Source organism: Thalassophryne amazonica, chromosome 8, assembly GCF_902500255.1.
Source record: "Thalassophryne amazonica chromosome 8, fThaAma1.1, whole genome shotgun sequence".
Taxonomy (NCBI): domain Eukaryota; kingdom Metazoa; phylum Chordata; class Actinopteri; order Batrachoidiformes; family Batrachoididae; genus Thalassophryne; species Thalassophryne amazonica.
The window spans coordinates 8,182,931-8,327,109 of record NC_047110.1 but is presented as its reverse complement, the minus strand read 5'-3'; the positions used below and the strand labels follow the sequence as shown (position 1 = coordinate 8,327,109).

The 144,179-nt window shown below is 43.2% G+C and overlaps 3 protein-coding genes across 5 annotated transcripts in view; 2 read left to right on the top strand and 1 right to left on the bottom strand.

Annotated features, from left to right (window-relative positions):
• Positions 1 to 18,661, top strand: part of plcg2 (phospholipase C, gamma 2) — a 223,001-nt gene extending 204,340 nt beyond the window's left edge. For all 3 annotated transcript variants that reach the window (XM_034175720.1, XM_034175722.1, XM_034175721.1), the window contains 6 exons: positions 4,682 to 4,821; positions 12,328 to 12,436; positions 13,269 to 13,436; positions 18,044 to 18,132; positions 18,226 to 18,392; positions 18,465 to 18,661. In XM_034175720.1, the coding sequence (XP_034031611.1) occupies positions 4,682 to 4,821; positions 12,328 to 12,436; positions 13,269 to 13,436; positions 18,044 to 18,132; positions 18,226 to 18,392; positions 18,465 to 18,498 (707 nt within the window). In that variant the 3' untranslated portion in view covers positions 18,499 to 18,661. The remainder of the gene's footprint in view (positions 1 to 4,681; positions 4,822 to 12,327; positions 12,437 to 13,268; positions 13,437 to 18,043; positions 18,133 to 18,225; positions 18,393 to 18,464) is intronic.
• A 20,547-nt stretch (positions 18,662 to 39,208) lies between these two features.
• Positions 39,209 to 123,722, top strand: LOC117515240 (synaptic vesicle glycoprotein 2B-like). Its single transcript, XM_034175719.1, has 15 exons — positions 39,209 to 39,220; positions 53,263 to 53,513; positions 57,078 to 57,304; positions 67,808 to 67,988; positions 73,610 to 73,761; positions 78,972 to 79,105; positions 82,279 to 82,368; positions 85,394 to 85,507; positions 94,375 to 94,463; positions 95,770 to 95,845; positions 108,090 to 108,178; positions 111,523 to 111,656; positions 116,265 to 116,465; positions 116,567 to 116,726; positions 123,485 to 123,722. The coding sequence occupies exons 2-15, from the start codon at positions 53,278 to 53,280 to the stop codon at positions 123,666 to 123,668; spliced, it is 2,067 nt and encodes a 688-aa protein (XP_034031610.1). The 5' UTR covers positions 39,209 to 39,220; positions 53,263 to 53,277; the 3' UTR covers positions 123,669 to 123,722.
• Positions 39,217 to 40,614, bottom strand: LOC117515395 (glycine-rich cell wall structural protein 1.8-like). The gene has a single exon (XM_034175935.1). It carries the CDS (start codon positions 40,612 to 40,614, stop codon positions 39,217 to 39,219), a length of 1,398 nt encoding a protein of 465 aa, XP_034031826.1.
• Positions 123,723 to 144,179: the final 20,457 nt, after the last annotated feature.

The window sequence follows — 144,179 nt, the reverse complement described above, 5'->3', positions numbered from 1 at the left end:
GGGCGCTGTTCACATTCACTGTATATAATGAATGTGTGCCACATACATGTTGTTACATATCAACATTTCCTTTGCCCTCCCTGGCCAGGCTCCAGTGGAGGTGGACATACGTGGCACAACATGCACAGGCTTTGCTGTGACCAATCGATCTCAGAGCTCAATCAACCTTGATCAGATTTTTTCAGATGCTGTTTTGATGCTGTCAGAATAGACTGCAATCAGACGATGTAAAAACTGCATATAGACCGCCGTCAGATGTGCATTTCATCTTGAGGGCGCTAAGAGTGTTTTGAACATGTGCAACACACCCAGGACAGCCGAGTGAATGGGACCAAATATGTAGATGCTCACAGACTACCGTCTGTTGGTCTTCGGACTGCAAGTCAGTATTTCCTGACTGTGGTCGGATGCGTCATTCTGACGCAATTTGGCCTCACTCGGCGTATGTGTGATGGGGCTAGAAAGCTTGGTGTGAGCACATATAGGTACCACGTTAAGGACATTCAAAGAATAGTTGCAGGTGATTTTTGAAAACATTTGGCTTCAGCTCAGATGTCATCCAGGCCAGATGTATTCAGAAAAGGTCAATAATGATATCTGGTCTGGATGTATGGAGTTGGATATAGCAAAGCTAGAGTGCACACTCCCTATACCGCTAATGCTGCCATGCTGACATGGGAGCACGGCCGCCATTACCAAAGAGGGCAAAAAGGATGCGAAGTACCCGGATGTGCAATACAGCGTGCGTGTTGCATGAATCCGGAAGTACCGAGGGTAAGGGTGTAACGGTACATGTATTTGTAGTGAATCGTTTCGGTACGGGACATTCGGTTCGGTACAGGGCTGTGCATGGGTGAGTTTGTGTTGCATTTACATTCATGTTGCCAACTTAAGCGACTTTCTTAACCCTCTTGATGACTTATTTTCTCAAAAGCTACTAGAGACAAATCTAGCTACTTTTCCTGGCATTATTGGAGACTTTTCTGATGTTTGGAGACTGAAAGTGAAAGTGTCTGTTGTCACCGAGCGGCAGCGGGTCGTCCCCCTCCTCTGCAACACTGCCTGCAGCAGCCTGTAAAGGGCTGAGTGGAGGGATATCTACAATCCTCCTCACTCGGACTTGCTCAGCATACTGACCTTGTTTGTTGCACTGTGATTAAATAGTCCCCAGACTTTGAGAAGCCCTGGCCTTGAGAAGTTATTTAATTTTAATAAGTGATGGCCAATTTTAATGGCAAAATAAATAAACAAACCAAGAACCAAGTTTATTTCTGGTTCTAAATATTTTTAAGGTGGTTTTATTCACTTTTTTTCCTCTCCCACAATGTTTTTGTTTTCAAAACTTTATTTAAAAAGATATATTAACAAACATTAAATGAACCGTTAATCGAAAGAGATAGAAAATAAAATAAATTGTACAAAAGTAAAGGGATTCTTTAACATTAATTGTCTTAAAAATTCCTTATAGAGTGTGACAGTTTTGGACAAGTTATTTTTTCTGGCAAAAAATATAAAGGTTGAATAAAATTGAACAGGGCTTCATGGTGTTGTGCTACTATGTACTTGTGGAAAGGTTTTGTCAAAAGCTGTTTACTAGGAATTTATTTTTTATAATATTTCATACATTTGTTGTTTATTTGAGAACATTTTATTTAACTTATTACAAGGCAGTACTTTGCAAATATTTTATTTTCCTGTTTGTGTAATGTTACAATAAATTGTTGGTTTAAACAACAAGCAAATTTAGTTTTTGCATTTTGCTACCATATTGTACCGAAAATGAACCGAATCGTGATCTCAAAACCGAGGTACGTACCGAACCGTGATTTTTGTGTATCGTTACACCCCTAACTGAGGGCAATCACTACACTGGGCTTACATGGACCGTAAATTTTATAGCTACCTGTTTTTGGTTTGCGTTTTAGTTAAAATAATATTGTTAATTAAATTAGAATAAAAACAGCTCAATTTCTTACCTCCTGGCTGAAATAGCGGGACTTTGGGATCGTAACATGCGGGCATGACACTGACTTGGAAACACACTCGTGACCAGTGATGCCGGTAACGCGTTACTTAGTAATGCGTTACTCTAATCTGACCACATTTTTTAGTAACGAGTAATCTAACGCGTTAATTTTTCCAAATCAGTAATCAGATTAAAGTTACTTCTCCAAGTCACTGTAATAGTCACTTACTATTATTTTTGCATTGTGGGTCGATAGCAGCATTAAACTTGGTCCATGGGCAGGAGGTTGGGGTTCGACTGAATTGCCCACTTTAAGCGAGCTGTGAGCTTTTCATCCGTGTTTTTTTGTAGCAACTACAACTCGTCCTCACCTCTTAAAGCGCGGTGACAACAGCACACCTGCACTGAGCTTTACAGAGACATTTTTATGCTTTTTTTTTCTCCTTTATTTAGAATTCTGAGCTGAGCCGCTCTGTATCTGCTCGTTACAAACAGCTGATCCTCAGCGACGCATCCACAGCTAACACTATTTTCCACTGAAATGCACCTAAACTCTCTTTCTGAGGACCACATGATGTGAAAACACAATAAAACTTTCTTACCTGTAAATCTGGTCATGTTTTCTGAATAAATAAATGTTATCCATTATTTGTGCTCAAACGCCAAAGCAGGGGCAAATCCAGATGGAATGGGGGCATGGGGCAAGGATGTGCCCCCCTACAACACCCCTAGATTAAAGGTCCAGTTTTGAAGCCGTTTTTTTACTACAACTACTTATACTACTTATAATACTAATAATTTCGACAAGTAAAATGTTTAGAGAGAATTTAAATGTTAGAAAAATGTTAGAAAGAATTTAATAGTTACATTTATAAACAATGTAGGTTAGAAATTGCAAGTTTTACAGTGCTGTCAACAGTTAAATATAGGTCAGGAAAGAGGTCTTTATTTTACTTTTTATAAAACAAGTATTTATTTTCATTGAAGTCAAGAAAGGGTGACTATAAAGTGAGTTTTGGCCAAACAGGTATCATTGTCATGTTGAGGTGGCAGAGGGTTGTTGTCGGCAGCTGGGGAAAGTAACTAAAAAAAGTAACTAGTAATCTAACTTAGTTACTTTTCCAATTGAGTAATCAGTAAAGTAACTAAGTTACTTTTTCAAGGAGTAACCAGTAATCAGTAATTCGATTACTTTTTCAAAGTAACTGTGGCAACACTGCTCGCGACTCAATCATCGCTAAACACAGCACAGTGCATCTGCAATGTAAATAAATCTACGGATAAATCCTCATTATGTTATTGTCCCAAGATCCTAATGACATGAAATGTATGTATTTATTTTTGTGGTAACTGTGATAGTCCATGCCACAGTGAGCACCTGATCCCGTCAGATCTCAGAGGTCAAACTGGGAGATGCTTGGGAAGATCAGGAGCTTTGTGTGTTTCTCCATCCAGAATTGGAGTTGTATCAGGAAGGCCATCCGGGGTAAAACTTGTGCCAAATCCCAATGTGGGTCTGTACTGGATTTGCTGTGGTGACCCTGAGCAGGTGAAGGCAGCCAAAGGACAAATAACAACTGTGTGTTTCATAGTATTCTGACTTTATACTTTGCTGTTTTGTGTCTTTAATGCCATTAAAACATGACCTCTGGTGCAGGAAAATGATGCCAGCATGGAGTTCCCTGGATGGCCCCTTGAGGTTGGCTCCACAAGTGAGCCATTCCCCATGTTCATGTTAAAAGTCCAACTGAGCAAGTGCTTGTCACAGGTCTGTGCTCGAGTGCAGCAGTTGTGCACAAGAACCTAAAATGCACCCTTGGGACCTTGCTGTTCCACTCATGGAGTGTAGCGTAAGCACTCGTACCACGTCCATACTAGCTCGTGGAACTACCACCCACCTTCAGTGTGAAACAGAGCACTACAACGTTCAGCAGAGCACTGTTCACATTATGTTCATTCTTATTAACGTGTGCCGTATTTCCTTGATTAAACGCCTACCTTAAATACATGCCAGTCTTGTATAAAGGCCGGTTCACGTATGTTAGCTGCCAGACGTCATTACCTGGCTGATTGTCCATGTGAGCAGTCGCGGGTCCAAATGGCAGCCTCCTGCTCAAGTGTGTGCTGACGGACAATATACCGCTAATTTGCCTCCCAAGAGAGCAGCTCCTTCTACCAGTGATGTCACAGAAAGGAAGTACAGTTCCTACACCGTTGAGACAAAGCTGCAAGTTGCTGGGTTTGCGGGAAAAAAAACCCCCAGCAAGGTAGGTACAGTTTACAGTTAATTATTGTCATTAAATGAAGCAGAGGAAGCATAACGTTAGTAGATGTTTCTTCAGCTTTGAAAAAAAATTCCCATAAAATATTACAGGTGAGCCCTGTTAACTTGTGCATGCGCAAGTCACGATTCAGCTTTACTCGTGGTTACGTTCCGAACCCAGAAAATTTAGATTACTGTGTAAACGTCCGTTTTGATTTCACCATTTTTGGGAGGGATTGCCAGTACCTACTGTATTACCTTAATTAAGGTAATACAGTATTAGAAATGGTGGTGGTTTTTCCACTGTATTTGTGTGTATTTAATGCTTTATTGTTACAGTTGTAGCGGCCTACATTACTTCTAGGTGCAATGTTTAATTTAGCATGAAACCCGTGCAATAAGTTACAGAATTCCTGTTTTCAGTTCCCTGGAATATTTTTATATTCTTCCAGATAAGTACACCCAGCTGAACAGCGCCCTCTTCAGTCTGAATGCATGTACAGGTTATATTCTACAACCGGAGATAATGCGCTCTGACAGCTATGACCCTCTCCAGGATAATAAGAAGGTTCAGTACAACATTGTGGTTCAGGTACGTTTCCATACAAGCTCATACACTCATTGTAAATACCAACTTTGGACAAGTATTTATTTGTTTTGCACGGGTTATGCACACAATATTAATAATTGCCAATGGCAAGTGTTAATTTTAAAGAAATGTATTTATTAATAAGTTAATGTAGTCAATTTGTTAAAGTATGGGGCATCACCGCTGGGATCAGGAACCAATAACCAACCTTTGTAAAAGCAGTGGACGCTGATGTCATTGAAGGCAAACTGCACCAGGAGTGGCGTGTGGCGTGCTTGGCACCACTCTCCATGGAAGACGTCAGGGATTTATTCTTATTTGTCTTTATGGTAGTTAGGCTTCTGTTGTTAGGATTATGCGCTGCCTTGATCTACCGTAAAATTGGCAAGACAGCTGCCACCAAAACCACAACCCCACTTCTGTCCGTCATAATTATTGAGGTTGGTAAAGCTGTACAGTCTCAGACTGCGTTGACTCTTGAACTGAAAAGCAAGTTGGAATTCATCTCAGAGCAGCTGTCTACCCTGGAAAGGCATTTATGTTGGAGACCAGTGAATATTCATTTACACAATTGGATCTGGACAGTTAAGAGAAGCTGCATTTGGCTCTGTGCTTCTCTGCCTAACCCAAACACAGCAGCCTTATCAGCTGCCGAAGGTCAAACTGCCCCACTTGTTTTTCCTCTAGAAGATTTCAGTGGCCCTGGTGACACGGCTCCCCTTCTCAGCAGCCTCCACTACACTACTCCCCCCAAAGCTTGGCTGCGCTGTATTTCTGCTGCGGCCTACACTCACTTTGCCTCAATTTGGACAGACTGGTTCAAATTTAGCGCACATAAACAGTCAAATGTATATGTGCGGTTGTTGTAATTCTGATGTGTGCCATTATTATGTTCAACTACACTCAACAAAAATATAAATGCAACACTTTTGGTTTTGCTCCCATTTTGTATGAGATGAACTCAAAGATCTGAAACTTTTTCCACATACACAATATCACCATTTCCCTCAAATATTGTTCACAAACCAGTCTAAATCTGTGATAGTGAGCACTTCTCCTTTGCTGAGATAATCCATCCCACCTCACAGGTGTGCCATATCAAGATGCTGATTAGACACCATGATTAGTGCACAGGTGTGCCTTAGACTGCCCACAATAAAAGGCCACTCTGAAAGGTGCAGTTATATCACACAGCATAATGCCACACATGTCGCAAGATTTGAGGGAGCGTGCAATTGGCATGCTGACAGCAGGAATGTCAACCAGAGCTGTTGCTCGTGTATTGAATGTTCATTTCTCTACCATAAGCCATCTCCAAAGGTGTTTCAGAGAATTTGGCAGTACATCCAACCAGCCTCACAACCGCAGACCACGTGTAACCACACCAGCCCAGGACCTCCACATCCAGCATGTTCACCTCCAAGATCGTCTGGGACCAGCCACTCGGACAGCTGTTGAAACAATCGGTTTGCATAACCAAAGAATTTCTGCACAAACTGTCAGAAACCGTCTCAGGGAAGCTCATCTGCATGCTCGTCGTCCTCATCGGGGTCTCAACCTGACTCCAGTTCGTCGTCATAACCGACTTGAGTGGGCAAATGCTCACATTCGCTGGCATTTGGCACGTTGGAGAGGTGTTCTCTTCACGGATGAATCCCTGTTCACACTGTCCAGGGCAGATGGCAGACAGCGTGTGTGGCGTCGTGTGGGTGAGCGGTTTTCTGATGTCAATGTTGTGGATCAAGTGGCCCATGGTGGCGGTGGGGTTATGGTATGGGCAAAGAACACAGGTGCATTTTATTGATGGCATTTTGAATGCACAGAGATACCGTGACGAGATCCTGAGGCCCATTGTTGTGCCATACATCCAAGAACATCACCTCATGTTGCAGCAGGATAATGCACGGCCCCATGTTGCAAGGATCTGTACACAATTCTTGGAAGCTGAAAATGTCCCAGTTCTTGCATGGCCAGCATACTCACCGGACATGTCACCCATTGAGCATGTTTGAGATGCTCTGGACCGGTGTATACGACAGCGTGTACCAGTTCCTGCCAATATCCAGCAACTTCGCACAGCCATTGAAGAGGAGTGGACCAACATTCCACAGGCCACAATTGACAACCTGATCAACTCTATGCGAAGGAGATGTGTTGCACTGCATGAGGCAAATGGTGGTCACACCAGATACTGACTGGTATCCCCCCCAATAAAACAAAACTGCACCTTTCAGAGTGGCCTTTTATCGTGGACAGTCTAAGGCACACCTGTGCACTAATCATGGTGTCTAATCAGCATCTTGATATGGCACACCTGTGGGGTGGGATGGATTATCTCAGCAAAGGAGAAGTGCTCACTATCACAGATTTAGACTGGTTTGTGAACAATATTTGAGGGAAATGGTGATATTGTGTATTGAATTCATGTTGTATTCATACAATTTTTTTACAATGCTGCATCATTTTCATACAATTTTGAAATAAATGGTTAAGTTCCTGCCCCTCCAATCACTCACGACTAATTTTTCAATGAAGTGCAACCTGTGACAGTAAAAGTTGCAGATGCCCAGCCAGGACCATAAGTTGTCCTGTGGACTGTGCCTCTGTCCACTGGTCCACTTGTAGGCCGAGTAAAGGTGTTGCATTATCAAAATAAATAAATAAATAAAATAAAATAAAAAACACAGTTCAGAACAGATACAGATTTTAAGTCACAGATTGGATTTTTGGATCAACAAAAATAAATAAAGAATAAAAGACAAATACTACTTTTCTTTGCATTCTGAAAAAGGCCCCAGTGAGTGATGAAAAGAAGGAACTTTTTCCTGTTATCCTGAATTAAAACAAGGTGTCTGATATTTTACATAATATTTTTAAATTATAACGCAATGCTTAAAGGGCACGGTGGATTAGTGCTCAGCACTGGTTCCTTACAGCAAGAAGGTCGTCGGATCGCTTCCCGCCCTTTCTGTGTGGAGTTTGCATGTTCTTCCTGTGTCTGTGTGGGTTTCCTCCAGGTGCCCCAGTTTCCGCTCACAGTCAAAAAACATGCTTATTTAGGGTGTGCTCCTGTCTCTGTCCCTGACCAAGGAAGGGTCTCTACATCTGGAGTTGGTCGCCGGGCACCGGACTGTGGCTGCTCACTGCTTCTAGTGGTTGGATTGTGTCTAAGTGGAATTAGGATGGTTAAATGCAGAGGACATATTTCATTGTATCTACATTAATAGCCAAGTGGCCACTGTGTGCCTGCGGGGAGAGCTGACGTTTGCCGTTTGGTATGCTTCTGTATTTTGGATCAAGGATGAATACTGCGTAAACAGAAAGTTGATAGGACAAATATTTTTGGAGAAATTAGAAATTTTAGCTAACCATTAAAGTGGATATGACACTTAAAGACAACATAGTCTTATTACATGTAACAAAGGTTATATATTTTGGTCAACCTAAGCATTTTGGGAAAATGGACGCGGTTCTCCCATTATATATATAACATTTGAACATCCCGCCACTGAGGTACCGTCTCCATGTTCTCGCACCACTCACAGGAACACATAAAATGTCAACCCCAAATAATATGTTCACAATAATCTTGAAATGGTCAAGGAACTTGTAAAAATATCAGTGTAATACGTAGTAAACACGGCAGCGGCATGTTCACTGATGTTTTTGATGATCTTTCTCGAAACTTTCGCCTTTTATTTCCTATTCTTTTGTGATATTAACGTAACTAAACACAGATGAATGCAATGCCAGGCACTCGAAAACGGCAAAAACCCGAAGGTAATGACGGTGGTCCGCAAGTAATAGCTACACTGTCGCGGCTCCAGAACAATAACAAAGGCAGTAAACAGACGCTAGAATCAAAAATGCTATACAGTGGTCCCTCGCGGTTCACCTTTCGTGGCTTCGCAATTTCTCGGATTTTTTTAGTGCAATTTTGCATGCTTTTTTTTTTTTTTTTTAACAGCACATTGTATTCTGCGTCCTTATCAGGCGGGCCGGTCACGGCACCGGTTGGCATCACCGTGATTGCTCTCACTGCCTCCGATGCGCTTACTGAGTCTGTGGGCTTGGTAAACGCAGCAGCGGGCCACTCACACCGCCCCTCCTGTCTGCTGGCGTATAAAGTATGTAGTGAGGGGTTTTACAGCCTTAAAACATCTATAATAATTGCAAAAAATAGCGCTGACTACTTCACGGACTTCACTTATCGCGGGTTATTTTTAGAACGTAACTCCCGCGATAAACGAGGGACCACTGTAATTACAGTGTTATAAACAGCAGCAACAAAAATCAAAGCCTACCTTACCATTCCGTATTCTGCAGCCTTTCAAAATCCATCGGAATTGGCACGTCTCTTGCCTCTGCTTCGGCTCCGCCATAAACACCGTCGGCATTATTTCCGCTGCCAGAATGCTCCTGTTTGAATGTTCGTCCGAAAGATACGGCTCCAATCCGTAGGGTCTAATCACTGCTGCAACGTCCTCAGGATCCGAGTCAGAAATAATCCACACTTGAAGAGGAGTCAGAAAAGTTCTTGATCTCGTCACAGTCCATGCTGAGGTCTATCTGTTCCTGTTGTCAATCAAACAGACAAAGACAGGACTCTACATGTTGTGATGTCACAGCATTACGTGACCGCTGATGGAACGCTGCCAGCGTGCTTTCCAAGAAACACGCTTTTGAGAAACTGTACAAACTTTATTTCTCAGTGATAATAATTAAAACCACTTTCAACTTACTATACTATATGTATATTTTGATATTTATATCAGTTTTACCTAATTTTTTAGGTGTCATATCCACTTTAAATAATTGACGTTGTGCTGCAATGCACCATGTGTGTTTAGGATTTTAAATGTTGTTATTGTGGATCATGTTAGTTTAATAGTATTGTTAGTGTTATGATTTATTGTGTTTTGTACTTCACTTGGTTTAGTCACTTTAGTTTCATGTTGCCGATACCAGGAGTGAAACGTGTATTGCATTTAATGTCTTCTGCCACTGTCTCTGTGTCTAAAAATAGAAGCACTGCACACACCACTGCAGCACTGCAGGGGTGGTAAATCATCTTTATACTAAAAGTGTGAGTGCGTGCATGCGTGATTTTTAGTAAGTTCAATGTAAGTACATAATATAATTGTAAATATGTTAAAAATACATGGATGACACAAGAAAGTGAATACTCTTATTTCCATTGTGGTCCATTTAAAAATCAAATGACAAAATAGAAATAATGAAATATAATAATAATAAAAATAATGTGTATAACAATAACCTAAACAATTTATAAATACATTAAGTAAATTAACATTAAAAATTTACATAACTAAGACGCTTCTAAAAACTGTTGGGGTCTAAGGATCGAAAAACACTGGGCTCACACACCATTCCAATTCATTCTAGAAACTTTGCACACTGTGGAGGTGGTTGTATTTGTTTTGAAGGCTGGCGACTGTGACCGACTTTTTATGGTCATTGTTTGTTACATCCTCTAAATAAATATTATGCCAATCTCCAATTTTTTCATTGTATATCCCAGTTTACATCAAACACATAAGGCTTCAACCAAATACCCACCCAATACAAGTACATATTACTGCACTTTGCATAGAAAATAATACTGCGCGCGGGGCATTTTGTGATGAATGTCTCTAGTTAACCTCTTAAAATACCTCTTATATAGGTCAAGGTTAGCCATCTTTGAACTTGTCCAAGGTATGTGTCCCAAGAATGTTTCCTGTAAATATGAAGAGTTAGTTTGCGTATTAAATTGCAATATGAACAGTAAAGTAAGTCCCTTGTTTTCACTCAGGGTCGCCACAGCAGATCCAAATACGATATCAGTGAATAAAATATAGCTTGTCAAAATTGTGAAAAGTACAAAAAAAAAAAAAAGAAACTAAACGAGCAAAGCTGATCTAAGTTTATAACTTTAAATTATTTCTTCAGGAAGAGGAGGGTGTTTACACTGTCCAGTGTCAGGGGAGCAGTAATAATTGCCCTGATAACCCTTTTTTGTTCCTGTCCTATGCACTAACACTGTGTTGACTTCATCCACTAAATAGGGGTGTCTGAAAATTGACGTGTGTCTGTGTGAGAGAGAGAGAGAGAGAGAGATACTGTTGCTGTGTTGTATTTGCATTTGAGTGTTGATTAATCTTGCAAACTAGCAGCGGTGGGCACAGCTAACCAAAAAGTTACCTTCAATAACCGCTTATCTACTAACTGAAAAGATCATTTTTATAATGCATAACAGATAAACTGAAAAAAATTAATAAATACCAGAAGCTACAGCTAACTGCTTGCTTGTAGTATTGACTCCGGTACACTATCAGCTACTGACAAGCCAGTTTTGAGTTTAAGCACCGCCGACACTACTGAGTAGAATTAAAGGTGATCACAAACCTAACACAAACAATGAGTCAGAGCTTCTGTCTTTGTGCACCCTGCTCACTACTATAAGGAAAAGTCATTTACATTCAACATACACTGCCCCAGACATGTGGCAAAAGGCATGAAAAGCAAAGCAGTTTTGGCTTATGGTTTGATTTAAAAATCGAATTAATTCTGGCCGGTTTATTGATATTAATGTTAACTCTGTCATTTTTACAAAGTGAAAATATCACAAATATCTTTTAGTTTTAAATTAATCCACTAATTCTTAAAGTTTGAGTATTAAAACTCACAGATGTCAAAAGGCATTATGGCATTATGGGAAAATGAGTCTCCTCATCACTGGTTGGCTGTTTATTTGTAAAAAAAAAAATAACACACAAGTTAATGTAATGTGTGTTGGTTTTTACAATTAAATGTGTATTTGTAAATATGTCATTTGTTTTTCATTTGTAAAAAAATGCATTTGCACAGCTGAAAATTCTGTTTAAGGGAGATTCAGAGCACCAAATGGCGGCCATGTGACAGTTGGATGTTATTTACACTCCCTTCCAGTAGATGGCGGTGTTCCATGCATTTTGGGTCAAAATCCCAAAATGCATAGAACACCGGGTTAGCGGAACTGTCCTCATCACTGCAAGGTAGTACAAATAAATGCAAAATGTAACTATGTATGCAGCATGGAGGCTTAGTGGTTAGCACTGTCGCCTCATATCAAGAAGACCGTGTAATCGCTTCCTACCTTGTCCTTTGAATGTGGAGTTTCCATGTTCTCCCTGTGTTTGCGTGGTTTCTTCCTGGGTGCTCCAGCTTCCTCCCACTTACAAACACATGCAGGTTTGGTGGATTGGACACTTTAAATTGATTGTAGATGTGCATATGTTTGCTTCTATATATGGCCTGTGATAGACTGGCATCCTGTCCAGGGTGCACCCTGCCTCGTGCCCTATTACTGCTAGGATAAGGTCCAGCCCCAGTGGAGTAAGCAGTATAGAGGATGAATGAAATGTAATTCTGTCATATAAATGATGGTTATTTGAGTCTGTCTCCTCCACAGGTTGTTAGTATAAAGAGACCCTTGTCACAGTTTTCTCTCTTCTGTTTCCTATGCAGGTGATTGCTGCCAGACATCTTCCAAGGACAGGCCGCAGCATTTCCAGTCCATTTGTAGAGGTCGAGCTTTGCGGACAAACAGAGGAGAAATTCAAGACTGTTGTCTATCGTAAGAAAAAGATGAAACTCAGTCAACACTGACCCAGTCATGTGCAAACAAATATTTTTTATCAATTGTGTCTCCAGTCCTAATAATAAAGTCACGCAGTTTTAATTAACTTCAAATTAAATTCAGCGTGTCTGCATGTAATTCTAGCTAGCTAACTAGCCAGCTAGCCAAAATGTCATAACTGACATTCTCTCACTATGTAAGTGCTCCTTTGACGAGAACAAATAAAACATAAATGAATCTGTCAAGTTCGACACTTTTGGCCGTCTGAAGTGTATCTTTATGTGGTTAATTCAGGAAGTCATTGAAAACCTGGAACTTATGTTGTGGTTGAGCAGAGAATGGATTAGGACCAAAATGCAGGGAGCTGTGGTGAAAACAAGGTAACAGTTTATTACCAGAAGATGAACTAATACTGCAGATGACTTGGAGGAGGCACCAGAGCATGGAGGCACAGGCTGGACCTGAATGAGTTGCAGGTTGCAGATGCAGGAGGTGGGGGTGGGGGTGAATCCAACTCATCAGGGGCACAATCGGGACTGCTCCAAATGCTGGTGTGTTGCCATTTCAGATGCCAGTTCAAATGCCATTCGAGGTAGCGGTCACTCAGCAGTATGACTGACTCCACCGCCGTTCGGATGTTTTCCAGCATGAGCGACACATGAATGTGCCGACTGCTGTGCGAGGCGTTCGAATGTCAATTCGTACAGCATCTGTGCTATACAGTGTGACGGGGTATACATTTAGGCTTTATGGACAGCAGGTTTTCTGTGTTGAACCTTTGTGAATATGTGAACAGTGCTGCTGACCTACCTGCTGGTTGTTTTCCCAGGTGATAACGGTCTGAACCCAGTGTGGAAAGCTCCAGCAGAGGCCATCGTGCTAACTGTCTACAAGCCAGAACTCACCTTCCTCCGCTTTGTAGTCAACGAAGAGGACATGTTTTCAGACCCCAACTTCCTAGCTCAGGCCACTTTTCCGGTAAAAGGCATCCGCTCAGGTGAGTACCCCTGTACACTACCACACGCAGTGAAAACATCTCCACACAGAGAACACTTATTGTGCATTGTGGTGTAACTGCTAATTACCGTATTTGTGTGAGGAGTCATTCTTTGCAGTGGACTCTGTCCCGCTTTTGCCACTAGTCAGATTTCTTATATGAATGTTAAAAAACTAAACACTTCTGCAAGTAATGCCTGAATCTCAGAAGCCAAAGCCAGGGCTGGAGGCCTCAGACTTACTTGATGTGGCTCTGGCCATGGAAGCGGGATCAGGGTCAGACCTCAATGAAATCAACAAAGATCAACTCATCTGTGATGGCGGCTGTAGATAAACAGCATAAGAAAGTAGACAATTTGGTGAGTGACTTCAGGACAGAAATCCTGAATGTGCGCAGTTTACAAAGGTAATTGAAGAAGTGCAGAAAGAAAACATCATATTCTCAACTCGCATTGCTGTTCTTGAGGGAAAGCTAATGGCTATGCTAACCAGGCTATAGCACTTTATAACACTGTCTATACGAGTCACCTGGTTGGCAGAAAAGACTGAAGATCTGGAGTCCCGGCAGCGGCGAGATAACTGCATACTCAGAGTGGAAGAGCAACTTGGAAATATATGACCGGAGAGAGCCGTGGCTGAAATGTTGAAGGAAACGTCCTTGACGATACACAATGCTAGATTGGGCCCACAGGAGCCCACAGCTGAGGCCAAAGTATGGGGATGGCTGAGGCCAATAATTGTCAAGTTCCACTACTAGCGGATGTTTGTTGGAAGGCCTTGGGTGCAGGTTTCATCATTCACCAGGGCAGTCGATTCTACATTCATCCAGATTACTTGGTCGCCGTCAGGAAAAAGAGGTGAGAGGATTTCTTCCTGTATCCAGCAATACTGAAGCTCATGGCCCGAGCTGGGGAACAGGTATCTTTCAAAGATCCAATCAAGGTGAAGCATCATTATATGGCGACCAATCCCCGAGATGGAGGGACAGGGACCATTTTAACTGTCCCTATTATCTATTAAAATACATAATATTAATATTGTAGGTATCATCTTATATGCTAACATATATTTTGACTGGTAAATGTCATCACACTGCAGTTGGATGCATTTTATGTTTGGACTATAGATGAGGATAGGTGACATTTTTCAGTCAGTTGGGGAGCATAAATGGGATTGAGGATCCATGATGAACAATTCTGTATACTTTGTGAAGAGTTTGTGTACAAATGTAAAAATGTAAATATTTTTCTTTTTCCCTGTCACAATAGTGTAAATGTTTAATGTTCAGTCTTAATTAAACATTATAACCCTGAGAGTACTTTTCCTTTGTTTTCTGATTAATTAATCCTCCTATCGTTATCATTATCACTAATTTTGTTTGATGTTACTCTTATCTTGTGGAGATGTCATCCAACTGTAAGTGCTGACATTCTCAAACTGATCAAATAAGTGCCAGCACACATGCATCGATAATAGTATTGAGACAAAAGCCCCATTTCATTCTGTTCAGCCTTTGCAGAGTTTATGTAAGAGTTAAGTAATTTGGTTAAATGGAACGAAACATTTAGTAATTTGAAATCATTGTAACCTGATGTAATACTGCTGCAAGAGACATTTGAATATGAATTCGCAAAAAAAATCTAAGCTGTCAGTGGACTGGACAAATATATCATTTATGTTTTAACTCTAAATCAGAGGAACGGTGATTTTAATTAAGGGGATTCCATTTGAACACTCTGAAGTAATGGCAGATATATTGTTGTAGTGTGTGAGCTATTTAATACAACATTAATATTGGTTAACATCAGTGGACCAAACTGGGACAATGCACAATTCTTAATTTTTTTCTCAACTCTCCCAGACTTTAATTCCTACAAACTAATTCTAGATGTTGACTTCAGTTGTGTCCTTACAGCCCAGCGAGACAGAATAGAACAGACAGGTGAAGTGTAAGGTCAAACAACACTCTCTCGGCAGCTGCCGTGTCTGTTAATTCCCTCCTTTGCCCTTTTGGCTTATCAGACCCCTGTTGGATAAAGAATCCAACTACAAAGCAATTCTCCTTCTCCCTCGTTCATCACAGCTATTCCAGGATTGACTATTTTATTGTCGGTAATCAGCTACTTCCCTTAATTTCCAGCTGCAGATATCACAGTATAGTGCTATCAGATCATTGTCCAGTGCAGATGGAGCTACTTTTTCCAGGTAATGCAGCGCCCAAACTCAGTTGGTGGCAGCCCCCACGCAGACTATTTTTATGTGAACATTTTAGAACATTTCTCAAGAGTCAAATTGTTATGTTCCAAAAAGAAGTCAAAAGATGAATTTCATGAGAAGTCCACGCAGGCGTCCAGTCCACAGGCAGGGGCAGAGGTGTCAAATCCGGCTTCAGAAAGTAAAAACCCTCCCATGTGTTGCTTCTACCTGTGCACCTAAAACAGGTGATCTCAATAATTAGTTCATCCACCTGCCTGAAGAACTGAATTAATTACAATCAGCTGGTTTATTGGGAAGATGGAACAAATATGTGGCTGGACTTTTACTTTCTGAAGCTGGATTTGACACCTCTGGGCAGGGATCATCCATCATGGCAGTCAGTGGGCCTGTTCTCGCGACAGAGTCTGTTCCACGTCCATTTCAGAAATTATGCAATCATCACATCCAGCACATGACGCCATCTGCACCTCAGACAGAGAGAAAAAAATGGTTTGATGTTGGAATATTTTCCCTTCACAGAGGCACAAGGCAGGGTTTCTGTCTGTCACCTTTTTTATTTGACATTGTGATTGAACCACTGACAATCTCTATTAGAGTGGATAGCAGGATTAAAAGTATATCCAGGTATCAAGCGTGGTGGACAGAAATGACTGACTGGACACAACTGCACAACTCAGCCAACCGTAGAGTAAAAGGGCTTAATGAAGAACTTAGCAGGGTACACGGTAAGACAGTCTAAGAGAAGCAAAAATCATCAGGCAAACAGGCTGGTGATCCAAAAACACAATGAGACTGTCAGGATGAGAAAACACAAGAACAGAGCTGGAGAGAAGGCACAAGGCACATCAATCTGGTGAGAGACAAGTGCAACTAGTGGAGCTTGTATACACCCAGGTGATGAGCTACAGGTTAAGAACAGGTGTGTGGAAAGCACCAGAACAAGGGTGTGGCCACACAGAGTGACACGCCCACCACCAAACACCAGGAGACAGACGAGAGAGAGGGACAGAAAAAGCCCAAGCAGGAAATAGACCAACAAGAGAATAAACACCCACAGAACACACACACATATCAGAGCATGCCCGACCTTCTCTGTTGGCTGAAAAAAAATTAGTAGTATATCAGGGTATAAAGTTAATCAGTCAAAATCTTTATTATTTCCTTTGAAAATTTGCCTTTTAAAATTGAGAACAAATTTGCTTCCCTGGGAATAGAAATAGCAGGTTCAGTTAAGGCTGTTCTTCAGTATAACTATAGGTCTATTTTAGACCATATCAAAATTTACTTGGACCGGTGGTCAAAACTTCCATCCACACTGGCAGGATGGATGAATGCAGTGAAGATGACTAATGCCCAGCTTTGTTTATTTGTTCCAGATGATTCCCATTTTGCTCAGCTGGATCACTTCATCATTTCATTCATATATGGAATAAAAAACCTGCATGTATAAAGAAAGCAAGCATGGAGAGAATGAAATCTAATGGTGGTTGGGGTTTACCTAGCTTTTTAATTTTACAGCTAATTTTTCAAACTGACATATTGGATCAACAGGTTCACAGATACGGAAGGTCCAGTTTGGGCTGATATGGAATTGAGAGCTATACTCCCAGTTTTCCCCATTTCAGTCCTAACTGCCCTGCTTCCACTAAATATTAAATCATCTGAACTAGGGGTGGCTATCGTAAACTGGTTCCTGTTAAGAATCGACAAGAAAGGATTCGATCAACTAACATCAATAGTTTTTTGCTTAATAATGCCCTTTTTGGTTTTTCAGTTGACATTACGCCGGAGCGTAAGGTCAACTGTATTGGGAAAATTATCATTTCTCTACGTTGATTGAAGCAGCAGGTCGCCCACAACGGGGCCTCCTGTTGTTCAGGATGGGCAAGCCCCTTGGGTCTGGTTTGACACGGTCCACTGAGATGTGTTTGGTTTTACCGCCTGTGTCGACCAGAGGGTTTTTTAACCATCTCCATTCTACCTTCATTATGAAACAATGTCTTATTCATTATATTAATTGTAGTGTTCTTACCTTTGATTACAATGGAGAAAATAAATCCCAAATTCCGTAGTGAAGGGCACGTGGCGCAGAATGCTGGAATCACATGTTCAGTGCTTCATTAGTGCTGAGTCGCTTCGATTTCTGACCAATCACGGCTCATGTAACTGGTTTGTACACTTCAGTTTCATTCAGGAAATGGGTGCTCATCGTATTGAGACGTCTCCATACCGAATTCTTTGGTTTTCACCCATTGTGTGAAAGAAAAAACAGAATATTCATTTTGACTGATGAGAAACCTTCATAAAACAGATGACTAGCACCCACACAGAAGGAGATGACATCAGACCTACAGGAAAAACACTGGACTGTGTGCGTGTGTGTTCCGACAGGTTACCGCTCTGTACCTTTGAAGAATGGCTTCAGTGAGAACTTGGATCTGGCCTCTCTGCTCATCTACATCAGCGTGCAGCAGGCTGGGGTGAGGACGCGCACGGGGAGCACGAGGGTTGATGAGCTTTCACATAACGGTGGGGATATTTGTGTGAATGTCAACGTGTGTTATGTGACTTAGAAAGTCAAGGAAGAGCTTTACTCATCCTCAAGCGAGCTACGGAAAAAGCAGGCAGAGCAAGTCGGCGAGCTCTTCCTGTATGATACGCACGCCAACATTCAGCAGTCCACTTTCCCTCGCCAACAAAACCACCTCAGGAGAGAGTTCAGCACAAGTGAGAAGAACAGGTGGGTCTGTGTCCACATGACCCTCAGCATGATCACATTCTTCCAGAATAATTCATTTTCTTTGTGCCACAGGACAAAAGAAAAGACAAACACCAGCAAATTCTGATCCTGAGAACTAACTCAGTGTGGAGTTCTAGCATCAGAAGAAGACTCTGAAGAGAAGACTTAATCAACTTGTGGTTCATCCATTTGTTGCACTGTTGTGAAGCTGTTATGTTGATTTAATGACACTGTTAAAAATATCCATTTCCATGCAAAAAAACCAAACAGCTAGTATCTTTCAATAGTTTTTTTTATTTATTATCTCTTTCAACATACTGTTTTAGTTGTCTGTCCGGATTCCTCGGTCTGTGAGGAATCCCATTTTTCTAAATCTAGCTTCCAACACTCAGGGCCTGATTTACTAAGATCCCAGACAAGTGCTAAATTGTGCAGACATTTCAAACCTTTACACATTTGCGTTGACAGTCGTGCAGGTGTTACTCTGACTAATTGTGTAGTTGGTAACATGACGTCAACAGCAGTACATGAGGACTGTGTGTGTTTTAATGGCTACTGGCAGATATGCACCTTGTGCTTCATTGCACACAAACTCTGCCACATAATTGAACATGTTCACATGTTAACAATTAAAAAAACACAGTTTCCTATTTTAGACATTTAATTGCTCCATCCACAGTATTCAACTCTTTGAGGTTCATGGACATGCCAGTGTTTCATCATGTCTATATTAATAGATCAGTGATGGAACATCACACAGACGTCATTTGACCACTTCCAGAAACCACATAGTCTCAGCTGTAAAATGCATCTCTCCTCTGGATGACCTTTGTCTCACAGCCAATCCTACAGGCCAGAGAATGTCACATGGGAGTGTCTCTTCTCTACCCTGTGAGAGGCGGGACTCTGGCTGCACCATCAGATCACTGAAAAACACCACTAAACATGCAAAAACTCTGGAAGAAAGGTCCTGAAAACATATTTAAAATTTTTGTTTAGTCTTCCAGACTAAGAAATGCATGGAATAATGTGGAATTTTTTACTTTGTCAAGGAAGCAGTGTGCTTTATTTTTTTTATTCAACAGCAGTAGACAAGTATTTATATTTTACATATACACTGTTTTGGAATGTTCCCGATCTCTGCTGTGTAGTTGCAAGTGGGCGGTGCTGCTGTACTGCACAACCCATATTTTATTTAAAAAAATTTATTGTACATCGTTTTAAAACATGTTCATATATTACATTGCATTTATGACCTAAAGTTTTAACACCAACACAGTTCATCCATATGAATAAAAATGTATATTCACTAAGGGCCCCTTCACACATAATACAAAGTTGGGAAAAAGAAGCAGAAACCGGCTGAAAATCCAAAAAATTGAAATGGGGAATCGTGAAACATTTCACCTGCTGTTTGGAGGGACACACGGTTGGACAGGCGTGCACGATACCGCGGCGACAGTTTCATGCACGCTCGTGTTTGCGCACACAAACAGTGCGACCATGTGTAAAGTCACACACACAGCAGCAGAGCAAAAAAAAACAAACCCAGAATTTATAATACTTAATTCCTGTTATAAAGAGTGGCCTTTGCCTAGATGTACAGCAGGAAGTAATGAAATGACGTGGAGTACTGTTCTCCCTTTTATGTTTTACTTGAATTACCTGATGCGCTTGTCTCATGAAGACATCAGCCAGGCTCTCGTGTCATGAAGAACCGACTCACGTGTCATGAACACATCAGCCGGCATGGTGTGTCCAGCGCGTAGTGATGCGCTGGTGACTGCGTTGCAAATAAATAAACTGTTAAGTCTCTATACTTAACAATCCATTAAACACAATATGCTAATGCCAAAGTTCAGTCATTCCTATCCTATGCTTGGTTACAATTAAGGGTTAAGGTAATGGGTGGGGTGCAGCTGGAGCCTATCTCAGGGGTTATTGGGTGACATCCTGTACAGGATGTCGGCCTATCGCAGCTAACGGCAAGGTGCAAATGTGCAACATACGCACAGATGTTATAAGCACCCGCTAATTTTTTGACTTTGATCAATCATGTTGTGTGAAAACTTCACCAATTCAATTAGTTTCATTTATATAGCACCAAATCACAACAAAGCTGCCTCAAGGCGCTTCACACAAGTAGGGTCTAACTTTACCAACCCCCAGAACAAGAACACAGGCGACAGTGGTAACAAAAAACTCCCTCTGATGATTTGCGGAAGAAACCTCAAGCAGACCAGACTCAAAGGGGTGACCCTCTGCTTGGGCCATGCTACCGACACAATTGACAATACAAAATTTTGGGAGTTCATGTTGGTGCACAGGACAGGAAGCCTGCAGAAGAAGACACCCACCTGCACCTCAAACAGACAGAAAAAAAAAACCAATCAGGTGGCAGAAAGACAACAAATATGATATAATTTGTCAGCATTACCAATTTGCATGTTACATCCTACAATTTTGCGCAGTCAAGTGAACAAACCACAAATTGCATTTTCATTGCTATGATGTTTGCACATGATTTAAGACATGTAGACCTTTAGTAAATCAGGCCCTGACTGTTCTGAAAAGATCCCTTTAGATGTTGGAGAGGATCATTGTGCAGTCCAAAAATGTAAGCTGGTCTGAATTCAGAGGCAGTTGATTGCTGGCTCACAGGTAGACCGTGTGTGCTATGTTGGAGCACGTTTAATAATAATAATAATAATAATTTAAAAAAAAACAGCACTAAGTCTTGTCAGGGAATCTAGAAAGTCATTAGGTTAAAGAAATTACAGATTACAAATAGAATTGCAAAAAACTGCTGTGAGACTGAACTACTGAGTGAACTTTACTAACAGACATCTTGCCAGGAAAATAATCCTTTGATATGTCTGGAATGACTTTGTACCAAATGAACGCTTACTTACTGAGGCTCAGATTAGCGCTTGCATTGTGAGGGAATGTTGGCGATGTTACTATGAGTGACATTGCAGCATGCCAATTCAAGCACGAGCCTTCATGCATGTGCCTTAATGTTGAGGGCCGAAACAAGTGGAAAAGATCCTGCAAAACGTTGCGCACGCTGTGCTGGACTGATGGCTGCTTTTCGGTTGTACAACAGTGCATCCTTCAAGACTTGGACTGACCTCATCACAAACAATAAATAAATACATTTCAAACTATTGACACTCTCCTAAAAGTTTGAAGCTGTGTTTCTTCTGACGGCTTACAACCATCATACAGCGCTGTGCTAAATAATCTCTCAAACTTTTGTCACATTTCATTGCTGAAATGAAATGTGTTCCAATTATGTCAGACCAGTGTCTGTGAATTGAAGTATTATTGCAGCACAATTGCTTATCATTTCATGCTTTTATTGTCGGCTTAGAAAACACGTTTGTTTTCTTTGATGTTCTACATTGTTTTGTTTATGTAATGTAATAATATAATTTGTTTAATTACACCAAAAATACATTTTTATTTAATATTGAATCACACAACTGCCACAGTTCCCCCTTAATTCCTAAATTGGTGTTTTTAATAGAGTTACTAAATTGTGCTTGGTGTTGTTATGGAGTTCCGTCTGGAGCAGGGAGGAGCGCACCTTTCCCAGGAGACAACCACCAAGCCGCTGTCACGGCTTCTGTGCACAGAACACCTGCCTGCAGCTGCGGGGCATCAATTTGCCAATTCCTCACACGGTGTTATGATAACCACTTTTTTTTTTTTTTTTTTTTTAAGTGCTTGTTGTTCCGCCCCCATATGTGTCATGAAACAATCCGCCCAAGGCAGCTGCCTGGCTCACCCGTACCAAAACCCACGTCTGAGAGGGACTGTCAATGACCGTTCCCCAAAAACATTTTATGTGAGTTATGGGTAAACCAGAGACAAAGCTTAGAATGAAGAAGCAAAAAAACAGTTTTATTGTGTGAACAAATTTGAATGGAAGGAGACATCAGAGTAAGGAGACGCTGACTTGACCAGAAAGAGGATTGGAGTTCTCGAACCAGATGGTGGATGACGGTAGAACCAGGACCAGGTGACTGCGTCAGAGCTGACAGGTAGCAGGAATGCTGAGGACACAAGGAAAAAATCATTAAAAAACAATAAATGGAGGAAAAACTGCATCACCAGAGAGAAGTCCCGCAGTCAGGTACGTCACAGGCTAAGGTGAGTTTTTGGCAGTTGTTGAGAGGAAGGACTGGGGTTTGAATACAGATGTGGTTGATTGCTGGCAGGTGTGCAGAATCAGCTCCTTGACATGATACCTGGAGGAAGGGAAGGGGAGCAGAGCAGACACCAAAGCAGCACAACAAAGTGTGTGTGCAGTTCCATTCAGCATGGAGTAACTGGGACTCGTCGGGTGCAGAAGACTCAAAGAAGTTTGAGTCTGTGCCAAACCCATTTTATACATTCTTTGCCAGAAATGGAAAACTCCATTTCAAAACACTTTGAAAACTGAAAACTCTAGAAAACAACACCTCTGGAGTCATTTACAAGACATTTTTCAGACGTTAGCATGCATGCTAACTGCTGCTAACTCAAAGCTAACTTCCTATGGAGTTAAATTTGTTTCATTAATACCTGCAAATGCACAGAGGGTGATCTATAAATATTCCTTGATTTGCACAACTTCCGCTCTTACAACCCCAATTCCATTGAAGTTGGGACATTGTGTAAAATGTAAATAAAAACAGAATACGAGGTCTGTCCAAAAAGTAACGGACCTTTTTATTTTTTTCGAAAACTATATGGATTTGAATCAAGTGTGATTGCATCAGCCAAGCTTGAACCTTCATGCGCATGCGTGAGTTTTTTCACGCCTGTCGGTTGCGTCATTCACCTGTGAGCACACTTTGAGTGAGCAGTGGTCCACCCCCCTCGTCGGATTTTTATTGTGAGGAAAATGTCTGAATGATTTGGAGCTTTGCTGCATCAAATTTTTCCAGAAACTGAGAGACAGCCAGGTGGACACCATTTGCTAAATTCAGATGGCTTTCAGGGACGATTTTATGGGGATCACACAGATTGAGGAGTGTTACAGCTGGTTTAAAGACCGCCCACAGCCGCTGAGAGCGCGCCGCGTTCCGAGCGGCGATCAACAGGCTCACACGACCAGATCATTTCCAAACTGAATGCTGTGTTGATCGTTGGACGTCGTCTGACTACCACAGAAATGGCAGAAGACGTGGACATCAAGACTTTTTCGGCACATTCCACTGTTACAGGAGTTTTTGTCATGGAAAGAGGAGCGGAGGAATGCACCACTGTGCCGCGAATGGTGCGGCACAAAAACCACAGGAATTTGCGCGTCGGGACGGAGCTGCATGGCGCAAAGCAACGCCGTGATGAAGCCTCACAGGACATGTTCTGGCATGTCCAGCTAATCCACAATTTCTTGGATAGTCACACGACTGAAAAGCCACTGAAAGCCATTTGAAAGCCATCCTGTGAGACCAACATGGAGGTGATTTTGTGCCGCGCCATTAGGTTGGACGGGATTTGGAAAGCCACACACCCGTCTACATACAGTATAAGGTCCCACAGTTGACAGTCAGAGCACAGACCAAGTATGAAGTCAAAGGAATTGTCTATTGACCTCAGAGACAGAATTGTCTCGAGGAACAAATCTGGGGAAAGTTACAGAAACATTTCTGCTGTTTTGAAGGTCCCAATGAGCACAGTGGCCTCCATTATCCGCAAGTGGAAGAAGTTTGGATCCACCAGGACTCTTCCTAGAGCTGGCCGCCCGTCTAAACTGAGCAATCGGGGGAGAAGGGCCTTAGGGATGTGACCAAGAACCTGATGGTCACTCTGTCAGAGCTCCAGCATTTCTCTGTGGAGAGAGGAGAACATTTCAGAAGGACAACCGTCATGCTGTGGGGATGTTTTTCCAACGGTAAGAACGGAGCGACTAATCAGGATTGAAGGAAAGATGTATGCAGCAATGTACAGAGACAGAGAGGGACATCGTCCAGCCATGGTCAACTTGGACAAGACCGGGAAAGACCCAGGACATGCTGGATGGATTATATTCCCCAACCAGGAAGTCATCATCCCACAACCTTGTTGCTATGTTATAGTGTTAACCACCAAACCACTGTGTCACCCCAGACAACAAATTTTTACTTTCAAATTTAACAAGCTGAATGGAAAAAGTGCTAAAATAGTTGGTGTGTAAGATGATATAATCTGCAGGGCCAAAAGCCTGAGAGGTGTCTGTGTGTACACACAGCTCATAAGTATTCAGTCCCTGTCTCGACTGCATCAAGCAGTGGCAGTCACACCCCACCCCCTTCTTTCTCTGCCTTTCTCTCATTCTCTCTCACTGTAACTCTCTTACTTTACCTGCCCCTCTTTTGCTCTATCGCTCTGCATCACTGCATCCACAAAGCAAAAGATGAAGAAAATCCTACACACCTCATGTAAAACAACAAAAGGCAAGTCAGTAACCTCATTATTTCTTCTTGTCATTGACGCATTTATCTTTAGATATGTGTACAATGACAAAAATGTTGACTTTTTCATCCTATGGTCACCAAAGACTCTGTCACAGTCTGCAGTCCTCAGTGAAACTCTTTAACAGAGAATAAGGGGTGAACCCACCTACAAGAACATGCCCTGCACCACACCTAACATAGTTTTTTCCACAATGCATGACATCATACGTATTTGTCTTGTAGGAGTGTGTCGTAATTTGGTGACATTGGGTCAGAAGTTAAAAAAGAACACAAGCTCATGGCAGAGGGCACTGCAGTGCCCAAAACAGCTGGCTTTAGTAAATCATGTGAGAGCTTTTGTTTCTTTAGTAACATTGGGAGCAATAACTTTGTTAATTCATTGCTGAACTCACACTATGGGGTCTGGACTGCTCCCAGCGTGCTATGCCCACAAGGGTGTTTGTTCTTTGGTGCGTGTGAGTGCTCCAGACTGTGGCTGTGGTCTGGAACCAACATACAGAGGTGTTCTGCAGCACAGTCCAGTTGGGATCAGTGTAAAATATTCTGCCTCCATGAAAATCTTATCATGCGTGCAGTGCAATTGATTGATAAATCCCTTATTGCATAATTTATTCAAGTGGGACAGGTTTATAGTCCCACTCCCTCCAGTGGGAGGTAGAGTGAAACCCTCAGTATTTTGCCGCATTCAAATGCACCATACTGCATGTGTCAGTGAAGTCTGAGCCTTTTGCCTTGATCCATATGAATGATCCATATGTAGCGGGATGAAAGTCCCAGGTCCAAATTGAAAAGACGTTCCCGCTAGCTTGGCTAACGGGGAGTTCCCCTTTGGCTGACCTGGTAGAGGAACGGTCTTTTGGTGCGAGCCGCGTGGGTTTGATCCCCACCGTCGTCCTGGCCACGAAGGTCCTGCTGCTTCAATCTGGCATCACAAACAGGATGTGGATCACAGAGTATGCTAACATGCACCTGTGACTTCGGGATGAAGTCAAAAATGGTGGGGAGATGTGTAGTGGGATGAAAGTCCTGGGTCCCAATTGAAAAGACGTTCCCGCTAGCTTGGCTAACGGGGAGTTCCCCTTTGGCTGACCTGGTAGAGGAACGGTCTTTTGGTGCGAGCCGCGTGGGTTTGATCCCCCACCGTCGTCCTGGCCACGAAGGTCCTGCTGCTTCAATCTGGCGTCACAAACAGGATGTGCATCACAGAGTATGCTAACATGCACCTGTGACTTCGGGATGAAGTCAAAAATGGTGGGGAGATGTGTAGTGGGATGAAAGTCCTGGGTCCCAATTGAAAAGACGTTCCCGCTAGCTTGGCTAACGGGGCATTCCCCTTTGGCTGACCTGGTAGAGGAACGGTCTTTTGGTGCGAGCTGCGTGGGTTCAATCCCCCACCGTCGTCCCGGCCACGAAGGTCCTGCTGCTTCACATAGAAATGAGCTCAGGTTATATAATTATGTATATATTCAATCTTGTGTGAGCACAAGTGTCTGTGTAAACAGAGTATTTTTCCTTTTATCTCAACCTTGGACATGTGGGACACACTTTAAAACACATTGTGTGTCTTTGGTTCACCTACTCTGTTGTGCACAAAACAGTCCATGTCTCTGTGCACAAACTGAAAAAAGACAAAATTGTCTGTTTTTGTGTGTATGACAAGGAGACTGTTTTGCGACTGTTCTTCACAGGAAGCACACTGAGCCTCATTTTGGCACCATGGAGCTGTTCACCTCTTTTGCCTTTACGTCCTCCTCCTCACAGTCAGTGTGACCGAGTGTTTTATGGCCCCGTCCCACATAACATGAAGTTGGGCGAAAGATGCAGGAACTGGCCAAAAACACACACACACACACAAAAACAATTGGGGAACCACAAAAAATTCCATCTGCTGTCAGGAGGGACAGGCGTGCACGGCACCATGGCAGCAGTCTTGTGCATGCTCGTGCACATGTACGAACACAATGCGAGCACATTGGAGGTGAGAGACCACATCGTGCCAACCCAGTCACTTTTTTTTTTCTTTTTGTACTCCCGTCACGAAATCATTCAAATTTTCATGAGGTTATTTTAAACTCACTATTACTAACCCAACCCCTACCGCCAACACTAATCTAACCCTACTCCTTCCCCTAACCCTAACCATAACCACCCCGACCCCCCTCCCCCGCTTCACTTTTAATGTCTTGCAGCCATCACAGAATGTTGAAGAATAAAGTCATGCTCCCATAACGAATTTTGCACTTTTCGTGACAATATCGCAAACCAAGAGATTTAATGTATATTTCGTGCAGCTGAATGCTGACATGCCGTGCGACTGGGTTGTACATTTACACATCTAATTCCTTCCGCTGCTGTGTGTGCACAATGGGTCGAGGGGGTGGTTATGGTTAGGGGAAGGAGTAGGGTTAGGTTAGGGTTAAGGTCGTGCAGGACATGCAAAATATGCCATGTTGGGCTGTCCACAGCTCCAACATGCAGGTCAGCTGTGTGCGCGGGCCTGTCCCATGCATCAACTCGTGGGCACGCAGCTGCACGCAGCTGAAATGATCAAAATGTCCTATTTTGGGTAACGGGAGGGAATGGCGCCCATCATGGACATGAGATGCCATCCAGATGTGCACACAGCACTGGACAGCAATCACACTGCACTCCGGCTACTGCTGAAGTATGGGACATTTAGAAAATGTCGGGCCATTCGCACAGCCGGCTCCAAAGTGGTCGCCTGCTCTCTACTATTGTGCTGGCAGTGCGAAGTGCCCTGCGAGTGGTGCTGGATGTTCTTGGGTGGCACCTGAACTCCAGCTGAGAGTGGGTCGAATGGCCACTCACACGGCATTTGATGACTTGCTTCCGCTGGTGTGAAGGCCGCCTCAGTGGCATCATTCAGCCACAGTTCGACATGGCCGATGATTTTGTGCAGCTGCTAGGCCAAGGCACAGTATGTCCGACCTGTGTACGACATGCCCACGCAAATGCTCCCAACACGATCAGATGGCAGTGCGACCTCGTCTTGCCCGCTGTTCAAATGGTTTTCTGGCGCAAGCATCATGTGAATGTACAGTGCATGTGCCGTGCCCTAATGTATGTAATGGATGTAGTGACTGCTGTACGAGGTGTTCGAGTGCGGCTCTGATTTCCAATGAGTGCCATTCAAATCCTCCTTCGTGTGCCATTCTGCCTCAATCATGTTATGTGTGAAGGGGCCCTTAAGGTAATCCTTTAATAGTGCCACAACGGGAAAATTTATGATGTTACAGCAGCACACGCACAGAACACCAGTGCAAATACGCAAAAATAATGTAAAAGAAAAATAATTAACAAAATACGGAGGTCATGTTCTGTGCAAAATAACAGTATATATGCAGTAGAATATGATACACTACAGTAGTGTTCAGAATAATAGTAGTGCTATGTGACTAAAAAGATTAATCCAGGTTTTGAGTATATTTCTTATTGTTACATGGGAAACAAGGTACCAGTAGATTCAGTAGATTCTCACAAAGACCAAGCATTCATGATATGCACACTCTTAAGGCTATGAAATTGGGCTATTAGTAAAAAAAAAAAAAAGTAGAAAAGGGGGTGTTCACAATAATAGTAGTGTGGCATTCAGTCAGTGAGTTTCAGTTTTGTGGAACAAACAGGTGTGAATCAGGTGTCCCCTATTTAAGGATGAAGCCAGCACCTGTTGAACATGCTTTTCTCTTTGAAAGCCTGAGGAAAATGGGACGTTCAAGACTTTGTTCAGAAGAACAGCGTAGTTTGATTAAAATGTCGTGTGCCTCAACACATCCGGTATTCACAGGACATTGTGGACGTTTTGCGTCAGGAAATGTGTCTGAATTACTGTTGTGTTGACGACTGTGGAAGGTGGGGTCACTTCACCCCTTTAAAGTACCTCCATACATGAAGCGTAGCTACATTAGTGTATTATTGTTGTGGTAAATAACACAGTCTCAAATAAATAAATAAATGTTGGTATGACCGGTTGTCTGCCTGTGTGGTTGCTATCCAGGACCCAAAGTTGTTCTGAAGTGAGGACAGCTCCAGCTCATCCTCCCAGATTTGATTTATTATGAACTCATATTTTTTTCAGTGTTGATCACAAATATTCTCACTTCACAGTTATTGACTCACAAATCTCTGACTCACATGTAGTTTTTTAAACCTTAGAATGACACTTTTTTCTGTGTTTTCATGTATTCTCACACTCATTTATGTTGATCCCGAACTGTGTTGCAAACTGTTTCATGGAAAATTATGAATATTTGGTCAAAGAGTTGTGACAAAAGGACGTCTCAGAGGTGAAGTCTAATTGGGCTCGTTTGAGGGCCGGCACTAAAGGGGTCAAATATGGCACATATGACGCAATCAATCAATCAATATGTTTATTGTCACTATAAAAACAAAGTTCATACGGTGAAATGCAGTTTAGCATCATCTCCTTTGTGGCAGCAAAGAAAGTAAACATATTAAAAATATAAATAAACAAGTACTTTTAAAAATATCTAATAAAACAAAAGTGCATTTGTGTATACAGCAGAGCTGAAAAGTTTAAATAAATAGGGAGGTTTCTGATGGTTTATGAGCTGGGAGGTTGGATGGTGGATGGCAATGATGATGGGGATGGTTGGGTGTCACAGGGATCGGGGATGGGGTGATGGCTTTCACTGTCTGAGAGTAAAAGCTGTTTTTCAGTCTGTTGGTGCGGCACTTCATAGACCGGTATCTTTTTCCTGAGGGGAGGTGACCGGAGTGAGTGGGGTCCCCTGCGATGGAAGAGGCCTTCTTCTGGAGGCGGCTGATGTACGTCTTCATTTAAGGGGGGTAGCGTCCCGATGATCTTCTCGGCTGCTCTCACCACCCGCTGAAGGTTGTTCCTGTCCTCTGCAGTGCAGCTGTTATGCCGCATTCACACCACACGCCACACGAGCGACGGCAGCGACAGGTTGCCATGTAATCCCTATAGAAGGACACGTTGTGGCACCACAACAGTTAGTCACGCAATGCGATACGATGGACAAGAATGAAGCAACGCGAATGAAGCAATTGGCACGCGTGTGGCACGATATCGCGTCGCATTGCCCTCCTCCCCAAAAATCGGAACTTTTTCGTCTTGTCATGCCGCGATAACCAATCGGACTGGATATGTAGTGACGTGAAGATGTCTGGAGTTTATACTTGATGTGGACATGTCCTGTCTCTGGCAGCCAGCCTGTGAGCAGGACTTATGTCCCCTTTGTCCTTTATTTCACAATTATGACAGAGAGTTTGAGGGGAGAGAAAACAACAGCAGCAGCAGACAGTTTTTTGTTTTTCATGTGCGCACGCGAACGAATCGTCCATGAAGATAATTTTATTTATTAACTACACAGATGTATAATAAAACAAATGGTGACTGGTTTATAACACAATTATGACAGAGTTTGAGGGGAGAGAGAGCGAGGAACCGCAGTGGCAGCCAGTTTTTTGAATGGGACAGAAGGTCCTCAAACTGGAGCTCCTGCAGCTCCAGTTATTTGCTGCAGCTCCTGCAGGAAATAATGAAACTCCCCGAACTGGGAACGTCTCATGAGGATGTTGTGAACCCAGGGACGGCGCCGCTGGCGACGTTTGTCAGCTTTCCACAACAAATAAAGCACAGCAGCTTGCTCTGTGTGATCAAGGTCCGCCATGTAGACTTGACGGCGAGCGGAATGGTAGTTCCTCCTATTTGATGACGCATTGGGGCGAATTTTTGCAGCGAAAGCAGAGCGACACACCGGGCAATGGTGGCAGGTCCATCGCCAGGTGAGGGAAGCGAATTTGCTGCATTGCATGGCGTGCGGTGTGAACGCAACATTAAACCACACTAGGCAGCAGTACGTCAGAAGGCTCTCCATAGTGGCTCGGTAGAAATTAATCAGCAGCCATTGGGGGAGGTGAGCCTGTTTCAGTTTCCTGAGGAAGTAGAGCCTCTGTTGGGCCTACCCCACCTGACCGGAGACGTTGACAACCCAGGTGAGGTCAGCTGAGATGTGCATGCCAAGAAATTTGAAGGTTTGCACTCTCTCTACTTCCTCACTGTTAATGCAGATGGCCTGTGCAGATGGCCTGGTGTTGTGTGCGTGTAGATCTCCTGAAGTCCAGAATCAGTTCACGGCACTTTCTCTGAGTTTTTGGGCAAATTACTTGCAAACAAAGTGAAAATACAAAGAAAAAGTGACGATGCCGTGGAAAGTGGACATGTGTTGCACTTTGTTTATGACCCGGAGCTCAAACGTCAAGGCGGAGAAGAACGTAGCTACTCTGGTTAGCTGTGTAGGCTAAGACTTACTGACATGACCTCTCACATTTGCCTTGTCTTCTCTTCTCCACTGAGAACCAAAAAAACTGCAGTTTTCTCGACTGCTTTGGTGATTGCAGCAGTACACCATTTTCCCGTTAGAATTGATGCAGTTTGTGGGAAGAGACTAATCCCCGGGTGGAGTGTGGGGGTGTTGGCACTAACCATTCGGAGGACGGGGGTTTCAGGGGAAACCATTTTAAACTGGCACATCTTCACCCGGCACAAGGTGATGGTGAGGATGCTTTAAAGTCTACCGAGCCAGGCCGGGCTGAATGGTTTGTGCTGAAACTCCCACACTCCACCCGGGGATGCTCTGCTGTGTTCATGCCAGCTGTCCCCAGATGTGATCAAATCCCGCGATATCACGTAGGGGTTCAAACAATACTGCACTGCCCTATTATTTCTCTTGTTCCCTAAATTTTACACAGTATTTTCAAGAAGCCAAATTAATGTGTGAGTACACCGAAAATACAAGCAGGAATATGGTTCTGTGGAGGCGGTGTTTCATAACAAAGAAGTGAAACACAGACCACGTCAGAGCCCAGCCAGTACTCGGTGAATGCTCCAGTCACAGCCACAAAAGCCCATAACTTCTTCATTGTTGTCTTGGTGGCTTCCCTCACTAGTCTTCTTCATCTACAGTCTTTGGATGTGAGAGGATGGGAACCCACGCAAACACAGGGAGAACATGCAAACTCCACACAGAATGGACCCAAGTGGGAAGTGACCCTACAACCTTCTTGCTGCAAGGCAACAGTGGTAACCACTAAGCCACCATGCTGGCTGTCTTGAAAATAGTCATAGTATTTACTTTGTCCAATAACATATGGCCTCTGAACATGTGGGGACTGTGGATAAGAATGGCCACAATTCTGAAATGGTGACTGTATTATTTTTGTTAAACCCCTTGAATTAAAACAGTCAACATGACAAGCAAGTCTCGATTGTTTCATTTTCATTGAAACTCACCAAAATTTAAGATCCGTTTACATTTTATAATTGAAATGAAAATAAAAAGTTTTACCTTTGCCAGTGTGGACTCTGCAAAATGAGTTTCAGTGAGATGGAGAGAAGTTTGGAGAAGGATACTGGCCCATACATTAACCTCCTTCTGATTAACTTAATGCTGGCTTCAGTCTGCTCAGTGATTAGAAAGGAAAAGTACTGCAGTTTTGGCAGTCAGCTCCTTTTCACTTCACAGTACTGTGCCAGAACAGCATTCACAATTTCAGAGATGCAAACCCATTTGATTCATGTCTTTTTAGTATTTTGCAGAGTCACTGTCTGAACAATTACAGTAATGACCTACCAGCCTCCATTCAACCTTTTCCCTGCTCCATATAGGGTACATCCAAAAAGTATTCACAGCACTTCACTTTTCCACATTTGTTATCTTCCTTGTTATGTCCTCCTTGTATTGAGGACCCAATGAACTTTCTGTTTAAGTCTGAGATTACTGCTGCCTGCAGGGAGGAACCATGCGTAATCACGCTGTCAGATGCCACCATCACTTCTAATGGGCACGCAGCAACACAGAAACCGGCTGCAGCCCTCCAACCTGCTATTCCAGAAATGCAGCCTCTGAGACCGATCCCCAAATACCTCCAGTTCCTGCTCCTCGGTGTTCCATGGTATGGGAACCGACAGAGCAGCCTCAGACATGAAGTGCATCACCACAGCCATGCTCTTCAGTTGCTGCACTCGGCTCCGAGTAGCTCTGCGCCCCTAAAGCCAGAAGCTTTAACGTTGATGGTGGTAAGTTCTCTGGAACTATTGGTTCCACTTCCAGCTCCTGAACCGACCGGCAAGCCATTAGGAAGTTCCATGCTGCTGCAGCAAATTGCAGTACACGAGCTCCGAGTATCAGCTACGGTACCTGTAGCAACAGCAGCAACGCCTACACTGCTCCTTCAAGCTGCTCAATCCTCTACAGTCCCACCGGCCAAAGCTTCAGTGGGCACCATGACAGCAAGCATGCCCATCGGTTCTGCCTTGGTGCGTGGAGCAGTGGAGGCGCCGGCCGAGCGCACTCCGCCAAGTTCCACAACGAAGCTCACGTCATCAGAACTGCCTTCTCAGCCCTACATGAAGCTGTCGTTCCCAACCATGCCCACGACGCCTGCTCCACCTTTAATGAAGCTCGTGTCTCCAGGATCTCCTGCCAGGCCCACATCTTCAGAGTTATTGCCTCCTGCCCTCCTGAAGACGTCCTCTAAGAACTGTAACTGCGGGACGGTCAGTGACTTTTCTTTGTTGTTTTTGGTTATGCTGCTCTGTTCTCATGCTTATGGAGCTGGCAGAGATGCTGCACCTAAACCGGAAATGGTTTTCATGTGAATCTGTGGTTTCTCTGTTATAATTGCCACACCAGAGCTTGACATGGTTTTCATGTCAGCGTCTTGTGGAATTAATGATTGCCATCTGTTTAACGTCAAGCTGCCAGCTCCTTTCATTTTTCGGGGCCCTGTCATTTTAAGTTAGTCATTTTGTGGGATTAAATTCCACTCATGTTGTTGCTGAGACCTTTCATAGGTTCCCCAATTGTGTTTCCTGTCCTGCTCAGGTTCTGAATTTTTCTAGAGAAGTCAGGTATTTTCTGTGTTTATTGACTGAAAAGATTTTCAAGAGTTGCTCATTTTTTGGTGAGATTCCTTTTCTGCAGCTATGTTCTTCATCTTACGTTTGGGCGCGGGACCTTTTAGGGTTGGGTTTGGGCACCTGTGGGCCTCATTTATTATGAATAACTTTTTAATGATATGAGATAGAAACTTACTTTTTTTGCTGAAAAGTTAACTCCGCTGACTTTGAATCCACCGTCGGCCATCTTTGTACTCCTCATAGAAGCTGTGTGATGATGTGCGGAATGTGAGTGTCCAATCGGAATTGGTTCACCGTCACATAGTTTTCAAAAATCCAATCGTAGGGCAGATTTACCTCATGTGAAAAGCCAAAGATTGTTTTCAGGAGTGATATGTTACTAGTTGGCCCATTTGAATAGCCCCGTGGGTGCTCTAGTGAGTACATCCAGTGCACTCTGCGCCATTAAGCACAGCGATCAGTGAAAGCAGGAGCAGATGGAGAGCCTCTGATGACAATCTCATGTGCTCAAACAAAGAGTGTGTAACTATCAGGATTGCACCACTAGTTTGCATGTGAATGTTACTGGATAACTCTGTTGCTTTCTCGGCATAAAGCACTTGTTTACCATATCAATGGAGTGAGGGGGAGGGCCGCTCCTCAGACTGTAAGGAGCCAAAGTTGGCCAAAGTGTGAATGATAGCTGCTTTAGGAGCAGCACAGAATAGTCCAAAACAGAGTAGAAGTAGAAGTTTGTGTTGTAACCTTTGTGTAATAGCAGACAGAAATTGCTTTGAGAGGAAGACAAAAAACAAAACAAAACAAACAAACAAACAAAAAACCGCATAGACCATTTTGTATATATTGTTCAAAATGTGCATTTGTGTTTATTATTTGAATCTTTTTGCTGTACAGTCTTTCACACAACACCTCAAATTACCTTTATAAAGTGTCAAAACAGTTGTTTATTATAGTTTGCCGTGTGTTTTGAATAAATGTGTGGAAAATTATTTTCTGCTTTATTTTTTTTCTTATTTTTGATTGTAAGCCTTTATTACACTTAGAAAACACAACAAAAGCATATATATTATGAAAGCACAAGTTGTCCTGAAAAAAAGAGACATAAAACTTGATTGTGGGATGCAGGGAGAGCTGTTAACAGCAATAATAAAACATTTATGTCAGGTGAGTGAACTGTCCAAAAAATGCTCTCAGACCCCAGAGGGTTAAGCGATTGGCTCTCTCTCGATGGGGTCCCGGTGTTTCCGCACTAAGCCTGTTCCTCAATGGTCCTCCGAGGTCAGTATCCCTAAGGGTCGGTCCCCTTATTTGGTCATGGTCTGTGATAAGCCTCATGGTCGCCCTCCTGACCTAGCCATAAGCCAGTCCACTAACATTCCTGCATCAGATTCCCTTCTGGGTCTGTCCTCCTGTTACTCCTTGGTATCCTGTTCACCGACTGTGGCTCTCTGTTCCTAAGTTCAGTCTCGGGGTCAGTCACCGTTGGGGTCTCCAATGGCCGTATAAGCCTTTTTTTGTGGTCATCGGGTCTCTGTGTGCCTCCCATCCTGTTTTGACCCCCACCACCCACCCAGTGTTGGTGTGTCATTTGTGTGGTTGTCGGGGGACGCCCACGTGAGGAGCGACTACTGTCACAATTTCGTCCAGATCTGGGCTTTGATTCGGGGTGTCCCTCTTTCTTTTTTCCCCTTCACGTGCCCCAGCATTGATTTACTAGTGCCCCGCCTTGATAGGACCAATAAGAAGACAGAACAATGCCTAAGAGTAGTTTTCGCATTGTCTGGTTTAGGGTTCTTATTTTTATAAAAGGGTTCAGGTTTAGTGAGACAGGGTTCCTGCTCAGAGCGCCTGACAGATCGACAGATTGTGTTTGATTGCTAGGGCAAACTAAGCATGAATCCAGAGACAAGGTCAATTTGAGAACTGGACTGAGTCCTGGTCATCCTTGTTCCATCAGTGATCACTAAGGGTGGTTGCCTAAAAGGTAATTGTGTGATATTACTGGTTGGGTGTTTCAGGTCTTATTGTGTACACTTGTACACTCCAATTCCAGTGAAGTTGGGGCGTTGTGTAAAATGTAAATAAAAACAGAATACAGTGATTTGCAAATCCTCTTCAACCTATATTCAATTGAATACACCACAAAGACAAGATATTTAATGTTCAAACTGATAAACTTTATTGTTTTTGTGCAAATATTTGCTTATTGTGAAATGGATGCCTGCAACGCGTTTCAAAAAAAGCTGGGACAGTGGTATGTTTACCACTGTGTTACCAGTGTTGTATAGTAATGAAGTAAAAATACTTCACTACTGTACTTAAGTACGTTTTGGGAGACTTTGTGTTGTGTGGGCCGCTGAAGAGGAGGTACTGCTGGCCCACCACCAGAGGGCGTCCTGCCTGAAGTGCGGACTTCAGGCACGTGAGGGCGCCGGAGCAACCGGGAGTGGCAGCTGTCACTCATCAACAACGCCAACTGTCACTCATCACCATCATCCACACCTCCATAAGAGGCGGGCAGCATCTTCACCTCACTGCCGAGAAATCGTCTACCGACAAGTAAACGTCTCAGCCTTTTTAGTGTCATACAGTGGTAACGTGTTTACTTCTGTGCTGACTGACATAATTCTGAGTTTGCAGACTCTGTTTAGTGTGACTTCAGGATCTGTACGAGCTCCGTGTGCATTGTGATTGAGAGGTGGAGGTCCTTTCCACCTTTATGTTGAACTGTTTGCTGGGTGTTCACGCACCCACCATCACCTGTCTGTTCTTCCTGCCAGCAGTACCCGATCTGACAGCCGGAGGTAGTGGCCAGCTGGGGACCCAGCGCTTGGTGGCTCCAGGATTGCTTCAGGTCCGGTGGAGTGGAAGGCGTGTGGGATCCGGCTCTTTTCTGCACGGGTGTCTTCTATCCTCGAGCCTGCTCGCACATCACCGTAACTTATTTGACTGTTGATCTCAATTGTGTTGTCTGTTGCTCTGTTGTGCACATTCACAACATTAAATTGTTATATTTGGCTTATTCCATTGTCCGTTCATTTGCGCCCCCTGTTGTGGGTCCGTGTTCCTACACTTTTCACAACACTTTGTACTTTACTTGAGTTTTTTAAATTCAGCTTACTTTCACTTTTACTTCACTACATTTCCGACCTTAATTGCATACATCTACTCTGATACATTTTCTATCGGCCATGCCGTTACTCGTTACAAAAAAAAACAACAAAAAACACCTAGACACACACAAAAAAACGTGTTTTCACCCAGAGACACAACTGATTATGTGACTGCAATGAAGTCAGGCCGATTTGTCATGAGGCATGTCCGGTAGGCTTTTTTGCACTTTTGCACTTGTGGGGTGTTTGTCAGGAAAATGATAATTTCTCGACATTGATTACACACCTGCAGCGGGTCTGTAATCAACTTTTCTACAGCACAGCTTTGCTTTGAACCTTGAACCAATTGAAGCAATGATTTGCAGGTCGAAGCAGTGCTTCGATCTACAATTCGTGGATTGATTGCGTTATTTCGCTTTAACCTAATTTTTCCCCGCTAAAACCCTGAAGAGCATATGTCTGTGAGTAATATTTAATATTTTTATGTTAAACCAACCTGTTATGGTCTTCTGAAACAGTTGATAGATGTATTTTATAACTTAAAAATGGGACCGATGCTAATGCGTTAGCATGTCTATGGCGTTTTCAATGTTAAAGTTAGCATTAAGCTGTTAGCATCAGCACGTTTGTGATGATTTGTTTTCTGTATAATTAATGGCTCAGCGTTCGTTGTCGTAAAAGAGTCAAATTGTATTTTTTTATTTATTTTTATTCATATATTATAGCAACAACAATAGTCTACATAATAGACAATAATAGTCAATAATAATAGACTAATAATGTTACAATACAATTTTAGAGAAAGAGACAAAAAGAACCTAATGAAACAAAACGCAACAGAAAAGATAAAACCATGTAACAATGAAAATAAATAAATACATATAGAAATAAATAACTGTTTCCTGTGAACACCTAGTGCAGGGGTGGCCAAGTTCGGTCCTCGAGAGCCAGATTCCTGACACTCTTAGTTGTCTCCCTGCTCCAACACACCTGAATCCAATGAAAGACTTGTTAGCAGACTTTTAATGAGTCTTTCATTGGATTCAGGTGTGTTGGAGCAGGGAGACAACTAAGAGTGTCAGGAATGTGGCTCTCGAGGACCGAACTTGGCCACCCCTGACCTAGTGAGTAGCCTACTGTCGTTTAGGTTTTGAAACCTTGTTTCTGAAGTGTTTTTGTGTGATGTGCACAATTTCCAGTATTTTGACTAATACTACCAGTCATTTACAAGCCTAGATAAACTTTAATTTTTAATTTTTAAACTTTTTATTAAAAAAATCAGTCCGTTTTTGATTAACATTTACTTGTACTTTTACTTTCAGTACTTGAGTACATTTAGTTGTACGTTACTTGTCATACTTAAGTACAATAAATACTAGATACTTTAAGACTTTTACTTGAGTAGCATTTCAATCAGTGACTTGAACTTCTACCAAAGTCAATTTTTAATAGGTATCTGTAATTTTACTTAAGTGTGATTTTAAGGTACTTTACACAACACTGTGTGTTAGATCACCTTTCCTTCTAACAACACTCAGTAAGTTTTTGGGAACTAAGAACACTAATTGTTGAAGCTTTGTAGGTGGAATTCTTTCCCATTCTTGCTTGATGTATGACTTCAGTTCTTCAACAGTCCGGGGTCTCCATTGTCGTATTTTGCTCTTCATAATGTGCCACACATTTTCAATGGACAACAGTCTGGACTGCAGGCAGGCCAGTCTAGTACCTGCACTCTGTTACTACGAAGCCATGCTGTTGTAACACGTGCAGAATGTGGTTTGGCATTGTCTTGCTGAAATAAGCAGGGACGTCCCTGGAAAAGACGTTGCTTGGATGGCAGCATGTGTTGCTCCAAAATCTGGATGTACCTTTCAGCATTGATGGTGCCATCACAGATGTGTAAGTTGTCCATGCCATGGGCACTAACACACCCCCATACTGGCTTTTGAACTTTGCGCTGGTAACAATCTGGGTGGTCTTTTTCCTCTTTTGTCCGGAGGACACGACGTCCATGATTTCCAAAAACAATTTGAAATGTGGACTCATCAGACCACAGCACACTTTTCCACTTTGCGTCTGTCCATTTCAAATGAGCTCAGGGCCAGAGAAGGTGGCGGCGTTTCTGGATGTTGTTGTGTATGGTTTTCACTTTGCATCGTAGAGTTTTAACTTTCACTTGTAGATGTAGTGACAAACCGTGTTATCTGATAATGGTTTTCTGAAGTGTTCCTGAGCGCACGTGGTAAGATCCTTTACACAGTAATCGTCGGTTTTTAATGCAGTGCCCCTTGAGGGATTGAAGGTCACGGGCATTCAATGTTGGTTTTCAGCCTTGCTGCTTACGTGTAGAAAGGCCCTCCGTCTCCACCTCCCCCTGTATCCTCCGCCCTCCGTCTCCACCTCCCCCTGTATCCTCCGCCCTCCGTCTCCACCTCCCCCGTATCCTCCGCCCTCCGTCTCCACCTCCCTCTGTATCCTCCGTCCTCCGTCTCCACCTCCCCCGTATCCTCCGCCCTCCGTCTCCACCTCCCTCTGTATCCTCCGCCCTCCGTCTCCATCTCCCCCGTATCCTCCGCCCTCCGTCTCCACCTCCCTCCGTCTCCATCTCCCCCGTCTCCACCTCCCTCCGTCTCCATCTCCCCTGTATCCTCCGCCCTCCGTCTCCATCTCCCCTGTATCCTCCGCCCTCCGTCTCCACCTCCCTCTGTATCCTCCGCCCTCCGTCTCCACCTCCCTCCGTCTCCATCTCCCCCGTCTCCACCTCCCTCCGTCTCCATCTCCCCTGTATCCTCCGCCCTCCGTCTCCATCTCCCCTGTATCCTCCGCCCTCCGTCTCCACCTCCCTCTGTATCCTCTGCCCTCCGTCTCCACCTCCCTCTGTATCCTCCGTCCTCCATCTCCACCTCCCCCGTATCCTCCGCCCTCCGTCTCCACCTCCCCCGTATACTCCGCCCTCCGTCTCCATCTCCCCTGTATCCTCCACCCTCCGTCTCCACCTCCCTCTGTATCCTCCGTCCTCCGTCTCCACCTCCCCCGTATCCTCCGCCCTCCGTCTCCACCTCCCCCTGTATCCTCCGTCCTCCGTCTCCACCTCCCCCGTATCCTCCGCCCTCCGTCTCCACCTCCCTCTGTATCCTCCGCCCTCCGTCTCCATCTCCCCCGTATCCTCCGCCCTCAGTCTCCATCTCCCCCGTATCCTCCGCCCTCCGTCTCCACCTCCCTCCGTCTCCATCTCCCCTGTATCCTCCGCCCTCCGTCTCCATCTCCCCTGTATCCTCCGCCCTCTGTCTCCACCTCCCTCTGTATCCTCCACCCTCCGTCTCCACCTCCCTCTGTATCCTCCGCCCTCCGTCTCCACCTCCCTCTGTATCCTCCGTCCTCCGTCTCCACCTCCCCCGTATCCTCCGCCCTCTGTCTCCACCTCCCCCGTATCCTCCGCCCTCCGTCTCCATCTCCCCCGTATCCTCTGCCCTCCGTCTCCACCTCCCTCTGTATCCTCCGCCCTCCGTCTCTACCTCCCCCGTATCCTCCGCCCTCCGTCTCCACCTCCCTCTGTATCCTCCGCCCTCCGTCTCCACCTCCCTCTGTATCCTCCGCCCTCCGTCTCCATCTCCCCCGTATCCTCCGCCCTCCGTCTCCACCTCCCCCTGTATCCTCCGCCCTCCGTCTCCACCTCCCCCTGTATCCTCTGCCCTCCCACCAACAGCCCATCTGCCTCTCACAATCCCCCACCCCATCCTGAGCCTCATTTTCACCACAGGTTGTCCCCATATGGCACGTTCCAAAATGCACTGCAGTACAGAGCACGACTATTCCATTGTGTGTGATGGGGGAGAGAAGAGCTGCAGAGAGAGAGTGAGAGAGAGAGTGACAGACAGAGAGAGGACAGCACCATCTCTTCTAATCCTTTCAGTATCCTGTGTCTGTGTTGGATGGACAAAGTGATGCTGTTTGCATTTGTTCTATTTTAACAGGAGGTTCCAGTTCCGTTGGAGTGAGTTTGTCTCTCACTAATCTGACTCGGATCACCGACAATTCATGTTAACTTCAGGTTGGCTGTTCTGGTAAGTGACATTATTTTTTAGTATTGTCAGTATACTCAAGCTCAGTATTTAGTGTTTTTGCCTTCAAAGTTTAATTTTGATCTTGGTTAGTCCATGTCACTGAATATTTGCAAAGGTTAAAAAAAGGATGTCAGTGGATCTGTGTGTACTGTGGGTCAGGAAAGACCACCAGGGTTTGGGACAAATTAAGTGTGGGAAAAAAATACAGCATTGAACTGGATGAAAAACATCTCTCTCTCACACACACACACGCACACACACACACACACACACACAGACACAGACTGACTCATTAAAAAAATATTTAATTCCAAATGTTTAATCAACCAATCACGTGGCACAAACTCCTGCATCAATCAAGCAGGAAAGTGACTGAGGGGACGTGTGCTTGTTGGTGTCACGAGTTGGTTTAGGTTCATCACAAACTGCGGATCTTCAGGGATTTCACTCACAACCTTCCCAAATAGTCTGAAAGAGAAGAAACATCCAGGCAGTTCTCTGGGTGAAAACACATTTCTTCCTAACAGAAGAGGTCTGAGAAGAATGGGTTGATCTGAACATGCAGATGTAGAAGAAGACAGTAGAAGAACACAGCAGGTGTCTCAGCTAAGACCAGCAAACTGCGGCTGCAGTGTCTGTAAAACGTTTGTGTGGCTGATGCGTCTGGGCTCCTGCTGCACCACTCAGATGGTACGGGCAGCGTCTGAAGGCATGGATCCAGCCTGTGATCTATCAACAATTCTGGCTGCTGGTGGTGCACTGGTGTGGCAGCTGCATGATGCATCTCAATGTTAGATCAAAACCTCAGAGGAATGTTTCCTGTTCTGAAGACAAAAAGGGGTCTGACCCCATAAATGCCAGGTGGACCTACTGAAATGGCCGGTGATTGTATGTGCACTTGGATATTGTGGACTTTGCAGCTTTGGAGGAGGTTTGTGTGCTTTGAGTGGCTCAGAGTTATGTTTTTGTTTCCTTCTGCTCTGTCACCTAAACCCAACAGGAGCGTCTCAGGTGATGTGCCAAATCCTGACTTTGAAAAATGTTGGACCATTTCTTTTCCCACTCCAATGGTGATGTGTTTGAAAATCTTTAAAGCTCCTGAGGGACCGAAGCTGAGACAAGTTTTTAAAAGTAGAATCACATCAGATGACAGCTTTCCTCTGGACCTTTGCTCCACTTAAAGGTCTTCAATTGTGCTTAGATGCTTCAGAATGATTATAACAAGGTGGTAAGTAAATGGGGACAGCAGTAAAAGAATAGCAGGCAGGAAGCACAAAAGCGCCTATTCAGCAGGATTCACTTATGTAATCTATGCACACGACTCCGATTACATCCTGGTTGATTTTCCTGGTGTTACAGTAGACATTTCTACAATGCACTTTATTTGGTTACTTTGGACTCATGACCACGTGGACATTTGGCTTTTGTCTCCAGGTCTGTGCAGCTGTTTAACCAGTGACCTCCCAGTATAAGCCAGCAGATCCCATTTTGTCTTTGGCTTCCAAAAACAAGAGAAGTCCATATGAATACAGGCTGTTGGTGAACCGATGGAGAGGAACTTTGTCAAACAGTCACTATATACTACATGTAACCTCTTTCTCGAGCGTCCGTCTATTCATCCAGGACTCTTACTAATCGAAGTACTGTGGATCTCTTTGGAATAAAGCCAAACTGCGTTTTGGACAATACACAAGCATCACTGCATTACTGGATAATGATGTAACAATTTATGTGCTGACCAAAAAGGTTCTTGTGGTTGACCCTGTAATGAGTGGAGGGCGTGTCTGGGCCGGCTTGTGAAGAGTCAGTGCTGTGGCAAAACAATCCAACAGATGGTGATACACTTTGCCAAAATGAAGAAATACCTTCAGAAATGTTTAAGACACCTTTGTTTATTGGGAGGATCTGTGTTAAGTGTTAAGAGAAAAAGAAAAAGAACGTCTGGTTGAGATTTGATGACTTGGCTGTTCCACAGTGCAGCTGGCGTCTGTCCTCATTTCACACAGCAGACTGCACTAAAGGTGTGTGTGTGTGTGTGTGTGTGTGTGTGTGTGTGTGTGTGTGTGTGTGTGTGTGTGTGTGTGTGTGTGTGTGTGTGTGTGTGTGTGTGTGTGTGTGTGTGTGTGTGTGTGTGTGTGTGTGTGTGTGTGTGTGTGTGTGTGTGTGTGTGTGTGTGTGTGAGTGAGTGAGAGAGATGCTTTCTGCTCCAGATAGGATCCTGATGCATTATTAATCTTGTCTGAATGATTGAGGGGGATGTTGGCTTCTGTTCAGTTTTCTGTCTTCCCATCAGAGTCTGAGTTGGGCTTTTTGTCTATTTTTAATGAAATCTCTTGTTTTTACACTATGTATTCCTAAATTCAACAATGACTATTGATTTTGTTTGAGAACATAAAGTGCAACCAATCATGAAACTCTAGAAACAACCCTGATACTGTATGTATCTGAGTGATGACTTTCAGAGAGCAGCCTGTTTCTTATCTGTGGTTTGTTGTGTGATGAGTCATTGGTGGTTGTATTTATGGTTCTTACACTCGTTTAAAATTTAAAGTTGTTACATAATAACAGCATTTTATAACATAGCTTTCCTGTGGCTGCTGCCAGTTTCAGACTGAACTGTCCCCCAATAAAACGGTCCACGTGCCTTCACTGCGCATGTGTCATTTTGGACCACAGCAGCACATCTGAGACAGAGTCTCTTCACCCAAAGCAATCAAATGGATTAATGTGACTATTAATCATCAGATGAGATAAGATAAGATAAACTTTATTGATCTCACAGAGGAGAAATTCACATGTTACGTCAGCTCTTAAAAAACACACAGGGTGGGTGCAAGTACAGGAAAATGTTCACCAAACAGCAAGTGTGCAAGATAAGCAACAATAATAATAATACTTGTAACAGTACAAGACATAAGAAATGAGGTAGAAATATAATATGTATGTACATATATACACACACGCACACACATATGTGCATATATATATATATATATATATATATATATATATATATATATATATATATATATATCCAAGACTCTCCAATTGGTTCAAAATGCTGCAGCCAGACTTTTGACACAAAGCAGAAAGTTCGACCACATTACACCCATTTTAGTGTCCTTTCACTGGCTTCCTGTCCTGGTGAGATCAGATTATAAGGTTCTTTTACTAACCTATAAAATTATTCATGGACTGGCACCTCCCTACCTAGCTGACCTAATTAAACCTTATGTACCGGCCCGGGCTTTACGTTCTCAGGGTGCAGGACTACTTTGTGTCCTTAGGGTGAATAAGAAGTCTGAAAGTTTCAGTACTTTCAGTACTTTTTTTTTTTTGCCTCCTTGCACTCAGCCGAGACGGACGCATTTTTCCTCTCTCCCTCCCTCCCTATCTTTCCTGCTTCTGTGGGCGTGTTGTCTGTGAGGCTGCCAGCTTTGCTCTTCTGGAAAACGGCAAAAATGGATCTGTTAAAGTGGTCTCTGAACGCAATTGACACTATTTTTTCTATAAGACACTCGGGGGCAGAGGACCCGACCTGTCCTGCCGGGATGCATGTGATGGGCTACATGATGGACAGTTGGAGGAAATGGCAGGTCATGTGCCTTTACACGCTGTCTGTGGAGGACATCGAAGATGTGTATATATTTGGCTCGGTGGTGACCGGCTTTTTGCTGTGTGGAGCGGGCATAGCGTTGGTTTACCGGAAAATTAACAAGGTGGAAGCAGCAAAGATTGGCCCATCCAGGCTGCCCCACATGATTGATTCGATTGGAAGGGCAGTGTCAGCTCAGTCGGCAGGTGTTAACCGCACATTGGAATCCATCTCTGGGAGGATGGCTGCACTGGAAAACCGCTTTGATCGTCAGTAATGACCACATCTCCTCTCCTATATTCGGATGTATTGAAAGCCACTCTGTTTCAGACTGGAATCTTTCAGGCATCTGCTAATCTGGATATTCATTCAGCTTCCCAAAACACAGCTGCACTTCAAGGCCGCTGTGATAAAAACCTCCTGAAGAAGAACAACACTTAAGCCTCACTCCCTGGTCTCCCCCCGCCCTTACCTTCTCCAGCTCTGATGTTGACTGTGGACAGTGGACTGTTCAGGGCTGGGCCCCTTTTCCCTCCAGGGTGGACAAACAAGGCCGTTGATGGCGCCTAAAGGCTGCCTCCGGAGTGTTCTGTCTGATAACTGGACTTTTCAAATCTCGGTCGTCGTCTCGTTGTCTCTCGTCTCTCATCTCTCGTCTGTGTGTGTGATCATTGTTTTTTTTTGTGCTGATGGGTTTTTTTCCTGCATTGCTGCTGTGTGGTTTAACGCAACAGCTATGAAGGTTTTTCTCTCCCTAGTTTTACCTTGTGTGTGCTTTTTATATGTGTTCATGTACTGGGCCGGCTTATGTGTGTTGTGTGTTATGTGTGTGTCGTCTGTTGTCATGAGGCCGGTCATGGTTTGCTCAGCCCTGCTGTTGACCTAGGCAGGGATGTACATCTGGAGCTGGTCCCCGGGCGCCTAAAGGCGACCTCTGCTCCTAACTGGCAATTAGGATGGGTTAAATGCGTTAGACACAATTCATTGTGCAGGGAACATGTTCCTATGTGCATATGACAATAAAATTCTTTTGAATCTTTTGATATACACACAAATATATACATGCACACATATACATACACACCCACGTACATACCTATATACGTATATATATATATATATATATATATATATATATATATATATATATATATATATAAACATGATTGGGATTGAAAAGGAGATAGGAGCATCTTCTTGCCAATATGTGAAATGGAGTTTAGGTGTGGTAAGGTGACATTAGTGCTGGGATTTGTAAACGAGTTGTTATTGCACATGATGTGTGGAAATATTAATATTGATATTAATGACAAGGTAAAACCTCTTAAATCATTCTAAAGTCAGTTGTAAGCAGAAACGAGGCTGTTTTAAGCAGAAACAGGGTGATACTTGGTGACGGTTTGAAATGACCGACTCGCAGTGAACGCATCAGCTAGCAGCTCATGTAGCTGTGGCGCTCTGATCGCTTCCTCCATCCTTATGATGAAATAATGCTGACTTTATGTGGAAATGATTGTTGTACAAAAGCTACAGACATCTGTCGCTGATAGATGACAACTGGAGGCAGTTTGAAGCAGAAACGATGTGAAACGAGTCTTCTTGTTGGGAACCTTAACAGGATCATACCTTGGTCAGGTCTGGGAGCGTACACTGTCCTGTGCATCTTTGCATCAAACAACACTATGGAACCATCTTGAGTCCTAGATGGAAACCACACAGCACATCCCCACTTCTTTGACGTAGGCATCTGTCTGCTGCCATCAGGTGAAAGCTGGGCATGCCGGGGTCCTCACAGCACTGAGGCATCTGGTTCCTGGATCATGCCCAAACAGACCTGCCACATGGCCAAAATGTTGCTGCTAAAGCTCCCCCACAATTCCGTGACATTACCATGGCCTTTATAATTAACTATATTAACCATTATTGATCATAAACATTTCCAAGCTGAAATCGCCTCTTATCCTTTTCCTTTTAAGAAATAAAAGTCTGCAAAAATATCAAATCAACCACGTTATGATGGATGTACCCTGCGTTGGCAGTGTTTTATATGTTTTACTACCTTATCCATTGTTTATCTCCTTCAAGTACAACTTTCTGGAATGGCCAGCTCAGTCCTCCTACCTGAAAATTATTGAAAATCTGTGGTGTGATTTTAAGCGGGCTGTCCATGCTCGGAAACCAACAAACCTGAGATGTTTTGTAAAGAAGAATGGTCCAAAATACCTTCAACCAGAATCCAGACTCACGTTGGAAGCTATAGGAAGCATTTAGAGGCTGTTATTTCTGCAAAAGGAGGACCTACTAAATATTGATGTATTTTTTTTCTGTTGGGGTGCCCAAATTTATGCACCTGCCTAATTTGTTTAAATAATTATTACACACTTTCTGAAAACTTCATTTCACTTCTCAAATATCACTGTGTTTGTCTGCTATATGTAAGGATTAAACAACAAGAAGCTGTGCATTATACGGTCTGAATGCACGACGCGGAGTCTGAAACACCATGATGCGAAGCGGAGTGGTGTTACTCCGCGAAGTAATGAACAAAAGCATAACCCTTATGGATGGAGCATCCTGCAACCTTGCCGTACTTGGAGAAGATGGCCTCTACGTCTGCCTTAGTTACAAGCAAGGTGTTGAGATTCCCGATGAAGACCCGCGAGTTGAGGGATCGTGGGTCATTCTTGTTGGTGATGTTGCTGGCCATCAGGCTGGAAGTGGTGGGTGAACGATCCATAGCGTCTGTGTGCAGGGCTGTCGTCTGTCTGATGTTTGACACGGGGGGCGGGGGTCAGTTTGGGCTGGTGTCTTCACCTTCACCCCTCACGATTTATACACGACCTTTAAAAGTAAAATCAGTCAAATTTCAACTTAGGTCGTCCTTTCGGAGCACAAACGACTCGCCCCTGAACAGACGCAAAGACTTTGCGTCCATACCTCCGTTCTTCTTTCTGTGCTCAGCACAATCCAGCCCTGTTACAGTCTTCAAATTCAAAGGGAACATTCTTGTGACACAGACCTTGGACAACTTCAAAGGTGGCTAACGTTGACCTATTTAAGAGTTTTTTTAAGAGGTTTAAAAAGTCACATTCTCTTTCATTCTATTCTGTTTTTTTTTTCTTTTTTTCGGGGCGAGGGTGACAGCCAATTACAGTAGAGAGGCACAGTGATGTCAGTGGCTGGTCTAGCTAGCTGCAAACTGTTTAGTTTGTGTGTAAATATAACCTCTTTGTCATTTATTATGTAAAAGCTAGCATAAAATAATATACAAATAATGAATGTTTATGAGTTCAATGGTACGAATTTTTAATTCGGTGAAAGTTGGAACGTACATTCCAGCTTTCACCGAATTAAATATTCGCTCCATTGAAAGAATGTAAAAGCATTCATTATTTGTTTTATATAACGGCTAAAATAGATCCTTGTCATTTGATATTTTTTTAATTTATAAAAAAAAAAAACAGGAAAGGGACTTACATTTTGGTGTTCCACTGCTGCTAAAGTCCAACACGAACTTTAAATAAGAGTCCAAAATTGCGACGATGTAATCTGGTGATGCTGTGCACTGATTTTGTGTACTTCAAAAAAAAAAAAAAAAGACTTTGTGTCGTTACTCAGTCCAGCAAAAAATCACGTCAGCTTTTCATTCTAACAGCTCTTGATGCCTTTGTGTGTTAAAAGAACTAGCACCATCAATTAGTTTGTTCAAATCGTCGTCCGTCAACAAAACAAACTTTGCATGTTTAGCTAAACACCATCCCCACAGCATGCAATGGTACAACAGTAGGATCTTAATAATTCATTTAAATAACAATAAAATGTGTGTGTGTGTGTGTGTGTGTGTGTGTGTATGTATATATATATATATATATATATATATATATATATATATATATATATATATATATATATATATATATACGAGGTCTCTTAGATAATAAACCGACCCTTTTATTTTTTTTTTTAACTATATGGATTTGAATGACATGCGATTACACCAATCATGCTTGAACCCTCGTGCGCATGCGTGAGTTTTTTCACGCGTGTTGGTGACGTCATTTCCCTGTGGGCAGGCCTTGAGTGAGATGTGGTCCTGCCCTCTCGGCTGAATTCCTTTGTTTCACACGCTGCTCGAGACGGCGCGCGTTGCTTTATCAAAAATTTTTCTGGACCTGTGAGGAATATCCGAGTGGACACTGTTCGAGAAATTAAGCTGGTTTTCTGTGAAAAGTTTAACGGCTGATGAGAGATTATGGGGTGTTTCTGTCGGTGTAAGGACTTCCCACGGAGCGGGACGTCCTGCAGCGCTTCCAGGCGCTGTCGTCGGCCTGTTTCGAGCTGAAACATCCTAATTTAAGGCTTAATTCACCCAGGACATCGTGAGAGAACAGAGAAGATTCAGAAGAGGCCGGCATGAGGAATTTATGCGGACATTCCACTGTTTAAGGACATTTTTTTAATGAAAGACGTACGCGCAAATTCGCCGAGTCGTTTCCGTGACGACTCGGCAAATCTGTGTGCGCCGCGACAGGAAAAACACCTCCGTGTTGAAAACCATTTCTAGAATTCAGGCGGCTTTTAATGGCTTTCAACAAGTGAGTAACTGAGAAATTGTTTAACAGCTTGGGCATGTTCCAACTTGCCCGTTAAGATTTCCAACGGAGGTGTTTTTCCTGCCGCGACCCCCCGCGGTCGGGTCCAGCCCGACATGCGACTCTGACCGCACGTTCTTTCATTACAAAATGACCGTTAACAATGGAATGTCCGAATAAACTCCTCATGCCGACTTCTTCTGAAAGTTCTCTGTTCTCTGACGACTTACTGCGTCAACAGAGCCTGAAATGTGGAAGTTTTCAACTTGAAACGGCGAGACGCTGCCGCCTCGAAGCGCAGATCGCCGTCAGGCGCCGTGGACCGTCCTTAAAGCGACACTACCAGACCAAAATCTCTCATCAGCCGTTAAAATTTTTACCGAAAACCAGCTGAATTTATTGAATGGTGTCCACTCAGTTGTGCCTTACAGTTTTAAAAAATTTTTTATCAAACAAAGCAACAGTCTCTGAGCCATTCCTAAACAATGAAAAAAATCGACGAGCGGGTGGACGACTCCTCACTCAAAGACTGCCCACAGGCGAATGACGTAACCGACAGGCGTGAAAAAACTCTCGCATGCCCACGAGGGTTCAAGCATGTCTGATGTAATCACACGTGATTCAAATCCATATGGTTTTTGAAAAAAATAATAAGGTCGGATACTTTTCTAATAGACCTCGTATATATATATATATATATATATATATATATATATATATATATATATATATATATATATATATATATATATATATACACACAGTGAGGAAAATAAGTATTTGAACACCCTGCGATTTTGCAAGTTCTCCCACTTAGAAATCATGGAGGGGTCTGAAATTTTCATCTTAGGTGCACGTCCACTGTGAGAGACATAATCTAAAAAAAAAAAAAAAAAAAGATCCGGAAATCACAATGTATGATTTTTTTTAAAAATTATTTATTTGTATGTTACTGCTGCAAATAAGTATTTGAACACTTGTGAAAATCAATGTTAATATTTGGTACAGTAGCCTTTGTTTGCAGTTACAGAGGTCAAATGTTTCCTGTAGTTTTTCACCAGGTTTGCACACACTGCAGCAGGGATTTTGGTCCACTCCTCCATACAGATCTCCAAATCTTTCAGGTTTGGAGTTTCAGCTCCCTCCAAAGATTTTCTATTGACTTCAGGTCTGGAGACTGGCCAGGCCACTCCAGGACCTTGAAATGCTTCTTACGGAGCCCCTCCTTAGTTGCCCTGGCTGTGTGTTTGGGGTCATTGTCATGCTGGAAGACCCACACATGACCCATCTTCAGTGCTCTTCCTGAGGGAAGGAGGTTGTTTGCCAAAATCTTGCAATACATGACCCCATCCATCCTCCCTTCAATATGGTGTAGTCGTCCTGTCCCCTTTGCAGAAAAGCACCCCAAAAATGATGTTTCCACCCCCATGCTTCACTGTTGGGAAGTTGTTCTTGGGGTTGTTCTCATCCTCCAAACACGGCGAGTGGAGTTGATACCAAAAAACTCTATTTTGGTCTCATATGACCACACGACCTTCTCCCATGTCTCCTCTGGATCATCCAGATGGTCATTGGTGAACTTCAAATGGACATGTCCTGGTGTGAGCAGGTGGACCTTGCTGCCCTGCAGGATTTTAAACCATGATGGGGTCTTGTGTTACTCGTGTAATCTTTGTGACTGTGGTCCCAGCTCTCTTCAGGTCATTGACCAGGTCCTCCTGTGTAGTTCTGAGCTTTCTCAGAATCATCCTTACCCCACGAGGCAAGATCTTTTGTGGAGATCCAGACAGAGTAAGATTTTCTTCCATTTTCTCATAATTACACCAGCAATTATTGCCTTCTCACCAAGCTGCTTGCCTGTTGTCCTGTCGCCCGTCCCAGTCTTGTGCAGGTCTACAGTTTTGTCCCTGGTGTCCTTAGACAGCTCTTTGGGCTTGGCCATGGTGGACAGATTGGAGTGTGATTGATTGAGTGTGTGGACAGGTGTCTTTTATACAGGTAACAAGTTCAAACAGGTGCAATTAATACAGGTAAAGAAAACCAACACCCGAATAAAGCTCTACAGGCCTGTGGATACCCCTAGTGGGATTTTTCCAAGTCCACCAAAAGAGTGACCTAAAATGGCACAGACAGGGTGGAGAAACAGGACATGAGAAATAATCTTTCAGAAAGCTAAAAATGATTTTTGGGAAACGTTGGTGCCACACAGTGGACTCTGCATTGCCATGGGAACAGGCTCATTGATGACGTGAGGACTGCTGGACTCCTGCCTGTGGCATAACCACCTGCGTGGACTTCTCATGAAGTACATATTCTTTTGTTATTATGTCTTCTTATTCTGATTTCCTGTTTTCTGTTTCTTCAGCTTTGTAATATTTTGTAAAAACCTTGTAACTATTAGAATTGCTTAAGCAATTCTAATAGAGTCTATTAGACCTCTGAGTCTAATAGACTCAGAGGTCACTCCTCTGAGTCTGGTCTGCTTAAAGTTTTTTCCTCAGTATCGTCAGAGGGAATTTTTCCTTACCACTGTTGCCTTTGTCCTTGCTCTAGGGGTTGGTTAGACCTTACTTTTGTGAAGTGCTTTGAGGCAGCTTTGTTGTGATTTGGTGCTGTATAAAATTAAATAAATTGAAACTGAATTGAAATAAATTGAAATTGAAAAATGCAACATGCCTGTTTCCTTCAAGCTCAGCAACAACTGAGACAGGGACGGGTCTACCCTAAAGATCCAAATCCACTGCAGAAGAAGAGCTATACCGTCTAGTGACGTGAGCAGTGCTCTGACCTCTACTTTAGAGAAACCAAACAGGCATTACACAAACAGATGGCCCAACATAGGAGATGCAATTCTTCTGTTGAGGACTCAGCTGTATTTCTTCACCGTATGGACCAAGGGCACACTGTTGAAGATGTCCAAGATGACATTTTGGCTCAGGAACAGTTTGAGAGAGGGGCAAAGGAGGCCATCCATGTCAGAACTGAAAGGCTTTACATGCTATGTAAAATTACATTGTTGTCCACCACATTCATACAATGATCCGGATGATCAGAGGATCCTGATTGCTCATCTTTGATCCTAATTTCGATCTTGAAAACTCATCTGTGTTTCTGATTGGTGACCTTTGATCCTGAATGTAATGGTTTTTGTTCCAGAACTTTGATCCTGATTGCTTTTGATCCTAGTCATTAATTTTGAACTTTTTTGTTTTTAATTTTTGACCTATATCTCTGATCTTTGATTCTGATCCTGACCTGTGATCTTCTTTGCTGCTACAAATCCTGAGAGTTATTGTCAGTTTGTGTGACCAGTGGCAGCAGGGAAGCACAACGTCACACTGCTGATGTGTTTGTTTGTGATTCCCAATCCAAAACATTGGAAGCACAAATGAAATTTGGAACAAAAAAACAAAATTGGTAACATGGGGGGGTGCAGCTTGAAGATCACTGAGTGCAGTCAAGAGTGACCTGGTTCAACTGCAGCATTAACAATTTTGGGCTGCATTTGTTCTTGTTTAATTTCCAACAACTCTTTTCTTTTGCAATCTGAAAAATTAGTCCTAAAGTGCTGCCATATCAGTCAGTGGGATCAACACTTCATTGAAACTGGTCTCATAGTGAAATATTTGCAGAAATTAAAAGAAAAACTGTCTGAGTCCATTTTTGAAGGTAATCAGGAGCTGTTATTTACAGCTGGTACATCTTTAGTCGGATATTCTTAGATGCTGTTTGTTATGGTCCTACTAAATTAAATTAATTTGTGTTTCTATATTTTCAGAGACAATAATTGAAGATTTGAAAGATTTGAAAAGGCCTGGAGTCACCAACACTGGTCTTTCAACTACAACTGCAAAATAAGAGATACACCTTTGTGCAGTATTGCTGAAGAACTCATTTACCAGTTGAAAAAGTACATGTAATGACAGAAGGCTCCATTGCAGATACTGGAGTTTCACAGTCCTGTGAACTCATGAATCTCAGTCTTTCTACTACACATATTGTCCTCCATGCTTCACTAAAACTGAAATGTTTTGATTAATTACAGTGGCCTGTTGCAGACATCACATGTTGATCCACAGTGCTCGTCAAACACAGACTTTCTACGTTTTGTAAAATTAACTAGTACCCTAGCAGTTGTGTTAAGGCACAATGGCTGACCCCTACCAAAACAACCTGTACCACCACGGTGCTGGTGATGCCTATGGGACCTATGGAGAAGGTGGAGGCCATGAAGGATATGGTTATCAAGCAGACTATCCACCTCATGAAGAGGATGCAGCTAGTGATGTGACTGAAGGCCACGATGAAGAAGATCAGATGTATGAAGGAGAATATCAAGGGATACCACACCCTGACGAGGTGAAGGCTGCACAGAGAGCAGCACGGTGAGTTCCTTCTTGTACAAATATGACGTAGCTTTGACCAAAGAGGATGGAAAACAGCATGAGTCCTTTTGATTTATTTTTTTCTCAAATTGAGACTCAGTGAGGTACACAGTTACAGTACCTCACTGCAAGAATGTCCTGGGATCGCTTCTCACCTGGTGCCTTCTATGTGGAGTTTAAATATTCTCCCCGTGTTCATGTGGGTTCCCTCCGGGCGCTCTGGCTTCCTCCCATTTCGAAAGACATGCAGGTTAGGTGAACTGGGCACTTTTAATTGACCGTAGGTGTGCCTGTGGGTGTGAATGAGTTTGTCTGTATGTGGCCGCGTGATGGACTGGCGTCCTGTCCAGGGTGTGCCCCACCTCTCACCCTATGACTGCTCTCCAGCCCCCGTGACTCTTGATTAGAGTAAGCAGGTGTAGAAAATGAATGAATTAATGAAATTGAGACTCAGACTTTCTTAAGCAAGTTTTTTTTCTTTACAAACTCTTAGAAATCCCAGACGAAAAGAGTGGTTGATGTTTAAATTAAATTAATAATAAAACATAGTTGGTTTAAACATCTTGATCTGACTCTTTCTGTCTCTGGGTCTTTAAGTACAACTCCTTCTTAATCATTTGGTGGATTTAAGTGAGAATTCACACTGTGGTAGTACACCATATGAAGATGTGGATGAGTGAAAATAGTATCAGTTCAACAACTTCAAGGGGAGAAAATTGGAATTCCATGTTTCACTGATGCATCACCATCTTCAACCCGTAACGGCAGCTCCTATACAGGGTGTTTTGGATTTTAATTAAATGTCTGAAGCTGTTAGCACAGTGTATGAAAATGTCCGTGGAAGGAAAGGGTTCCTGTCCGACACCTTCAAGGGCAGATAATTGGGCGTTTTATTTAACACATCAGCTTGTTTATTAAGGAACGTCATTAAAAAAAGATGAATTACCACAGATATAAAATAGACACAAGCAACTAGCGTGATAAAACATGGGGTATCATATTGAGCTGTTTTGTTCATTTCTCCCTCCATGTGGATCCTGCTTTTCATATCCAATCAGGTTGAGTCAGACAATTGGACCTGTTAGGCTCTTTGAAGACATTTTGCTCTTCATCCCAGAAAGCTTTATTGGCTCTATTTGGAATAGTGAGAAACTCAAATATTTATCTGATCTCACAGTGATGTAATGAAAGTCATAGAAAGTCACTGAGTGTCACTGAAAGTCGTTGGTCACCAGAGATTACTTGAGTTCAGGCATGAGTTATTGTTCTATTTCATTTGGGGAGCGGTCAGAACAATCTTTGAGTCTCATGTATCTCTTATCACCTGCTGTGTCTGTTTTTTTCTTTGTGGGGAAAAAGGCCAAGATCCTTCACCAAACTATCAGTTTTTGGGCCTCAGTGACGTCACAATCAAGAACCGATACCAGCTTCAACTCATCACCTCATTCTTCTCTCTAGGGATCAATGCTAATTTTTGGAACTGTGAACAGACTGGGGGTGCTGAGTGGCAGACCACTTTCAACTTTCAACTCACCCAGTGGAGACTCCTAGCACCTGGTCATGCCATTTAGATTTGCCGATGGACCCAAACCTTTCCGCGCACTCATTAATGATGCTGACATCAAGACATCGTCCATGTTCTTCTATATTTAGATATATGTATTTGTGCCTGTACTTATCTCAGTGTGATGTAGCTTGAAGAATATGAGAGTCTATGGACCCCTCCTGAATGGGACTCTAGTCAGTCACAGGTTACTTCACCAGCCAAAGCCAGCACCCAAAGTCAAGTTCTCTTGATAGTTCTCAAAAATTCCATATATGTCATAAAGTAAAAAAAAGTCTATTTAATGTGCCCAAAGCTTCCTTCTCAGGACGTATCATCCAACAACGCAGCATCAAGATGGATTGATCCAACATCTCTGAAGTTACTGAGTGGCCGACCCCTCCCCCACTGGCAGCTGCCATGATTCCTGCTATGAATGCTTTATTTGCTATGAATGCTTTATTTGGGACCGAGTACTGTCACTGCTCCTCTGACTTTGCTGACAATATATAAGGTCATATTGAACACATCAGTTCACTCAGCAGGGTTTTAGGGAAATTAAAGTTATTAAAAGCATTATTAAACGTGGCATGTGCAGGTCATATCAGCAGGCTTTGCCATGCCAGATCCATCTTGAGGTTACCTCATATGCGCTTGAATTATTTCGTATCCTGTTTTGCTGCCATTGGAATATGTAAAATGCGGTCAGATGGTGCTCAGATTGCACATGGGCCCCCATCGGATAGGTGTCCCATCTCGACGGTGCATTAATGCATTGATTGGCAGAGTAAAATGCATGTAGTAAATATAAGTTCTTCCTTGTTAGTTTCAGCTGGATTCATCTGAAAAAATGATTATCCAGAGATGATCTAAAACGGTCTAAACGGTGAAGAAACATCCCAGTCCGTACACAGCTGCACCATGAGAGCTCCTCTCTCACACCGAGTCTTGGCAATACCATCAGCCACAAAGAAATTAAATAAAAATAATGTTAAAATTAGTCCGTTTTGTGTTTGTGTTGAGCAGACTTCTTTCAGATCCAGTGGTGGATGGCACCAGTTTAAGGTGCGTTTACCGCTGCCTACTGGGCTGGTGACTGATCGCTGAGGTTTTACAAAACCTTAAGTCCTGGCAGCCATAGTCATAGTCACATGTTTAGATATGATGAAGTAATCCAGTGGCCTTTACATATTTAAATAATTCTTTTTGCACTATGTGTGATGGGTTTTGCAGCAGATTTCACAGGGACAAGGGACAGGAACACTGTAACGTCCAAAGTGAACCTGAACTACACTACTGACAATACTCCCTGCGTTGACTAGCCAATCATGTTTTGCGCTTAATGATGATGTCATCAGCAAGCGACAGCCAGTCTGCCATAAATAAACACACAACAGACGGACTAAAATGTTTGATTTTAGGATTTACGAATGTTTTTCGACTTTGCTCACTTTACCAGCAAAAAAAAAAAAAAATGTTATCAGACTGAAAGTTATCAGAAACAAATTTATTGGAAGATACTTGGTCCGATGTTGGTTTTAAAACTTATCTGAAAAGCTAATCTTGTACCCACTGATCTCATACAAACATTGTCCCCCTCTGTCACCTCTTTAACTCTATGTTGGAGTTAAAAAAAAAAAAGATCTTCATATGTATTGACAGTTCCCCTTGTTTCTGTCCTCTCAGCCATAACGGACAGTAAGATTTTTGCTCATAGCAGGACCTCAAATCACCCTCATCAAACTCAGGTCACTTCAGTTCAGGTGTGAGAGCATGCACAATGGACTGTGCATTACCACATTCACCACATTACGGGACAACAACCACACGCAGTCTCATTTCTAAGTACTCAGAACTCCCTTGCTTCAGTGGTGAACAGTAGAAATTTTTTTGAACATATTTTGCACGTTGTAAAACAGACTTAAATTTGTTTCCAGTGTCACAGGACTCATTAAAGGATTCTTGGTAGATGTTTTCTTTTGTCTGCTCACTATTGCTCTCTGTCCTTGTCCTTGTCCCAGGGCTAAGGCTCAGGCTGCTGGCACTGCTGTTTCTGCATTAGAGGAGTTATCTGAACAGTATGAAGACATCATGGAGGACTGTGGCCACGGGAGGTTCCAGTGGACGCTCTTCATGGTGCTGGGTTTGGCTCTGATGGCTGATGGAGTCGAATGTTTTGTGGTTGCATTTGTGTTGCCATCTGCAGAGAAGGATCTCTGTCTGTCCAATGCAGAAAAAGGAATGTTAGGTAAGAGATTTCATTATTTTGTATGTAGTGTGGCTCTTTGAAAATATTATTACGTTACAGAGTTGCAGTAATGCTGCTGGGGAGTATCACATTCAGCCTAAACTTGGAGCTTAGTTAGTGCAGGAGCAGAATGAAATCGGATCCCAAAAGCAGGCAGCCGGGAGACAGGAGGTGCAGGTGCAACAAACCACAGAGCGTTAATAATCCAATGTGAAACACACTTCAAGAAACAGTGACAGGGTGGATGACAAAGGGAGGATTCAGGAGCCCAACAACATGGACAGGAGGCAGGGACACAGTGAGGATAATCACACAGACAGTACTTACAAAACAGGAAATCATCCAACGAAACTGACAAACAACCATAACAAAATCAACAGACCAGACTGACAGCAGGTGCGAAGAATCAACTAGAACATAAACATGGAATCACATGAGAACACCAGAAGACAAAAACCATAAGACAGAACATGGAAAATTAAACTGAATCCAGAAACTTAAACCCAAAACATGAAGTACACCATACCAACTTCATTTATCAAGCACTTGAACACAACCAGTGCTGACACAAAGTGCTGTACACTAAAACATCCTTTTAAATAAATGAATAAGAAGAACAATTTAAAGACTAAGTCTCACTGGGGCTGAAAGCCAAGGAGAACAAATAGGTTTTGAAACAAACTTTAAAAATGGGCAGTGAAGGGGCCTCTCTCACAGACAATTTAGGAGAAGCAATAGAGAAGGCCATGTCCCCTCTGAGCTTCCTTCTGGATCTCGGTACTTCCAGGAGCAGTTAGTCAGCTGACCTGAGAGACTGACACGGTATGTAAGGATGAAGAAGCTCAAGGCAGGGCAACACTGTGAAGAGATTTAAAAACGAGCATAAGAATTTAAAAATGTACCCTAAAACATACAGGCAGCCAATGAAGTGAGGCCAAATACAGGAGTTATATGATCTCACTTTTGAGTTCCTGTCAGAAGTTGTGCAGCGGCATTCTGAACCAACTGCATAATGAGTTATTGACTCCCACATACGAGTAAAATGCATTACAATATTCCACCTGAGATGAAATAAAAGCATGGATCACTCTCTCAAAGTGCTGCCAAGACAAAAAAGATTTCACAAAAACCAGACTTAACCACAGCTTTAATTTGGCTGTCCAATTTAAAATCACTGTCCACTTTAAAACCAAGATCATTAGTAACATGTCCTAAATAAACATCCAAGGGTCCTCAAGGCAATGGACGAGGACTCAGAGGGACCACTGGGTCCAAACACCATCACATCTGTTTTCTTTACATTAAAATTTAACTTAACTTCAAGGCCAGCTAAATTTTAATGTCATCTAGGCATACCAGGAGCTATTTTATGGAACTGACATCATTCTGCCCTAAGGGGAGATTCATTTGGCAGTCATCAGCATAACAATGAAATAAGATCCCATGTCATCTAAGGATGGAATCCAGAGGCAGTAAATACAATGAAAAAAGCAGTGGCCCTAGAATTGAACCCCGTGGGACACCACATAACAAAGAAGTTGCATACGATTCAGAACCATGAATATGTACACAAAATGCTCTGTCTACCAAGTAAGACCTAAACCATTCAACTGCAGTGCCACTGATGCCCACTAAGTGATATAATTGAGATAATGGTCCAGTGTATTGAAGGCAGCAGTTAAATCAAGCAAAACCAAAACAATGTTGTTACCAGAATCACACGTAAGAAGGATGTCATTATCATTATTAAAGCAGATTCTGTGCTATGAAGGGTTTTAAAACCTGACTGAAAAAGTTCCATGACACCTTTCTCATCTAAAAACTGCTTCAGTTGACAAAAAAACAAACAAAACAAAAAACAATTTTCTCTAAAACTTTAGCCAGCACAGTGTGATCAAGGCCAGATTTCTTAAGCAGTGGCTGCACCACTGCATGTTTAAAGTTCACAGGAACCACACCAGAGGACAGACTGCAATTTTTGTGGCAAGAACAGACTGCCCTACACCAGCTAAAATGTCCTTTAAAACTTGTGGAGGAACAGGATCATGTGGTTCAATATGGCCACCCAAATCCTCTAAAAGTGAAAGAGTCACAGACTCAAACTGAGCCAAAATGGCTGAAACAGAGAGGTCAGAATCAGGAGCTGTGATGTTGGCAACCTTATCAATAAAAAATACAGAAAGTTATTGCACTGATCAGGAGAAGCATCCAAACAGATATTTTGTGGAATATTGAGTAGAAATAGTGTTAAATAACACAGGTGGTTTATGGCTGTTGGAGTAAATGTTGTTGTTGCCTTTTTGGCTGCTCCCGTTTTTGTTCGGGATCACCACAGCGGATACAGCCAGATCCGCATTGGTATTTGGCACAAGTTTTACGCCGGATGCCCTTCCTGACGCAACTCCAGTTTTACCTGGAGAAACACACAGATCCCGCACTGCTTAACTTCTGAGATCTGGCGGCATCAGACTTACACAGAGCTGTTGGAGGAAATAATATTTGCAAAATATTCCCTTTGATGTGTGTGACATTAACCAGCAGGTGACACTGTGCAGTTAAGTAAGAATCACTCTCCAACGCCAAAAAGATATTCCTGCGACAGATGCCTGAGCTCTTAGATTTCCCCATGCCGGGGAATGAGTCTGAGCCCAGTGAGGGACAGATGTACACATTCAAATGAAGATAATGTGGCAGGAATGTGAAAGACATTATGAAATATAAAGGCACAGAATACAGTCTGAGTAAGTGACATGTCAAAGTGAGTGGGAGGTGATGGTCTGGTGGTTAAGCCTCACTGGAAAAATCACTTAATCCCCGAGGTGCTCCCAGTGTGTAGTGAGCACCCTGACATCGGGGTGTGAGTGTGTTTGTGTGAATGGGTGAATGTAATGCATAATTGTAAAGTACTTTGATCATCTGATGCAGATGGAAAAGCATTATATAAATGCAGTCCATTTAATACTGATGACTTGATTGGCTGACTGCCTTGAAACTGAAGGGCAGCCATTTCAGTAGTCAGTCCAGACAGTCAGGTCAGGTCAGGTTATCGTTAGTCCACACAGTAATCAATCTCACGCCATTTCATGATGGCATCATGAAAAGTAAATTAATCTATTGGTTCATGATACATCATTGTACATCATCATGACACATTTTTGTGATGTGAGCACAAATTCATTTCATGACTTTCACAAAATGTGGGGTGATGCAGTGGGAGGGGGAGTGTCTCTGGGGGTTAGGGTTAGGGGAAAGGAGAGGGTTAGGGGAATGGGTAGGGTTTGAAACAGTAAAATAAAAAAAACATTTTGTGACTGGACCACAAAAAATTGTGAGACTAGGTTGGTCAGGCCATAATCAGTCGAGACAATGGTCAAGTTACAGTTAGTCCAGACCATAGTCAGGCTACACTTCAGACAGTTGTTAGACTATAGTACAGCCAGTGGTCAGGCTACAGTTAGTCCAAACAGTGATCAGAATATACTCAGTCCAAACAGTAGTCAGGTTATAGTTAGTCCAGACAATAGTCAGGTTACAGAAAGTCCAGACAGTGGTCAGGCTATGGTCAGTTCAGTCAGAGTTCAGGCTATGGTCAGGCCAGACACTGATCATGTTATATTCAGTCTAGACAGTGGTGAGATTACAGTCAGTCCAGACAGTGGTCAGGTTATATTTTTTAAAGTTTTGTTGATTAAATACAAGGATATTGAATGATGAGGAAATCTGTGGTCTCTTCGTGGTCTTTTTTAATTACTCAAACATTTGTGACATTACAAAAACACAGATCACATGATGTATCTCAAAAAGGCAAAGCCCTGACATAGCACCCACCTACGTTTTTAAGCCTGTGCTCGACCGACCCCAAGGTGGGCGGGCCTTGCCCTATTGCGTGGATCGGTACAGTTATGTGATTGGATGGAGAGTGTTGCATTTGACATTTGTATGTGGGTGACATGCTTGCGTTCTTTTTCTGAATGGTATGTGTTATATCAAATCTTTGATCTGCCTGTGTCTTGTGTCAGCATGATAAGCAAAGAACAGTATTTGTCATGATGCCTGTTGCCCCAGACAGAGATATTTGTTTTATCAGTTATGTATGCTGTGTCAAGTGGTCTGAGGACAAGCATCATGGGACATACTGTCCAACAACTTCCCCTGTTGACGTGACCTTAAGTCACGTCACCTAAGATAAAAAAAATTAACCTAACCTTTGAAAGCAAAAAAATTCCCGAGAGTACATGTGACCTATATGGACCCAAAAAGAGTACCTTGTCAGTGGTGCCTGGCCCACAGCAGGGCTTGATGTGACCATCTGAACCATCCTTTTGGCAAGCAATATCGTGTGTGGAGTATTTTTGCTGGGTTTTACTCTGCTTATTGCAAAGCACAGAATATGAAAATACTCAATCGCATTTGTCTTTACACAGTGAAAAAGAACAAAATGCAATCCTAAACTCCATTCTCAGCTGTCCCTGCAACCAGCATAAACATGTATTACCCTTAGCAACAAAGTGCGATCAGTAAATGTAGACCTGACCGTTGACCCTATCCTTGCTATACCAGGTGGAAGGTGTTGCTGTTGTCCGGTATCCTCGGTTGTCCAGAATGCAGCAACAAGAATGACGGCAAGGGGGATCAACAAACTCTCAATTAAACCACCCTATCATCCAATTCTCCCAAAGATTTTGGATACCTGCATGCTCTCTCATCTCATTGGACAGGGCCCTAAGTCCCTGTAAGCTTTTGGTTGAACTGCCATCCAGGGCAGTGTTATTGAGGATGAAAGTGCAACATATAGACCTGAACATGGCGCAAACACCAGCTCTTTCGGCTAACACGGCAAACAATGCTAACCGATTTTGGTATGCCATGAGTCATGTAGCGGCTAGTTGTTCATGGAAAGCATGAAACCCATCCCGGGTGAAATTTGTCAGCCATTGGACATTAAAGTGAATGTAATTGATCCTATCCACATTTTTGTTGATGGTACACCAAGGGCACAAAAATGAGGCAAATCCATCTACAATTTGGTCCACCAAGTTTGTACTCATTTGGCACTCCTCTTGGAATTCCAATCACATCTATATACCCTGGGCTACCGGCCTCTAAATCCCAGTCCAGGAAATGCTTAATTCTCCTTATCCCCTGCAAAGCTCCCCTGTCACGGATAAGTGTGTCTATATTAGTCGCTGGTCTGGAAAATGCGGACAGGAGAGATCAAGGACACAAGGGCACATTTACCTGCCCATGTTGAAGGCACAACCCTAAATAGGGTGGCTCGGCCGCAGTACACATCCAAGTGGGCTAAGGCGAGGTTGGATGCATTCCCTCAGCTTGAGACCACTACAGTTCTTTTACAGTCAGCATCCGCCAATTCCCCCAGACTCTGCCTATCCTTTTCCCTTACCCAATACCAACAAGTTACCTGATTGATAAATAAGACTGGTGGTGTGTCATCGCGGGGAGTCAGGGGGTAAACTCTGTCCCAGTCCCTACAAGATTTTTCTGGATTTTCACTCATTATTAATTCCCATATACAGCTAAATTGTAACCCATCCCCCATGTCCTCCCCAAATGCAGTTCTAGTGAATATCAGATTGGGTCTAGCCCTCGCACAAACAATACAGTCTGATCTTCCAACAAGCTTAGCCTCTGCCCTAATCAAGTTTAGCCACTTATTCTCCTGATTATAACCCATCTCGATAGTCATCATCTGCTCAGGAGTCAATTTCGTTGTGTCTGTACCCAGCAAAATGTTTGGGGTTAATGGCGACTAGAATTTGGGGTGTTTAGAGTCCGCAGGGCTGACTGTAATTCTAAATTGCACCAAGGGATCCTTTCCAAATTCCATAAAATTCTTACATGTGTCCCAGGTCAGATATCCCCAATCAGTACCTGTATTCAGGAAAGCTCTGTTCCATTCTGGACACCACTCAGCCCCCCGCCTTTCTGATGGTGTCCTGCAAATATATTTTTTCCCTTGTGGGTTACTCAGAAATAGGGCTTTCACGGTAAAAGTGATTGTCGTGGTTTGTGAGGTATTAAAGTGCAGGTGGAACATATCATCGATCAAACGGGCATGCCCATAATAATTATAATTAATTATGAGGCCATAATATCGGTGTTTCCCCCTGCCATCTGCCACCACATCTCCATCCCCCATAACAGGAGAACAATTACCATGCAATCAAATCCCACTACACGTAAGAGGGTGCCCAAGCGGCGACCCCCAAATGCCCTTATCGGGAACCATGTGGTACTCACCAGACCTCCACTGGTCCTTCCTCTTCTCCTTGCTTGATCAGGTGCTCCTTGATTTCTCTGATTGACATATTTGTGACTTATGCCACCAATTACTTACCCTTTCTGGAATGAGTTGAACCTTTAGAACCTTTAGATTGGACCACTTGAAATGGTCCCAGATACCTAGGCTCCCTCCATGTCCTGTCACGCTGTTTCCTCAGCACCCAGTCCTCAACGTCTACTGGCTCTGGTTGCACCCCAGACAGATCCTGAAACAATGTTTCCTGTACAGACAGTATTTAGTGATTTAACTAGTCAGAAATGACCTCCTGTTTGAGACGATGCATCCGAGGTAGGGCTGTGAACAAAATGGCATGTCATTTTCCTCCCTGTCAACACCTCGTGTGGATTTCTTGCTGGCAGATCCCCTCCTGGTAGTTTAATGTGATGAGCGAACTCAAAGACTAAAAAGACAGAAAGGAAACTGACTTCAAAATCAGATGTTGTATTAAAAAGAAGCCTTCCCTGAACAAAGAGTCACTACAACAGTGCTGGAGTCTTGCAGCAAAGGTCCCCCCGTTGCATACAAGAGCCCTGACACAGCGCCCCGTGTACTTTTTTAAGCCTGTGCTTGACCGAACCCCAGGTGGGCGGGTCTTGCCCCATTACATGGATCAGTACAGCTATATACAGCTACGAGTATATACGCTGTGTCATCAAGTGGTCTGAGGACAAGCATCATGGGACATACTATCCAACAGACCAAAGACCACCAGACAACCCCAAAATGACAAAAAGCAAAAAGACAAAAGGCCACAGTAAAAAAAAGGATAAACAGAAAGCAAAAAGACAAAGGAAAAAAGACCCACTCAACACATTGTTTTTATTTGCCCCCAAGAGGAAGAATGTTTATGGTCAAACATCCCCAGTTCTAGTGACCTTGGGTCCCATGGTCTCAGAGTCTTGTCTTAAGGTGACAGACAAAACAGGCTGACACCATTTCAGACAGAGAAAAAGTATGCTGTATTTAGTTATGCCAAAAGTCAAGAAGTGATCAACCAAACTAAATGATTAGACTGAAAAAATAATGTACTGTGACAGAATAGATGTAGTAGTAAATGTAGTACAGAACAAAATGAATCTAATAAGTGTAGTATAAATGAATGGAGATAGGAAACAAATAACCATAACAATAATCAGTCTAGAAAGTGGTCAGGTTATACTTAGTCCAGACAATAGCCAGGCTGTATTTCATGTAGTCAGTGTTCAGGTTATAGTCAGTCCACACAGTGGTCCAGTCCCAGCTAACATTATCATAATGTTATCCCATGGTTCTCACAAGGTCATGAATGTCACTGTCTTTGTAATGTTGTGAGAACATTTGAATTGATCGTTAAAATAATTTTGTCTGAAGAAAATCAAATGGGAAAAGGAACTTAATAATAATTAGGGCTTCTTTTTATTTTGTAAAATCCAGTAGATACTTTTCTAATAGGAAATAGATTGGCTGTTATTTAAGCATGTTATATTGAAAATATAAGATATCCAGGAACTAATGTCTGTAATTTGATCTGTGTGTCCGTCTGTTAGTCTGTCTGTCTAGCTAAACTGTCTGTCTGTCTTTTCTTTCTTCCTTGTTATCTAATTTGTTTGCTTACTTATGATAATTGAAAAGTTTCAAATTTATTGTAAATGTATTTTTATATACATTTCTTAGTAATGTCCCAAGAATGCTGTTGGAATGTTTCAGCTCTCTTGTCGGTATGTGGGTCTGTGAATTATTCTTCAAGATTACCTTGTCCTAGATCAAATCACTATAGACATTTGACTTTATATTTGATATTTTCATGTTCTCTTGTGACACACTGGAGCTTTTTTGGCTTTTAATAAAGGCCTCTAACAGCAACACCATGCGAGCAGCGGGAGAACTTTAGGCGTTGAAACCAGCATGCTACTGGTAAGCTTTGCATATGCACAAGAAATCAAACAGCAGCTGCAGGGATAAATGCTGTCGTAGCCTGTCGTGATCGCTGTCTTTCTACCTATATTATTGGAAGAAACAAAGCTAGGTATGTACTATGTATACGTGAGTTTATGTATCTATGTATATTTAATATGTAGACGTATGATTTAGCATCAATGTACAGATCATGTGAAAACATCCGCCCCGAGAATCAAGCTGCATGAAGCAATCAAGACTATTGTTATGATAGCAGCTAACGCTTTAGGAGTGTATCTCTTTAAGAGAGAGAAGTCTGTGATGATGTCAGAGTGTGTGTGTGTGTGTGTGTGTGTGTGTGTGTGTGTGTGTGTGTGTGTGTGTGTGTGTGTGTGTGTGTGTGTGTGTGTGTGTGTGTGTGTGTGTGTGTGTGTGTGTGTGTGTCTGCACGGCTGCGTGTCAGCGTGTGTGCGGGCTGAGCGGGAGAAGACGAGAGTGGAGCAGAGCAGGTTAGCAGAGAGAGAGAAATATCAGGAAGCAAGGAAGGAAGGAAGGAAGGAAGTGTGACTGTACTGGAAGAAGTGTTCGGTTATAAATGCTGTCAATAAATATAAGGTTTAGAAGGGCAAGGGATGTCCATCTGTCTGTTCAGTGGCTGCCGTGCAGAGTTAATTGGGTTTTTGAACCTGAAGCAAGTTCAGCCCTGGAGGACAGCCGAGTGGTTTCCCCTACACTCCCATAAAGCTTGGCCCCAACTTTCAGTGCAATGCTACAATAAGATTCAAGAACATCCACACAGGAACATCCATAACCTTGCAAGAACATACCTATCACGTTCTCCTAGGGTTATCCTAATGTTTCTTGTAATGTTCCTATAACATATTTAGTAATAGTCAGTCCACATAGAGGTCAGACTATGGTCAGGCCAGGCAGTGTTCAGTTGATAGTCATCTGGGTATAGCAATCAGCCATCTTGGTTGTTTACAAATTGTCTCAATGGGGTATCTGTTTATCATCTCATTAACCCCGTCCTATAACATACATCATTGTGAATGGCCATGCCAAGTTTTGCTTGATGGAAAAGTCTTTTAATGGGAGAGGGGAGACTTATTTGCCAGAGCAAATGAAATATGAGCTCTTAGATTTGCCTGGTTTGCAGACAGCCCCTGCAGACACTGCAGCATAAAACCTGGTTTCAGATTACCTCAGCAGAGCATGATAGCAGCACCATCATTAAATTGATTTTGGCTTCATTGTACTGCAGTTTGAGTTTATGGGGCATCATTCATCTTGATTTTTAGTCTGTTGTTAATCCACTTGAAAATGTGAATCAGTTTCACTGTCCACTCTTTTGTGAATGCAGGTCTTCATTTTTGACTTGTCCAGCATGACCACTGTGGTCCGAACATTCTTTTCTCTGGTTCGCACTAAATACACTACTTTTGTGCAGTTATTGAAGATCTTGTACATTTTCTGCCTGTATTTGTTTAATGCCAAGGAGAATATGGTTTGTAATTTGTTACAGCTTAAAGGGACCCCATTTAAATGCTTCAAGAAATTTCTACAGACGCACTAAAGAGGTTCCTGTGTTTCTTCTGATGTGGAGCTCAACATCAGTGCTCAGCACAGCCTGAAGGTCTTTTTGAAAAGGGGTTTTTATAACTATATGAATTACATGTGAACTTCCTTCTGGTGTTTACAGGCAACATTTTGTAGTTTTCAGGAAGACTGTGATTTGATGGTATGGTTAGAAATGATGAAGACACTATGGGCCTGATTTACTAAAGGCTGGTGTGTTAAAACATGTGCAAACACCATTGCACTTGCAAAAATAAATAAATAAAATTGTCATGTGGGTGGTTATTTCATGTGTGGATTTGTGTATTTTCATTGTATTCATGTTTGGGTTTATTCTTTTGCTCAGGTTTTGTCTGCTTTGTGTTTGTCTGACTGCATGCTCTTGTCTTGTGTTTTGGGTTTGGTCTGGGTGTGTCTTGTCCCTTTTGTTTCCTGGTGTTCTCCCACATTTGTGTCTCATTGTCTCTAATCACACCTTTTTATTTAAAAGTTTGGATTGCCCAAGCAATTTAGCACTGGTTGAATGAATGAATGAATGAATGAATGAATGGTTTATTCAGCACACACAAACAAAACCCAGGATATCAAGAAAGCAGTCCCTCAGCAAAAAACTTGAAATATGAATATACTTGAATATGTTCTTTGTTGCTGAATAGTTTCAAGCTTTCTTGGGACACAGAGAACACAACAATTTCAACAACAGTTTCAAAATCTTTCTGTCTCGCTCTCTTTATCTGTCTCTCCAGGTCTGATCGTTTTTCTCAGCATGATGTTGGGAGCCTTCATATGGGGAGGCCTGGCAGACAAAGTTGGCCGGAGACGCTGCCTCATTGTGGCCTTAACTATTAACTGTGTCTTTGTCTTCCTCTCATCGTTCGCCCAGAGCTACGGCTTCTTCCTCTTCTTCAGGCTCCTGTCTGGCATTGGGTAACATATTTTAGTCATGCCAAAGTTGAATTGCACTCATTAAAGTGCACATTAATTAGGTAGCAGGCCCAAAGCACCTTAATTAGCAAGATGTAATTTTGATTCAGTGGTTTTTACTCCATTCCAAATTCAACTTTTTCATGGAGCTTGAGGAAAATCAATTAATTATTAGTACTCATTATTTTGCAATGGTAATAATACCCTGTTAAAAAAGAATGCAAGATTGCAAGCATGGATATCTACAGTGGTTCTTTGTAACCCATGCTGAAGCAAAGTGTTGATATGGTCGACTGTGCTGCTTTCTGGAGCATTCACAAAATTTGTGGGATCACCAACATTTTGCTGAACATGATGGCAGCCTCAAAGATACAGCATGAGTCCAACTACCATCAAGGGACTTAAAACATGGTTGTCTACAGTAGACAGTTCTGGTCTACCTGGCAGGTTCAAGGTATGGCTGTACCACCATGGCATCTTCCCCTGAATCGTTTGGCCTTTGCTGGTATGAGATGATAATGTCTACTGTGGAAGTGCTGGAGAGGAAGATCAGCTGCTACCTCCGAAGATGGCTGGGCCTGCCTCGTAACCTCATCATCACAGCACTCTACAGCAGGAGCAATAAACTGCAACTTCCAATCAGCAGCTTGAAGGAGGAGTTCAGAGTCTGCCGATAACTGCTGGTAATCTCCATCCACATAAAATCCTTAGATGGTTGCCTTGCATCAGTGAAAAGCTGGATGTCTAGCAATTTCCTACTTTTAAACTCTAATAAGACTGAAAATGATGGTTCTTGGTCCAGTGAGACATCTGCATCAATTTGACCTTCTAATGCTTAGCCGAGGCTCGTGTATCATACATCACACTGACAAAGTGAGGAACCCTGGGGTCATTTTTGATCCTACATTGTCCTTTGACCTCCACATTAGAAATATTACGAGGACTGCTTTCTTCCACCTGCGAAATATAACGAAGATTCGTCCCATCCTGGCAAATGCTGAGACCCTGTTTCATGCGTTTGTCTCTTCTAGATTGCGCTACTGCAATGTTCTATTTCCTGGTTTACCACAGTCCAGCATTAGGGCTCTCCAATTGGTTCAAAATGCTGTTGCCAGGCTTCTGACAGGCAGCAAAAAGTATGACCACATTACACCCATATTGGCGTCTCTTCACTGACTTCCTGACCCTGTGAGATTAGATTTTAAGGTTCTGCTACTAGTCTATAAAATTGTTCACAGACTGGCACCTCCCTACTTAGCTGACCTAATTAAACCCTACGTACTGACACAGGCTGTGTGTTCTCAGGGTCCAGGACCCTAGGGTGAATAAAAAGCCTGTGGATCACAGAGCTTTCTCTTATCATGCCCCTGTTCTGTGGAATGATCTCCCTGCTTCAATAAAACAGTCCGATTCTGTAGAGACTTTCAAGTCCAGACTTATGATGCACTTATTTTCCCTTTCGTACAGCTAGCATACTGGCATAGTATGTTACTATGCTTTTAACCCTTTTAAATTCATTTTATTAGGAAACGGAGTGTGCCGCTTCCTCAACTTTATCTACTGTAAATTCTGGGTCTTTTAGTGAAGCTTAGGGCTAGTGGCCGGCAATTACCTTACTATTTCTTCTGTTTTTCTTATTGCTTAATCCTGACAAATTATACTGTATTTGTTGTCTTTCTGATGCCTGATTCTGTTTTTTTCCTCTCTGTTTGAGGTGCAGCTCCATCCAGAGGTGGAAGTGGCGTCTGTTTCTGCAACCCTCCTGTCCTGTGCACCGGCAAAATTTCCTGTACGAGTATCTTCGTTTTGTGAATTATTTTGTAAATTGTGTCAGTAGCTTGGCCCAAGCAGAGGGTCACCCCTCTAAGTCTGTTCTCCTTGAGGTTTCTTCCTCAATTCATGAGAGGGAGTTTTTCCTTACCACTGTCACCTGTGTGCTTGCTCTGGGGGTTGGTAAGGTTCGACCTTACTTGTGTGAAGTGTTCCCACTCTCGTCAGTGTGGGACTATATGTTAAATGACAGTGTTAATTTAACACTGTCAGTGTTAGTTTTACACTGATAATTTTACTGTGTGGAATTTCTATTACTGGAGAAGAACTCACAGACATGAAAAAGATAGATAGATAGATAGATAGATAGATAGATAGATAGATAGATAGATAGATAGATAGATAGATAGATAGATAGATAGATAGATAGATAGAGTTCTGAAAGCAACTTTGTAAAGTTACAGAAAAGGGAAAAAAAAAATGCCTTTTGGCAAATTCGCTCTTAATCTGAAAAACTACGCTTGGAAGTTATCTTATAAAAGTGAAAAACTTGGCAAGCCTTAAAAAGAGTTATCACGCTGGCAAATTGTTATTAAAAGTTACCAAAAGTCATGAAACAAAGAATGATCAAAGAGCCATGTGGTAGCTTTAGCTACATGAGGCTTGGGGACCTTTTTAGTCACAAAGAACATTAAGCTCTTGCAACAAGAGAGAAAAAAATTAGAAGAGGCAAACAAGGGTTTGTTCTGGGTCTTTTAAAGGGAGCTCCTACGTCATAAAAATGGGTGTCTAATTTCATTCAGAAAAAAAAAACTGTGCAGGGAGAATCAGTGGCATTTCAAATACTTAGACAATTAAATATATTGACATACATTTTGTTCTTAAGTTACCTTTAACTGAATATAAGATTATTAACGTTCCCCAACTACAACATAACAAACCACTGATTAAAAATAGAATATTTCTCCATCAAGTATTAATTATTCAAGAAACACATTTAACATACCAAGTTACAACAGGAGCATGTGTCAGGTTAAATTGAATATATTTTCTACTTTTTTACTAATAGCCCAATTTCATAGCCTTAAGAGTGTGCATATCATGAATGCTTGGTCTTGTTGGATTTGTGAGAATCTATTGAATCTACTGGTACCTTGTTTCCCATGTAACAATAAGAAATATACTCAAAACCTGGATTAATCTTTTTAGTCACATAGCACTACTATTATTCTGAACACTACTGTACAACAAAAGGATCATATAAGTGGGAGATTACATACTGGACATAGAAGAGAGGAGTAGAGAAGCTTGAATCTTCGACTGGACTGCGTTGCTTGACGTGTGGACATTTCGCTTCAAATCGCAGAAGCTTCCTCAGCTAAAATTCTTGCTCTGGTAGTCTGATTTCCGTCTTGACTCTTGTAGAGAAGAATAAAACAGAAGCCAACAAAAGCTGGAATTTTTAACCTAACCAGACCCCTCCTACCGAGAGGCCGACTGCTACAGGCTAGTGACTAAACAATAGCTCTAATTAGCACCTATTGTGCTCTAGTTAGCACCCTCCTAATGACAGGGCAGCTGTCCCTCCTAATGATGGGATGGAAGTCTCTCCTGATGGCTCCCTTGACGACTCTCCTGATGATGTGAATGACTCATTACCATGAACAAAAGACTGAAACTGCTTTGACCTGAGTACCCCATTGTAAACAGGGGACAAAGTGTGTCTGAGACCCCCTCCCCGGTTAAGGCTGGGTTTCAACTGTTTTACAAAGAATGCCTCCTTGACCCCTCTCTCAAACCATTTCTTCTCTCTGGCTAAGATTTTAACTTCCTTGTCCTCAAACGTGTGGTTAGTGTCTTTCAGGTGGAGATGAACTGCAGACTGAGGTCCACTGGCACCCTCTCTGCGGTGCTGGTATAGCCTTTTGTGTAAAGGTTGCTTAGTCTCACCTATGTAGTGTTCATTACAGTTTTCCTGACATCTGATAGAATACACTACATTGCTCTGTTTGTAACTAGGGATCCTGTCCTTAGGGTGAACTAATTTCTGTCTCAAGGTGTTAACCGGTTTAAAGTAAACTGGGATTTTGTGCTGTCTGAAGATCCTCTGTAGTTTTTCACCTACTCCTGCTAAATAAGGGAGAGACTCCTGTCTATCTGGTCTCTTTGTTTTCTGGGACTTCTGCACTTTGTCCAGGGACCATCGTGGGTACCCACATACTGTGAGGGCTTTCCGTACAAGTTGTTGTTCTTTAGCCCTTCCCTCTGCAGTTGTGGGCACCTGTAGGGCTCTGTGTTGAAGAGTCCTGATCACCCCGAGCTTGTGTTCAAGGGGGTGGTTTGAGCCAAAGAGCAGATATTGGTCAGTGTGAGTGAGTTTTCTGTAAACCCCTGTCTGGAGCTGCCTGTTCTCTCCAATCATAACATCACAGTCCAAGAAGGCTAAATGGTTGTTCCTGGCATCCTCACGTGTGAACTTGATATTGGAATCCACCGACTTGATGTGTTCTGTAAAGTTCTCGACCTCCTGTTGCTTGATTTTAACGCATGTATCATCGACATATCTGAACCAGTGACTGGGAGAGATGCCCGTGAAAGACTTCAAGGCTGTCTTCTCCACTCGCTCCATGTACAGATTGGCCACAATGGGGGATACCAGAGACCCCATCGCACAACCATGGATCTGCCTGTAGTAATTTCCCCTAAACAGGAAATACGTGGTGTTAAGACAGATCTCCAAGAGTTGGCAGATGTGGTCTGGTGTGAGTTTGGTTCTTTCAAGTAGAGACACATCCTCCAGCAGTCTCTGCCTCACAGCTGAGATGGCCTCAGCGGTGGGGATGCAGGTGAACTTCTGTTTTATTCTTCTCTACAAGAGTCAAGACAGAAGTCAGACTACCAGAGCAAGAATTTTAGCTGAGGAAGCTTCTGCGATTTGAAGCGAAACGTCGTAACGTCAAGCAACCCAGTCCAGTCGAAGATTCAAGCTTCTCTACTATGGAAACCACCTGGACAACTGAGAGCCTACACAGAAATAGAAGAGGACTGTAGGACTGTAGATCCTGCAGGGACATCATTCTGCAAGTCGGTGAATGTGCTATATGCACTTTATTATTATTGTTATTTATTATTTAGGCTCAAATGTGTCATTTAAGCTGCAAGTGGCCACTTCAGTGAGACACCAACTGCAAAAGTGTCGGTTGATCAGTTTTGGTCACTAATTTGCATCTTCAGTGGCTCTCCAACATTTGTGCCCAGTGAGACAGTACCCTAAGCACTGACCTAAGGTGAAGAGTGGGAGTCTTTTTTGCAAGCTGCCATCAGAGGATCCTTGGGTTCCACTGGAATGATTTTGAGTCAAAGAACAGGTTACTCAGGAGACTCAGATGAGGTGTACCAACTGCATTCTGAAGGAATGTCAGTTAAGGACATATTGGCCATGTGGGGAACTTCTCAATGTGTGACACAGCACACAGGTGTCTCGGATCACAGTGACTGGAAAGGATCAAGACGATCATGTTTCATCTGCCAGACCAGTTTTGTTGGTTGCTATCCAGGACCCAATTTGCTTCTGTTGTGTAGTGGATACAGTGACACACAGCAGCAAGTGGATAATCCCTGTCCTGATCTGACCTATGAAAGTATTATGGCAAAACGTAATTATATTCTGAGAAAAAAAGTCACCTGATATAAGTAATGTTCCAACTTTCTATAAGCTATAGTTTTACACACACACACACACACACACACACACACACACACACACACACACACACACACACACACACACACACACACACACACACATACACGCGTGTAACGAGTGATTTTCCACCTTCCACTCTTTGTTCCAGGATCGGAGGGTCTGTGCCGATTGTGTACTCATACTTCTCAGAGTTTCTTCAGATGGGAAAGAGAGGAGAGCACCTGTCCTGGCTGTGTATGTTCTGGATGATTGGTGGAATCTACGCCTCCTTCACAGCCTGGGGAATTATACCAAGATATGGTAAGAACAGTGATGGAAATAAAATCACCCTGTTGATAACATTTTATTTTGTTCAGTAACAGGTAATCTAAGTAATAGCTGTTTCCATCGTTACATTGTTGTTCTCTTGTTGCTGACAGTACATTGCGGTGCGGTACTATAATTAAGATCATTGAAGACGTTTTGATTTGCAGACTCTTAGCAGCTGGAGGTGCAAAGTTTTTTTTCTTTTGTTTGATGAGGGGTGGGACAACCGCATATGTGAAGGTGATTGGCTGAGGGCCCTGCCCCACTGGCGTTTAGGAGGATTTGCGTATGGATTGCCCACAAAATTGGCCCATATTCGCCAAACATCTGCAATATCTGTGTAACATGCCTGTATGAGTTGGCCGTCATCCGAACACGTCCGTGATCATCTGCAGAGGCACGCATGGCATGCAGCCAGGATTTTTGAGCTGCTCAAAATCTGGATGCGGATAATATCCGCCTTACATACTCCATACATACTCAATTCATACACAATACATACTCACTCTATGCGCTGTATATCTGCCGTTAACCGCTGATATCCGCAACTGATAGGGATTTGCGGCTTGGCAGCGGACTGGGACAGTGTGTAAAATGGATATATTGCGTGCCCATCATGTCCACATCACAAACTAAAATATGTTGTAGCAAATGCATACAGATTGGCCACGAATAAAGCATTTTTATTACATCTGCTTTGTAGCTGATTTGCGGACAATCTGTGAATGCACAAACACGTCAAGTAAACCCAAAGTACTATATGTGGCAGAAAGCGACATACCTGCCAGTCAGTGCCGGTCCGGCTGTGTAGATCCACAAAGATGTAGCTGCTGCAATCCAGGACTTTTATTTAACACCAACAAAAGGAAGAGTTATTGTTTAGCCACAACTCATGCTGAAGTCTGTTTTCTGTGACACTCTCAAAAAAAAAACAAAAAAAACACTGTCTCACACCCCAAGCGGCTTCCCCCCTCCCACTTCCCAAACTCATGAACAGTTAACCCTCGCATGACAACATAAACATTAACTCTGTGATCAACTTGTAACGTCCAGCAAATGCTCCAGAGGCTGTATTGTTGGTGTGAATAGTGATGCCGAAAGGACCGAGTGCACTTATTTTATGACCGCAATGCAGATGCTGTGCACGCGCAAACACGTGCACGATGCATTAATAATACACTGCCGTGATAATTGCAATGCGTTGGATCAGTTTCCTCACTACATGCGTTATATAACCGTGATTGTTCATCATATATTCGCTATATATTATTAATTTTATCAATATTATTAATTGTTATTAAATTAATATATTATTAATTAATTAATCAATTAATTAAATTATTATATCTGTAATTCATACTGGGACATTTGTCATTTTTGGCCATTTTTGTTGCGGACGACAATGAACACCCGTAATTTGTATACTCAATTCATGTGCAATTGATCCTCTCCCCAGTGGGACAGGGCCCTAAGGAAGAGTAAAATTCCAAGGTAAGCAAACCAGAGGGAGACGTGGGCAGGAGTTTGCACTCACATACAAACCCACAATGCACTCGCTCACACACAGATGACACACACGCAGCTTTAGTGTTTTTCAGCTGAAACTACAGATGTTCCTTTCCCCTCACTGAGACAAAAGGCAAGAATGTACACGTGAACCAGCATCATTTAATTTTAGATTCATTTGATGGCCATGCTGAACCACACCCCCTCCACAATGAGTGCAAAGCTTTTTTTTGGATGTATGGGAGGTCGTCAGTGAGACTTGACTTGAGTTTAGGGGGAGTGAATTCTTGCAGTGCTTAAAACTGACCTAACCCCAGTATAGGAAGCTTTTGGCATTCGTAGCAGTTGATATTCTGCCACCAAATTGAAACATTAAATATATATAAATAACTCACCTTATTCATTTCATCCTTCACTGCTGCACACAACGTTAAAAAACAATCCACACACTGCACTCAGACTGGGCTTCAAATCCAAAATGGACATTTTGAATAGATAAAGTGTAGAACCAACTTCAGCATTGTCAGAGGCACTTTGGAGGACTATGTGCATCCAACAGACAGGCGTCCACACTGTCCACAATGTCCAAGCAGGAGCTGGGAGCTCAATGTTCAAACATCAACTGAAGAAAGGTCTCACAACATGAGATGAACAGGATTGGAATGTTGTTCTGCATAATGAATGTGAGCAGCCACACCAGCACAGAGGAACTGGGATCAGGCATCATTTTAAACATTCCTACCAATGATGATAATGGAATTAACTTAATTGAACACACAAATACTTGCCAGGCTATTTTGCAGGAAACAACCTCTCGTGGTTCTCCCTCCCTCCTCACTCTCCCCACTGGCACCTTAACAGATGCCAGTGAGCTTGTCTAGACAACTGCTGCAGGAATCCAGGACATGCTTGAGTAGAAGAGTAATCGGAACACAAGCTGCTCTGCTGTAGAGTTACACACGACAAGCAGAAGTCAACCATATTAATGACTTCGGACAAACAGCCAAAGTGTACTCTCGGCTGCAAGATAACAAATACACCAGATCAAACCCACACAGAGATGTGACTGAACAATACCGGAAGGACATCTAGAAGAACCAGGCATTAAAATGGCTGATCTTGTTGCTGACTAACTTGAAAGCTGATCACATTAATGTCCTAGAACAAGAACTAATGCAGTCATCATCACTTTGACAGGCACTGCATCCAAGAATGACTCTCAAGCATAAAAAGCTGGACAGCACCAGGCTCATAATCTACTGGCTGAAAAACTGGCTGATAGCACTCCATGACTGATTGGCAGAACAAATACAGTGGGGCCACAAAGTATTTAGTCAGCCCCTGATTGTGCAAGTTCTCCTACTTAGAAAGATGAGAGAGGTCTGTAATGTTCATCATAGGTACACTTCAACTATGAGAGACAAAATGAGAATAAAAAATCCAGAAAATCACATTGTAGGATTTTTAAAGAATTTATCTGTAAATTATGGTGGAAAATAAGTATTTGGTCAATAACAAAAATTCAGCTCAATACTTTGTAACATAATCTTTGTTGGCAATGACAGAGGTCAAACATTTCCTGTAAGTCTTCACCAGGTTTGCACACACTGTAGCTGGTATTTTGGCCCATTCCTCCACGCAGATCTCCTCTAGAGCAGTGATGTTTTGGGGCTGTCGCTGGGCAACATGGACTTTCAACTCCCTTAACAAATTTTCTGTGGGGTTGAGGTCTGGAGACTGGCTTGGCCAATCCAGGACCTTGAAATGCTTTTTATGGAGCTACTCCTTCGTTGCCTGAGCGGTGTGTTTGGGATCACTGTCATGCTGGAAGACCCAGCCACGTTGCATCTTCAATGCTCTCACTGATGGAAGGAGGTTTTGGCTTAAAATCTCATGATACACGGCCCCATTTATTCTTCCCTTAACACAGATTAGTCGTCCTGTGCCCTTTGCAGAAAAACAACCCCAAAGCATGATGTTTCCACCTCCATGCTTCACAGTAGATATGGTGTTCTTGGGATACAACTCAGCATTCTTCTTCCTCCAAACACGAGTTGAGTTTTTACCAAAAAGTTCTATTATAGTTTCATCTGACCACCTGATATTCTCCCAATCCTCTTCTGGATCATCCATATGCTCTCTGGCACACTTCAGACAGGCCTGGACATGTACTGGCTTTTAAGCAGGGGGACACGCCTGGCACTGCAGGATTTGAGTCCCTCTCTGCGTAGTGTGTACCCTTTGTTACTTTGGTCCAGCTCTCTGCAGGTCATTCATCAGGTCCCTCCGTGTAGTTCTGGGATTTTTGCTCACTGTTCTCATGATCATTTTGACCCCATGGGATGAGATCTTGCGTGGAGCCCCAGATCAAGGGAAATCATCAATGGTCTTCCATTTTGTTACAATTGCTCCCACAGTTGATTTATTCAGACCAACCTGCTTGACTATTGTAGATTCACTCTTCCCAACCTGGTGTAGGTCTACAATTTTCTTTGGTCTTGGCCAATGGTTGAGTTTGAAGTCTGACTGTTTGAGGCTGTGGGCAGGTGTCTTTTATACAGATAACGAGTTCCAAGAGGTGCCATTAATACAGGTAACAGGTGGAGGACAGAAGAGCTTCTTAAAGAAGTTGTTACACGTCTGTAAGAGCCAGAAATCTTGCTTGTTTGTTGGTAACCAAATACTTATTTTCCACCATAATTTACAAATAAATTCTTTAAAAAATCCTACAATTTGATTTCCTGGATTTTTTTCTCATTTTATCTCTCAAAGTTGAAGTGTACCTATGATGAAAATTACAGACCTCTCTCATCCTTTCTAAGTCAGAGAACTTGCACAATCAGGGGCTGACGAAATACTTTTTGGCCCCACTGTAAGTCAACTGCAAATATGAGGGCCTTATCCTGCCTGGCTAACATAGGGCTTTACAGGATTGAATAATGAAGGATCCCAATAATGGGGTGATGTCCATAGACTTCTCCACGACATGTAAACACCTGTCAAGCACCGTTACAACAAAGTTGAGGAGGCACATGGCATGAAGGAAGTCCTAGAGGACATCAGAAACAACACCAAGTGATCAAAGCTGCAGCTTGTCAGCAACGGTGCATCATCCAGGACTTAGAGATGAGACAGGTCAACCAGAGCATGGCTTGGTTTGACTACAAGAACATCTGTGACTCCATGCCCCACACATGGCCTGTTTGGCAACAAGGTGTTGATAGGCTTCCTCTGGAACTTGATGTGGTGATGGAAACTGTACCAGAGGCTGATCATGCCATCAGTTGGATCATAAACCAAGGTGATGTACTGTCCTTGCTGCTGGTGCTCATAGGCCTGATCAACCTCAGCCAGATCAACATAATGACTACATGCAGACACGGGACCAGAAGTGGGATGAGCATCAGCCACCGACTTTGATATCAAGCAAGAATCTAAATTTTGTTTCAGTCCTGTTTTGCATGTTTGACAATTCTTTGCTGCACTTTGTGCATTTGATCTCTGTTATTGTTAGTATTGCTTTAATAGTAGGTACAGTTCTGAGTCTGGTCTGCTTGAGGTTTGTTTCTCAAAAAATGTGTAGGGTGTTTTTCCTTACCGCTATTGCCTATGTGCTAATTAGAGTGATAGACAGACAGACAGACAGGCAGATTACTGTTGTATAAGCACAATGTAAATGTGTACATGTTTGTGTACAGGTTGGGGTTTCAGTATGGGTACGGAGTTCCAGTTAAACAGCTGGCGGCTGTTTGTTCTGGTTGCAGCTCTTCCCACCATCACCTCTCTCATCGGACTCACATTCATGCCTGAGAGCCCTCGCTTTCTCCTTGAGGTGAGCTATGTGTGTACTTTGCTCACTAAAACAAATGGAGACGAGAACTTCTTATTTCATATCAGGATGCTGTGACCTGTCTATAGTGTGACACAATATTATTTTCTGAGCCCAAAATGTTCAAACTATAGTGTGTATACAGTGGTGGATATGTACTATAATTACTACTATCCTCAGTGAGGCCTGAACCAAGCTTGGCCTTCACATCAACCTGAAGAAGACACAGGTCCTGTATCAGCCTCCACCCAACATGGTCAATACAAAGCTTCCTACTGTGAAACTGCACAGACAGGTCCCACTTTCCATACCTGGACATCCATGTGTCATCAAATGATGACACTGATGATGAAACCCAACACCAACTCAAGTGTTCAGGAACTGCCTTCAGCCAGATTTGCAGACATGTTTTCAACAACAGAGACCTTTGACATGAAATGAAAATCCTCATCTAGAAAGTTGTTGCCATGCCAACCCTGCTGTACAGATCTGAGACTTGAACCACCTACTGCCGTCACCTGAAGACCCTCAAGTGATTCCACCAACACTGCCTGAGGAGCATCATCCACACCCGGTGGTAAGACTGTCAAAATCAGCATCCTGGCTGAAGCCAAGCTCCAGAGCATCGAGTGTGTCATCATCAAGAACCAACTTATAAAGGTGAGCCACTTTGTTGAGAAGGAAAAACAAACCTCTACTCCCAGCTGAGCAAAGGAAAACGTGTCAGAGCAGGGCAGAAGAAATGTCACAAGGATCTCTTAAAGCACAAACTCAGGAGCTGTTCCATCAACTAAAAGACCTGGGAAGAACAAGCGTGGATCCGAGCCAGCTGGAGAGTAATGATCCACACGGGACTGGAAGTCTTTGAAAGCATGCAGATGAACAACACAGAGGAGAAGAGGAGAAAGAAGGAAAGAACAATATCCTGACCGGCAGAAGCTTCCTGCAGCAACCACATGCAGCGACTGTCAAACACAGTGCACAACAAGATTGGCCTGTTCAGTCATCTCTGTGTCCACCATCCTGTCCAGGAATTGTTGCATATATATATATATATATATATATATATATATATATATAAACTGCAATACTTTATTGTGATTATTTCCAGCCTAAAAGCAGATCACGTCATTTTAAATGACAAAATTAGTATATTTCACTCAAATTTGGATTTTTATCTCAGACCACTGAGAACATGTTATATCACACATAAATGCTGTCATGCTTGCTTTTATTTTTGCGTATTCTTGTGAACATGAGTATTCAATAAAAATACATGGTCAATGCTTTAAGGCCCCTTCACACATAGCACAAATGAGGCTGAATGGCACACGAAGAAGAATTTGAATGGCCCTCGTGAAACATCGGAGCTGCACTCGGACGCCTTGTACAGCAGTCGGCACAACTGTTCGGCCACAGCACATGCACTCCACATTTGCGTTGTGCTTGTGCTGGAAACCCAATCGAACAGCAGGCAAGATGAGGTTGTCATGCTCGCAACATTCGTACACCATGTCGTACGCAGGTCGGACCATTCGGACCGCGGTCAAGGGGCTGCACAATTCACACCACCAGCCAAATGGCGGGCGAATACCCATTCTAATCCACACTTGGCCAGAGTCGAGGTGCCACCCATGAACTTCCAACAGCCAACCCATGAACTTCCCATGTGAGCGCTTTGCTCACATGAATGGGGCGTGTTGCTCAGATCATGTCAACGCAGGCAGGAGCACCGAAGCTGTCAGATGATCACACAGACGTTCACCAAGGCAATCACATCATGTTGCACCTGACCACTGTGTACACGCATGTACCAGTGTAGACAGCTCATGGACCGAACAACCTGGAGAGGTCCGTCCGTCATGTTGACATTAGCTGACCGTGATTGACATGTAATCACGTCATGGGTTGGATGTCTTTCAAAATCAAGCCCATGCCCAGTGACTGTGTTCCTGCGGCTCTTTGTGCCGCTCCACATTGCAGCTGCCGCGTCAGCACAAAGCAAAGCTGGGGCACATATTGTCACATGTGCTCCAATCACCCATGTACAAGACATGGTGGTGCATGTGTGTCTGCAAACGATGACAACATGAGGGGAAAAAAACAATGAAAATCACCTTTAGATTGCCCCCAGACACATCTTGTGACCATGTAGCCAGGCTGGGCCATCTGAAATTATCCATGTGATCTTTGTGATCAGCCAGCTGGCAAGGCTTCTGTCACGTCCACCACGTAAGTTAGAGTTCACATGATGCGGTGTCTTTTGGTGCGCCGCGCTCTAAGTGGCCAGAGACACCTGGACACATGGACCCTCTGTGTAGCCAGCCACTTTCACCTCCATGTGGCTGGCTGATGTGTTCATGATGTGAGCGCATGGATGCCTCATGTCCATGCGGCTTAGAGCTGCCCCAGGCAGGTGGCCAGCGGCAGTTACAAACTTCGGTGGCCTGACCTCTGGTCACTGCATGTCTTTATTTCAGTTTATTTAATCTCATTCATGTACTTTCATTAATTCCTTGTTTACTTCCGTGGGCATGGTTCATAAACAAAAAGGAACAGAAGGATAATAATTCTTGTGTTCTCTGCTCTTTATGACAGGGATGAAATATTTTAACAGACAAAAAGAAATCCATTTGTTTCCTCAGTTTCAACACAGACACCTTCCCAGTGTCAAGTCATCAAACATCAGTTAAACATAATTACCACTAACATAACTGTCTTACATTTAAATGGTACATTCATTGTTCGTATGATGTTCTGTAGTCTCTCATTATTTGGTCCTTACACATTTTCTTTGATTTGTGAACATTTGTACAGCATTTTAATTGCTTCCGCTGCTGTGAGAGCACGATGTGGTATCACACCTCTAACCATGGTCACACTGTGTTAGTGCGCGTGCACACGCTCATGCATGAAACAGTGGGATCATACGGCATATGTACATGGCTCTAACTCATGTAACTCATTAACAAGAATTGATGAATTCACAGTATTTGTAAAAGATGCATATATCTCAATATGTTTTGCGAAGAATTCAATATTTTAACCACAGTTGCACGGTGACATTCATTGATATACTAATTAAAACATGCACCGTGTTGGAAGAAAATTCATCATTTCTCTTTTTCTGTTACATTGTTTGAATGTTTGATTTATTTTACTCTTGTATACAACAGAATGCCAAACATGACGAAGCATGGATAATCCTGAAACATGTCCATGACACAAACTGGAGAGCCAAAGGGCAGCCAGAGAAAGTCTTCACTGTGAGTAAATGTTCACAGATACTCAGTGCTCTTGGGGCCAGTGGCCTCAACCCAACAGTTTGGGAAGTCTTCAATCCAGTTAGAGTGGGTCATGGTCCCATATGGCTCATGTTTATGCTGCAGACCCGTAGCCTTTGACAGTAATTTAAATGAAACATGCAAATGTGTTTGGCATGGAGCTGCATCTCAAGGATCAGCTAGCATCCCCAAAAAAGAAAGAAAGAAAGAAGAAATGTGAGAGGATTAAATTGTGCCCAAATGTTGCTGAATCACAAAGTAAACCTCAGACTATGTCGTCATGGGTATGACATTTAGTCCAAATTCTGGCTGGCAGATGGTTCCCATCCTGCAGAAATCTCCTCACAGGGTACATCTCTCTAAAAATGTTCACAAAGCTTCAAACCACTTGAGCACATGGTCCTCACGTTCAGATATATGCATCATTGTGCAAAGGTTTTACAAACATTTAATGTCCACTAAAAGTTTTAAAGGGAACAAAAACACCATACAGCTGCTCCAGTCTGTCTAAAGCTGAGGACACACAACAAGACTTTTTTGCCAGATTTTACCCACGAGTCATAGTTGGACAGAGTCTGCCCCAGACAGCACTACTCGGTGGGGCGAGCTGGCACAGAAATCTGTTAGTGTGTTAGGGGTATAAATGTGAACTGGCAAGTGTGTGAGGGGAAACATACCTGACCTGAGGTCAGTTGAAGTCAATCAAACGTTTGAATTTTTTGAACCGACTCGGGACATAATCATGTAGTGTGTTGATGAGTGACCCAACTGCAAACACACGATGCCAACAGCCACTGAAAAAGAGTACGTGGGACACGGGAAATAGCATCAGCAGATGAAGAGGTCAGGAAGTAGCCAGCGGGCATGTCAAAACTCCACCAAAAATATCAAGATTCCTTCACAACTTGACCCAATTTCAACTTATTTTTATTTATATAGCACCAAATCAAGTTGCCTCAAGGCACTTCAGACAAGTAAGGTCTAACTTTACCAACCCCCAGAGCAAGCACACAGGCGACAGTGGTAAGAAAAAAAATCCTCTGATGATATGAGGAAGAAAACTCAAGCAGACCAGACTCAAAGGGGTGACCCTCTGCTTGGGCCATGATACTGACACAACTGACAAAACAATTCACAAAACAAATATGCAAGAAATGTTGCTGGTGCACGGGATGGGAGGTGTGCAGAAACAGATACCATACCCGTCTCTGGATGGAGCCGCACCTCAATCAGAGAGAAAAAAAAACTGAATCAGGCATCAGAAAGACAACAAATACAGTATAATTTGTCAACATTAAGCAACAAGAAAAACAGAAGAAATACTAAGGTGATCACTGGCCACTAGCCCTAAGATTCACTAAAAACCCAGACTTTAGATAAATTTGAGGCTGCAGCACGCTCTGTTTCCTAATAAAATGAATTTAAAAGGGTAAAAAGCATAGTAACATACTATGCCAGTATGCTAGCCACATGAAAGCGAAAATAAGTATTCCATATCCATTTTTTTCTTAACAGATTTCTCAGAGCAGATAGCTGTGCAAACAACAGCAACAGTGAGCCATTTGTCATCCGTGTTAGACTGTCACTCTTGTGAGAGTTAGATGCATTCAGTTGGCTTCAGTTGGTTTAAGAAAGAATATACTCTGTGATCCCTTATCAGGCACAGTCCTTAAATTTATGATCTCCAGTCTTTCACTGTGTGCTCTGTCTTTTCAAAATCATAATGACTGTGAAAGTTGTGTAATGTGTCCCCAGCTTAACTGTGTGGTCATCTACGTGTCTGTCTGCACACCTCTGGGGCCCTCTATGTGTCTGTCTGCACACCAGTATGGCCCTCTATGTGCCTGTCTGCACACCTGTATGGCCATCTATATGTCTGTCTGCACACCTGTGTGGCCCTCTATGTGTCTGTCTGCACACCTGTATGGCCGTCTATATGTCTGTCTGTGCACCTGTGCGTCCCTCTGTGTGTCTGTCTGCACACCTGTGTGGCCCTCTATGTGTCAGTCTGCACACCTGTGTGGCCCCCTATGTGTCTGTCTGCACACCTGTATGGCCATCTATATGTCTGTCTGCACACCTGTGTGGCCCTCTATGTGTCTGTCTGCACACCTGTATGGCCATCTATATGTCTGTCTGCACACTTGTGTGGCCCTCTATGTGTTTGTCTGCACACCTGTGCATCCCTCTATGTGTCTGTCTGCACACCTGTATGGCCCTCTATGTGTCTGTCTGCACACCTGTGTGGCCCTCTATGTGTCTGTCTGCACACCTGTATGGTCGTCTATGTGTCTGTCTGTGCACCTGTGTGGTCCTCTATCTGTCAGTCTGTGCACCTGTGCATCCCTCTATGTGCCTTTCTGTGCACCTGTGTGGTCGTCTATCTGTCACTCTGTGCACCTGTGCGTTCCTCTATGTATCAGTCTGTGCACCTGTGTGGTCCTCTGTCAGTCTGTGCACCTGTGCGTCCCTCTATGTGGGTTTCTGTGCACCTGTGTGGTCCTCTATCTGTCAGTCTGTGCACCTGTGCGTCCCTCTATGTGCCTTTCTGTGCACCTGTGCGTCCCTCTATGTATCAGTCTGTGCACCTGTGCGTCCCTCTATCTCTCTGTCTGTGCACCTGTGCGTCCCTCTATGTATCTGTCTGTGCACCTGTGCGTCCCTCTAAGTATCAGTCTGTGCACCTGTGCGTCCCTCTAAGTATCAGTCTGTGCACCTGTGCATCCCTCTATGTATCAGTCTGTGCACCTGTGCGTCCCTCTATCTGTCTGTCTGTGCACCTGTGCATCCTTCTATCTGTCTGTCTGTGCACCTGTATGGTCCTCTCTATAGTCAATAACTCAACAACTATACATTCAAGAAAAGGTGAAAACAGAGAAGGAAGTTAAGCTTGTGGAGTGTTTTTCACACTGTGTTGCATGTACTTTCACCACATGTGAGTACATTGAGCTTCTTATATTCATTGTGTGTTGATGAATTTCTTCTTCTTGTGCTGTCTTTTGTTCAGGTGACCCACATCAAGGCTCCTAAGACGGCAGAGGACGAGTTTATTGAGATTCAGAATGCGACTGGAACTCCTGTCCAGCGTTGGGCTGTCCGCTCACTGACACTGTGCAAACTGGTATGTCCTCAGACATGGTGATACGTTTTTTTCTCTCCAGTCCTCAAGGTGGATCAGGCTTTTAGTCTCCCATGGCCACTTTTTCACCCAAATGCCTATGTTTTTGCTATTGTCATTCATAGTGACCACACCCTCAATTTTACATACTTTTATGGCTTAAAACATTTTTAAAAAATCACTCCCATAGAGTTGTCATGAGAAGGACCAAAACCATTTTTTATACCAGGCTGTCAACATGATTATTTCTGACCTAACGATGGACATTTTAACATGGACATCCTTGCTTTTGGAACAAGCCTCAAGTGGCCAGTCAAGGAACTCTGTTTTCTTCTTTCTGGAGGACTTCATCTAAGGGCCTGGTCCTCCTGGTGTTTAAGAGGATTTGCGTATGAATTGCGCACAGAATTGGTTCATATTCGCTAAACATCCGCAATATCCGTGAAACATGCTTCTGTGAGTCGGCCGACACCCGCACACATCCGCAATTATCCGCAGAGGCACGTTTTTCCGTTGCCAGGATTTTTGAGCTGCACAAAATGTTGGCTGCAGATGACATCCGCCTTACATACTCAATACATACTCAATACATACTCAAGCAATGAGCTGTATATCTGCCGTTAACCACTGATATCCGCAGCTGATGTGGATTTGCGGCTTGGCAGTGAACTGGGACAGTGTGTAAAACAGATATACGAGGTCTATTAGAAAAGTATCCGACCTTATTATTTTTTTCAAAAACCATATGGATTTGAATCACGTGTGATTACATCAGACATGCTTGAACCCTCGTGGGCATGCGAGAGTTTTTTCACGCCTGTCGGTTACGTCATTCGCCTGTGGGCAGTCTTTGAGTGAGGAGTCGTCCACCCGCTCGTCGATTTTTTTCATTGTTTAGGAATGGCTCAGAGACTGTTGCTTTGTTTGATAAAAATTTTTTCAAAACTGTAAGGCACAACTGAGTGGACACCATTCAATAAATTCAGCTGGTTTTCGGTAAAAATTTTAACGGCTGATGAGAGATTTTGGCCTGGTAGTGTCGCTTTAAGGACGGTCCACGGCGCCTGACGGCGATATGCGCTTCGAGGCGGCAGCGTCTCGCCGTTTCAAGTTGAAAACTTCCACATTTCAGGCTCTGTTGATGCAGTAAGTCGTCAGAGAACAGAGAACTTTCAGAAGAAGTCGGCATGAGGAGTTTATTCAGACATTCCATTGTTAACGGTCATTTTGTAAAGAAAGAACGTGCGGGCAGAGTCGCATGTCGGGCTGGACCCGACCGCGGGGGGTCGCGGCAGGAAAAACACCTCCGTTGGAAATCTTAACGGGCAAGTTGGAACATGCCCAAGCTGTTAAACAATTTCTCAGTTACTCACTTGTTGAAAGCCATTAAAAGCCGCCTGAATTCTACAAATGGTTTTCAACACGGAGGTGTTTTTCCTGTCGCGGCGCACACAGATTTGCCGAGTCGTCACGGAAACGACTCGACGAATTTGCGCGTACGTCTTTCATTAAAAAAATGTCCTTAAACAGTGGAATGTCCGCATAAATTCCTCATGCCGGCCTCTTCTGAATCTTCTCTGTTCTCTCACGATGTCCTGGGTGAATTAAGCCTTAAATTAGGATGTTTTCAGCTCGAAACAGGCCGACGACAGCGCCTGGAAGCGCTGCAGGACGTCCCGCTCCGTGGGAAGTCCTTACACCGACAGAAACACCCCATAATCTCTCATCAGCCGTTAAACTTTTCACAGAAAACCATCTTAATTTCTCGAATAGTGTCCACTTGGATATTCCTCACAGGTCCAGAAAAAATTTGGATAAAGCAACGCGCGCCGTCTCGAGCAGCGTGTGAAACAAAGGAATTCAGCCGAGAGGGCGGGACCACATCTCACTCAAGGCCTGCCCACAGGGAAATGACGTCACCGACACGCGTGAAAAAACTCACGCATGCGCACGAGGGTTCAAGCATGATTGGTGTAATCGCATGTCATTCAAATCCATATAGTTAAAAAAAACAAATAAAAGGGTCGGTTTATTATCTAAGAGACCTCGTATAGTGTGCCTATCACATCCACATCACAAACTAAAATAAGTTGTAGCAAATGCAGACAGATTGGCCATGAATAAAGTGTTTGTATTATGTCTGCTTTGCATCTGATTTGTGGACAATCTGTGAATGCATAACAAACACGTCATGTAAACCCAAAATCGACATACCTGCCATTCAATGCCGGTCCGGCTGTGGTGACATGCAGATGTAGTTATGGCAGTGATGGGCACAGTTCCGATAATCTGATAACTGATAATTATTGAAGATAATGTTTTCATTATCGGATTATCTTTTCAGATAACTTTGAAAACCATTTTCGGACTAATTATCTTCCAATAAATTTTTGTCCGATAATTTTTAGACTGTTAATGTGGTAAACAAAGCTGAATAGCTACAAACATTTATAAAATTTAATATCAGTTGAGCACCTACCTGTTAAAAGTTTTGTAGCAGAAGTGCAGTTCTACTCTCTGCAAAAAGAGGTAAGCTGCTTCTTTAAGAAACCGCTCTGTCCTCTGCAGGCAAAGGAGAACTGGTCACAAAAAAAACCCCAAACTCATTTCTTTTAACCCCATACTGATATGACAGCAATATCACACAAGTCATCCAGAGGCATACATTTTTAACTTATAGCACCAGTAGATCATGGCAGTGTTCTATTTATTTTGACTAACTGTAAACACCAACACACGACACACCCCACATTAACGTGTTGGTTTACATAACCAATCAGTGAGCGGAGGCACATTTTACCCACAATGCCATCTGTCTGTATTTGTTACAAAACTTAAGAATTAGTGCATTATTCAACATTAAAAGATATATGTTATATCTTAACTTTGCACAAATGACAGAATTGACATTAATGGAGTTATTCTATCAGTATTCATTTTATTAATACACCAAACCATGAGTCAGCACTGCTTTATTTTCCAAGACCTTGGCCTGACGGCAGCGTTGTGATTGAGTAGAGAGTTGAGCTTTGTGGTTCCTCTCAGCTGTGTTTGTGCTGGAAGTCATGTAGTAAACTGGAGCTTCCAGCAGGGGGCAGCACGCTCAAAGACAGAAGTGCTGACTCATTGTTTGGGTCTGTGGTCACCTTTGATTTTTTTCCAGAAGCGATTGTGGTGTTAAAACTCAAAATTAGCTTGTTAGTAGTTGCAAGTGTACCGGAGACTATACTGGAATTTATTGGTTATCGGTTATCTGTAACTTCCGATACATTTTTGGGTGGTTTATCGTTTTAACTTTATCAAAGATAACGTTTCAGTTATCTGATTATCTGTTATCAAAGTAAATTTTTTGGGTTATCTGTGCCCACCACTGAGTTATGGATCCCCAAAGACGTAATAGCTGCTGCCGCCCATCAACATACTGTAAATCCCCAGCTGCAGAGAAGTCAGCTGTGGACCTCGGGTCTCCTTCAGGACTTTTATTTAACACCAGCAAAAGGAAGAGTTGCTGTTTAGCCACAATTCACGCTGAAGTCTCTGTTTTCTCTGACACTCTCAAAAAAAAAAAAAAAACATCTCACACCCCGAGTGGCTTCCCCCCTCCCGCTCCACAAACTCATTAGCAGTTAACCGTCACATGACAACATGAACATCAACTCTGTGATCAACTTGTCCAACTCCAGCACTTGCTCCAGAGGCTGTATTGTTGGTGTGAATAGTGATGCCGAAAGGAGCGAGTGCGCTTCTTTTATGACCGCAATGCAGATGCCCTGCACGCACAACACGTGCATGATGCATTCATAATACACCTGTAATACTTCCGTGATAATCACAATGTGTCGGATACATTTCCTCACTACATGCGTTATATAAACATGATTGTTCATCATATAGTCGCTATACGTTATTAATATATCCGTAATTCATACTGGGACATTTGTCATTTTTGGCCATTTTTATTGCGGACGACAACGAGCGCCCGTAATTTGTATACTCGATTCATGCGCAATTAAAGAAATGCAGTTTGGGGGAATTCGTAGCTTTAAATTAATCATAGGTGTTACTGTGAATGAGTTTTTCTGTCTACGTTTGGCTCTGCGATGGACGGTCTAGGGTGTACCCCAGCACATTCCTGACAGCGCAACTGTTGGAGAGCAGTTGGAGATGCAAATTAGCGACCAAACATGCGAACAAGCGACACTGAAGTGGCTATTTGCAACTGAACATGAATGACACATTTGCACACAAAGTGTTCAGCTCTTATTATTCTGCTATTATCCATGGGAATAGACTGTGGAAATCCCCCCACTGTCCCAATAATGACAAAAATAAAATAAAATAGTAAATACAAAGAAATATAATAATAAAGCCTAAAGCGTACTCACTGATTTGCAGAATGATGTCCCTGCTAGATCTAGCATACTATTGTCATGTATCTGTCAACATTGATGCTGCAGACAGATGTCAGAAATGGAGCACCAAGCTCCCATTTTGTAGAGACCTGAAAGGCCCTTTAGAGGGCGCGGCCAAGGATAGGGACATGTTGAGTGAGCTGCTTAGTCTGCATCCTCCACCACAACCCAGAACCAGATCAGTGGCAGAAAATGCATGAAGGAATCATTCATTCTTTAATTGATTCATCATTCTACATTGATAAATTAATGTCTTCTTTGAATCATGCAGCAGTGTTTGTGATTTACTCTTAAGTTCTGTATTTACAGTACTGTTCAGAATAATAGTAGTGCTATGTGACTAAAAAGATTAATCCAGGTTTTGATTCACTAGATTCTCACAAATCCAACAAGACCAAGCATTCATGACATGCACACTCTTAAGGCTATGAAATTGGGCTATTAGTAAAAAAAAAAGTAGAAAAGGGGGTGTTCACAATAATAGCATCTGCTGTTGACGCTACAAACTCAAAACTATTATGTTCAAACTGCTTTTTTAGACTGTGGCATACAGTCAGTGAGTTTGTCAATTTTGTGGAACAAACAGGTGTGAATCAGGTGTCCCCTATTTAAGGATGAAGCCAGCACCTGTTGAACATGCTTTTCTCTTTGAAAGCCTGAGGAAAATGGGACGTTCAAGACATTGTTCAGAAGAACAGCGTAGTTTGATTAAAATGTTGATTGGAGAGGGGAAAACTTATACGCAGGTGCAAAAAATTATAGCCTGTTCATCTACAATGATCTCCAATGCTTTAAAATGGACAAAAAAAAACCAGAGGCACGTGGAAGAAAACAGAAAACAACCATCAAAATGGATAGAAGAATAACCAGAATGGCAAAGACTCACCCATTGATCAGCTCCAGGATGATCAAAGACAGTCTGGAGTTACCTGTAAGTGCTGTGACAGTTAGAAGACGCCTGTGTGAAGCTAATTTATGTGCATGAATCCCCTGCAAAGTCCCTCTGTTAAATAAAAGACATGTGCAGAAGAGGCTACAGTTTGCCAAAGAACACATCAACTGGCCTAAAGAGAAATGAAGGAATATTTTTTTGGACTGATGAGAGTATAATTGTTCTTTTTGGGTCCAAGGGCTGCAGACAGTTTATGAGACGACCCCCAAACTCTGAATTCAAGCCACAGTTCACATTGAAGACAGTGAAGCATGGTGGTGCAAGCATCATGATATGGGCATGTTTCTCCTACTATGGTGTTGGGCCTCTATATCACATACCAGGTATCATGGATCAGTTTGGATATGTCAGAATACTTGAAGAGGTCATGTTGCCTTATGCTGAAGAGGACATGCCCTTGAAATGGGTGTTTCAACAAGACAGTGACCCCAAGCACACTAGTAAACGGGCAAAATCTTTATTTTTCTTCTTGCTGGTGCTCTCAATCCTGCTTGTTCTTTTGGACCTACTTCTGTTTCTGCCATCATAAATGAAGTTCCACAAACGTGATTCCAGTTCAGTTCCAGTCGTCAGCCTCTAGGGTGCCATCTGGGTGACTGGATACCTGAAACTGACTGTAGGTGTGCATGCAGGTGTGAATGACTTTGTTTGTGGCCCTGCGACAAACTGGCGTCCTCTCCAGGATGTACCCTGCCACATGCCCTTTGATTGCTGGGATAGGCTGAAGCCCCTCATGCCCCTTAAATGGAGTAAGTGGTGATGGAAAATGGATGGATTCAGGTCAGGGTCAAACACAGGTCCATAAAGTGAAAGCATATGTGATGGGCCAGGACAGGACAAACTCTTGGTTGGACATTACATTAGATTGGATTAACACAATTAAAAAACTATAACACAATGCTAAAATACCCCCAGCCGTATGAGCACTGTCTACTTTATAATGTGCAGTTGTTTAATTGGTATCCCAAAGTCTGTCTGTCTGTCTGTCTGTCTGTCTGTCTGTCTGTCTGTCTATCTATCTATCTATCTATCTATCTATCTATCTATCTATCTATCTATCTATCTATCTATCTATCTATCTATCTATCTATCTATCTATCTATCTATCTATCTATCTATCTATCTATCTATCTATCTATCTATCTATCTATCTATCTATCTATCTATCTATCTGTCTGTCTGTCTGTCTGTCTGTCTGTCTGTCTGTCTGTCTGTCTGTGTATATCTAATATATAAAGCTGACCGTGTGTGTGTGTTTGTTTGCTATGCACAGCCACAGTAATTAAGTAACCCACACCAAACTATGGTAACTGGGGCACCAAGGGGGAGGTCACTGGGGCCCTTAGGTTGGAAGAGTATGTGTGCGATCACACACACACACACACACACGGTCAGCCTTATATATTAAATTACAACCCGCTCACTGGAGCCCTTATTTATGCAGTTTATGTGGTACTCAGGTCAGGTAGCAGCATCACACTTTGCTTACTACGTAGTAGCGGCTGGCTAGGGTGCACTTTAATTACACTCCGACTGGGCCAACGCGTGCCGTGTGCCAGTTAAAGTGCGCATTTTTTCTATTAAAATGTACCTGCTGTGTACAGCTGCCAGAGCATTGCCGTGATATGACCTGCTGTCACCTTTTCTCATGAATGTCACAAATTGCTCAATGAAAATGAATGATGACAACATACACACAATGCAGTGCAGCTTCCTACTAAAATTCTTCTCCATTACCCATGCGTAGAACACATAACTCAGCTAGTACACAGTAAATTTTGCAGACTAAAATATACTCTGCCAGGATAACATTTGGTCCCAGTCCAAACAGGTTTAAATACACTCTATTATAAATTGAAATCACCTCTATCATCTTGTCAAATCACATTTTTCAACTCCAGTAATAGTCATTTACAGCATGATAGAGTTGATTTTACACTGTGATAGAACTGATTTAGCACTGTGATAGCGTATAACTTTGGAACGTCTAGGCAATACCCGTTGACCATATTTGATGGCCTCCTGTAATGAGATGGAGCTTTATTAACTTCATGTTTGCATAAAAATGAGGTCAAAATGCTGAAGTCAGGACATGTTACATGTCAGGGTTTGTCATTATAGCCATAAAGTATATATATATATATTTTTTTTGCCTCCTTGCTCTCGGCCAAGACGGTCGCATTTTTCTCTTCTCCCTCCCTCATCTTTCCTGCTTCTGTGGCGTGTTGTCTGTGAGGCTGCCAGCTTTGCTCTTCTGGAAACAGCAAAAATGATTTGTTAAAGTGGTCCCTGAATGCAATTGACACTGTTTTTTCTACAAGACACTCGGGAGCGGAGGACCCGACCTGTCCTGCCGGGACACATGTGATGGGCTACGTGATGGACAGTTGGAGGTAATGGCAGGTCATGTGCCTTTACACGCTGTCTGTGGAGGACGTCGAAGATGTGTATATATTTGGCATGGGGGTGACCGGGTTTCTGCTGTGTGGAGCGGGCATAACGCTGGTTTACCGGAAAATTAAGAAAATGGAAGTGGCAATAATTGGCCCGTCCAGGCTGCCCCACATGATTGATTCGATTGGAAGGGCAGTGTCAGCTCAGTCGGCGGGTGTTAACCGCGCGTTGGATACCATCTCCGGGAAGATTGCTGCGCTGGAAAACCGCATTGATCGTCAATAATGACCACATCTCCTCTCTTAATTCAGATGTATTGGAAGCCACTCTCTCAGACTGTGGAATCTTTCAGGCGTCTGCTAATCTGGATTTTCATTCGGCTTCCCAAAACACAGCTGCACTTCAAAGCAGCTGTGATAAAAACCTCCTGGAGAAGAACAACGCTCATGCCTCACCCCCCCTCATCTCCCCCCGTCCTCAGCTTCTCCAGCTCTGACGTTGACTGTGGACAGTGGACTGTTCAGGGCTGGGCCCTTCCTCCCTCCAGAATGGATGAGCAAGGCCGTTGATGGCGCCTAAAGGCGGCCTCCGGGTGGTCTGTCTGGTAAGTGGACTCTTACAAATCTCGGTCGTCGTCTCTCATCCTATTGTTGTGTGTGATCATTGTTCATTGTGCTGATGGGTTTTTTTCCTGCTTTGCTGCTGCGTGATTCAATGCAGCAGCAATGAAGGTTTTTCTTTCCCAAGTTTTACCTTGTGTGTGCTTTTATATGTGTTCATGTACTGGGCCGGCTTATGTGTGTGTTGTCTGTCGTCATGAGGCCGGTCAAGGTTTGCTCAGCCCTGCTGTTGACCTAAGGCAGGGATATACATCTGGAGCTGGTCCCCGGGCGCCTAAAGGCGACTTCTGCTCCTAACTGGCAATTAGGATGGGTTAAATGCAGTAATCACATTTCATTGTGCAGGGAACATGTTCCTTTGTGCATATGACAATAAAATTCTTTTGAATCCTTTGAATCCTTTGAAACCTTTTTTATATATGTTGGTAAACCATGCAATTATTTGAGGTCTTAATTATTTATTTTGTCCCTGGATATTAATGTTTGTACCAGGTGCTGAGGAATGTGGCATCTCTTCTGTCTGCTGAGCTGAGGATAGCTACACTCTTCTTGGCCATCATCTGGTTCTGCATGGCTTTCAGGTCAGTCCACAGCAGTGACCCGTTTACAGCCAAGAGGGAGCCTGTTTACCTCAAAACCAACCACCAGTCACTGATTAGCAGTACTTTGAATTAACCAGAGCAGTGTGTCACAGAAACTTTAATGTGATCTGTAATGCAGTAATACAGCAGTAATTTGAAAAAAAAAAGAAAAGATTTGTCAGTTATCACACATAAATAGTCACTGAAAATAATTTAAGAAACCTGGATAAGAAACCCTCTTATCCAAAGCCATGCCTTTCTAATGTGTGCAGAATGTAGTTTTTGGTTTGGTCTTGTTGAGAAATGCATCCCTGGAAAAAAACATCATCATTAAGACTGTTCAAAAATCAAACGAGACGTGGGAGGGGTCCTGTGGCTCAGGCGAGGGGATGGTGAAAAGGCTGTGAGTGGTGCTTCAGAGACTGGTGAGATGTGCTGCTGTTCGACCACCTCAAAGACAAGATCTTCAAGCTCAGATGAGGTGTGTTACATCTCAGCCATCACTGAGGCTGATAATGCACATTGCTGTTTGTCCACTTCAAAGACAGTACAGGTACTGCAGGCTCGGATAAGGTGCACCGATCCTTGACTACCTCAGGGACATGCGCCGGTGGGGCACGGCACAGCATCCTCTTCTCAGTTCTATCAGGGAGCATGTTTGGAGAATTTGGAAGATAAAACAACAAAGATGACCCCATACTGTTTCACACCTCAACCCTTTCAGGCCTTAAAGGGTTTAGACATGTTGCAGGAAGAATGGAACATAGTGACAGCTGAAATGCTTCATATCTTTGGCAAAACATTTCCAGCATATGTTATAAATGTCATTATCGGGACAATCCTTCAATGGCAAGGAAGATGTTCTCATAGTCGGTTCCTGGACATGGACGTGGATCAGAAGGTGACTGAACAGATCCTGTCTTGACATGCCCTGTTTCTGACAGATGCTGCATGTGGTTGCTGAGGGAAGCTTCTCTAACCCAACCTGCCTCTGTGCCTTTATCCAGATCTGAATCAAAAGATTGGTTTCTTGGTTAGACTCTTCACATTAATTGTCTTTCTTCACATTTTTGGTTAAACCTACAAACAAACTAATAATCAGACAAAGGTAAAACCTAGCTGGTGTGGCAGAGATAGCTGCATTTATGAAGTAGAGGACTTGTAGCCTGGTTCGTGCTCTCAGCAGAGGATTTAAAATGTGCTTTTTTTTCCAGGAGAGTTTGCAGTGATTGCTTACGTTGAAATGATTTCTGCTGCTGTTTCAGACTTTTCACAGATTCTTTCTTCTCTTTGTATTGTGCTATAGCTACTATGGTCTGTCAGTGTGGTTTCCAGATATGATCAAACACCTGCAGTACGAGGAGTACGAGTCCAAAGTCAAGGTAACATCCAGAACAGCAATACATCATGTGCATAATAAGGTGTTTTTGTTTTGGTCAAATTACAGCTCAGGAAGGCAAAGTCAGCTGATGCTTCCAGGAGGAACATGGTATATAGTCCAGGGCTCTGTGTGTCAGTGGGACTTGACACCCTCGCACCTTATCAGGTGCCACATCCTCCGTATAATGTTTGTGCTGCACCATATTTTTGCAGCCTACTGCCTCATTACCTGTAAATACATCCTTAAGACATAACACAGTGGACAGGCACCTGTACTCAGTTTCTCCAGCTGAATCAGCCTTTCTATCAACGTTGAACCTATGCAAGGTGTTGTGTTAGGAGCAGGTTAGAAGTTCCCTTACCAAAAAATAGTATTGATAAGTATATAAAAGTAAACTGGAAGTATACTTGAAACATACTTGCATGTACTACTTTTTGGTAAGGGTTAACACTTCCCAATTCACTTTACCGGAAACTATGGATGGTTTCATGACAATGGCAGCATACACCCATAATGCATCACCATGTCTGTTTACATTCTACACTGCTGTCAAGTTGCATGTTACCAGATCCGTCACATCACTCTGATGTTTCATCTTTTAGGAATTGCCATCAGCCATTCCAGCTTTAGCTAGCAGCTTCCATCCCAACACATTAACAATGGTTTGGGTTCCAGAGTGTGGCACATTTCCATTTTTTCTTTGTGGAGTTCACACATATGCACCTCCTTCATAGCCATCCCTCCCATTTATCGAAAGCGAGCATTGATTACCTTCTCCTGGTAGCACCTTCCTGGTGCTATAGTCCCCCCTGACATCAAAACATTGTACGTCCCTCCAGCTGCTCCCTTCTTTTCACTCGGGGTCTCCACAGCAGATGTGAGGTGGATCTGGATGTTCATTTGGCACAAGTTTTATGCTGGATGCCCTTCCTGACACAGCTCCACATTTCATGGAGAAATGGGCAGAGGTGGGGTTTGAACCAGGAACTTTCTGCACTGAAACCAAATGCACTAATCACTTATCCAATATATCTGGCAAGACACTGATGCAAAAAGGATTAAGTGTTGAAATCCTCTTATTAATGTGGCGCACTGCCAACACAGTTCAGCAGCAGTTATGGAGTCCAGCCGGACAAATACAGTGGTGTGAAAAAGTGTTTGCCCCCTTGACCCTTTACATGTTAGATTTTTATTAGGACATCAAAAAACAAAACAAAAATTCAGGCCTTGCATATTAGAATTTCCAAAATCATGCTCTTTAAACTCACAGTGAAAGTAAATCTCTACAGTTTAATATAAATTAATTAAAAATCTAAAAGCCAAAATGATGGTGTGAATAAGTAAGTGCCCCCTTGAGTATAGCACATGTAAACCATCACTTTTATATACAGTTTTCTTCAGACAAGTCAGGGGATGGATACATGAACATTTCCAAGACACTATGTCTTGGACATTATTTACATGAATTATGAAGAAATACAAACAGTATAGCACTCTATGGTAAATCTGTGTGGAGTAGATAATTCTCAAATCTGAATGTATATAAAAGTGATGGTTTACATGTGCTGTCCTCAAGGGGGCACTTACTTATTCACACCATCATTTTGGCTTTTAGAGTGTTAATTACTTTATATCAAACTGTAGAGATTTACTTTCACTGTGAGTTTAAAGAGCATGATTTTGGAAATTGTAATATACAAGGCCTGAATTTTTGTTTTGTTTTTTGATGTCCTAATAACAATCTAACATGTCAAGGGTGCAAACACTTTTTCACAGCACTGCAAAATCAAGCAAGGCAGATATTCTGATCAAACACCTAAAGGGATTTTTCATGGACTGTACAAAAGCAGGTGATCACTGACAGCTGTCAGCGGCCTTTTTGTGCGCTCTCTGGATGGACAGCTTCTGTGCTTGTGTGCGCACGTGCACCCCACATGTGCACGCAGAGTGGTGGCACAGCCATTGTGAACACACATACATGCAGCTGAGCGAACATGTTGGTCACACACTCACACGCTGCTTTGATCACCTGTTCTACACACGCAGGCACACGTGTGCCGCACAGCGGCTCGTTCAGCCATTATGAAGACACGTGCACAGCTGACTGACCATTTCATCTGGTCACACACTCACATGCTGTTTGGATCACTTATTCTATGCTTATACATGTGCGCACTCCATCCTGTGAGACACACACTCCTGCCAGCACACCTCCTCCTGATGAGAGGTCAGTTCAGCGCTGAGAATGTGAGGGTGAGCAGAGATTTGATTGTGTGGGTGAGTGAGTGGGTGAATGACAGCTCCAATGTTGGTGGCGTCTGACAGCAGTCTGTGTCATCTGACTGTTGTCTGAAATATGTTTGGGCTGTATCTTGCAGGTGTGCACGAGGCAGTCCAGATGCGTTCTGTCACGGCTGACCGCGCCTCTTTTTCTCCCACCATGACCATATTAGTGTTCAGAATAATAGTAGTGCTATGTGACTAAAAAGATAAATCCAGGTTTTGAGTATATTTCTTATTGTTACATGGGAAACAAGGTACCAGTAGATTCAGTAGATTCTCACAAATCCAACAAGACCAAGCATTCATGATCAGTGATGCCGGTAACGCGTTACTAAGTAACAGAAATATACTCTAATCTGACCACTTTTTTTAGTAACGAGTAATCTAACGCGTTAATCTTTCCAAATCAGTAATCAGATTAAAGTTACTTCTCCATGTCACTGTGCGTTACTATTATTTTTCATTGTGGGTCGATAGCAGCATTAAACTTGGTCTGTGGGCAGGAGGTCGGGGTTCGACTGAACTGCCCACTTTAAGTGAGCTATGAGCTTTTCATCCACGGTTTTTTGCAGCTGCTCGACTCGTCGTCTCCTGTTAAGGCACGGTGATCAGCACACCTGCACTGAGCTTTACAAAGACATTTTTATACTTTTTTTCCTCCTTTATTTAGAGCTGAGCTGAGCCGCTCCATATCTGCACGTTAAAAACAGCTGATCCTCCGCGACGCGTCAACAACTAGCACTATTTTCCACTCAAATGCACCTAAACACTCTTTCTGAGGACCACATGATGTGAAAACACAATAAAACTTTCTTACCTGTAAATCTGGTCACGTTTTCTGCATAAATAAATGTTATCCATTCTTTGTGCTCACTGCTCAAACGCCAAAGTAGGGGCGAATCCATATGGAATGGGGGCATGGGGGAGGGATGTGCCCCCCTCACAACACCCCTAGATTAAAGGTCCAGTTTTGAAGCCTTTTTTTACTACAACTACTAATACTACTTAAAATAATATTAATTTCGACAAGTAAAATATTTAGAGAGAATTTAAATGCTAGAATGAATTTAATAGTTACATTTATAAACAATGTAGGTTCAAAATTGCAAGTTTTACTGTTACAGTGCTGTCAACAGTTAAATATGAGGTCAAGAAAGAGGTCTTTATTTTACTTTTTATAAAACAAGTATTTATTTTCATTGAAGTCAAGAAAGGGTGACTATAAAGTAAGTTTTGGCAAAACAGGTATCATTGTCATGTTGACGTGGGTTGTTGTCGGCAGCTGGGAAAAGTAACTAAAAAAGTAACTAGTAATCTAACTTAGTTACTTTTACAATTGAGTAATCAGTAAAGTAACTAAGTTACTTTTTCAAGGAGTAATCAGTAATCAGTAATTGGATTACTTTTTCAAAGTAACTGTGGCAACACTGTTCATGATATGCACACTCTTAAGGCTATGAAATTGGGCTTTTAGTAAAAAAAAGTAGAAAAGGGGGTGTTTACAATGATAGTAGCATCTGCTGTTGATGCTACAAACTCACAACTATTATGTTCAAACTGCTTTTTTAGCAATCCTGTGAATCACTAAACTAGTATTTAGTTGTATAACCACAGTTTTTCATGATTTCTTCACATCTGCAAGGCATGGAGTCAACCAATTTGTGGCACCTTTCAGCTGTTTATTCCACTCCAAGATTCTTTAACAACATTCCACAATTCATTCACATTTCTTGGTTTCGCTTCAGAAACAGCTTTTTTGATGTCACCCCACAAGTTTTCAATTGGTTTTAGGTCCGGGGATTCGGCAGGCCACTCCAAAACATTAATTTTGTTGGTTTGGAACCAAGATTTTGCTGGTTTACTAGTGTGCTTGGGGTCATTGTCTTGTTGAAACACCAGTTTCAAGGGCATGTCCTCTTCAGTATAAGGAAACATGACCTCTTCAAGTATTTTGACATATCCAAACTGATCCATGATACCTGGTATGTGATATATAGGACCAACACCATAGTAGGAGAAACATGCCCATATCATGATGCTTGCACCACCATGCTTCACTGTCTTCACTGTGAACTGTGGCTTGAATTCAGAGTTTGGTGGTCGTCTCACAAACTGTCTTCGGCCCTTGGACCCATAAAGAACAATTTTACTCTCATCAGTCCACAAAATATTCCTCCATTTCTCTTTAGGCCAGTTGAAGTGTTCTTTGGCAAATTGTAACCTCTTCTGCACATGTCTTTTATTTAACAGAGGGACTTTGCGGGGGATTCTTGCAAATAAATTAGCTTCAGACAGGTGTCTTCTAACTGTTACAGCACTTACAGGTAACTCCAGACTGTCTTTGATCATCCTGGAGCTGATCAGTGGGTGAGTCTTTGCCATTCTGGTTATTCTTCTATCCATTTTGATGGTTGTTTTCCATTTTCTTTCACGCGTCTCTGTTTTTTTGTCCATTTTAAAGCATTGCAGATCATTGTAGATGAACAGCCTATAATTTTTTGCACCTGCGTATAGGTTTTCCCCTCTCCAATCAACTTTTTAATCAAACCACGCTGTTCTTCAGAACAATGTCTTGAACGTCCCATTTTCCTCAGGCTTTCAAAGAGAAACAGGTGCTGGCTTCATCCTTAAATAGGGTACACCTGATTCACACCTGTTTGTTCCACAAAATTGATGAACTCACTGACTGAATGCCACACTACTATTATTGTGAACACCCCCCTTTCTACTTTTTTTTACTAATAGCCCAACTTCATAGCCTTAAGAGTGTGCATATCATGAATGCTTGGTCTTGTTGGATTTGTGAGAATCTACTGAATCTACTGGTACCTTGTTTCCCATGTAACAATAAGAAATATACTCAAAACCTGGATTAATCTTTTTAGTCACATAGCACTACTATTATTCTGAACACTACTGTTGTGAAAGTGTAGGTACACGGACCCACAACAGGGGGCGTAAATGAACAGACAATGTAATAAGCCAAAATACAACAATTTAATGTTGTGAATGTGCACAACAGAACAACAGACAACACAATTTAGAATAGCAGTCAATAATTCACGGTGACGTGTGGGCAGGCTCGAGGATAGAAGACGCCTGTCCAGAGAAGAGCCGGATTCCACACGTCTTCCACTGCCAACGGATCTGGAGCACTCCGGAGCCACCAAGCGCTGAGTCCCCAGGTGGCCACTGCCTCCGGCTGTCAGATCTGGTACTGCTGGCAGAAAAAACAGACAGGTGATGGTGGGTGCGTGCACACCCAGCAAACAGTCAGAAACGGGTGGGAAACACCTCCACCTCTTAATCACAGTTTTACAGAGTTACGCGCAGATCCTGTCGGTATGTTCGTCGCCTCCAACCGAGGAGCGGAGTACGCCAACTCCCCACACACGACTATTCCGTACAAACAGGTACGTCTGCAACAGTACTATTACACACAGAAGCAAAAGACGTTACTACTGATGTGTTGGTTCAGGCCAGAGCAGGGCAGAGCGGGCAGTGCGCCACACCCGATGGCACCTCCTCAGATGGGCCTGGACCGAGGGCACCCCGACCTCTCCCTCCACAAGCAGAAACAATGGGGGCTGGTACCCCAAACATACTTCAAATGGGGAGAGGCCGGTGGCAGATGAAACTTGACTGTTGTGTGCATACTCGATCCAGGCCAGATGGTTGCTCCAGGCCGTCGGGTGCGCGGAGGTCACGCAGCGGAGGGCCTGCTCCAATTCCTGGTTGGCCCGCTCTGCCTGTCCGTTTGTCTGGGGATGGTACCCAGACGAGAGGCTCACGGTGGCCCCCAGTTCTCTACAGAAACTCCTGCAGACTTGCGAGGAGAACTGGGGACCACGGTCTGAGACAATGTCGGATGGAATCCCATGCAGATGTATGACATGGTGGACCAGGAGGTCTGCAGTCTCCTGGGCCGTTGGGAGCTTCGGGAGGGCCACGAAGTGGGCCGCCTTGGAGAACCGGTCCACTATCGTGAAGATGGTGGTCAGGCCCTGGGACGGCGGGAGGCCCGTGACGAAGTCCAGGCCAATGTGAGACCAGGGGCGTTGAAGCACAGGTAATGGCTGGAGGAGTCCCTGTGCCCGTTGGTGGTCCACTTTTCCCCAGGCACAGGTGGTACAGGCCTGGACGTACTCCCGGACGTCGGCTTCCATCGACGCCCACCGGACCACTGCCACGGTTCTTCGCACCCCTGGGAGACAGGTTAGCTTGGAACCGTGACAGAAGTCCAGGACCACAGCTCTGGCTTCTGGTGGGACGTAAAATCCGTTCCTTGGGCCAGTCCCCGGGTCCGGGTTCCTTGCCAGGGCCTCCCGGACGGTCTTCTCCACGTCCCAGGTGAGGGTGGCCACGATAGTGGACTCGGGGATGATGGATTCCGGTGGATCTGACAGCTCGGCCTTGACTTCCTCTTCGTGGACCCGGGACAGGGCATCAGATCACTGGTTCTTGGTCCCGGGGCGGTAGGTGATCCGGAAGTCAAAACGCCCGAAGAACAGTGACCAGCGGGCTTACCTGGGGTTCAGACGGTTGGCGGTCCGGATGTACTCCAGGTTCCAATGGTCCATGAAAACCGTGAAGGGCACCGTCGCTCCCTCCAACAGGTGTCTCCACTCTTCAAGAGCCTCTTTCACCTCAGCCTCTAGGAGTTCCCGATTGCCGACGTCATAGTTCCGCTCTGCCGGGGTCAATCTACGGGAAAAATAGGCACAAGGGTGGAGAACCTTATCGGACTCCCTGCTCTGGGACAGCACGGCTCCTATCCCTGAGTCAGAGGCATCCACTTCAACAACAAACTGGCGATTGGGATCGTCAAGAACCGGCATTTCAACTCCCTAAATGCGGCTTCGCCCCAATCCGACCAGGTGAAGGGGACTTTGGTGGAGGTTAGGGCCGTCAGGGGTCTAACTACCTGGCTATAGCCCTTTATGAACCTCCGGTAGAAATTTGCAAAGCCGAGGAACTGCTGCAATTTCCTACGGCTTGTCGGTTGGGGCCAATCTCTCACCGCCACAACCTTGGCCGGATCAGGGGCGACGGAGTTGGAGGAGATTATGAACCCCAGGAAGGACAAAGAAGTGCAGTGGAACTCGCACTTCTCGCCCTTCACAAACAGCCGGTTCTCCAACAACCGCTGCAGGACCTGACGTACATGCTGCACATGAGTCTCAGGATCCGGGGAGAAGATGAGGATATCGTCAAGGTATACGAAGACGAACCGATGCAGGAAGTCCCGCAAGACGTCATTAACCAACGCTTGGAACGTCGCGGGTGCATTGGTGAGGCCGAACGGCATGACCAGGTACTCAAAGTGACCTAACGGGGTGTTAAATGCCGTCTTCCACTCGTCTCCCTCCCGGATCCGAACCAGATGATAAGCATTCCTAAGATCCAGTTTAGTGAAAATTTGGGCTCCATGCAAGGGCGTGAACACTGAATCTAACAGAGGTAACGGGTATCGGTTGCGAACCGTGATCTCGTTCAGCCCTCTGTAGTCAATGCATGGACGGAGTCCGCCGTCTTTCTTGCCCACAAAAAAGAAACCAGCACCCAACGGGGAGGTGGAGTTCCGGATCAACCCGGCAGCTAACGAGTCCCGGATGTAGGTCTCCATTGATTCGCAGCCCGGACGTGAGAGGTTGTACAGCCTGCTGGACGGGTACTCAGCGCCCGGTATCAAATCAATGGCACAATCGTACGAACGGTGCGGGGGCAGCGTGAGTGCCAGATCCTTGCTGAAGACGTCAGCAAGGTCATGGTACTCGGCTGGCACCGCCGCCAGACTGGGGGGGACTAGACCCTCTTCCTTAGCTGTCACGCCGGGTGGAACCGAGGATCCTAAACACTTAGGTTTCGCTCCACTGCGTCACAATCCCAGACGGCCAGTCAATCTGGGGATTGTGTTTTAACATCCATGGAAAACCCAAAATCACTCGGGAGGTAGAAGGTGTTACATAAAACACAATCTCCTCCCTGTGATTCCCAGACACAACCAATGTCACCGGCTGTGTCTGGTGTGTGATTAGTGGAAGAAGGGTGCCATCTAGTGCCCGTACCTTCAATGGTGAAGGAAGGGCCACTAGAGGGAGCCCCACTTCCTCTGCCCATCTGCTATCCAGCAGATTCCCCTCCGACCCCGTGTCCACCAGTGCTGGGGCGTGAAGGGTTAGATCCCTACTCAGGATCGTAACTGGGATGCGTGCAGATTTACGGGGTTTCCCCGCGTGAGTATTATGGCCCACCCTTAGCCCAGTCTCTAAGGGTGAGTGTTGCTGTTTTGACCGTTTGGGGCAGTTTTTCTGCGTGTGCTCGGTTGAGCTGCAGTAAAAACACTCCCCACGGGCCAGCCTCCTTTGTCTCTGATCTGATTTTCTTTTGGCCCTGCTCATTTCCCTAACAACGTCAGCAGGGGGAGCTGTCGTCACGTGGAGTGCCCTGGCTGTGGAGCGTGGGGAGGACGGCTCCCTTTCGGACCCGGGAGGAAGAGGGGCGGCTCGTGCCTGACCACGCCCTTCTTCTCGCTCCCATCGGCGTTCTGCTAATTGGTTGTCTAACCGTATTACCAGGTCGATAAGCCCGTCTAAATCCCGTGGCTCGTCCTTTGCCACCAGGTGCTCCTTAAGGACCAGAGACAGTCCATTTACGAAGGCGGCGCGGAGCGCAACAGCATTCCAGCCTGCAGGCGCAGCTGCGATGCGCAAGTCGACTGCATACTTCGCTTCACTCCGACACCCCTGTCTTAACGACAGCAACATGCTTGAAGCGGTCTCGCCTCTATGAGGGTGATCGAACACTTGTCTGAACTCCCTCACAAACTCAGTGTATGCGGATAGAAGCCTGTTATGTGCAGACACGAGTTGAGGATCGGACCAGCGTCTGACTGAACCCAGCGCTAAAATAACCAGAAAGCGGTTCCAAAAACAAAACAAATTTATTTCCCTTCTGTGCAATAATTGTGTACAACATAAATGTGTGGTTGTCTGGCGAGGTGAAGGACGGCGCGCTCTCCAGCGCCCAAATGGATCGAAGCCCGACGCTTCTGGACCCAGACTGACCGCCAAACACCCCCCAGGTGGATACGACAAACTGACTCCGTGAAGGATGGAAAAGGTGAGGTAAGTCAACAGCTACAACAAATATCCTTCAAAGGCACACACTATCAGCAACACATTCAGATCTGAATTTAAGCTTTATGTAAATGAGCAGCCTCTCACAACAGGTGGAGGATCATCATTCCGTACGCCACAGCAGTGAGAAGCGAGAACAATTCTCATCAATGTTCAAATATACTGCGTAACAAAATACCAAATTACTGTTAACACTTATTCAGACAATCATCACCTCTGATGTGTGCTGACAGCATGTGTCCCTCACCCATCCTCCTTCACAGGCACGATGTGTCAAACCCAGGCGCGGTCCTCAGCGTCTCACAAACGAATGTCACAAGGTCGAGTTCCCGGCAATTCTGCTCGAATCACTCATGGCTTAAATGCAGAACGCCATCTCATTATCTGCTTCAGCTGAAACTCTTTAAGTTTGCACGTGAGCATCATCCACAGGTGCTGCAAGTCATTACCTGCACGTGCACATCCTCCACAAGTGCAGCCAATAATGCTGATGAGGGTGAAGGACTCTTCTGCCAGCACCTTCTCCACAGACAAAAACCAGTTTGCATACCACCTGGAGAGCAAAGAAAAGAAAACAACACCAAAATGTCCAGCCAAACCCCCCAACACACAACAGTACCCCCCCCTCCCCCCCCATCAACGGGAAGCCTCCCGGCAACCGAACAGACCAGGCCCAAGAACAGCACCTCCCTCCGGGGTCCACATCAGGAAGCAGACGGCGTAACGCTCCCAAGGTCCACCGCAGACAGCAGGACAGGGCACCGCGGCTGGAAGGCCGGCTGGCATCAACAAAAACCCCAAAAGAGTCCCATATACAACCCAACATACAAGAAAAACACAAAACCCACCCAAACCCTCCCCAGGGGACCGTCCCATCCAACCCCGGGAAGAAAAGAAAAACACCCAAATCCAAAAACCCAACATAGCCCCAACAACACAATACCAACATAAATTCACAAAGAAAAATAACAAACAACCCTCCCAGAACGACCTGCAGAGCCCAACACCCCCCAGAAGACCTTTACCGCCAGTTCCAGGAGTAACAGCCAAAGCCGGAATCCCACAGAGGTCCCCAGGTATACATGGAGCAACAGCGCCCCCCAGAGGACCGTACCATCAACACCTTCTCCACAGACAAAAACCAGTTTGCATACCACCTGGAGAGCAAAGAAAAGAAAACAACAACAAAATGTCCAGCCAACCCCCCAACACACAACAGAAGCCGTTAGTTCTGTTCCCAAAGCGCCGTAGCCCAGCCGCGTGCCTCACCTCGAAGCAGATTTATAACATAAGCCACCCGGCTGGCGTCTGACGCGTACATGATGGGACGCTGTGAAAAGACGAGCGAACACTGCATCAAGAAGTCTGCGCACGTCTCGACACAACCTCCGTACGGTTCCGGAGGGGGGGGGGTTCGTTGAACGACCACTGGTATATCTGTATGCGGCACTCAGTCAGCAGAAGGAGGTGCTGCAGCAGCGCCCTGCGCGTGCGCTTCCACCTGTGTGGCGAGAGCCTCCATCCTCCGATTGAGTATAACGCTCTGCTCAGTTAGTCCAACCGAGCAGTGAAGGCGGATAAGATTTGCTGCAGCTCACCTAACACGCCTCCTGCCGACGCCTGTGCACCCTGCGTTTCTATTGGTGGTTCACTCGATGGTTGACGCCCCTCGGGATCCATGACGCTGGCCGAGAAATCCTATTGTGAAAGTGTAGGTACACGGACCCACAACAGGGGGCGTAAATGAACGGACAATGGAATAAGTCAAAATACAACAATTTAATCTTGTGAATGTGCACAACAGAACAACAGACAACACAATTTAGAATAGCAGTCAATAATTCACGGTGACGTGTGGGCAGGCTCGCGGATAGAAGACGCCTGTCCAGAGAAGAGCCGGATTCCACACGTCTTCCACTGCCAACGGATCTGGAGCACTCCGGAGCCACCAAGCGCTGAGTCCCCAGGTGGCCACTGCCTCCGGCTGTCAGATCTGGTACTGCTGGCAGAAAAAACAGACAGGTGATGGTGGGTGCGTGCACACCCAGCAAACAGTCAGAAACGGGTGGGAAACACCTCCACCTCTTAATCACAGTTTTACAGAGTTACGTGCAGATCCTGTCGGTATGTTCGTCGCCTCCAACCGAGGAGCGGAGTACGCCAACTCCCCACACACGACTATTCCGTACAAACAGGTACATCTGCAACAGTACTATTACACACAGAAGCAAAAGACGTTACTACTGATGTGTTGGTTCAGGCTGAGTAGTTTACCTGTTAGGTAGAACGATTTCTCTGCAGCGAGGTGAAGATGCTGCCCGGCCTTTATGGTGATGTGGTTGGTGATGATGAGTGACAGCTGGTGCTGATGATGAATGACAGCTGCCACTCCCGGTTGCTCCGGCGCCCTCTCGTGCCTGAAGCCCGCACTTCAGGCAGGGCGCCCTCTGGTGGTGGGCCAGCAGTACCTCCTCTTCAGCGGCCCACATAATAACTACTGTATTATGACCATATTTGCTGTGTCGGTCTGGTTCCTGCACATTCTTGCTTTGTGTGACGGGGGCTTTACTCTCAGGGCCTATAGGTGCTCATTATAGTGCCAGTGGGACATGATAAACATCCTGCTGACTTTTCAGGTGGATGCAGTTGACCAGTTATACCAAACTATATTCAGCATTCCAATAATAACTGAGTTATTGTGACATGCTGAAGACGCTGAGGCACAGAAACAGGATGCTGAGCAGCAGGAATTACGCTCTGGATTCTGTGATTATTCTGCTTTTGGGCTGTAATCACATTAATCTTGTTCTCATATTTCATTAGGTGTTTCATAAAGAACGAGTGGAGAACTTCAATTTCAACTTTTCTTTGGAAAACCAGATCCACAAAGAAGGGCAGTACATCAACAACAAGTAAGACAAACAGCACCACCTCTGGACACAAAAGAGAACTGACATATTTCAGTGATAAGGTACTATATTTCATTATCGAAATTCATGACAATTACAGACAGAAGCAGTCTAAATGAAACCATTTTCAAATAAAATACATCTCACAACCAATGTGAGATTTTCTTAAACTGGTTCTTTCAACAGAGATGCAAAAAGTGAACAACATTCTACAAGATACACAATATTTAATTTTATGCTTGGTAGTGGTGTAATGACTCATAGTTGATCTGTGATTTGTGTGCCCCCCCCAAACACCCTCCACTGTCCAACACGCGTGCGAGCTGCACATTAATTACAAAGTTTACAAAATAGTGGGAAATACAGATTTATTGTCATGGTGACTTGTTTTTTTAAATAATAACCATGTAAATGTTGATGCAGAGATGTGAAATCAAGGTGTGAAAAAGGAATGTGTTCATGTGTACAGAGTCTGTTAAAAGCAGACAACCTCTGGTGCCTCAGGCTCTCCTAGAGTCCAAACATGGCCATCATTACTGAGAAATATCAGGAAGATGAGGACAAAATGTGCTTTAAGATCTCAGTAAGATCATTCAGATCAGTGAGTGTGTACTGGCCCATTTCCTAGTGTTATATATCCTTATTATGATTATTACTACTACTACTATTATTACTACTACTGTCTCATAAGACAATATAGCCATCCTTATTTTTTTTTAATAATTTGAATTCATAAACTCAGTTCTACTTTATTTTATTTCTTTTCTAAAATGGTAAATGGACTGTATTTATATAGCACTTTTCCATCTGCATCAGACGCTCAAAGCGCTTTACACGCTAATGCCTCACATTCACCCCGATGTGAGGGTGCTGCCATGCAAGGCGCTCACTACACACCAGGAGCAATAGGGGATTACAGACCTTGCCCAAGGGCCCTTAGTGAGTTTCCAGTCAGGCTGGGATTTGAACCGAGGATCTTCTGGACTCAAGCCCAGTGGCTTAATCACTAGACCATCACCTCCCCTAATTGCTTTTTTATGTTGACAAAGTCGGGCAGCACGGTGGCTTAGTGGTTAGCACTGTTGTCTCACAGCAAGAAGGTAGGTCATGGGATCGTTTCCCGCCTGTGGCTTTCTCTGTGGTGTTTGTGTGGGTTGTCAAATATTTATTAACCACCAAGTGATACAGCATACTAAGTCCACATGTACACTGCCTTGCAAAAATATTCAGCCCCTTGGTATTTCATGCATTTTAATTTGTTTATGCCATTTCAAATACAAAAAGTAACTCTTGCTTCTCAATATAAAAATTTCTAAAATGACCTTTCTAAACTCAAAGCAAATCCCTATAATTTTATAATTTTCCCTATAAATTAAGTAAAAATATAAAAGCCAAGATGATGGGTTGCATAAGTAATGAGCCGCTTTGGTATAATACCTTTAAATAATCTGTTTTATTGCCAGTTTTCTTCAGACAACTCAGGGGATGGATACATGAACGTTTACAAGGCACTGGATATGTCGTGGACTTTATTTACATGAGTTATGAAGAAATACAAACAATATGGGACTCTATGGTAAATCTGTCTGGAGTAGACAGTTCTCAAAAACTGAGTGACTGTGCAAGAAGGAGAAGAGTGAGGAAAGACACCCAGACAACCCAGAAGAAGTTATAGACTTCTCTGGCTGTGATTGGAGAAATTGTGCACAGTGCAAAGTTTGCATTTTGCATCACCACTCTTAGCTTCATAGTGGAGCAGAGCGGAGAAGGATATTCTTTCACCAAGACAGATCAAAAACAGGCTAGCATCTGAGATGCACCTTCTGGCAATTTGTAGCTAAACTTTCAGTTCTTCTTTTTAAGAAAATCCTCCTCTGTACCACTTCATCATGAAGCTGTATAACTGGTTCACATGTGGTCTGGCGATGGGCTGCCGTCCTGTCCAGGACGTACTCTGCCTCAGGCCCTGGAACTGTTGAGATCGGCTCCAGCCCCTCCGTGACCCTCGAATGGAGTAAGTGGGAATAGCCATGTTGGCCAATTAGCAGATGATGTGGTCCTGTTGGCTTCATTGGCATGTGACCTCCAACACTCACCGGGTCAGTTCACAGCTGAGTGTGAAGCAGCTGGAATGAGGATCAGCACCTCTAAATCTGAGGCTATGGTTCTCAGCAGGAAACCGACGGAATGCCTTCTTTGGGTAGGGAATGTGATCTTGCCCCAAGTGAAAGAGTTCAAGTACCTCGGGTCTTGTTCATGAGTGAGGGGACAATGGAGTGTGAGATTGGTCGGAGAATCGGTGCAGCAGGAGCGGTGTTGCATTCGCTCTACTGTACTGTTGTGACAAAAAGGGAGCTGAGCCAAAAGGCAAAAGTCTACTGGTCAGTCTTTGTTCCTACTCTCACCTATGGTCATGATGGTTGGGTCATGACTGAAAGAACCAGATTGCAGGTACAATTGGCTGAAATGGGCTTCGTTAGGAGGGTGGCTGGTGTCTCCCTTAAAGATGGGGTGAGAGGCTCGGTCAGCTGTGGGGAGCTCGAGTAGAGCCACTGCTCCTTCACATTGAAAGGATACAGTTGAGGTGGTTCGGGCATCTGGTAAGGATGACCCCTGGGTGGCTCCCTAGGTAGATGTTCCAGGCACATCCATCTGGGAGGAAACCTTGGGGAAGACCCAGGACTAGGTGTAGAGGTTATATCCTCACACTGGCCTGGGAACATCTCAGGATCCCACAGTCAGAGGTGGTCAATGTGTCCCAGGAAAGGGAATTCTGGGGTCCCCTGCTGGAGCTGTTGCCCAGACCCTGATCCCAGATAAGCGGTTGAAGATGAGTGAGTGAGTGAGATGATTATAAATGACGTTTCAGGTAACCAAGTCTTGCTTGGGAACAGATCACCCGAGTTTGTTCTAATACACAATGGTAAACTGACAGTTGAATTTGAAGCAGCTGTTTGGTACTGTAACAACATCAGGATGCTCCAAAAGCCTGTGCAGTTGAAGCAAGAAAATATACAGCATGATTCTGCTGTATATTGTTAAACTTCTATGCTTTGCACAGAAATAAAGCAGACAGAACGGGTCTCAACCTTTGCAATAAGCAGTCCTGAGTAAGATAAGCTGTCTTTGAATAAATTAAACATATGACCAGTGAGGTCATCATGCAAAATGTTTGTCCATAAGTGAATAGAGGATATTGAGTGGAGGCGTCTTGAAGTTGCCACAGCAGACTGCTGTTCAACACTGAGACCTTTCTGGTCAGTCTCATTCTGCACTGCAACAGCAATAGAAGTGTGTGTGTCCATATTTTCTTGTTTGTTTTTTTGTGTCTCATTCCACATCAATAGGTTCATCAGTATAGAAATGAAGTCAGTGAAGTTTGAGGACTCATTGTTTGAAGACTGTCGATTTGAGGATATCAAGTCAACTGACACAGTATTTGAGAACTGCACCATCCACTCCACGGTCTTCTATAACACAGGTGGGTGTCGGGTCCGCTGGAAAAGTCAGCATGAGCACAAACACATTTTGAATCATTCATTATGTCATCTCAGCATGGGTGGAACAGTGGTTAGCACAGATGCATCACAGCAAGAAGGTCCTGGGATCTCTCTGCCCTGGTCCTTTCTATGTAGTCTGCATGTTCTCCCCCGTGTAGGTTTGGTGAATTGGTGACTGTAAGTTAACCACCTGTCAGTGGGTCTGTGTGTGTCAGACCTGTGACAGTGGGCGTCCTGTCCAGGGTGAACCCCCACCTCCCTCTGTGACTGCTGGGATAGGCTCAGCCCCCCGTGACCCTTAACTGGAATAAGGAGGTTTGAACGTGTTACACTGAGTTTCACTCAATGTGAATCACAATGTGTGAATCCTCACTGGTTGTCACCACAGCCAGCTCCTGGCTGAACCGTGGTGCTTTTTGTGGAGGAGGATGGAGGACAGATCTGTCTGTGGCCATAGGTGTGCATGGTACCGGCGTGCATGTGTGAGGTGAACCCACCTAGGACAGCATGCTATGCCACACACCCAGATGCAGGTTTTCCCTGATGCACTGCGCCAAATTTATCTAATCGACATGTGTCATAACTGGGTTTAAAAAAAGTGGACCATGAATAGGACACGGCTTCACGACACAGACATGACAGACACGACAGACACAAAAGAGGGGGTCTTAAAAGTGGAGTCCGAGCATGCTGGTTTGTGTGACTAGGGTGAGCGCTCTGGGCCGTGGGTGGCACGCGCCTTCTGGCACGGGTCTGGCACAACTTAGAGGTGTCCTGCAACATGGACCAGAGACCAAGAGGAGAAAAGATCATGTACACACTCACTGAATGCTCACTTTCTGCTGATTAAAAAGGTATTTTACATTAAGCTTCTGAATGTACAGACTTCCAAAAGGAGTGTTTCTATGGTGCAGATGCAGGCAGAGGTGTGACCAGGGATGGACCCGGGTGGGGGGATGTTCATCACCATCCCCCACACCAGTTAAAAAAAGAAAAGATGCAAAGAAAAATATCTGAAGAAAAAAGAAAACAAAGGAAATAAAGAAATAAAAGTTTTTAAGTTTGACAACCTAAAGTTTACCACAATTTCTTCATGTTTGGTGGTGAAAAATACTCAGATGAAGATAATGTTTCTGACTTTTTAGAATTTTTTAATATGTTGAATTGTTTGATGAAAATGTGCCTGTCTGTTGACTTAACTCATTCTTAACGGTTGCAAAAACTAGCAATATCACATTGTTTATTACTGACATGTACAGAATAATGAAAGATATGGTTTACAGTCAGTGTTGCCACAGTTACTTTGAAAAAGTAATCCAATTACTGATTACTGACGTTGTGTGTGTAGGTGCGCGTGCATGTGCATGCACGATGATGTGTGCGTGCGTGCACGAGGACGTGCATGCGCAATCACGTGTGCTCATGCATGTGCAAGCACGTGTGCACGCGTGCATGAGGATGTGCGTGCGTGCATGTGTAGAGAAGTGAATTTGCTAAAGCCTCACACCAGGGGACCAGTAAATAATGTAGTGAATTTACAAGTCCTTCACACGGGCGCTCCAATAAATATGTGTTGAATAAGTAGTTAAGCCTCGCACTGTTATTGGCCTCATGGAGAGCACCAAAAATACGTAGCGAAAGTATTGTTAAACTCCCAAATTGAATTAAATTGGCCTAGACCTCATTTAATGGGTCACCAAAATGATTAACAATTTTAGGGTTTAATAATTATTATTTAATATCTAATTTACTCAGGGCACCACCTATTTAAAACATAGGTACTTTAATTTAAGCATTCATTAATTTATCAGTCTCAAATTAATCAATCAGTCTCATTTTAATTAATCAGTCTCAGGTCTGAAAGTCTGAATTCTAGGATACGATTGATCAAGGGTTTTCTTCTGAACACAAAATGGACCACAGCAGAAATATTTACATTTTATTTACATTTTTGTGGACAGTGATTAAATAAGTTCATTTATGGACACAATTTGTTTACTCATGAGACACTGAAAGAAAGAGAGATAAAGCTTAAAGACTTTAAGTAAATAAATCTGATTAGAATTTAGTGATGAAATTTGAAACCAATTAACTTTAAGAAAATTATTAAACAAACATCAATATGTTTAAAAAGAAGCCATTTTGCATCCATTGACAACAAAACCCTATTTCTGGAACCTTTAACTGGGTCATTTAGCTGATCCGTTGAAGAGACGGTTCTCCGTCCATCGATGTGTTGATACTCTTTGCAGTGTGAGCTCACTTGGGTCAGGGGTTAACTCAGTGGTCTCCCCGGGTGATCCCAAAGGCTTTGTGTGAGCTCGCTGTACTGACACGACGGCTGCTTGCAGTCAGGTCGTCAGCTTGCTGGACCCCAGAGGTGGAAGGCACTTGTTGAAAATGGTTTCTGGTAGCTTTTAAAAAGTTTGTTGGAGCCAGATTAAAAGTCTTTGTGAATTTAGACAAAAAAAATTAAAAACTTTAAAAGCATTGGAAAATTACAGAAAAGGAAAGTCGCTTTTCTGTCAATTCGCTATTATTTTGAAAAGTTCAGCTCGGAAGTTCTCTTAAAAATTCAAAAGACTTGACGAACCTTAAAAATGTTATCAAAGAATAATGACGAATGGATGAATGAATGCCACGTGGTAACTTAGCTTAGCATGGGGCCTTGTTGACCCTAAAGTTAAATTAAGTGTTTGAAGAAAAGAATCAAAAGAGTGCTGAGAGAAAGCGAGCAGAAGAGCAAGACGAGAGAGCGAGCAGAACTCTGTTCTAACTTTTTAAGGGGAATTTACGTCATTAAACTCTGCCCATTTAGGGTGAGTAATTTCACAGAAAACCTCATGTGTTAGAGAGGCAGACAAAGATGATTCCATTATTTAAACACATTAACTATTTTGGCACTCAAATGGATACACATTATTAATAGTAACTTAAGCACTCCATTTGGTTAAAATAGAATATTTCACCATCAACATATTGATAATGCAGAAAGATCACACTTAAACACACATCAGTTACAAGGAACACATATCAATTAAATGGAATACATGCAAAGCATTTGCTTGAATAATCAATACAACATTAGAAGTTATATATATGAATAAAAGAATACTGATGCATTTTTTATTTTAAGCAAAGTTCTTAGTTAATAGCTGGTTGTCAAGTCCCAAAGTTTATGACCAGGTCTTATCGTGGAAGAGATCTTCCTGCAGCATCTGGGGAGATTCTGGCCTTGGCGTGAGGCCATAAAAGGTGGTTCTGGGGAAGTTCAGCCTGGGGAAATTCAGATTCTGACGTGAGGCCATTATAATGTCATGTAATTCATAGTGGCCGAAATTTAACTGATAAACAAGCAAGGGCTCCTTTGAAAAACTCTGAGTTACAGTTCTGTTTTGCTCTGGGCCACAGTTTGGAGACCAAGGATGCTTATTCACCGTCTTTGGACAGTTTTCCGTCTTTTTGTAAATTATTGCCATCTAAAAGAATGCTCTTGTGAAGGTAGTAAATGCACAACAATGTCTCGATGTTCCAGATGCTTTCCCACCTGCTTCCCATGCCAAATCTCATAGCATCCTTAAACAAATTTTCTACCTCGTCAGTTTCTCATCGTTTATTTCCAATATTACACAAGATAAATACAGGTAAGGCAATAATTTAACACTGATATCATTTAAACAAGTAAATTCTGTGATATTTGGTATTGTTGTATCATAAATGTAACGCTTAGTAAGGTTGGGTATCGAAACCCGGTTCTCTTTATGGTTTTGAGTTATAAATAAAATTAATATCGATAGAATGACTCCATTAATGTCAATTCTGTCATTTGTACAAAGTTAAAATATAACATATATCTTTTAATGTTAAATAATGCACTAATTCTGAAGTTTTGTAACAAACACAGACATATCCCAACGGGATTTTGGGTAAAATGTGCCTCCGCTAACACTGATTGGTTGTCTCATTCATTCAATGTAAAAACCAACACGTTAATGTGATGTGTGTGTGTGTGTGTGTGTTGGTGTTTACATATAAATGTGCTTTTGTAAAATATGCCATTTTTTGTTTGTAGTTTGTTTAAAATCTTAACCATAAGTTAAAACTGTATGGCCCTGGATGACTTGGGTGACATTGCCAGCGTATCAGTATGGGGTCAAAAGAAATGAGTTTTTTCTTTTCTGTGACCAGTTCTTCTTTGCCTGTAGAGGATAGAGTGGTTTCTTCTCGAACCAGCTCTCCTCTGTTTGTAGAGAATAGAACTGTGCATCTACTACAAAACATTTAACAGGTAGGTACTCAAGTATTTTAGACTTCATACATGTTTGTAACTATTAAGCTTTGTTTACTATGTCTGCAAAAATGTTAGCGGTCTAAAAATTATCAGACCAAAACTTATTGGAAGATAATTGGTCCGATGATAGTTTTCAAAGTTATCTGAAAAGCTAATCCGATAATGAAAACATTATCTTCGATAATGCCCACCACTGCCTGTCTGTGCCACAACAGCTGTGTAATTAAATGCAGTCAAACAGATGGTTCACAAACTCAAACTACTCAGCTGTGATGTTTGACTCTTCTGTCGTCCTCAGATCTGTGGGAGGAGAAATTCATAGACTGTAAATTGGAAAACACTAGCTTCGAGCACAACAAACACGGCTGCCATCTGGACACTTTGGAGGAAAACGATGTTCTTATTTACTTGGTCAGCTTTCTGGGGTGCCTCGCCGTGTTACCTGGCAACATCATCTCTGCCCTCTTCATGGACAAGATCGGCAGAGTCAAAATCATAGGTGGCCATTTGAACAAAGTCATTATTACACACACACACGCACGCACGCAAACATATATTTATCAGGTCACCATCTACAAATTTCCATCTGCATCTCTTCAGGGGGCTCGATGCTCATCTCAGCAGGCTGCACGTTCTTCCTTTTTCTGAGCTTCAGCCAATCAGCAATCATTGCCTTACAGTGCTTATTTTGTGGCATTGCCGTGGCTGCATGGAACGGCATAGAGGTGGTGACCGTGGAACTCTATCCTGCTTCCAAAAGGTAAGGCATGTCCTTTAACTCTGGTTTTCTCTGTGTGGTGATGACTGTTACAAGTTTCTTATTTTGCAACTTTAAAGGGAAAGGGGCTGCTGGTCACACCATCTCTTACAAGTAAGAGGTGAAAAAAAATACCACAACACCTTTATTTTTGGTCCCAGTTTTCATGAGCTGAACTCAAAGATTTAAAACATTTTCCATATACACAAAAGACCTATTTCTCTCAAATACTGTTCACTAATCTGTCTAAATCTGTTTGTGAGCACTTCTCCTTTGCTGAGATAAACCATCCCACCTCACAGGTGTGACATATTAATAAATTCAATGGTGTGCCTTAGGCTGGCCACAATAAAAGGCCACTCTGAAATGTTCATGTCACAGAGCATGTGATTGTGTCATAGATCATGTGATCATGTCACAGATCATTCAATCTGGGCACAGATCATGTGTGTGTTTATAGATGTGTGTGTTTTTATGTGTGTTTATACATATATGTGTGTGTTTATGTCTTTATGTGTGTGTTTATAGATGTGTGTTTTTATGTGTGTTTATATAAAATGTATGTATATATATATATATATATATACAAGGTCTATTAGAAAAGTATCCGATCTTATTATTTTTTTCAAAAACCATATGGATTTGAATCACGTGTGAAGCCCAAATCATTCCGCCATTTCCTGACAATGAAAATACGCCGGGGGGGTGGACCACTCCTCACTCAAAGCCTGCTCACAGGCGAATGACGCAACCGACAGGCGTGGAAAAACTCACGCATGCACACGAGGGTTCAAGCTTGTCTGACGCAATCACACGTGATTCAAATCCATATAGTTTTTGAAAAAATAATAAGGTCGGTTTCTTTTCTAATAGACCTCGTATATATATATATATATATGTGTGTGTGTGTGTGTATGTCTTTATGTGTGTGTTTATAGATGTGTGTGTGTGTTTTTATGTGTGTGTTTATAGATGTGTGTGTGTGTGTGTGTGTGTGTGTGTGTGTGTGTGTGTGTGTGTGTGTGTGTGTGTGTGTGTGTGTGTGTGTCTTTATGTGTGGGTTTATAGCTCCTCAAATACTGTCTTTTTCTTCCTGCCCCACTTCTCATGCCTTGAGTAAGCGAAGCAGTAAAATATCTTTCTCTTCTCCTCAATGGTCCAATTTACAGTGGCCTAGTTTCGTAAATTTCTTTTGGCCCTTTGAGGCTGTTGCTGTTGGAGTCCAGGGTTACAACTATGCTCATCTGGTGTATTATCCAGCTGAGTGCTCCTGCAGGGGAGATCGTTCACTGCAGCACTGGGAGAAGTTGCACCATTACTCTCCTCACACACCCTGGTGCCTAGGTATGATTTGGGGACCTTTTTATCCTGGGAGACATCTGGCCAGTACAATTGATCATTTTTAGACGTTTTCATATTTGCTTTGTGGAGTTTTTAGCTGGGGTTCGTTTTCATTGAAGCGTCTTCATACAGAGATCTCTCCTCACAAACCCTCTTCACAGTGATACCGAGGACACTCGAGGCAAGTGTCCAGTAAGAACACTATAGATGTGTGTATGTCTGTGTGTGTGTTTACAGATGTGTGTGCATGTGTTTCATGTGTATGTTTATAGATGTGTGTATGTCTAGGTGTGTGTTTATAGATGTGTGTATGTCTATGTGTGTGTTTATAGAAGTGCGTATGTCTTTATGTGTGTGTTTACAGATGTGTGTGCCTGTGTTTCATGTGTATGTTTATAGATGTGTGTGTGTCTTTATGCATGTGTTTTTAGATGTCTTTTTATTTTATTTCTCTTAGATTTCTCTTTTTACAGAGTGCAGTGGGCCCCACACTCGGGGTCTATAGTTGCATCCTAAACATTGCTGACATTTTATCTGAGGGCTCTCTTCAAGATGGTGACCGTTCCCTTAATTGCAGATATCTGCACCTCATGGGCACTTGGGTGACCAGGGATTACCTTGAGGTATTTCTTCAGGCTCTTCTTCATAAGGCCTGTTGCCGCCACCACAACTAGTATGACATCGATGTCTTTCAATGACCATGTTGTTCGCAGGTCATTTTTAAGGTCTTGGTATTTTGTGATTTTCTCCCTTTCAGCTCGATTCAGGCCGTAGTCATTGGGGACTGTTACATCAATAATTTTTGCTGTCTTCTCTTGCTTGTTCCACATGACAGTATCTGGTTTTATTGCACATCCTTCGATATGTCTTCCTGCTGGGATCCCTTTCTCATAGAAGATAGTTACTTTTCTGTTGGATGAGACTGGCGCTAGCTCATGCTCCCAGACGTTTCCTTCTACTTCCACCTCCAGTTCCCTGCATACTTTCCAGTGTAGTTATTTACAGATCTTGTTGTGTTGGGATGTATCATGCCCATCTGCCTTGAGGATCTGGCATGCTGATGTTAGATGGTTTACACTCTCAACAGATGTATGACAGAATCAGCATTGATCTTTTGTGAAATTCCTGCCATTTTTGGAAGCCATTTGTTAAAAGTCCCTGGTCTTGTGCTCCAACTATAATACGTTCTTCATCAAAACCAAGTTATCCATTTGTAAGCCACCATAGAGACCCTTCTTTGTCTATGTATTCCTTTTCGAGTTCTTCTTGGAATTGTCTAGCCCTTTTGTGCCGTTTCCTTCTGTCCATTCGATGTTTTTGTTCTCTTTTGCTGTATTGTTCTCTGCTCTGTCTTGCTAGTTTTATTGCAGGTGTCAGATCATTGCTTTCCTCCAAAGTTTTCAGATTCAGACTCAGACTCAGACTCACTTTTATTGTCACTCAACCCTTACTAGGGACAATTTTTTTAACCTAACCTATTGTATAAACTTGTGCAATATAAACTTTTGCAATGTACAATATGCGCCATAGAATATATATACAGGGCACAGGGTCGGCAGCAGCAGCAGCGTTAGAGTATTAAGAAGGTGACAATGTGCATGTAGTGCAGTGTTCACAGTTTGGTGGTGGATGTTGAACTGTTCAGCAGTCTGACAGCATTCGGGTAGAAGCTGTTTTTCAGTCTGGACTTTTTTGCCTGGATGCTGCACAGCCTCCTTCCAGAGGGAAGGAGTGTGAACAGACTGTGAGCAGGGTGGGTGGAGTCTCGGAGGATGCACGTGGCTTTGTCTCTACATCTGGAGATGTAGATGTCCCCAATGGGTGGTAAACTGCATCCGATGGTCCTCTGTGCAGACTTCACCACCTGCTACAGCGCTTTCTTCTCCGCCGCTGTGCAGCCACCATACCACACTGGGAGGCAGCAGGACAGGACACTCTCCACTGCACAGCTGTAGAAGGCCCTGAGGACCTCAGTGTTCAGTCCAGCCCTTCCCAATTTCATCAAAAAATAGAGACGTTGGTGGGCTTTCTTGATGACAGCCGTGGTGTTGGTGTGCCAGGTGAGAGTGTTGGAGAGGTGGACCCCAAGATACCTGATGGAGGAGACGATCTCCACCACAGCTCTGTTGAGGTAGAGGGGGAGGGGTGGTGGGGGCTGACCTGCGGAAGTCAACAACTATCTCCTTGGTCTTCTGGGTGTTGAGGATGAGGTTATTGTCTCCACACCACCGTGTCAGGTTCTTGCCTGTACGCTGTCTCATCCCCTTGGCTAATGAGCCCGATCACTGCTGTATCGTCTGCAAACTTAACAAGATTATTCTTGTGCTGGGCTCTGCAGTCGAAGGTCATCAATGTGTACAGCAGTGGACTGAGCACACAACCCTGGTGTGAGCCAGTGTTCAGGATGATGGTGGAGGATGAGGTGGTGCTGATCCTGACACTCTGTGGCCTCCCAGTCAGGAAGTCCAGGATCCAGTTGCACAGTGCTGAGGGGGCTCTTAGTTCAACCAGCTTGGAAACAAGTTTCTGTGGGATGATGGTGTTGAACGCAGAAGTGAAGTCCAGGAACAGCAGCCTTGCATAGGAGTCCTTGTTCTCTGTGTGGGAGAGGGCCTGATGCACCACGGTGGAGATGGCATCCAGCTGCGGACCGGTTTTGCCTATACGCGTACTGGTGCTCATCTACAGTCACATCGATGGTCTGCTTCAGGCGCCTCATCACCAGCCTCTCAAAGTACTTTTTGGTGATGGGGCCTGTAGTTGTTGAGGCACAATGGTGCAGAGGTCTTTGGCAAAGGGATTATCCTTGATGTCTTGAGGCATGGCGGAACTCTGGCTTGGGACAGTAGGTGTTGAATATATCCGCCAGAACCTCAGACAGCTGGTGTGCACAATCTTTTAGGACCCTCCCTGGTATTCCGTCAGGGCCCGGGGCCTTTCGGGGGTTGATCCTCTGCAGCACGTTCCTCACCTCAGCTGTAGTGATGTTGCTGACTGGGGGGGTCTTTGAGGGAGGGAGGGACTTGGGAGGGGGTGGTGGTGTTGGACGCCTCTGCCAATTTAATAATGGAGATCTGTTGTGACAAGGTCTTAATGTGATGTTGCGTTACCTTTTTCATGACTTGTTCTTGACAACTCTTTAAGTAGTGTCCGATACTTATTATAGTTGCTCTATAAGCCTCATTGATTTCTGTAAGATCTAGGCCACCTTCTCGATGGGGGGATATATTCTGTCCATGCATTATGTAACTTTATGTAGGCTGAGCATCTTCCTGATTTTAGTATCTAACTTATTAAGCTCATGTTGTGGCCAGTCTACTATGCCAGACCCATAGGTCACCACAGGCAATGCAAACTGGTTTATGGCAGTGATCTTGTTCGTTGGTGTCAGCGCTGATCTACAGGTCTTCTTTAAGCGGATTAGGTACTCTTATGTTACTCTCCCTCCAATTTATGTGTGTGTTTATAGACATATGTGTGTCTTTATGTGTGCGTTTATAGATGTGTATGTCTTTATGTGTGTGTTTATAGATGTGTGTGTCTTTATGTATGTGTTTGTAGATATGTGCGTGTCTTTATGTGTGTTTGTAGATGTGTGTATGTCTATAGATAGATTTTATTATCATTACAAGTGCAATGAAGTTACAAGTGCAACAAAATTATCTTCACACCCAATCACCTCAGACAAAAATACAGCAATACAGCCACAGTTATTACTAGTTGAATGTAATAATGACACACATCAGAATTAAAACAATCATACATATACATTTGATTGTTTATGTACGCTAAACTTTAAGACAGTCCTTCATCCGAATTGAGGAAATGTGAGTGTGGGGTGGCTGCAGCAGTATCCTGCGCAGCCGTGAGTTCGGGGGAAGTGGCAGGACAGAGGTGGGGGGGTGCGTGGGTTGGAGGGGGAGGCATGCGTCATGTGTGCAGATGAGATCAGTTCGTATCAGTCAGATGAGTTTGTATCAGTTTCTGTCAGTGTGCCTATGTCTGGTGTTGCCTTGACAACATCAGCCTGTAGGGGAGGGGCAGAAAGATAAGAGGGACAGCCGAACGGTTCACCAAGGCCGTAGAGATTCTTCTGGAGGAAAACAGTGGGGCGTTTTGACCTTTGGAGGCTGATAAGCCTGCCATGTTTAGGGTTAAGCAGAGAAACACCATTTACAGCTCCTCTGACCAACCAAATCCAATTTGAGTATTCCCTGGTCTCCGACATCTTCCTTTGCAAGGCGTACATTTGCTCCGAGATGTTTTCCAACTTATGTCTGAATTGAAGGGTTAACACAGTCTGACACTGTACTGTCTTACCCAACTCATTAATCATTATGAATAGGTGAGCAGATACGGGATCAAATACTTTACACTGTATTTAAAAACAAATACAAATACTTTAGATTTTTGAATTCCAAATACAAATACTTTGTACTTTTTCAAATACAAATACAAATACTTTAGATTTTGAGTATTTCAAATACAAAGACACTTTCTATGAGCTATCAACACAAAAACTGATAAACCGGTGATAATTTATTGTGAAAATAGCATGACCAAATAATATTGATAAGTAAAGGATTGAATGTTTTATCACAGATTCACTATTATAATATCACAGGCAATAATCAAACTATCACAATATATATTCTGTTTCCATCAATATTGCATCCTTTTGTATCCACCATATCACAAAACAATAATAAAATGTCATATCTTCTCATCTCAGCATATTGTATCATTGTATCTCAATCACAATAACGCGGATCTTATAGTTTTCTGGTGTGTCTCAAGACGGTGTCACAGAGATTCCCAAGTTTGAAAAGTATTTCAAAAAGTATTTGTAAAAGTATTTGTAAATACTTGGGATTGGCGATGTATTTCAAATACAAATACTTTGAATTCAAAATCAGAAAATACAAATACAAATACAAAAACTCTGTATTTAAGTATTTTCAAATACAAATTTTGTATTTGGCCCCATGTCTGTAGGTGAGTGGTCGTGGTTCTGTTAGCAGCCGTCTTGCCAATTCTCTGGTAGGTCAGGGCAGCACATAAACCAATAAGCACCAGCCCTCCCACTATAAAATCAAATATAAATAAGTCTTCAACGTCCTCCACAGAGAGTGGTACCAAGCACGCAATGCACCACTTCTCCCAGGCATCAAGAGCATAGCCCGCAGGGTAGATTCCATCTGGGCACGCAGGGTCCCCCAGCCCTGATTTCCGTGCTGAAAAAAATGGTGTCAATAGTGTTCACAGACCAGCTGATCTGGTCTTTATGTGTGTGTTTATAGATGTGTGTATGTCTTCATGTGTGTTTATAGATGCGCATATGTGTATTTACAGATGTGTGTGTCTCTCTCTCAGGGCTGTGTGTGTGTATTTATAGATGTGTGTGTGTCTCTCTCTCTCAGGGCCACGGCGTTCGGAGTGCTGAACGCTCTGTGTAAGTTGGCGGCCGTACTGGGCAGCTCGATTTTCGCCAGCTTCGTCGGCATCACCATGGCCATCCCCATTCTTCTGTCCTTTGGTGCGCTGGTGTGTGGTGGTCTGGTGGCGCTCAAACTACCTGACACACGAGAGAAAATCCTGCAGTGAGCTCATGTGGAGGCCGGAAGGTGAGGGAGAGGACAAACCCAGAGCCTGGGAGAAAAGATCGTTTGACTTCACTGGAACAACACGAAGAATCAAACCTCAAGGCTTTTCTTTCTCTAAAGAAGTTTTTCTTTTTCTTTTCCAGCTTTTAGAGTATATCATGCTGTTTGATGCTAAACATGGACAGATTTAGTTTTAAATAGTTGACACATTCAGAAAGAGAATTGAAGTGTTTGTAAAGAAGTACAGTCAGTTTAATACTACGGGTTTACATCCAAACACTTTAAAGTATTTCAGGAGCTAAGTGCATGATGGCTAATAATAGCTGTCCATTGAACAGTGGTGTCTGTGGCACTGCGAGTCGATCCTGGATCTCAGTAAATCCTTTGATGTGCATCAGACACTTCTGAAGGAGGAAACCATGTTAATATTTGTCACGTTGCTGTGTGGATGTTCACACTCCAGAAGCTTCGCCGTAATCTCACACACGTGGCTGCGACCTTTCCACTTTGTTGTGTCTTGTCCAAAAGTCTTTGTGTTGAGGTGCTCACATATGCTTTGTGTAACTGTGGATTCTGTAGCATATTTTCTTACTTAAATACTTAAAGACAATTTAGGGATTTGTCAAAAAAGCTGTAGAATTGATTTTCCTGAAAAAGTCTGAGGACTTTCATACATCTGAGACACAACCTCAGTTGCGTTTGGTCCATCTACCTTCTGTTCATCAGATTTGCCGTTTTGAAACAAATGAACAAAAAGAGCAACTTTGCTTGTTTTCCATTGAGGAAAAAAGTGGTGATCTGATTTTACTTAGGTTTGTACATTGTGTCTTGTCCTGATAACACGTATTTACTGCACTGCTGGTGGACGGCCAAAGCTCAATGACAGACGACGAGCCAGCGATCGCATCACTTCAGCAGAGATCCTGTTCAAGTTCAGGATGCCCCATTAAAGAGTCTGATTAGACACATCAATTATTTGTGAAAATCATCACAGACCGTAAAGAAACAAGTAAATGTATTTGATAACAAATTAACAGATACCAGAATCTTTTGACAATTCAGATCCCTAAATCTGCGCGTACCCTGTATGATGATGTGCCAAACGGTGCTGTGGGTTTGTATAGAAATGAATTGCAGTGTGTATGTTGTAATTGTGATACAGACCTGTGTGCAGCAGGCGGGACAGACACCTAGATGGCTAAAGTCCCAGAGGATCTAGAACCCTGTTCCCAAACCAGTTAGTCGCACTGCATGTGTCCTCACAATGTGGAAGGAAGGTGGATCCTTTAGGGCCACGTCACACTGAGCACGAATGAGCACGAATGAAGCCGAATCAGCACGAATGGGCAAAAAAAGCCAACATTCGAGACACAGTCAGGATGGAAAAATATTTGGCCAGTTGTGTACGAAATGCCGCGTGAATGTCCAGAATGTGGGCCAAAGCCACCTTGACTGATTCAGGCACATTTGGAGTGCAGCAGCTCCCCCCCCCCCTCGCTGTCTCTCACGTGGGAGTTGATCAGGTGATACTCAATGCGGACACTAGATGGTGCGCCAATATCCCACCTTTCAATACTATCCGCTGTTGCAGTTAATGTGGTCCAACCACAGTCTATGCCCAGGTGGGTGGTTCCTGCCTCACTCGAGACATTTGGGCCGCATTCATGTTGCATTGGGGGGGCACTTGGGCCATTCAACTCACATTGGTGTTGCATTCGGCCCCCACTTGGGACATTGCGGGGGCACTCAGGTCATCCGTGCCACATCCAGCGCATTCAGCCAGGTTCTTTATTGGCTTGCCACTGTGGTATGTCGGCCGACCATGTTCAGGTGTTTTGAATGCTGAGACTGCAGTCAGACTGACTGCTGTAAGAATGCTGTACAAGCATTTTGAATGTACCTCATATTTTCCAGAATGTGGGCTGAATCCTAATTCATGTGGCATTCAGGCTCATTCATGCTCAGTGTGATGGGGGAATTAGATTTGTGAGTCACAGGATGGACCTGAAGGTGGAATGATGTGAAACAAAAAAAAAAAAAAACACTTCTCCAGGACTTTGTTTCTGTGAAGGCTCTCAGTTGTCCAGGTGGTTTCCATAGAAGAGAATCTTCAACTGGACTGGGTTGCTTGATGCGAGGATGTTTCGCTTCTAATCACAGAAGCTTCCTCAGCTAAAATTCTTGCTCTGGTAGTCTGACTTCTGTCTTGACTCTTGTAGAGAACTACTTCTCCAGGACCTTCCCTTACTAACACCCCGCCACCCACCACCACCACAAAAAAAGCTGGAGACAAGAACCCCAGAAGAATCCTTGTCATTTCACCCAATGTCTGATGTAAAACTACCAAAAGTATTAAACGTTGGTTTGTTGCTTTGCTGCTTCTCTCATTTTTCTTCCTTCCACACACAGTACACTCTCTGTTCCTCCAAGTCTTGCTGCCTTAAGGTGCCACTCTGTAATACTCAGTCTTTTTACTCATAATCATATTATCTGGAAGCAGAGGAGATAAATTTAAGTGTGATGTAATTGAAACAAAATGCTGGCTGACAGAGCCGGATTTACTAAAGGTTTACATGTATAAAATCGTGTGTAAAGTCCATATCACCCCGAACAAAAGTGCAACCTGATCTACTACCACTGCACACTGAGGATTGCATGTTTCAAATGAGCAAAATAAAACACCCATTTAATATGTGTGCCTAATGAAAACAATGTAATTTAACAAGTCCAAAAAGAAATTTCAGGAGCTTTTGACTGTGTCTGTATTTTGTACGTTGGTGCTAACTGTTGCAGGACTGCAGGGACACATAAATCTGATTCACCGTCATTTCCCATGAGATTTCTTCATTTACATTCAATAATTTTATTTAACATATAAAACACAATGGTTAAACATTAATTTAAAGTGGTTAGGGCCCCTTCACACATAGTACGAATGTGGTCAAATTGTGCTTGAACTGTGCATGAAGCAGGAATCGTATGCACTACGTGTAAAATCGCAGCTGCTTCCAAAGCTTCGTACACCTGTTGCTACAAATATTTGTGTACACCAGCGGCTGAAAGACAGAGTGTGCGCTGTGAGAGCACCCTCTCACGGCAGGTGTCGGCCGAAATCCAGCTGACACACACAAACATCTAACACAGCTCACTTGACACTTAGAAAATGTGTGGCCATTCGCGCTGTCAGCATGACAACAGTTGAACTGGATGTGAAATTTGTTGAAGTGCCCCCACGAGTGTGTCTTTGCAAACAGATACAGTGATACGAAGGCTGTCGATAAAGTATAGGTCCTTTTTATTTTTTTTCAAAAACTATATGGATTTCATTCATATGTTTTTACGTCAGACATGCTTGAACCCTCGTGCACATGCGTGAGTTTTTCCACGCCTGTCGGTGACGTCATTCGCCTGTGAGCAGTCCTTGTGGGAGGAGTCGTCCAGCCCCTCGTCGGAATTCCTTTGTCTGAGAAGTTGCTGAGAGACTGGCGCTTTGTTTGATCAAACTTTTTTCTAAACCTGTGAGACACATCGAAGTGGACACGGTTCAAAAAATTAAGCTGGTTTTCGGTGAAAATTTTAACGGCTGATGAGAGATTTTGAGGTGATACTATCGCTTTAAGGACTTCCCACGGTGTGAGATGTCGTGCAGCGCTCCCAGGCGCTGTCGTCAGCCTGTTTCAAGCTGAAAACCTCCACATTTCAGGCTCTATTGATCCAGGATGTCGTGAGAGAACAGAGAAGTTTCAGAAGAAGTCGGTTTCAGCATTTTATCCGGATATTCCACTGTTAAAGGAGATTTTTTTAATGAAAGACGTGCGGACGGGTCCGCGCGTCGGGACGCAACCGGCGCGGTGCAGCGGCACAGGAAAAACACCTCCATGTTGATAACCATTTGTAAAATCCAGGCGGCTTTTGATGGCTTTCAGTGGAGTGAGTATATGAGAAATTGTTTAACAGCTGGACATGTTCCAACTTGTCCTTAAGGCTTCCAACGGAGGTGTTTTTCCTGTGGCGGAGCGTCGCGGCGGCTGCGAGCCAACACTGCAATCCGTCCGCACGTCTTTCATTAAAAAAATCTTTAACAGTAGAATATCCGGATAAAATGCTGAAACCGACTTCTTCTGAAACTTCTCTGTTCTCTCACGACGTCCTGGATCAATAGAGCCTGAAATGTGGAGGTTTTCAGCTTGAAACAGGTTGACGACGGTGCCTGGGAGTGCTGCACGACATCCCTCTCTGTGCGAAGTCCTTAAAGCGACAGTATCACCTCAAAATCTCTCATCAGCCATTAAAATTTTCACCGAATACCAGCTTAATTTTTCGAACCGTGTCCACTTCGATGTGTCTCACAGGTTTAGAAAAAATTTTGATCAAACAAAGCGCCAGTCTCTCAGCTGGGAATTCCGACAAGGGGCTGGACGACTCCTCCCACAAGAAGTGCTCACAGGCGAATGACGTCAGCGACAGGAGTGGAAAAACTCAAGTATGCGCACGAGGGTTCAAGCATGTCTGACGTAAAAACATATGAATGAAATCCATATAGTTTTTGAAAAAAATAAAAAGGACCTATACTTTATTGACAGCCCTCGTATGTTGGTGTGCGCACTGAACTGACAGGGGGTGTGTTCGCCCACAGGAGCGGCTGTGGAGATGTGTGTTCTGGACATCCCAGCTGGAGAACACGTGCTGTATTTGGACGGACATGAACTAACAACTGCCCACAGTGATGTGCGTGTGTTCGCTTGCTGTCCTCCTATGTTGCAATGGGCTGCAGCTGCAGTGGGCATGGTGTTGGTCCGAAACCAACACAATGAAATAGTCATAGGGACATTCTTTTCAAGATCACCATCTTAAACTGACAATAAATACTGTGAGTAACATCAACAAGCAGTTTTATCTGGTCTTTATGTGTGATGACACACAGCATTTCCAGGCCCAACCTAAGGGCCCTGTCCCACTGGCGTTTAGGAGGATTTGCGTATGGACTGCACACAAAATTGGCCCATATTCGCCAAACATCCGCAATATCTGTGTAACATGCCTGTATGAGTCAGCCGTCATCCGAACACGCCTGTGATCATCCGCAGAGGCACGCATGTCCGCAGCCAGGATTTTTGAGCTGTTCAAAAATCTGGATGCGGATAACATCCGCCTTGCATACTCCATATATACTCAATTCATACACAATACATACTCACTCTATGCGCTGTATATCTGTCTTTAACCGCTGATATCCGCAACTGATAGAGATTTGCGGCTTGGCAGCGGACCAGGACAGTGTGTAAAACAGATATATATCGTGCCTAACACGTCCACATCACAAACTAAAATATGTTGTAGCGAATGCATACAAATTGGCCACGAATAAAGCGTTTTTATTACATCTGCTTTGCAGCTGATTTGCGGACAATCTGTGAATGCATAACAAATGCGTCACATAAACCCAAAGTACTATATGTGGCAGAAAGTGACATACCTGCCAGTCAGTGCCGGTCCAGCTGTATAGATCCACAAAGACGTAGCTGCTGCAATCCAGGACTTTTATTTAACACCAACAAAAGGAAGAGTTGCTATTTAGCCACAACTCACGCTGAAGTCTGTTTTCTGTGACACTCTCAAAAGAAAGAAAAAAAACCCACCGTCTCACACCCGAGCGGCTTCCCCCCTCCCACTCCCCAGACTCATGAACAGTTAACCCTCACATGACAAAATGGACATTAACTCTGTGATCAACTTGTCCAAGTCCAGCAAATGCTCCAGAGCCTGTATTGTTGGTGTGAATAGTGATGCTGAAAGGAGCGAGTGCACTTATTTTATGACCGCATTGCAGATGCCGTGACATGCAACACGTGCGCGATGCATTCATAATACACCCGTAATACTGCCGTGATAATCACAATGTGTTGGATCAGTTTCCTCACAACATGCGTTATATAACCGTGATTGTTCATCATATATTCACTAAATTATTAATATATCCGTAATTCATACTGGGACATTTGTCATTTTTGGCCATTTTTGTTGCGGACAACAGTGAACGCCCGTGATTTGTATACTCAATTCATGTGCAATTAATCCTCTCCCCAGTGGGACAGGGCCCTAAGATTTGTTGCTGTGTTTTAATGGTGATTTGTTCATGCATTCAGTATAGAGTTTGTGAATTCAGAGAGTGAAAATACCTGCATGTTGTCTTTGTGACTATAAGAGAATATCTGAAATGTCACAGCAACTTTTATTCTATCATTTTCAGACGTCAAATAAAAAAGACCTGACAGAGTCACTGTCTGTCTGGCCACCCTGGCTCATTCTCCATGTAATGTGGAGTTGTGTCAGGAAAGGCAAGCGGTGTAAAACTGCCAATATGCAGATTCACCTCGGATCTGCTGTGGCCACCTTGAGTGAAAACGAATAGGAAGTCAAAGGGACTTTCATGCCGGCATACACATTGGAGTACCTCCCAATGTAGTAAAACAATTATTTCATCTTATACTCCAGGATTGCAGAAACCTACTAAACAAATGTTCTTGAAATTTGGTAGAAGGGTGGGGTATTGGCCAAACAAAAATCCATTATGGTCCAGCACCCAGATCTCAGATGGTGCTGCGTTTCATCAAAACTGAACCCAAAAATGCTGACAAGGGAACCACACAGCGATACTTTACTTGACCAGAAATGATGTAGTAGTTCAGGGATGGAGTCCAAAACAGTCAGGTGATGGGAAGCAGGTATGTCAGTGGCAGGAGTGACGGGAGGAAAGGCAGCAAGAGTGAGGAGATGCACAATGGGTGACAACAAGAACACAGGGTGTGAGGAAGATATATCCTAGCAATCCCTAAACAGGTGAACTTCTTAAATAGAGACACAGACAAAGAGACCTGAATCCAATGAAAGGCTCATTAAAAGCCTGCTAACAAATCTTTCATTGGATTCAGGTGTGTTGGAACAGGGAGACAACTAAGAGTGTCAGGAAGGTAGATCTCGAGGACCGAACTTGGGCATCCCTGGGCTAGAGTATACCGGAACCCACAGTGAATCCTGAGTGAGTGTCTAATGAACTGAAGAGTAAACTAAAGGAGCACTGAAAACATGACTAAAGTATCACGTGACCAACATTAACTCACCAGGACACCAGACAGGGACATGGGGTGGAACACAACCAAAGAGCCCTACTTCTCACTTTGGCTTGACTGTCTGCTATATTTCTAAATGTGGTACCATTGGAAGAGATTACGACTTCAGTATTTTTAGGCTAGTAGCTGAGGGCATCACCATGGAAATGAGGCCAGACATCATAATGAACACCCACAAAAAATAAGACATGACTTCACATCATGAGTGATGACCTTGAGGTGACTCTGAAAGTAGCACATTGTTTTAACTTTTGTGGGATTGAACCCAAAAACACAGAACACCAAAAAGAACAACACATTAGAAGTCAGGTGGATGCCCATGTGGCGCCGACAGAGAGCGACCAGAGAGTCTGGCCATGCAACAGGCATCTAGCAGCCTGGGCATTGGGTGGTTTTCGACACGTTTTTTTTTTTTGACACTATTTTTTCTGCAAGACATTCGGGGGCGGAGGACCCGACCTGTCCTGCCGGGACGCATGTGATGGGTTACGTGATGGACTCGTGGAGGAGATGGCAGGTCATGTGCCTTTACATGCTTTCTGTGGATGACGTCGAAGATGTGTACATATTCGGCTTGGTGGTGACTGGCTTTCTGATGTGTGGAGCGGGCACTATGCTGGTTTACCGGAAAATCAAGAAAGTGGAAGCAGTTTTGATTGGTCCTTCCAGGCTGCCTTACATGATTGATTCGATTGGGAAGGCAGTGGCTGCGCAGTCGGCGGGGGTTAACCGCGCATTGGAAAATATCTCGAATAGATTTTGCAGCCCTGGATCACATTCTACATTCAGATGCATTGAGAGCCACTCTGTTCTCAGAACTGTGGAATCTTTCAGGCGTCTGCTAATCTGGCTATTCATTTGGCTTCCCCAAATACAGCTGCACTTCAAGGTCGCTGTGATAAAACCTCCTCAGAAGATCAACACGTAAGCCTCGCTCCCTGGTCGTCCCCCCTCCTCTCAGCTTCTCCAGCTCTGACGTTGACTGTGTGGACTGCTCAGACTGCTCAGGGCTGCCCTTCCCCCCTCCAGGATTGTCGGACAAGTCTGTTGACGGCGCCAAACAGGCTGCCTCCGGAGTGTTCTGATAAACTCGACCTTTTCAAATCTCGGTTGTCGTCCTGTGTCCTTGTTTTTGTCTGTGTGATTATTGTTTTTCTGTGCTGATGGGGATTTTTTTCCTCATTGCTGCTGTGTAATGCAGCAGCTATGAGGGTTTTTTTTTCTCCTTTTCCCTCGTGTTTTGCTTTTCATATATATGTTTATGTACCGGGCCAGCCTATGTGCTGTGTGTTGTGTGTGTGTTGTTTGTTATGGGTCGGTTGTTGGTTTGCTCAGCCCTGCTGTTGACCAAGGCAGGGATGTACATCTGGAGCTGGTCCCCGGGCGCCTAATGGCGACTTCTGCTCCTACTGGCAATTAGGATGGGTTAAATGCAGTAGACATATTTCATTGTGCAGGGAACATGTTCTTCTGTGCATATGACAATAAAATTCCTTTGAATCCTTGAATGTTAACCAATTGTCAGGCCAGGGGTGCCACCGTGCAGCCAAAATCCGACTGACGAGTGAGTCAAAACTCTATTCCTCTATCCTTAGCACAAAATGTAATTCCTGCTAAATTGTCCTCTGAAAATTCATCAGCTTCCATGTCAGCTTTTGTTGATTCCGGTTCTGATGCTGACTTGATTTTGTCCTCTCTTGCCAGGTCCCTGCACTTTAAACTGTTTAAACTCTTGCACCCTCTGGTGCTGTGCGCTGCGGATGGCCATGAATTTGGTTGTATTACTCACAGGACACAGTCCATTTCAATGATAGTGTATTTTCAGCAAATAAATAAATACTCCATGTTCTCCCTTACAGCCTGGTGATCTTTGTGAGGCTGAACAAGGAGTCACAACATTCTAGGTTAGGGTTAAGCCCCGGTCACACGGCACTAACGAAGAACACCAGAGCCCAAGCAAAACAAGAAATCTGAACTTATGTTGACTTTTTGGAAGCATCGTTTAACCGTCGTCCAGCTTTGTTCCTGCAGCTGACACTTCATCAGAATTTTCAAATTGCTGAAAAATGTGAACAAACCCTGACGATAACCTCAATGCATCCATATTTCATTTTGCTTTCTATCTTGGCGGTTCCTCGTCGCTTGTGTAGTTTCCGTAATGTCAGCATTTCGTCTGACTGTCGTCCAATTTCGTCCAACCTGCCAAGTCCGACGTCTTGCACCAACGTTGACAATATCTAAACGGATCAATAACTAAAGCTCAGATGAGTTGAAGGAAACATCCTTGTAACGCTGGTTTCTCATCCATGTGTGGGACGAAAGGCAATGTTGTCGTACAGAAACAGTAGCGGTAAGAATGTTTTATCAACTTCTTTAACTATTTACGCATGTTCAAGCTGTTTGTGGTTGGCCTGCATGTGCGCACATGTTGCTGATGTGAAGACAAACATCTCTCACCTGTTGTCCCAAATCCTGCCCCTGCAAGTGCTATAGACATGAGGACAGGGCTGGATGCGCTCGGTCCCATACCCGCTGTCGGTCACGTCATCGTGAATGTTTCGTTTTGATTTTGCTTAAAGCGTCATGCGTTTGCTTTGTTTTTCTTTTGTTAGTTTGGGTTTTGTTTCATTCCTTTTTGCGCTCTTGTTTCTCAGGCTTTCTGGTGATGGGAAAGGTGCAGGATCACTGGTCCACCTTTTATCGATGATTTGTGACTTTTTTCCTTCGTTCAGCTATCACCGTGTGCCGGGTGACTGGGCCCTTAGATTCAGGCTTTCAGTGATTTCCAGGACTTGGCCATCTGAGATTAATCTCTATCCAGTGAAAGTGTTGAACTTAGAGACATCTCAGCAGTGGCACTCATGTCTCTGGGTCCTCAACCTTATGGAGTCAAGAGGAAGTCAAGAGTCAGTTTGGTGATGCAGATTTCTTTGCAGGAGAACGAAGGTCTGAGTGTTTAAGGTCCAGGTATCTCAGTGTGTGGTTGTGATACTTGGACACTCACCAGTGACCTAAGGTGATGACCTAAGGTGACCAGGTTTCTTCAGAGGATCCTTGTGTACCACTGGAATGACTTTGTCCCAAACGAGCATTTATTTAGGGAGTCTCAGAAATCAGAATATCAGGAAAAAGCTGCATTTCTGTTGGACAAAGTGAATGTACTGTGGTGTTAATGGGCCTCATGTATCAACGTTGCCCACTTGTGGCGTAAATTTACGGTGTAAATTTGAAGTACACCAAAGTTGCCGTGACATGTATCAAACAGTGCGCACCTGCCCATTTCCGGCGTACGCCCGACGTGACCTTGATAAATGTGACAGGTGAAAACAATCGTAATTATAATGAACACGCCCATAAATATTTAGACTCCGCTTCAGACACACCCTCATTTTACGACATGGAAGCCAGGAAGACGGCAAAGAAAAAGAACTCCACCAATCACAACGCGTGCCAATAGAGCGTCAAACGCGGCCGTCATATTAATTGTTTTGTTGCATAATCAACAAAGTGTTACAGTGGTCCCTCGTTTATCACAGGAGTTATGTTCTAAAAATAGCCCGCAATAAGCGAAGTCCGCGAAGTAATCAGCGTTATTTTTTTGCAATTATTATAGACGTTTTAAAGCTGAAAAAGCCCTGTAAAACCACTTTATACACTTTTCTCAATCAGGCATGAACATTTTCTCACTTTTGTCTCGTGTGTAAACACTCTCAAAGTTCAAACCTTAGTAGAAAAATAAGACCAACCTGTTTTCAGGCCCAAACATTTGTTTGAGAAATAAAAATAGAACGTTTTCCTATAAATAATTATGATGGCTTTTAGAACTAACGAATTTAATTTTAACGATGAACCTACGAGGTTGGACACATAAGAAATTATTAATAGTGACTGACCAGTATTTCACAGTTCCTCTGATCGCGCCTCTTCGTCCTGACGCCGCACCGTAACTAACATAAAAAACATTTTGTTACACGGATCTCATTTTCTTAGATCTTGTTTAAAAGACAGCGATCTATTTTCTTTGCTATTTTTTTTCGTAGCTTTGGAGGCCAGGCTGGGCGTATTGGAGACTCGGCTCCGCACCGTGGAAAATTCTACAGCTAGCCAGGCCCCTGTAGTCGGTGCGGACCAAGGTAGCTTAGCCGCCGTTAGTTTCCCTTTGGCAGATCCCGAGCAGCCGGGAAAGCAGGCCGACTGGGTGACTGTGAGGAGGAAGCGTAGCCCTAAACAGAAACCCCATGTACACCGCCAACCTGTTCACATTTTTCCCCACTCGGCGACAAACCCGCTGAGGAACAAACTCTGGTTATTGGCGACTCTGTTTTGAGAAATGTGAAGTTAGCAACACCAGCAACCATAGTCAATTGTCTTCCGGGGGCCAGAGCAGGCGACATTGAAGGAAATTTGAAACTGCTGGCTAAGGCTAAGCTTAAATTTGGTAAGATTGTAATTCACGTCGGCAGTAATGACACCCGGTTATGCCAATCGGAGGTCACTAAAATTAACATTGAATCGGTGTGTAACTTTGCAAAAACAATGTCGGACTCTGTAGTTTTCTCTGGGCCCCTCCCCAATCGGACCGGGAGTGACATGTTTAGCCGCATGTTCTCCTTGAATTGCTGGCTGTCTGAGTGGTGTCCAAAAAATGAGGTGGGCTTCATAGATAATTGGCAAAGCTTCTGGGGAAAACCTGGTCTTGTTAGGAGAGACGGCATCCATCCCACTTTGGATGGAGCAGCTCTCATTTCTAGAAATCTTGCCAAATTTCTTAAATCCTCCAAACTGTGACTATCCAGGGTTGGGACCAGGAAGCAGAGTTGTAGTCTTACACACCTCTCTGCTGCTTCTCTCCCCCTGCCATCCCCTCATTACCCCATCCCCGTAGAGATGGTGCCTGCTCCCAGACCACCAATAACCAGCAAAAATCTATTTAAGCATAAAAGTTCAAAAAGAAAAAATAATATAGCACCTTCAACTGCACCACAGACTAAAACAGTTAAATGTGGTCTATTAAACATTATGTCTCTCTCTTCTAAGTCCCTGTTAGTAAATGATATAATAATTGATTAACATATTGATTTATTCTGCCTTACAGAAACCTGGTGGATGAATATGTTAGTTTAAATGAGTCAACACCCCCGAGTCACACTAACTGCCAGAACGCTCGTAGCACTGGCCGAGGCGGAGGATTAGCAGCAATCTTCCATTCCAGCTTATTAATTAATCAAAAACCCAGACAGAACTTGAATTCATTTGAAAGCTTGACTCTTAGTCTTGTCCATCCAAATTGGAAGTCCCAAAAACCAGTTTTATTTGTTGTTATCTATCGTCCTCCTGGTCGTTACTATGAGTTTCTCTGTGAATTTTCAGAACTTTTGTCTGACTTAGTGCTTAGCTCAGATAAGATAATTATAGTGGGCGATTTTAACATCCACACAGATGCTGAGAATGACAGCCTCAACACTGCATTTAATCTATTATTAGACTCAATTGGCTTTGCTCAAAATGTAAATGAGTCCACCCACCACTTTAATCATATCTTAGATCTTGTTCTGACTTATGGTATGGAAATTGAAGACTTAACAGTATTCCCTGAAAACTCCCTTCTGTCTGATCATTTCTTAATAACATTTACATTTACTCTGATGGACTACCCAGCAGTGGGGAATAAGTTTCATTACACTAGAAGTCTTTCAGAAAGCACTGTAACTAGGTTTAAGGATATGTTTCCTTCTTTATGTTCCCTAATGCCATATACCAACACAGTGCAGAGTAGCTACGTAAACTCTGTAAGTGAGATAGAGTATCTCGTCAATAGTTTTACATCCTCATTGAAGACAACTTTGGATGCTGTAGCTCCTCTGAAAAAGAGAGCTTTGAATCAGAAGTGCCTGACTCCGTGGTATAACTCACAAACTCGCAGCTTAAAGCAGATAACCCGTAAGTTGGAGAGGAAATGGCGTCTCACTAATTTAGAAGATCTTCACTTAGCCTGGAAAAAGAGTCTGTTGCTCTATAAAAAAAGCCCTCCGTAAAGCTAGGACATCTTACTACTCATCACTAATTGAGGAAAATAAGAGCAACCCCAGGTTTCTTTTCAGCACTGTAGCCAGGCTGACAAAGAGTCAGAGCTCTATTGAGCCGAGTATTCCTTTGACTTTAACTAGTAATGACTTCATGACTTTCTTTGCTAAAAAATTTTTAACTATTAGAGAAAAAAATACTCATAACCATCCCAAAGACGTATCGTTATCTTTGGCTGCTTTCAGTGATGCCGGTATTTGGTTAGACTCTTTCTCTCAGATTGTTCTGTCTGAGTTATTTTCATTAGTTACTTCATCTAAACCATCAACATGTCTATTGGACCCCATTCCTACCAGGCTGCTCAAGGAAGCCCTACCATTATTTAATGCTTCGATCTTAAATATGATCAATCTATCTTTATTAGTTGGCTATGTACCACAGGCTTTTAAGGTGGCAGTAATTAAACCATTACTTAAAAAGCCATCACTTGACCCAGCTATCTTAGCTAATTATAGGCCAATCTCCAACCTTCCTTTTCTCTCAAAAATTCTTGAAAGGGTAATTGTAAAACAGCTAACTGATCATCTGTAGAGGAATGGTCTATTTGAAGAGTTTCAGTCAGGTTTTAGAATTCATCATAGTGTTGGGAAAGTGTAGTGACACGGACCCACAACAGGGGGCGTAAATGAACGGACAATGGAAGGAGTCAAATTATAACACTTTACTGGTGTGAATGTCACAACCAAACACAGCAGAATCAGAATGTGCAACAGTCAATTAATAAAAGGTGTCGTGTGGGCAGGCTCGACGATAGGAGACGCCCGTCTGGAAACGAACCGGAACCACACGATTTCCACCGCCACCTGAACCCGAGGAATACTGGAGCCGCCAAGTCCTGGAGTCCCCAGGTGGCCACCTTCCCGGCGTGTCGGATCTGGTACTGCTGGCAGAAAGCAAAAGACAGTCAAAGGGTGGGTGTGTGAACACCCAGTAACACTGGTGGGAATGCCACCTCCACCTCTCACTCAGCGTGTTGCAGCGGTCTCAGCTGAAAAGGAGCGCCGTCTTGCACAGCCTCCTCAAAAACGACCGGGTCTCCTGCAAACACTCACAATAAACAGATTTACAAAAGGCTGAGGATATTACCTCCAGATGAAGATGATATGTTGGCGGTTTGGTGGAGGTGTCTTCCTGCTTTTATACCAGATTAGTGACAGCTGTCACGGATGATGGGTGACAGCTGTCACCACGGCTTGTTCCTGAGGTGGCAGCGCCCTCTCGTGCCTGAAGCCCGCACTTCAGGCAGGGCGCCATCTGGTGGTGGGCCAGCAGTACCTCCTCTTCTGGCAGCCCACACAACACATAGTACAGAAACAGCATTAGTGAAGGTTACAAATGATCTTCTTATGGCCTCAGACAGTGGACTCATCTCTGTGCTTGTTCTGTTAGACCTCAGTGCTGCTTTTGATACTGTTGACCATAAAATTTTATTACAGAGATTAGAGCATGCCATAGGTATTAAAGGCACTGCGCTGCGGTGGTTTGAATCATATTTATCTAATAGATTACAATTTGTTCATGTAAATGGGGAATCTTCTTCACAGACTAAGGTTAATTATGGAGTTCCACAAGGTTCTGTGCTAGGACCAATTTTATTCACTTTATACATGCTTCCCTTAGGCAGTATTATTAGACGGCATTGCTTAAATTTTCATTGTTACGCAGATGATACCCAGCTTTATCTATCCATGAAGCCAGAGGACACACACCAATTAGCTAAACTGCAGGATTGTCTTACAGACATAAGGACATGGATGACCTCTAATTTCCTGCTTTTAAACTCAGATAAAACTCAGTTATTGTTCTTGGCCCCACAAATCTTAGAAACATGGTGTCTAACCAGATCCTTACTCTGGATGGCATTACCCTGACCTCTAGTAATGCTGTGAGAAATCTTGGAGTCATTTTTGATCAGGATATGTCATTCAAAACGCATATTAAACAAATATGTAAGACTGCTTTTTTGCATTTACGCAATATCTCTAAAATTAGAAAGGTCTTGTCTCAGAGTGATGCTGAAAAACTAATTCATGCATTTATTTCCTCTAGGCTGGACTATTGTAATTCATTATTATCAGGTTGTCCTAAAGTTCCCTGAAAAGCCTTCAGTTAATTCAAAATGCTGCAGCTGGAGTACTGACGGGGACTAGAAGGCCTCTCTTCATTGGCTTCCTGTTAATTCTAGAATAGAATTTAAAATTCTTCTTCTTACTTATAAGGTTTTGAATAATCAGGTCCCATCTTATCTTAGGGACCTCATAGTACCATATCACCCCAATAGAGCGCTTCGCTCTCAGACTTACTTGTAGTTCCTAGGGTTTGTAAGAGTAGAATGGGAGGCAGAGCCTTCAGCTTTCAGGCTCCTCTACTGTGGAACCAGCTCCCAATTCGGATCAGGGAGACAGACACCCTCTCTACTTTTAAGATTAGGCTTAAAACTTTCCTTTTTGCTAAAGCTTATAGTTAGGGCTGGATCAGGTGACCCTGAACCATCCCTTAGTTATGCTGCTATAGACTTAGACTGCTAGGGGGTCCCATAATGCACTGAGTGTTTCTTTCTCTTTTTGCTCTGTATGCACCACTCTGCATTTAATCATTAGTGACTGATCTCTGCTCCCCTCCACAGCATGTCTTTTTCCTGGTTCTCTCCCTCAGCCCCAACCAGTCCCAGCAGAAGACTGCCCCTCCCTGAGCCTGGTTCTGCTGGAGGTTTCTTCCTGTTAAAAGGGAGTTTTTACTTCCCACTGTCGCCAAGTGCTTGCTCACAGGGGGTCGTTTTGACCGTTGGGGTTTTTACGTAATTATTGTATGGCCTTGCCTTACAATATGAAGCACCTTGGGGCAACTGTTTGTTGTGATTTGGCGCTGTATAAATAAAATTGAATTGAATTGAAATTGAATTGAATTGAATTTGCCATCCTCCAAACAGAATAACTGCCAGACTGAAGAAAAGCTCTTTTAAGCATGAACCTGAATCTTTGGCCTGGAATGATCATTAACATGAGTAAAGAGTTTAAAATATGAATGTTTTTTTGAATGGCAGTTGTTTCTTGGGAAGCTTTGACTTCTGTGCATGAGCATGTTTTAACTGATGTCTTTAGGTCTCATACCTTCAAATGAAAGTAGCATCTAAGATGACATACTGCATTTAACACATTTAGTGACATTATTTCTGCACGTTTAACTCATGGCCACAGAGTGATGACCTCATTCCCACTCCTGAGTGTCATTTCCTGGGATTTGTAATGTTCCTTTGACATTTCCAATAACCATCATGTGAAAACCCTCAGACTCAGCGCCTGGAAAACATAAACATAATAAAATTATTAGCGTTGTACTTTATGTGAAGTATTTTTGTCTGATGAATCATAAGAAGTGTTTGAATTCAGGCCTGTATAGTTTTTGGCTGTTTAAAACAAATAAAAAGCCATAAACTGTTATTTCTTTGAATGTTTGTGGATTCACGCACACACACACACATACACATAATATCACACATTTAAGTGTGATGTGTGATATTATTTCTGTGAGAATCAGCAGAGCAGTACTGACTTTGCTGAATTAAAAAGCAGAAAGTATTAGAAAGGATTTTATCACGCAAATGCTCCTTCAACAGTTGTTTCATAAAAACTCAGAGGAACCAAATCAATTTCAACGAGTCGACAGGAATCAACGAGTGAGAAGGTTAGGGTTAGAGTTTTTAAGATAAGAATATTTTAAGAATTTTTTAAAATAATTTAATAACTTTGGTGCAGCTGTGCAAAAGGTGATCAATATTGACACATACAGCTTCAACCACTTATCAAGGGCTGGGTTGTGGAGAATATTCATACATCTGAGGAAATAACATTCGACTGAAAGGTCTCACACACACACACACACACACACATACACACACACACACACACACACACACACACACACACACACACACACACACACACACACACACACACACACACACACACACACACACACACACACACACACACACACACACACACACACACAGTTTAGTCTCATGCCCTGGTCCAACCAAATGATGGATGAATAATGAACCATGTAACATGTTTGGTACGAGTCCAGTTATTCAACAATCGTGGGAGAATGGTGTCTCTGAGAGGCTCGTAGACTCCTTGGACTCATCCTTATGAAGAAGATTCCTCAGTTTGTACTCATCATTATGAAGAAGATTCCACAGTTTGTACTCATCTTTCTGAAGAAGATTCCTCAATTTGTACTCATCTTTCTGAAGAAGATTCCTCAGTTTGTATTCATCTTTATGAAGAAGATTCCTCAGTTTATACTGATCCTTATGAAGACGATTCCACAGTTTGTATTCATCTTTCTGAAGAAGATTCTTCAGGTTGTACTCATCTTTCTGAAGAAGATTCCTCAGTTTGTATTCATCCTTATGAAGAAGATTCCTCACTTAGTACTCATCTTTCTGAAGAAGATTCCTGTTTGTATTCATCTTTCTGAAGAAGATTCCTCACTTTGTACTCATCTTTATGAAGAAGATTCCTCAGTTTGTATTCATCTTTCTGAAGAAGATTCCTCAGTTTGTACTCATCATTATGAAGAAGATTCCTCAGTTTGTATTCATCCTTATGAAGATTCCACAGTTTCTGAAGAAGATTCCTCAGTTTGTACTCATCTTTCTGAAGAAGATTCCTCAGTTTGTACTCATCATTATGAAGAAGATTCCATAGTTTCTGTAGAAGATTCGTCAGTTTGTACTCATCATTATGAAGAAGATTCCACAGTTTGTACTCATCTTTCTGAAGAAGATTCCTCAGTTTGTACTCATCATTATGAAGAAGATTCCACACTTTGTACTCATCTTTCTGAAGAAGATTCCTCAGTTTGTACTCATCATTATGAAGAAGATTCCACAGTTTGTACTCATCTTTCTGAAGAATTTTCCTCAGTTTATACTGATCCTTATGAAGACGATTCCACAGTTCGTATTCATCTTTCTGAAGAAGATTCCACAGTTTGTACTCATCTTTCTGAAGAAGATTCCTCACTTTGTACTCATCTTTCTGAAGAAGAATCCTCAGTTTGTACTCATCTTTCTGAAGAAGAATCCTCAGTTTGTACTCATCATTATGAAGAAGATTCCACAGTTTGTACTCATCATTCTGAAGACGATTCCTCAGTTTGTATTCATCCTTATGAAGAAGATTCCTCAGTTTGTATTCATCCTTATGAAGAAGATTCCTCAGTTTATACTGATCCTTATGAAGACGATTCCACAGTTCGTATTCATCTTTCTGAAGAAGATTCCACAGTTTGTACTCATCTTTCTGAAGAAGATTCCACAGTGTGTACTCATCTTTCTGAAGACGATTCCTCAGTTTGTATTTATCCTTATGAAGATTCCTCACTTTGTACTCATCTTTCTGAAGAAGATTCCTCAGCTTGTACTCATCGTTCTGAAGACGATTCCACAGTTTGTACTCATCTTTCTGAAGAAGATTCCACAGTTTGTACTCATCTTTCTGAAGACGATTCCTCAGTTTGTATTCATCCTTATTAAGAAGATTCCTCACTTTGTACTCATCATTATGAAGACGATTCCTCAGTTTGTACTCATCTTTCTGAAGAATATTCCTCAGTTTGTATTCATCCTTATGAAGAAGATTCCTCACTTTGTACTCATCTTTCTGAAGAAGATTCCTCAGTTTGTATTCATCCTTTTGAAGACGATTCCACAGTTTGTAGTCATCCTTATGAAGAAGATTCCTGTTTGTATTCATCCTTATGAAGAAGATTCCTCAGTTTATACTCATCCTTATGAAGTCGATTCCACAGTTTGTATTCATCTTTTTGAAGAAGATTCCTGTTTGTACTCATCTTTCTGAAGAAGATTCCACAGTTTGTACTCATCTTTCTGAAGAAGATTCCTCAGTTTGTATTCATCTTTATGAAGAAGATTCCCCAGTTTATACTGATCCTTATGAAGACGATTCCACAGTTTGTATTCATCTTTCTGAAGAAGATTCTTCAGGTTGTACTCATCTTTCTGAAGAAGATTCCTCAGTTTGTATTCATCCTTATGAAGAAGATTGCTCAGTTTGTATTCATCCTTATGAAGAAGATTCCTCAGTTTATACTGATCCCTATGAAGACGATTCCACAGTTTGTACTCATCATTATGAAGAAGATTCCTCAGTTTGTACTCATCATTATGAAGAAGATTCCTCAGTTTGTACTCATCATTATGAAGAAGATTCCTCAGTTTGTACTCATCTTTCTGAAGAAGATTCCTCAGTTTGTACTCATCATTATGAAGAAGATTCCACAGTTTGTACTCATCTTTCTGAAGAAGATTCCTCAGTTTGTACTCATCATTATGAAGAAGATTCCTCAGTTTGTACTCATTATGAAGAAGATTCCACAGTTTGTACTCATCTTTCTGAAGAAGATTCCACAGTTTGTACTCATCTTTCTGAAGACGATTCCTCAGTTTGTATTCATCCTTATTAAGAAGATTCCTCACTTTGTACTCATCATTATGAAGACGATTCCTCAGTTTGTACTCATCTTTCTGAAGACGATTCCACAGTTTGTATTCATCTTTTTGAAGACGATTCCTGTTTGTACTCATCTTTCTGAAGAAGATTCCTCAGTTTGTACTCATCATTATGAAGAAGATTCCTCAGTTTATACTCATCCTTATGAAGACGATTCCACAGTTTGTATTCATCTTTCTGAAGAAGATTCTTCAGGTTGTACTCATCTTTCTGAAGAAGATTCCTCAGTTTGTATTCATCCTTATGAAGAAGATTCCTCAGTTTGTACTTATCCTTATGAAGAAGATTCCTCAGTTTGTACTCATCATTATGAAGAAGATTCCACAGTTTGTACTCATCTTTCTGAAGAAGATTCCTCAATTTGTACTCATCTTTCTGAAGAAGATTCCTCAGTTTGTACTCATCATTATGAAGAAGATTCCATAGTTTGTACTCATCTTTCTGAAGAAGATTCCACAGTTTGTACTCATCTTTCTGAAGACGATTCCTCAGTTTGTATTCATCCTTATTAAGAAGATTCCTCACTTTGTACTCATCATTATGAAGACGATTCCTCAGTTTGTACTCATCTTTCTGAAGACGATTCCACAGTTTGTATTCATCTTTTTGAAGACGATTCCTGTTTGTACTCATCTTTCTGAAGAAGATTCCTCAGTTTGTATTCATCCTTATGAAGAAGATTCCTCAGTTTATACTGATCCTTATGAAGACGATTCCACAGTTTGGATTCATCTTTCTGAAGAAGATTCATCAGTTTGT

Coding starts and splice junctions, on each gene's coding strand:
- LOC117515240 (XM_034175719.1), top strand. CDS start 53,278: ATGGCTGACCCCTACCAAAACAACCTGTACCACCACGGTGCTGGTGAT. Junction 85,508..94,374: donor CACTGACACTGTGCAAACTG/GTATGTCCTCAG, acceptor TGTTTGTACCAG/GTGCTGAGGAATGTGGCATC. Junction 108,179..111,522: donor GGGCAGTACATCAACAACAA/GTAAGACAAACA, acceptor CCACATCAATAG/GTTCATCAGTATAGAAATGA.
- LOC117515395 (XM_034175935.1), bottom strand. CDS start 40,614: ATGGGGTGGGGGATTGTGAGAGGCAGATGGGCTGTTGGTGGGAGGGCA.